The sequence below is a fragment of the Cavia porcellus genome, unplaced genomic scaffold (assembly GCF_034190915.1).
Source record: "Cavia porcellus strain 051 isolate PalLab524CR breed Dunkin Hartley unplaced genomic scaffold, mCavPor4.1 scaffold_15, whole genome shotgun sequence".
Classification (NCBI taxonomy): Eukaryota; Metazoa; Chordata; class Mammalia; order Rodentia; family Caviidae; genus Cavia; species Cavia porcellus.
Window position 1 is genome coordinate 73,081,909 of NW_026947498.1, and position 144,179 is coordinate 73,226,087.

Here is a 144,179-nt window from a genome sequence, read left to right on the forward strand (position 1 = left end):
GCAGAGAAAGAAAATAAAGAGCTGGGGACAACAAAGATCCTGATCAGGGAGTCTGGGATGGAGTGGGAGGAAAGTCCTTTCCTTATCAGCATGGAAGGCTTTGCCTCTGCATCCACAACCCTCCCTCCAGTGTGCCCAGCCTTCAGCAGTGACATGGCCACAACAGGCAGCTGCTTGCAAGGCCGCACTGCAGAACCTTGCCTCCTTGAGTTCCCTGCACTGTGTTCCTCTGCAAAGCTCTTAAAATGGTTCAAAACTGAGAACATAAAAAGCCTTTCCTATCATGCATAAATAGCTATGTATGCGTGTATGTGTGCACATGTGTGGGATGCAGTGGAGAGAGACTTTGTCCAGAGTTTTCTGTTATCACTGAGATTGCACAGGGGGGTTGAGCTACACAGGAGCTTGTGTTTGTTGATGTCTTGGGTACACAGCAGTGCCTTCTTAATTAGAATTTAAAATACAACTGGCAGGGGCTGGGGATTTATCTCAGCGGCATAAGCACCTGCCTTGCAAGCAGGTGGTCGTGAGGTCGATCTCTGGTACCGATAAAAAAAAAATACAACTGACAGATTTTCTGTAATTGTTTTGTTAGTAATTTGGTGCTGAAAAGAAAGGGTATTTACATGGACCTTGTGATCTGTGTTCTCCCTCTTGGGATTGGCTGCTGTTGAATATGACCACACTTGGGCTGCCGGCAGAGTAAACATGCAATCTGAGCTCTTGTTTCTCTCCTGGTGTATCCTGCCCAGCCTAGTGGCAGTGGTTCCCCAGAAGAGACTTTAGTGTCCCTCAGAGTGCTGCAATTATGATCAGAATGTGGGTTCTCTGGTGTTGGGAGATATTACAGGTGGGTGTGAATACTTCAACATGTTACCTCTGTAAGCTACTGTACTGGTTAAGGGGTGTGGCTCCAGGAGGTGTTCCTGATACCTCTTGTGAGGCCTGCATTCTCGGGAAATCACCCCAGATGCTGCAAGCTAGCGCAGACTGTTTTCGCACCGCACTCCACCCTTCTCAGACCTCAGTTTGGGAGCTGATGTGTGGCAAGTGGAGTTGGGCAAGGCTGGATTAAACATTAATGTAGCTGTAACCATCACCCATGGGAGAAAGCTTGAGACAGAGCTACGCAGTTTTCCCAGGCTGAGGAGTGGTGACTAGCAGTCATGGCTCAGTTTGGCCAGATTCTTTCTGAAATAGGTGACTTTGGTCGCTTCCAGGTACGGTTACTGATCCTGGTGAGTGTTCCCCACTTGCTCTATTCCTTCTATATATTTGGCCAGGTTTTTATAGTCCTGGATGAGCCCCACCACTGCTCGGTGGCCTGGGTCCAGAACAAAACTTTGAACCTGAGTGCTGAAGAGCAGCTGAATCTGAGTGTCCCTCTGGATGCGGAGGGCCAGCCCGAGTCCTGCCTCATGTTCCGGCCACCCCCTGACACTGCCAGCCTGGAGGACATCCTCAGCCACCACTTCAATGAGACACAGCCTTGTGAGACTGGCTGGGACTATCCTGAGCACAGAGCCCCCTCCCTACTGAATGAGGTGAGGCTGGCCTTGGTCTGTCTGTCCGTCTGCTGCAGTCTGTTGCTTCCTCTGCCTGACCTGTGCCTTGGTTGCCTGTGCTGCTCTTCTCCCTTCCCATTCTTGAAGCTCTGGCTGTCTCTATGCCTGCTTTTCAGTCCACCACTCATCCTGCTTTCCTTGTGCTCTGCCCACTGACCCTTCTCTCTCATGCACCTTGTCTGTCTGGTCTGCCTGCCGCCTGTCTGTGTGTGGTTGCCCTCTCTGTGCTTGTCACGCTGCCTGTCTGCTCTGTTGTCTGCCTGTGTTCCTGACTCCTTGTGTTTTTCTCCCACACCTTTTCTCTCTCCCTGACATCTGCATTGGTCCATTTTCTTCTCTGTGAGTCTGCCCTCATGTCTCTCTGGTTAGCTGTCTCTGTGTGTTGTCCTTGCTCTCTCGTGTCACCTTTTTCTCTGTCCACACATCTTTTTTCCTGCTCCTGGACATGGACCACCTACTATCTCTCTCTCTACCTCTGCCTGGCTGCTGTCTCTGGGGTGCTGGGGAGCACTGATGACTCTAGGACCTGTCTCATGTACAGTGAGGGACCACTCACTTCCTCAGAATAGACAGAGGCAGATTATCAGACAGATTCCTCCTCCAGCCACATTAGAGCAGCGGGACCCCCTGAGGCATCAGACTTGATGCTGTTGCTGCTCATGCAGTGGTGGCATGGAGGCTGAGGGGGAAGGATTTGGCTGGGACATCAAGGTGAGCTCATGTTGGAGCGGGGCTGCATGCTGGACCCCTTCTTGTCCTCCTTCCTTTGTGCCTTGTTGTCTTGGTTACTTTTCTCTCATTGCTGAGACAAAATATCCAATGCCCAAAACTAAGGCGGAAAAAGTTTGTTTAGTTCACAGTTTGTGGAGATTTCAGCCTATAATCTCTGGCTCCAAGGCAGGGTGGCATGGCACAGGGCAGCACTTGAAGGTGCAGAAGACAGCAAAACAAGAGCAAAAGTGGGAGAAAGCAAGTCTCTTTTCCTCCCTTATATTGTAAGCAGGCTGCCCTCTCTGTGGGTGCAGGACTCACAGCACCTCTGTTTCCTCCTCTTGCACAGGATGACGATATTACAAAGTAAGGATCCTGGCTCCCTGCTAAGTCTGGTAGTTAAATCTCTAAACTTCTCAGGCTGATAACATGTATCAACCATAATACTTCCTTCTTTCCTTCCTTGCTTCCTTCTATCCTTTCTCATTCCTTCATTCCTTCTTTCCTTCTCTGCCTCCCTCTCTCTTTTTTCCTTGTTTCATTTCTTCCTTTTTTCTTTTCTTCCTTTAGCGGACTACAGATTGCATGTGGAACCACACACTGAGCTACATAAGTAGCACCCGATTCTTTTAAAATGTTTTTCAATGGTAAATTTTTGCTGAAAAGAAGTTTCATAAGGAAGGCTTTTGATACATTTTATAATGCTAACACTCGGTGAGAAAAAGCAGACCAAAGTGAATTTGCTGCTTCCCACGGTGCTGGACAGCTGTTGCAAGCTAGCTACATGGTAGAAAACATCATTTGGTATTTTCCTCTTGCCAATACTTGACTGATACCAGGCTAACTCACTTTCTTTTATTTTCCACTGCTTAGCTAGGCTGTCTGGTCAGAAAGAGGCTCGAGAGGCAGACTTTCCTCTCATTCTATGGGGCTGATCAGGATAAACACCCAGGGCTTTTTGTGCTGCCAAAGGCTCCCTCTAGTGAGAGCTACTGTTTTTTTTTTTTTTTTTTTTTTTTTTTAATTTAAGAGCTACTGTTGCTGCCTTTGCCCATCTGATTTCATGGAGGGTGTCAATGTGAGAAGGATTTGGGTTTCCATGAAATGTCATGGCATTGTTTTGTTCCCAGCTGCATCCCACCAGGTGACTACTGCTTCACTTGTATTAATATAAGGATTTTCAAGACCAGGTAGCCTGGCTTTTTTCAGTTTGTCACATTCAGCAATTCACTTTTCCAAGCTAAAATTGGGCTGAAATGGTCACACTACATGAGCTAAGGAGTTTTAATACCTGTGGCCAGATACAGAAGGGAACCCTACTCAGTGTGAAGAAATTCTCCAGGGACCTTCTACTGCTCATATTTATCCAGCTGGACTCTACCATAAAGTGCATGTGTTCTCATGCTGTTCACCTTGTCGCTGAATTCCCTCTCTGAGTGCCCAGCTCTAGCACCACTGAAGGCAATTGTCTTCTGAGGCATGATCACTCGTTTTTAAATGGTATCTCATCATCCCTTAGACAGTGGTAAGGGACTTCCTGTCATGTCGCTGTTGAACACTGTTGTATGGAGATATGCCTCATGCCAGCAGAGTGCAGGCTCTAAACCTTACTCGCATCAGCAAAGGTACGGTAGTGTGTGGATTCGGAACAGTGGACAGACCATATAAATCTTTTCCTCAGTGGGAATGGTCTGTGGAAGGCAGCTACACAAGAAAAGTTGGCATGATGGGCCATGGGGATACCAGTGGTATCAAGGAGTATTCTGTTGATTTCTTGGAAACATCCCAAAGATGGGGGACCTTTTTCTTTTCTTTTTTATTTAAAGAGAAAGAAACAAAAAAATGGAGGAAAGAGGGTAAAAATAATACAGAATAACAAAAATAAATAGTAAGAAATCACTAGTTGATAAGTCACATATTGTCATCTTAGAAATAGTTGTTCAGGTTACAAATTAAAGTATGTAAAGTGACATTCAAACAGTGACACTGCCAACAGTTCTGCTCAATGATCCAACAAAAACTTAGTAATATGGTTATCAGTCCTACACACTTGTTTTTTTATCTTAAAGAGAGTAAGATTAAACATATCAAAACAGAACAAAACAGTTCAAAAAGAAACAATTTAAAGAAATACAGATTTCAAAGCGAGTCCACTGGAGATCTTTACTGTCTATCTTATTGTCTCTAGCTTTCTTCCAAATAGTTGTCCCCATTTTTACACACATTGAATATATACTGGACATTATAGAACTAATCAGATCATTATAGGATGATGAAGGCTCCTTAGGTCTTCAAGACCTGATTTTGGGGAAGACAATAATGACTACTATAATGTTGCTCAGTCTCATTGTAGTAGCTGTCTTTATCTTTATGCATGCTGAAATTGAACTTAAGAGACTAGAATAATATCACTCTGAAGAGTGAATAATAGTATTGCTAGATTTTATATCATAATGCTACAGAATTAGCATTGGGTTTCTTAGTGTCTCTTCTTCTTCAGAGTATCTGTTTATTACATCTTGTATATAACGATGCTGTCATGGCGCCAGGCTCTGCCCAATTCCAAGATGTCCTCCACCAGACCTCTCTGCACCAGAGGTGACTATCTGATGTCACCATGGTGCTGGGCTCTGCCCAACTCCAAGATGTCCTCCACCAGTCCTCTCTGTGTCTGTGACGCCGCCATGGTGCCAAGCTCTGCCCAATTCCAAGATGTCCTCCAGCCAGCGACAAAAGCCGTGGGATCCAGTCTCTAGTACTCACCTGGAATCAATGCAGATCTTCCTCTGGGGTCTACTGCACACTGAACCACGTGTCTTCACTGCGTTCCCAGCACAGTGTGGATTGGTCAGAAAACTGCATGGTGTCTGGCTTTGGAGCTCCGGAGCTTCTTGCAGTCTCCTCTGGTGTGGCCGGGTGGCTTTGGCTGCTTTGTGGGGTCCCAGGTTTCAATTTCCAGTAATTGCCGAGAGCCAATATAGTTTTTCTCCTTGGATCCACTGCTCACTGGGCCGCGTCCTCCTGTTAAGGGTCCAGGATTCGCTGACCCCCATTATCAGCAGCATCGGTCTCAGTGCAACCTTGGATGTCTGGGTGTACCTAGTACAGTGTGGAGCAGGGCTCAGTGAGTATGTCAGGCTTCAGCTCTCAACCCACACTTTTCCTTCCTTGTTCTAGTTCTATTTTTCCCTTCAGCTACCGCCTTGGTTAATAAGAATTGTTATCCATTCATCTGGCCCTCTCCATGTTGTCATATTCTAGTATTTGATCTGATTTCTCCAGAGACTCTGCACCCAGCCTCCTAGCAAACCGCATTCCCCCCGCTTCTTTTCCTTTCTTTTTTTTTGAATTTTATTTAAAAGGAAAAAGAGAAAAAACAAAACAAAACAAAGCGGTGTAAGGGTACAGAAGTAATACAGAACTACAAAAAAAAAAAAGTAAGAAATCACCAGTTAATAGATTACACATTATCATCTTAGATATAGTTGCTCAAGTCACAGTATCAAAGCATACGAAGTGAACATTCAAACAGAGAGATTGCAAACAGTTGTGTTCAATGATCCAACCAAAAACATTAATATGGTGAGCTATTTAACACCCCTAAACACACTTGCAGTTGTATCCTTTAGAGCACTTTTTTCCCCTCTCTTTTTTACAACAAAATTTACACATAAGGGTTTTATTACTCCTTAGTTCTTATTACTTTTTTTTTGGAAGAGAATAAAGTCAAATATGGCAAAACAAAGCTGTCAGTCAAAACCAAGGATGATATAGTACATGATGTAAGAACAGAGTACAAGGTTATCAACAATGGTTACCATAATGTCTCTTGTTTCCTTAAAAAGAATTGTCTATCTCATTAGGTATTATAAAGTTGAACAAAACAGGAGAGAACAAGACCAATAAAACTTAAACATTGTAAACATTACAGGACTTCCAAAGGATATAATAGTCAAACCAGAATGGGCATCTTAGTGAATCTTATTGCCTTCAAAGTAGTTGCCTATACCCTCAAACTTGATATTATCATACAGAATGGAAGAGTCTAATCAGTCAAAACAGGATAGTGGGAGTATTACAGGACTTCAAAACAAGTTAATAGGAAATAAAAAAAAGTTACTATAATATATCCTGCTAATTTAAAAAATTTTTCCCCTTAATTAAAAAAACATAAAAAATAACTAAATAATTTTTTTAATGAATAAGGGAGAGATTGAGATAAAAGAGGACATAACAACATAACAATACAGGTCAAAGCATGACTGTTTCAGCCACCTAGTGCTTCACACCAAATAACCCAACTTAATAGTAGTTACCATAGTGTCTGTCTTTTTCCTTGAAATATTTGAATATAACTTCATATACTATAGCTTGAAATATTTCCATATCAAGAAGCCTAGAATAAAGCCGTTCCAATTAATAAGTGAAAACTTTATAAGGCTTCAAGGCCACCTAATGGGGAATCATGATTACCACATACTTTTATATATTTGAATCATTAATTACATTAGGGAAACTATTTGGTATTCACACATGCGAGATTGATTTATTTCACTTATGAGTATGGTCTCAAGCTGCGCCCATTTATTGATAAATATCTCAATGTGATCCTTCTTTATAGCTGAGTAATACTCCATTGTATAGAAATACCACAACTTTTTTATCCATTCCTCAGTTGATGGACACTTGGGTTGTTTCCAAGATCTGGCGATTACAAATTGTGCTGCTATAAACATAGGTGCACATATATCACTGTGAAATGATGCTTTCAGTTCTTCTGGGAATATGCCTAGAAGTGGAATAGCTGGAATAAATGGGACTTCCAACCCCAGCTTTTTGAGAAATCTCCAGACTGACCTCCACAAAGGTTGTACCATTCTACACTCCCACAATCAGTGCAGGAGAGTTCCTTTTTCCCCACAGCCTGTCCAGCATTTGTTGTTGGTTTTCTTGATCCTGGCCATTCTTTCAGGAGTGAGATGGTATCTCAGTGTGGTTTTAATTTGCATTTCTCTAATGACCAATGATGATGAACATTTTTTCATGTATTTATTTGCCATTTGTATTTCTTCATCTGAGAAGTGCGTATTCATCTCAAATGCCCATTTTTGGATTGGATCTTTGAATTTTGGGGGTCTGAGTTTTTTTTAAAATTCTTTATATGTTTTAGACAAGAGTCCTTTGCCTGAGAGAGAGAGTTCACTAAAATCTTTTCCCAGTCTGTGGGTTTTCTTTTCACTATGCTGGAGATTTCTTTTGATATGCAGAAACTTTTTAATAAGAAGTGGTCCCAGTTAGTGATTCTGGGAAGTATTTCCCGTGCGGTTTGAGTCCTGTTTATGAATTCTCTACCTACTCCTATGTCTTCAAGGTTTCTACCCAATTTTTCTTCCAAATAGATTTAGTGTTTCTGTTTTAATATTCAGATCTTTGACCCATTTAGATTTTAATTTAGTACATGGTGATAGACATGGGTCTAGCTTTAGTTTTCGGCAAATGGAGAGCCAGTTTTTCCAGCACCATTTATTAAAGAGACTGTCGTTCTTCCAGTGAACCTGCTTGGCTCCTTTATCAAAGATGAGGTGGTTGAGTGTGTTTGTAGTTGTGGTTGTATCTTCTAATCTATTCCATTGACCTTCAGCTCTGTTTTGATTCCAATATCATGTTGATTATACTACTATTGTTTTGTAGTATAACTTCAAGTCAGGGATTGTGATGCCTTTTGCTTTGCCTTTGCTGCTTAGAATTGCCTTTGCTATTCTAGGTCTCTTCTGGTTCCAGATGAATTTTAGGAGTGATTTCTCTAGATCTATAAGGTATGTTGATGGTATTTTTATTGGGATTGCATTGAATCTGTATAACAATTTTGGGAGAATGGCCATTTTCACAATGTTTGTTCTTCCTATCCATGAGCAAGGGATGTTTTTCCATTTTCTGAGATCATCTTCAATTTCTTTTTTCAGTGTATTATAATTTTCCCTGTATAGGTCTTTCACTTCTTTCATAAGAGTAATTTCTAAATATTTCATTTTTTTGCTTGCTAATGTGAATAGTCCAGTTTCTCTTATTTCCCTCTCTGTGATTTTGTTGTTCGTGTATAGGAATGCTATTGATTTCTGAGTATTGATTTTGTATCCAGCTACATTACTGAATTTATTTATTATATCTAAGAGTCTTTCAATGGAGTTTAGGGGGTCTTCTATGCAGCGTATCATGTCATCTGCAAACAATGACAATTTAACTTCTTTTCCTATCTTTACCCCTTTTATTTCTCTCTCTTGCCTAATTGCTCTGGCTAGTACTTCCAGTACTATATTAAATAGGAGTGGTGATAAAGGACATCCTTGTCTTGTGCCTGATTTTAAAGTAAAGGCTTTCAATTTTTGGCCATTTAGTATGATGCTGGCTGTTGGTTTGTCATAAATGGCCTTTATTATATTGAGGTAAAGACCATCTATTCCAATTTTCTGTAAAGTTCTTATCATGAATGAATGTTGGACCTTATCGAAGGCTTTTTCTGCATCTATAGAAATGATCATGTGATTCTTACTTTTGGCTTTATTGATATGGTGGATTACATTTATTGATTTACATATGTTGAACCATCCTTGCATGCCTGGGATGAATCTCACTTGGTCATGGTGTATAATCTTGTTGATGATTTGGTGCATCCTATTTGCCAATATTTTATTGAGGATTTTTGCATCTGTGTTCATTAGGGAGATCGGTCTATAGTTCTCTTTTTCAGTTGGATCTTTCTCAGGTTTTGGTACTAGAGTAGTATTTCCTTCCAGGAATGACTTAGGAAGGATTGCTTCCCTTTCAATTTCATTGAATAGTTTGAGGAGTGTTGGCATTAGTCTTCTTTGTATTTCTTGTAGAAGCCTGAAGGGAATCATCTGGGCCTGGGCTCTTCTTTGTAGGTAAGGACTTAATTACGTTTTCAATTTCATTAACAGAGATTGGGTTATTCATCAGTTTTACATCCTCTTGATCTAGCTTTGGTAATTCATATGTTTCTAAAAATCTGTCTATTTCTTCTGTGTTATCAAACCTTGGAGAGTAGAGGTTTTCGAAGTAGGTGTTTATGATCTTTGGTATTTCTGTAGAGTCTGTAGTGATTTCACCTTTTTCATTTCTTATTGCATGAATTTGAGCTTTTTCTTCCTTTTTTAAATAAGGTTGGCTAGGGGCTTATCAATTTTATTTATTCTTTCAAAGAACCAACTCTTTGATTCGTTGATTCTTTGGATTGTTTTCTTAATCTCTATTGCATTGATTTCTGCTCTGTTTTTTATAATTTCCTCTCTTCTTTTGGCTTTGGGCTTGACTTGCTCTTCTTTTTCTAGCTGTTTGAGGTGTAACATCAAGTTATTTATTTGTATTCGTTCTGTTTTCCTGATGTGGGAACTCAGTGCAATAAATTTTCCTCTGAGGATGGCTTTCATTGCATCCCACAAATTCCGGTAAGTTGTATCTGCATTTTCATTTTCTTGTAGGTATTGTTTAATTTCTTCTTTAATTTCTTCTGTGACCCACTGATTACTCAAGAGTGTGTTATTCAGTTTCCATGTGTTTGTGGGATTTTTGCAGTATCTTTTATCATTAATTTCTAATTTGAGAGCGCTATGATCCAATAATATGCAAGGGATGATTTCAAGTGTTTTGCATTTGTTTAAATATGTTCTGTGAGCTAATATATGGTCTATTTTAGAGAATGATCCATGTACTGCTGAGAAGAATGTGTATTCTGATGTTGTTGGGTGGAACATTCTGTATATATCCATCAAATCCATTTGTTCGCAGGTGTGATTCAGTTCTGTTATTTCTTTGCTCATTTTCTGTCTGGTTGATCTGTCCCTTGGTGTCAATGGCATATTAAGGTCTCCTGTTACAATTGTGTTACTGATAATTTGAGTTTTCATTTTTGTTAATAGTTGTTTTATATAACTGGGTGCTCTGGAGTTTGGTGCATACATATTTAAGATAGTTATCTCTTCCTCTTGGAGTTTCCTCCTAAAGAATATGTAGTGACCTTCTTTGTCCTTTATGGTCATTGTTGGTTTAAAGTTCACATTGTCTGCAAACAGAATGGCTACTCCTGCTTTTTTTTTTTTTTGGATTCCTGCTGCATGAAGTATTGTTTTCTATCCTATGACTTTCAGTCTGTGAGTATCCTTCTGGGTTAAATGGGTTTCCTGTAAACAGCATATGGTTGGATTTTGTTTGTTGATCCATTCTGCTAGTCTGTTTCTTTTGATTGGTGCATTGAGATCATTTACATTAATGGTTATTAGTGTTAAATGCTGGTTTATTGTTGACATGTTATATCTCTGCTGTTGCATCTTTATCTTTCTGTTCTGTTTAATTATCTGCTTCACTTAGTGGTTTTTTACTTTGTGTATCTAAACTGTCTTTCAATATTTTTTGCAGGGTTGGTTTGGTGTTCATGAAGTTCTTCAGCTGTTCTTTGTCATGGAAGTATCGTATTGCACCATCAATTTTGAATGATAGTTTTTCAGGATACATCAGTCTAGGTTGGAAATCATTTTGCTTTAGGATCTGGAATACTTCACTCCATGTTCTTCTTGACTTTATTGTTTGTGCTGAGAAGTCTGCTGTGATTCTGATAGGTTTTCCTTTATAAGTGATCTGTCTTTTCTCTCTGACAGCTTTTAATAATCTATTCTTGTGTTGGATTTCTGGGATGGTGATTATTATATGTCTGGGTGTAGTTTTATTTTGGTTATGAGTGTTTGGAGTTCTATATGCTTCACTGATCCTGATGTCAGTTTCTGATCTCATGCTTGGGAAATTTTCAGCTATTACTTCTCTAAATATCCTCTTGACATCCTTTATGTTGTCTCCTTCTTTTTCATTAATCCCTATGAATCTTATGTTATTTTTCTTTGCATCATCTTGCAGTTGTTGTATTGTTGTTTCCTGATTCCTTGTTATTTTTAAAAGACCTTTCCTTTCCTGTTCACTAGCTGCAATCTTGTCTTTGAGGTCTGAAATTCTATCTTCACTTTCATTGAGGTGGTTTTTACAACTTTCAGTGGAGTTTTTTATTTCCTGTATATCTCTGTGCATCTGCATTATGTATTATGTTTGTTTCTTATATTGCTCATCTAGGGATTCTATCTTTTTGTTTAGTTCCTCCAATTTTTTAACTGTGTTTTCTTTAGATATATTCAGAATCTCTTTCATTTCTTTTATCATTTCTTTTTTTTACCTGGGAGATTATTTCGAGTTTGAATTCCTTTAAAGCTTCCTGGAGTTGCTTGTTAATTTCAGTAGCTATTATGTCCGATATTTGAAGTGAATGGCATATATTTTCTTCTATATATATCACTCCTAGGGTTTCTTGAGATGGGCTGGAGGTTTGAGGTTGTAATTTGGTCTTTTGTTTTGTCATTTTCCTATAGTTCTGAGTTTCAAGTGTTATTTGAAAGCTTCCTCAGGGTCTGTTGGAAATCCCCTTTTATGTTCGCAGCTCCTGAGACTCTGGCACCCAGTTCCCCCCAGCCACTGGGCCTGTAGAACCAATGACCCTCTTCTGCCTGCTTAGAACTCCATAGTTCCAGATAAGCTGGGCTTCAAGGACACTGTGTGCCCATCTGCTTGTTGGAAGCTCCACAGTTCTCAAAAGGCAGCTGGAATGGGGAGGCGGATGTAGATGCCTCAAACCCACTTATCCACTTCACTGCACCCAGAAGCCTGGAGGGTCCCAAACAGTCTGGGCTTTGGGCAGAGTGCACTGAGCACTTACCGCAGGCTGCGGGGCCTCTGGAACCTGCAATGCTCCCCTGCTTGCTGAGACATCCACAGTCCTCCAGACACACGGGGAGGCTGATGCAGGTGCCCCAGATCCACCCAGCCCTTCCTCTGCACACAGATGGTGAGGTGCAGGAGTCCCAAATAGGCTGGGCTTTGGGGATAGTGTGCACCCTCCTACTTGCTGGGAACTCCACAGTTCTCCAAGCGCACCCGGAATGTGTAGGCCAACAGTGTAGCTTTTCAAAACAAGGTGGTAGGAACATAACATTTTTTTGTTGTTTTGTACTATTATCTTCATAAGTGTTATTCAAATTACCAGATATAGTCATGCAATACTTATCTAATCCTATGGATATTATCTGTTTTGTTCCAAGAACTAATAGTAATACAATCATCTTAGTAATCTGAAGTGTCTATATACAAATTTATATCTTATTTTATTTCTCTTTCTTCTTTTCTGCTTTTCCTTGTCTGAGTTACTTTTTCTTCTTTGAGCAGTTTCTTACCCTTTCACAATATTTATTGAAGATTTATATCTTATTTACTCATTCAATTTCTTTTTAAAATTTTTTTAATTTTTAAATTTTATTTAAAGAAAGACTAAACAAAACAGAAAATGGGTAGAAATGATACATAGGTTCAGAGAAAAAATAAACAGTAAGAAATCACTAGTTAATGTTTACATACTGTCCTTTTACAAATAGTTGTTCAAGATACAAAAGTGAAACATATAAAGTGGGAATTCAAACAGCAAGACTGCAAACAGTTCTGTTTAGCTGCCCAACAAAAATTTAGTAATATGGTTGTCAATCCTATACACTAAAACATACATCCAGTTATCCATATCTTCATTTATGTTGGGATTAAACAAACCCAGGCAGGCTAATATCACTCTGAATAAAGAATAACACTATTGCTGGGTGTCACATTATGACACTCCAGTATCAGTACTGGGTACTTTAGTGTCTCTTTTTCTTCAAAGTATCTGTTCATTTCATCATGTGTCAGAAGATCAGTTCTCATAAACTATTTATAGATTCTACACATGCAAGAGTGTTAACATGTATTTTTATCCTTTCTATATTAGAGGGAGAAACAAAACAAAGCAAGAAAAAACAAAATATATTCCTATAAACACATGAAACAAAAAATACATATAAGGCCATTGTACAAGGAGTTCTATCATAGTTCCTGTGTTGTCTAGTGTTATCTTCAAAAGAATTGGCTATATCATCAGACATAGTATAATTGAATATATCAGTACATAACAGTATTAATAAAAATAGAACTTCATATATAGTATAAAACTTCAAAAACAGGCAGTAATCAAACCAGAATGTGTATCATACTGAGTCTTGTCATCTTCAGTGTAGTTGCCTATACTCTCAGACTTGATACTATCAATCATACTAGTTTTGAATAAAATCTGTCAATACCAAACAGCAATCAAACAAACCAGATTTAACTAAGATCAGTCCTGATAAAACAGTATAAGTCATACAGGGCTCCAGATAAAGATTATATGAAATTAAATATGATTACTGTGCTATATCCTGATGTCTTTGGGATAGCTGTCTGTGCCCTCAAATAAAATGTAAATAGATAAATTGGGACAGAATAAAAATCTATCCAAAAAAGAATAAAATCTTTTATTCTTTTATTCTAAGCAGAATGGTGTGAGTAATGTGGGTTTTAAATCCTGATACACTATTAATGATATCTTCTGCCATCTTTTTTAAGACTCTCCCTCCCCTTTCACTTCCCCAGGGTACACTGTGCATTTTTGAGTCTGACCAAGACCCTTGGTTTTAAATTGGGGGGGGGGGCAACCTACTTTTTACGTACAGGGTTCCGAACCTTCTTTCTCCTGGACTTGATCTCTAATTGTATTCCTTTACCTATTAAAGCCTGTCTTTCCAGCCTATCCACAAATACTGGTCTAGTTGCCCCCATTACTCTCTGGTTCGGTGTCACATAGACCATTGTTTTCTCATATTTGATTTTCATGTCATGTGCTCCTTTTCATGTTAATTATATTTCCTATAAATAGCATCTCAGTGGACCCTGCCTTCTGTTCTACTCCACGTGTGGTTCTTTTTTTAATTTAGTGTATCGAGGCCATCTATATTAGAGATTATAACTAACCTTCTCTGCCTCATTTCTCTGTACACTCTTTTTTGCCATCAATTGTCTGCTTATCTTCTTGATTCTATTTTCTGCTCCATTCATTGAGGCTTCTCTGACACTGTTCCTGGAATTCTAGTACTTTTCTCTCTCTCTAGAATGCCCTGCAGTATTCTCTGTAGAGCTGGATTGGCAGTTGAAAATTTTCCAAGTTCCTCTTTGTCTTGGAAAGCACCTTGTTTCTCCATTAATTTCTAGAGACAGTTTACCAGGGTATATCAGTCTGGGATGGGGGTGATTTTCTTTCAGGGCTTGGAATATTTCACTCCAGACTTTTCTTGACTTGATGGTTTGTGTCGAGAAGTCTGCCTTTATTCTGATGGACCTGTCTTTATAGGTTATCTGTTTATTGTCTCTAACAGCTTTTAATATTCTGTTCTTATATTAGATTTCTGGAATCTTGATTATTATATGCCTAGGTGTAGCTCTGGGTCCCAGAGCTAAAGCATCCCATTAAAGCATCCCACAAAGTGACATTCAAATAGTGACATTGCCAACAGTTCTGCTCAATGATCCATCAAAAACTTAGTAATTTGGTTATCAGTCCTACACACTTGTTTTTTATCTTAAAGAGGGTAAGATTAAACATATCAAAACAGAATAAAACAGTTCATAAAGAAACAATTTAAAGAAATACAGATTTCAAAGTGAGTCCACTGGAGATCTTCTCTGTCTATCTTATTGTCTCTAGTTTTCTTCCAAATAGTTGTCCCCATCTTCACACACATTGAATACATACTACATATTATAGAACTAATCAAATCATTACAGGATGATGAAGGCTTTTTAGGTCTTCAAGACCTGACATTGGGGAAGACAATAATGACTACCATAGTTTCTCTCATTCTCTTTGTAGTAGCTGTCCTTATCTTTACATATGCTGAAACTGAACTTAAGAGACTAGACTAATATTGCTCTGAACAGTGAATAATAGTATTGCTAGATTTTATATCATAAAGCTACAGAATTAGCATTGGGTTTCTTACTGTCTCTTCTTCAGAGTATCTGTTCATTACATCTGGCATTATATAATCTGTTCCTGTAAATAGTTTAAAAAATGTCTTCCCATGTGTGAATTTCTACATGTATATCTATCCTCTCTGTATTATATGGAAAAACAGATCATAACAAGACAACAAAACAAATTCCTAGAAAAACATGCAATGAAAAAGACACATAAGACCACAATATTAGGTGATCTACTGCAGTTACTATGCTTTCTCTTGTTATTTTCAATAGACTTGTCCACATCAGCAGGCTCAATATAGTTACTCATAGTATTACATAGCTATTTTTATAAAAACACAACTTTGAAAACATCATAGGACTTGAGAGCAGTTAATAATCAAAACTGGTGTGGATATCTTTTACATCTTGTCATCGTGAGAGTCGTTACCTCTACTCTTAGCCTTGATAAGGTATACTTGATATTATCAAGTATACCAAATTCAAATAAAATCAGCCAAGGCAAAACTGCTGTCTAACAAACCAGCTTCAAATAAGATCAGTCATAGTAAGACAATGTAAGTAATACAGGGTTTCAGTTTAAATTAATAGGAAATTAAGGATAGTTGCCATGGTATAACCTGCTATTTTTGGGTTAGATGTCTGTGCCCTCAAATCTGATATTAGCGGACAGACTAGAAGAAAATAAAATCAAACTATATAGAGTGATAAGACTACTGTGCTTTTAAATCCTGATCACTATTAACAATGTCCTCTGCCTTCCTTTTTTAGGCTATTTTTCACCTTTCCCTTTCTCAGGATGCTTTGTACGTTTTGGGTCCCACTAACCCCTTTAGTTTTTAGATTAGGGATCCAGCCTGTTGTCTATCTCAGTACTACTGAATCTTTTTACTCCTGAGCTTGATCTTGAGCTGTACTCCTTAAATCACTAAAGTCATAAGATTTTCCTTCCTTTCAGCTGTGCAGTTCTACACTGCCCAAAAGTGTCATAGCTTTCCAATCTATCTGTGGTTGCTGGACACATTGTCCCTATTTCTCTCTGGTTTCCTGTCACATATAGCATTCCTTTCTCATCTTTGACTTTCAGTTTATTAAAACTCCTTTGGGTTGAGTGTATTTCCCATTCAGAGCATCTCGATGGAGCCTGCCTCCTAATCTGCTCTGCCTGTTTCTTTTTTTTTTAGTGTATCAAGGCTATCTATATTAAAAATTATAGCTTACCATCTCTGCCTCAATTGTGCTATTCTATTTTTCTGCTGTAAGTTGTCCACTTTGCTTCTTCATTCCACCGTGTGCCACATTCATTGAGGCCTCTCTGCCACTGTTGCTGGAATCCTGGTATTTTTTCCTCTCTCTCTCGCATGTCCTTCAGTATTTTTTGTAGGTTTGGGTTGGTGGCTTTGAACTCCCACAGTTCCTCCTTGTCTTGGAAACATCTTATTTCTCTATTAATTTAGAGAAAAAGTTTTTCGGGATACATCAGTCTTGGTTGCAAATTATTTTCTTTCAGGGCTTGGACTATTTCCCCCCAGGCTCTTCTCAATTTGAGAGATTGTGTTGATAAGTCTGTTGTTACTTTGATAATTTTTCTGTTGTAGGTAATCTGCTTCTTTTCCCTGGTTGCTATTAATATTCTGTTCTTGTTGTGTATTTCTGGAATCTTGATTATTATATGTCTGGGTGTAGATCTGGTTTTGTTGTAGGTGGCTGGAGTTCTATATGCCTCATTTATTTGGATATCATTTCTTTTTCCTATGCTTGGGAAGTTTTCCTTTAATGTATCTGTGAATATTCTTTGTAGTTCATTTTTGGTTGCTCCTGCTTCCTTGCTCACATGCTTTATTCTTAAGTTATAGATCCTTTTGTCATCTTCCAGCCTTTGAATTGTTTCTTTCTGGTTCCTCGTTATTTTTGAGAGATCTTTTCTTTAATGATCATATATCATAAGTCTCTCTTCAAGTTTCAAGAGGCTAACATTAGTTTCTGTCAAGGCACATTGCCATTTTTCAATGGAGTTTTTAGTTTCCTGGTAATCTCTCTGGATCTGTTTCATGTATTCTAGGTTATGTTTAAATTCTTCTTCAGAGGTTTCTCTTTCTTTTCTGATTTCCTCTGTTCTTCCATCTGTGTTCTCTTGGGCAGCCTTATCATTTCTTTAATTAATCTCTTTATATCTTGCCTCACTTGGATCAGAAGTACAGTTTTAAATTCGTCTATGAGGTCATGGAGGTATTTCTTTATTTTAGTTGATGTTGTGTCTAGTATTGGATGGTTATTGTGCTGATTGTCTTCTGTGTTTACTTCTCCTGGGCTTAATTTCTCACATTCAGCAGCTGGAGATTTTTAAAAATTTCTATCTCTTGTCATGTTTCTGGTTTCTTTCAGACTGGTGTGTCCTGGGGGAGTCTCTGGCTGTCTCCATATTGCTAAGGGCCTTTCCCATGCATACTGACTGATGTTTTTGCTGCCCTCCCCAGTTTGCTGTTATCTGTGGTATATGCAGGGATGCAGGTACAGTGTAGGCTAACCTCCAGCCTCTGTGCCAATCAATCAGCAAATTAGGCTCTACCTTGTGGATGTCATAGAGTCGTGACTATTTTGTATCTGTTTATTGGGTCCCAACCAGAGGCATGGTTCAGCCACAGCAGACCCTGCCAGTTCTCTCTGCACCAGAAGCAGCTGACTGATGTCACTGTGGTGCACAGCTCTGCCCAAATCCAAGCTGTCCTCTACCAGAACTCTCTGCACCAGGGGTGACTATCTGATGTCACTGCAGTGCTGGGTCTTCCCAATTCCAAGATGACCTCCACCAGCCCTCTCTGTGTCACTGATGTCATCGTGGCACTGGCCTCTGCCCAATTTCAAGATGTCCTCCACCAGACCTCTCTGCACCAGGGGTGACTGTCTGATGTCACCACAGTGCAGGCTCTGCCCAACTCCAAGATGTCCTCCAACAGTCTTCTCTGTGTCACTGATGCCACGTGGTGACAGGCTCTGCCCAATTCCAAGATGTCATTCAGCCAGTGACAGCAGCCATGAGACTATCCCTAGTACTCACCAGGACTCAATGCAGATCTTCCTCTTTGGTCCACTGCACATTGCACTGCAACCACCTACCTGTTTGATTGATTGTTCAGACTTAGGACTGAGGCAAGTTTTTTTGGGGAGCACTTATGACACCCTTGTCAGACCTACAATCCTCATTTGGACTTATAGCACTGGAATGTGATGAGTAGTGTGACCTTATGGGGCTTCTTTTATAATATCAGTGCTGTAGTTTCTGATGATTGCACTGTACAGTCAGTACTGCTGTTTCATGATCTGTTATGCAAACAAAAACAGTATCATCAAGTTGGAGTTTTCCTTAACCATTCTTTGTGCTGAATATGGTAATGTAATTCTTATATACAATTCCTCATTTAATGACCACTTCACTGCTTCTCATAGAAATGGAGTTCTGCTATCAAACCTAGAATGTATGTATTCATTTACTTTGCTTTTTGTTTTGATTAGGTCTTTTATTTGGAGGATGTCCCCAGTTTTTTGAGTTCTTTATATATTAATCTGTCTAAGGGATAGTTGGAAAGATTTTCTTCTCTTTCTGTGGGTTGTATCTTTACTCCTGGTTCTTTCTTTTGCCTTTTTAGTTTGTATGAATCAATTTGTTTTTTTTCAGTGTTTTTTGTGTCATCAAGGTTCTGTTTAATCTCAGCTTGCACCTATTTCTTGAAGAGTTTTACCTATCTTATCTACAGCAGGCTGTTTTTGTTTTAATATTTAGATATTGGTTCCATTTTTATTTTAGTTTAATGCATAGTGAGATATGTCTAGACTCAATATTCTGGATGTGAATATCCAATTTTCACGGCATTATTTATTAAATAGTTATCTTTTCTCTAGTGCATATCTTTGGCCCTATTCTCGAAGATCAAATATGTCTGAGTTGTTTCTGCTACCTCTGTTGTGTTCCATTGGTCTGCAAGCCTGCATTTGTGCCAGCACCATGCTTTTTAAAATCACAGTAGCTTTGTAATATACCTTCAAATCTGAGCCTGTGACACCTACTGCTTTGCATTTTTTAAAACTGGGATTGTTTTGCTACTTTGAACTTCTTGTTCTGTATGAATTTTTGGATTTTTTTCTCTAGATATGTGAGAAACATTGATAGTTTGACTATCTGTCTGTTTTAGAAGTGTAACCATTTTGATAATATTGGTTCTGCCTATTCAGGAACAGGGCACATCTTTCTATTTTGTAATGATCTCCTCAAGTTTCTTTATGAGAGTCATGTAATTTTTACTATAGAGGCTTTTTTTGCTTTCTTGATTAGATTAATTTGTGTTAATTTTTCTTGATGCTATTGTGTGTGGTATTCTCTCCCTAATTTATTTCTCACTGATTTTTTCACTCTTTCAATTTATTATTATTATTAATTTTTTTATACTAGAGAGACAATATATTTACAAATCTGAGTCTCACTTATTTCACTTATGATAATAGTCTCGTTACTTCCATTTACATATAAAAGTCTCAAGATCATCACTTTTATAGCTTACTAATATTCCATCATATAAAAATACCACATCATTTTCATCCATTCTGTGGTTAATGGACATTTTTGTTATTTCCAGAATTTGGATATTACAGATTGTGCTGCTATAAACATGGGCCCAGATATATTGCTGTGATGTGACATTTTTAATTTTTCTGACAACATACCCAGGAAAGGAATAGCTAGATTGAATGGGACTTCCATTTTGTTTTTAGTGTTTAGGAATGCCATTTATTATTGTGCTTTTTCCCCTGTCCTGCTACATTGCTGATTTTGGATATTTATTCTATAATTCTTCCAGTGGAACTTTTGGAGACATGTATTTTGAGGATCATGTCATCTGCAAATAATGATACTTTTTTTCCTTTCCTATTCTCATCCTTTTATTTCTTTCTGTTGGCTGTTTGCTCTGGGTTACACTCTGAGGATTGTGTTGAACAGGTGCAGTGATAGTGTGCATCCTTGTTTCCTCCCTGATTGCAGTGGAAAAGCTTTTTGATTTTTCCCAAATAATATGATATTGAATAATATGAGGTTGGTCATAAATGGCTTTTATAAAATTGAAATAATGTCATTTTCTTCAGAGTTTTAATCATGAAGGGATGTTGGCTTTTGTCAAAGGCATTTTCTGCATCTATTGAGATGATTGTTTGATTTTTGCCTTTGTTGTTTATGTGATGAGTTGTGTTCATTGGTTTGTATCTTGAGACACCTTTGCATCTCCAGGAAGAAGCATAATTGGTATATGAAGCATAATGATTACTGAATTCTGTGCCAAAATTTTGTTGAGGAGTTTTGTGTGTGTATTCATTAGCAAGATTCATAAGCAATCATATTTCTCTTTTTTTGTTGGACTCTTGTCCAACAAAGGGATTAGGATAATGCAAGATTCCAAGATTGATTATTGGAGTAATTTTTCCTTCTTAATTTCATTAAATATTTTGATTAATATTTGTGTTAGACATTCTCTGAATTTCTTGTAGAATATTTCAGTGAATCCACAAGACACTGGGAATTTCATAGATGGTGAGTTTTTGTGTGTTTTTTTTGCATTATGGGTTTAATTTTCTTTCCTTCTATTGGGATTTTCAGGTTTTTTTATCTTCTCATTTGATTTCTGAGCCCAAGAATGCTGCTGTTTTCACAGTACATTCTCTTTTGTCATGCTGCCTGAAGCAGTGTTCTGGGCTCAAACCAAGTGCTCCTCCTACTGGGGCAGAACAATGATTCTGGAATTCACCTAGTGCGATTTATAAATTACACTTATCATTTAACAATAACATTATGAAATTGAATGGAATCACCCACATGTACTAATATATGCTGTGCAGTTTGCTCTTCCAAAGGCAGCCAGCACTCATTGCTCTGTCCATGACCCAGGAGATGACAGAGTTCCAGGGCATTCCCTTTGCAGGATGTCTGCTGAAATGCACCTTGACAAAGCAGCTGCATCAAAAGAGATATTTCTTGTCCATTAGGAACACAGCAGTGTGGTCTGCAGAGGCCAAGAGAAAACATGACTCTCTAGACCCCCAATAACTTAATACACTTTTTAGGATCACATCTACTTTCAGCATCAGTAAACCTCCTGCTATGGCTTAAGGGAACACAGAAAGCTTTCAATTCTGATCTCAGGACAAATGAACCATCCACAGAAACCTGGAGATAAAGCAGGAGGCTGGATTTACAACCCTCATTAGCCCAGGATCAGCTGACATAATTTTGATTTATTCAAAGGAAATGTGTACGGTTTGCTCTTTTGCAAAAAAGTCCATCTACCACTTTCTTTACTCAAGCACTATGGTGATTGACAGAAATGCTAAGAAGCAAGGGCTGGAGCTTGGGATGGTGCATAAAGGTGAGTGGGGCACAGCCTGCTCTGCCCCTGTCCAGTCTCTATTGCTGCTGCTGCCAGTTCAGCTTTGCTCAAACAATTGCTTCAGTAACACATTCATTTTACATGTGGCTGCACAATGGTCATGTCCATGGTTACAGTGGCAGAAAGAAATGTCCACCATTGCAGTAGTGCCCAAATTATGGCGGCTGACTTATATCACCACTTCCTATTCTATACTTAGCTTAACCTGGGGGGCAGGGAACAAGAATCCTAGAGTTTCTGGGAAGCCAAGCCAGCACCTCCCCTCCCTGGTAAGCAGAGGCAGGGTGGCAGACTGCAGCCCTTCCAGGGGGAGAACTAGCAGTGTCTTCTGAGATCCACGCCATGTTGGAACTTAGGACCCTGGGAAGCCAAGCGAGCACCTCCCCTCCCTGGTAAGCGGCGGTAGTGTGGCCCACTGCAGCCCTTCCAGGGGGAGAACTAGCAGTGTCTCCTGAGATCCACGCCATGCTGGAACTTAGGACTCTGGGAAGCCAAGCCAGCACCTCCCCTCCCTGGTAAGCAGAGGCAGGGTGGCAGACTGCAGCCCTTCCAGGGGGAGAACTAGCAGTGTCTCCTGAAATCCACGCCATGTTCGAACTGAGGATTCAGTGAAAACAAATGACCATCCTGCCTCCCTGCTTAGCAATAGTGAACCTACTGCTACATGGCCTAGAGTCAAATATCCCACTTCCCCTATCCTCCTTTTCCCCCTCCCCATCCATTAGCAAGTGGGAACCAGAAATCTGAGCATCTCCTGGGAGGTTGACCATAGCAAATAAGGGGGACTTCCTTCTACCATTTCTTTGAAGGCAAATATTTTTATTACTGTTATGCTCTTTCTTATTAGTGGTACTGCTCTATTCAATATTCTGTTTTGATAAGTTCTATAGTGTTCTATATTTCATCTCATTTTGATATATGGGATTGAAAGAACAACTATGATAAAAATAACAAAATATACTGTGATACCTATTACTGTTATCCCGGTAACCTGCTGTGAAGTTCTGTACCAATTTCACTGTATGATCTTAGTTGGCTTTATTCTGACTTATTCTGTTGTATACTTCAAAATAAAAATTAAAAAAAAATAATCCTGGAGTTTTTGGGACCACTTCTACAATTTCAGCAACACTGATGTCCTAAAAACAAGTTCATCCAGATACTTAATCACAGTTATTGGAGCACTGGAAGCTCTATATTTGCCTCTTCCCAATGGCAGTGAGTCTATGGTGTAGCCATCCAGAGTGGAAGCCTCCCTGATATGAATCCCAGGAAGTATTTTTCAAAGCATTCTTTCAAAATGCCATTTCTTTCAAAAGAGCCCACTACTACATTCTGTCTCATGAAAAACTGGAAAATATTTTGAGACCAAAAATAGCTATCTAGAGAGTTACACAAACCTGCAATAATATCAAACAGGTACCAAGTGTGCAAGAGCTGAGCCAGCACCCATGCCTGGACCCCATCCACGGGGGATGCTCCCAAGCAGCCATCAGTCTACCTGGCCATCTGAAGTAGGCAGCAACACGGGAAGTTCCCCCATTCCAAAGGCATCTTGTATTGGGGTTTGGAGGGGTTTTTCTATATCATGAAAAAGATCTAGAGAATTCCAAGGGTTCTAGTTAACAGGAAGTGCAAAAGGAAGTAGAAATAAAAATGGAATGGAAATCAACTCTCAACAGATTAACACATATCGGAGTCACAATTTACTGACTTAGCTTGACTCTTGTAGCAGTGAAGACTTCTGTGGCTGAAACTTCTTACAACCCACTTTTCCCATTGCATGGACTTTCCCAGCCTTTCTTCATACACATGACAGTTGAAGGAGAGCTCACATCCATCACTCATTCCCTGGTGCCATTTGTTGTCACCATCTTTTTGTTCTAGCCATCTTTTAGTTTTTTTATTTTAAAAACCCAAACCGAGCAGGAAACCACTGTGTGTATGCTGAATCTTGCTACAGAGATCCTTCCCTATATGTGCAGCTGTGGAACTCTGCCTGGAATTGGTTGGCCCCCGGCCAGAATTCAGCAACACTGTGGAACTCTGGGTCATCACTTCAGGTGTGTCTTGGTCCTGCTCAGCGACTTCCAGCTAACAGGAAGCTACTTCATGTGAGCTGAAGGCTGCCACAGAGATCCCTACCTAGTTGTTTTACCACAAGACTGTGCCTGGAACTTGGGCCCCTGCTCAGCATCTCAGAACACTGCAAGAGCACTGAGTTATGACTGCCATCCTGGCTGGGCTCCACCCAGTGATTTCCAGATAGCAAGGAGTTGCTGCACGTAAAGTGATGTCAGCCACAGTGATCCCTACCTAGGCCCACTCCACACAGTGCTGTGTGTCTTCACTGTGCTCCTAGCACAGCGCAGATTAGTTAGAAAACTGAGTGGTGCCTGCCTTTGGCATCCAGGTGTGTGGTCCTCTTGTGGTCTCCTCCGGGGTAGCCAGATGGCTAGGCTGCTTTAGAGGGCCCAATTTCCAGCACTCACGAAGAGCCAATAAATCTTTTCCCCTTGCATCCACTGCTCACTGTGCTGCATCCTCCCGTTAATGGCCTGGGATTCGCTGACTCCCATTATCAGTAGCTGCAGCCTCAGTATGACTTTGGAACTTGGAACGTCCGGGCATGCCTAGTACAGCACGAAACAGGTCTCAGTGAGCGTATCATGTTTCAGTTCTCCACCTGCACTTTTCCTTCCTCTTCCTAGTTTTATGTTTCCCTTCAGTTACCACCTTGGTTAATAAGAATCGCTATCCAATCACCTGGCCCTCTCCATGTTATCAAATTCTAGCATCTGACCTGATTTCTCTGCAGAAGGTCTCCATCCAGCCCCCTAGCAAGCTGCCATTTTTTCTCTCTCCTCTAATTTTTTACTGTGTCTTCTTTAGATATGTTCAGCATCTCTTTCATTACTTTTATAATTTTTTCTTTTACCAGCGAGATTATTTCTAGTTTGAATTCCTTTAAAGCTTCTCAGAGTTGCTTCTTTATTTCAGCTGCTATTATTTCAGGTATTTCAGGTGTATGGCATATATTTTCTCCTACGTATATGGCTCCTAAGATTTCTTGCGATGGGCTGGAGGTTTGAGATTTCATTTTGGTGTTTTGTTATTTGCACTGTTAGGGTGATTTATTTCCCTTATGACTATGGTCTCACCTCATGTCCATTTAGTTGTGAAAGCCTTGATGCAACTTTTCTTTATAGCTGAGTGGTATTCCATTGTATAAAAATATTACATCTTTTTCATCTACTCTGTGGTTGATGGGCATTTTGGTTGTTTCCAAGATACAGCAATTAAAAATTGGGCTGCCATAAACATGGGTGCATATATATTGCAGTGGGATGGCCTTTTCAATTTTTCTGGGAAAATACCCAGGAAGGGAATAGCTAGATTGAAGGAAATTTCTAATCCTAGTTTTTTAGGAATCTCCATACTGATTTCCACATTGGCTGCACCAGTCTACACTCCCACTAACTGGAGCAGTGTTCTTTTTCCCCACAGCCCCACCAACATTTGTTATCAGTTGATTTCTTGAAGGCAGCCATTCTTTTTGGAGTGAGATGGAATCTCAAAGTTGTTTTTATTTACATTTGTCAAATGGCCAGTGATGATGAATATTTCTTTGTGCATTTATTTGTCAGTTGTATGTCTTCATCTGAGAAATGTGCATTAATCTCAAAAGACCATTTTTGCAGTGGGTCTTTGAACTTAGTGTGCTTGATGTTTTTCACCTCTTTATATGTTCTGGATATATGTCCTTTGTCTGAGGGGCAGTTGACTGAAATTCATTCCCATTCAGGGGATGTTCTTTTCATTCTGTTGGTGATTTCCTTTGAAGTGCAAAAACCCTTTAATAACCTGAGATCCCAGTTGATTCTTTAAAGTACTTCACATGTGGCTTGCATTTTGTTCATGAGCTCTTTGCCTCCCCTTAAGTCTCCAAGATTCCTGTCTTGTCTTCCAGTAGATTTAGTACTTCTGTTTTAATATTTAGGTCTTTGATCCATTTTGACTTTAGTTTAGTGCATAGTGATAAACATGAGTCTAGTTTCCATCTTTGGCATGTGGAAAGCCAATTTTTCCAGTACCATTTATTAAATACTCTATCGTTCCAGTGAACATGTGTAGCCCCTTTGGAAATATAAAGTGGCTGAGTGTCTTTGTAGTTGTGTTTATATCTTTATATCTGTTCCATTGATCCTCAGGTCTATTTCTTGGCCAGTACCATGCTTATTTTATCACTGAAGCTTTGTAGTACAATTTCAAGTCAGGAATTGAGATGCCTCCTGCCTTGCCTTTGTTGTGCAGAATTGCCTGTACTTTTCTAGGTTTCTTCTATTTTCAAATGAATTTTAGGAATGCTTTTCCTAGATCTGTAAGGTATGTCAATAATATTTTCACTATGGTTGCATTAAATCTGTGTAACAGTTTTGGGAGTGTGCCCATTTGTACAATGTTGTTTTTTTCTAACCAAGAGCAAGGGATATCTTTCCATTTTCTGATGTCCTTTTCAATCTCTTTTTTATAGTAGCATTATTTTCATGGTATAGGTCATTCACATTCTTAGTTAAGTCGATTCCTAAGTATTTCAGTTTTTTGGATGCTATTGTGAAAGGCAGTATTTTCTAATATTTCTCTCTTGTGAGTTTGTTGTTTGTGTACATGAATGATATTGATTTTATTGTTAACTTTGTATTTACCTACATTGCTGAATTGGTTTATTAACTTTTATAGTCTTTGGTGGAGTTGTTGTGGTCTTCAATGTACAGAATCATGTCATCTGTAAATAGTTCTATTCCTATCATTATTTCTTATATTTCTCTCTCTTGTCTGATTGCTCTGGCTAATGTTTCCTGAACTATATTGAATAGGAGTGGTGATAGTGGACATCCTTGTCTTGTTCCTGGTTTTATAGGGAAAGCTTCCAGTTTTTGTCCATTTGGTATAATGTGTGTTGGCTTGTCATAGATGGCCTTTATTAGATTGAAGTAGATATCATCTTTTCTGAGTTTCTGTATGGTTTTTGTCATGAACAACTGTTGAATTTTATTAAAAGCTTTTCTTGTTTATTGAAGCAGTCATGTGATTTTTGTCTTTGGTTCTGTTGATGTAGTATATTACATGTATTGATTTGCATATGTTAAACCATCCCCGGATTCTTGGGATAAATCCACTTTGTCCCATTATATGGTATATAATCTTCCTGATGTTTTGCTGTATTCTATTTGCTAGTATTTTATTGAGAACCTTTGCATCAATGTTCATTAGTGACATTGGTGTTCACTTCTTCTTGGTTGTGACTTTGTGTGGTTTTGTATCCAGGAATGATTTAGGGGAAACTGCTTCCATTTCAATTTCACTGAAGTATTTGAGGGGTATTGGTATTAAGTATTCCTTGAATTTCTTGTAGAATTAAGCTGTGAATTCATCAGGATTAGGGCTTTTCTTTGTTGGTAAGTTTTTAATTATATTTTCAATTTCATTGATTGAAGCTTGGTTATTCAGTGGTTTCACATCTTATTGATTCAGCTTTGGTAATTCATATGTTTCTAGAATCTTTCCAGTTCTTTTGTGTTATCAAACCTATGAGAGTAAAGGTTTCAAAGTAGGTATTGATAATCTTCTGTATTTCTGCAGGGTCTTTAGTGATTCCACCCTTTGGATGTCTTACTGCTTGAATTTAAGTCTTTTCTTTCCTGTTTTTACTAAGGTTGGTTAGGGATTTATCAATTTTATTTATTCTTTCAAAAAACTAGCTGTTTAAGTCATTAATTCTTTGAATTGTTTTCTTAGTTTCAGTTGCATCAATTTCTGCTGTGATGTTTACATTTTCCTGGCTTCTTTGGGCTTTGACCTTGACTTGCTCTTTTTTTTCCAGAAGTCTGAGGTGCAGTATTAAGTTGCTTAAGTATTCTTTCTACTTTTCTTTTTTAAAAAAATTTTATTTAAGGAGAAAAAGAAAAAAAAAACAGAAAAAGGGTACAAGTTATACAGAATTTCAGAAAAAATAAACAGTAGCAAATCACTAGATAATAGATCACATATTGTCATCTTAGAAATAGTTGTTCATGTTACAAAATTAAAGCATATAAAGTGGACATTGAAACTGTAAGGCTGAAAATAGTTCTGTTCAGTGATCCAACAAAACTCAGTAATATGGTTATCTATTTTATATACTTAAATATACATGCAGTTATATCGTTTAGAGCACTTTCTTTTCCTCTCTTCTGTACAATGACAATTACATATTTTGGGTTTTATTACTCCCACAGTTCTTATTACTTTTGTTGAAGAGAATAAAATGTGACATAACAAAACAGAGTCAGTCAAATAAAAAGGATGGACATAGTACATAATGTAAAAACAGAATACAAGGTGATCAACAATAGTTACCATAATGCCTCTTGATATCTTAAAAAGAATTGCCTATTTCATCAGTTATAATAAAATTAAATGAAACAGTAAAGAACAAAACCAATAAAACCAAAACATTGAAGACATTACAGGACTTCAAAAGAAGATAATAGTCAAACCAGAATGGGCATCATAATGAATCTTATTGTCTTTACAGTTGTTGCCTATATGCTTAAACTTGGTAGTATCAAGCAAAACAGAATAGAGGAAAATCAGTCAAAACAAGATGGTGAGAGCAATACAGGGTTTCAAATCAAGTTAATAGGAAATCAAACTGGGTTACTCTAATATATCCTGCTATTTTAAATTTATTTTTCCCTTAATTAAAAAGATAAAAATAAAAAAGTAAATAATAAAAAAGGAGATTGAGATAAAAGAGGACATAACAACAAAACAGCATAGGTCAAAACAACAATTTAAGCAAAATAGTGCTTCACCACAGGATATCCCGACATAAAAGTAGCTACCATAGTGTCTCTTTTCTTGAAATCTTTGAGTATAACTTTGTATACTGTAACATCAAACATATCAAGACAGTGTAAAACCATTCAAGATGATGACAATATTACAAGGTAGTTAGAATCAACTAACAGAAAATGAACAATGGTTTCTGTATAATCTCATTTATAAAAGTTTTTGTTTATATTATCACATATAATAAAATCCAATAAGATGCAACATGTTAAGATTGATGGAGACAGAAGAACAAAAGCTTGATGGGACTTCAAAACAAGATGATATTAAATCAGCACTAGCTATTATGATGTCTTGTTTTCTCCAAAATAGCTGTTCCTATCATCCAACCTTCTCTGCCTCATTTCTGTTGAGCTCTTTTTCTGTCATTAGTTGTTAGTTTGTCTTCTTCATTTTTCTTTCTGCTCCATTCATTGCAGCCTCTCTGCCACTGTTTCTGGAATCCTGGTATTTTTCATTTTTAGAATATCCTGCAGTAATCACTGTAGAGTTGAATTGGTGGTTGCAAATTCCTCTAGTTCCTCTTTATCCTGGAAGTACCTTGTTTTTCTATCAATTTCTAGGGACAGTTGTGCAGGATATAGCAATCTTGGCTGGAGGTTATTATTTTTCAAAGCTTGAATTATCCCCCCCCCCATGCTCTTCATGATTTGATGGTTTGTGCCAAGAAGTCTGCTGTAATTCTGATGGGTGTTCCCTTGTAAGTGATCTGTTTCTTGTCTCTGACGGCTTTTAATATTCTGTTCTTATATTAGATTTCTGGAATTTTGATTATTATATGCCTGGGTGTAGTTCTGTTTGGGTTGTAGGTGGCTGGGGTCATATGTATGCCTCATACATCTGGGTATCTTTACCTTTTGCTAAATTAGGGAAATTCTGCTGGATTATTTCTGTGAATAGCTTTTGTAGTTCATTTGTTTGTGTCCCTTCTTCTTTTATGTTCTTAATTCTTAAGTTATAGATCCTCTTATCATCTTCTAGCCTTTGTATTATTGCTGTTTGTTTCCTTGTTATTTTTAAGAAGTTTTTCATTTCATGCTCCCACATTACAAATCTGTCCTCCAGTTTAGATAATCTATCCTTAGTTTTTTTCAAGCTGTTATGCGAGCTTTCAATAGAGGTTTTAGTTTCCTGGTAATCTCTTTGTACCTGCTTCATGTATTCTATGTTTTCTCTATTTTCTCCATCAAACAATTCTCCTCTTTTTTTCTGTTCTTCCATTCCACCATCTCTTTTTTCTTGGGCAGTGCTTAACATTTTTCTAACTATTCTAATTATATCTTGTTTTAGGTCATTAAATACTTCACTTTTGAACTTGTCTATGAGGCTCTGGAGATATCACTTTGTGTCTATTGGTGCCGTGTCTGATATTGCATGTTTTCTGTCATTTTCCTTTACATTTACCTTTCCTGGATCAGTGTTCTCAGGATTAGGGGCCAAGGACCCTGTCTTGTTGCATCCTTGTCTGGTGCCTGATTTTAAAGTAAAGGCCTTCAATTTTTGGCCATTTAGTATGTTATTGGCTTTTGGTTTGTCATAGACAGTCTTTATTATATTGAAGTAAAGACCATCTATTCCAATTTACTGCAAGGTTCTTATCATAAATGAATGTTGGATCTTATCAAAAACCTTTTCTCCATCTATATAAATCATGTCATTCTTACTTTGGCTCTATTGATATGGTGTATATTTATTGGTTTATGTACATTGAACCATCCCTGCATGCCTGGGATGAATCCCACCTGGTCATTGTGTATGATCTTCTTGATGATTTTCTGCATCCTATTTGCCAATATTTTATTGAGAACTTTTGCATCTGTGTTCATTAGGGAGATTGGTCTGTACTTGTCTTTTTCAGTTTGTTCCTTCTCAGGTTTTGGTACTAGAGTAATATTTGCTGCTAGGAATGATTTAGGAAGGATTGCTTCCCTTTCAATTTCATTGAAGAGTTTGAGGAGTGTTGGCATTAGGTCTTATTTGTATTTCTTGTAGAATTCTGCAGTGAATCCATCTGGGCCAGGGATCTTCTTTGTAGGAAAAGATTTAATTATGTTTTCAATTTCATTAATAGAAATTGGGTTATTTAGCAGTTTTACATCTTCATGATCTAGCTTTGGTACTTTGTATGCTTCTAGGAATCTATTTGCTCTGTGTTATCAAACCTTTGAGAGTAGAGGTTTTTGAAATAGGTGTTGATGACCTGTATTGCTATAGGGTCTGTAGTCATTTCCCCTCTTTCATACCTTATTGCATGAATTTGAGCTTTTTATTCCTTTTTAAAAATAAGTTTAGCTAGGGGCTTGTTGATTTTATTTATTCTTTCAAAGAACCAACTCTTTGATTCATTGATTTTTTGGATTATTTTTAGTCTATATTGCTTTGATTTCTGCTCTGATTTTTATAGTTTCTCCTCTTCTTTTGGCTTTGGGCTTGACTTGCTCTTCTTCTACATTTCTCAGGTGTAACGTCAGGTTATTTATTTGTATTCATTCTGTTTTCCTGATTTGGGAACTCAGTGCAATAAATTTTCCTCTGAGGACTGCATTCATTGTATCCCACAGATTCCAGTATGTTGTATATGTGTTTTCATTTGTTTGTAGGTATTGTTTAATTTCTTCTTTAATTTCCTCTGTGACTCACTGATTACTCAAGAGTGTGTTATTCAGTTTCCATGTGTTTGTGGGATTTTTGCAGTATTTTTATCATTAATTTCTAATTTCATGGTGCTATGATCCAATAGCATGCAAAGGATAATTTTAACTCTTTTGCATTTATTTAAATATGTTCTGTGAATTAATATATTGTCTATTTTAGAGAAGGACCCATGTACTGCTGAGAAGAATGTGTATTGTGTTGTTGTTGGGTGGAATAGTCTGTATATGTCTATCAAGTCCATTTGTTCACAGGTGCAATTCAGTTCTTTTATTTCTTTGCTGATTTTCTCTCTGGTTGATCTATCCATTGGTGTCAATGGTGTGTTAAGATCTCCTGTTAGAATTTTGTTACTGCTAATTTGGTTTTTCATTTCTGTTAATACTTGTTTTATGTAACTGGGTACTGTGGCATTTGGTGCATATATATTTAAGGTAGTTATTTCTTCCTCTTGGAATTTTCCCCTAACCAATATGTAGTTACCTTCTTTATCCCTTCTGATCATTATTGGCTTGAAGTTCACATTGTCTGCAAACAGAATAGCTACCCCTGATTTTTTTTTGGGTTACTGTTGTATGAAGTATTTTTTTCCATCCTTTGACTTTTAGTCTGTGAGTATCCTTTTGGGTTAGATGGGTTCCTTGTAGACAGCATATGGTTGGACTTTGTTTCTTGATCCATTCTGCCAGTCTGTTTCTTTTAATTGGTGAATTGAGACCATTTCCATTAATGGTTATAACTGTTGTATATTGGTTTATTGTTGACATGTTATCTTTCTGCTGTTGCATCTTTATGTTTCTGTTCTCTTTGTCTGCTTTGTTAATTGGTTTTCCTAAATGTATCTAGGCTATCTTTTAAGTATTCTTTGCAGGGTTGGGTGGGTGATCATGAAGTTTTTTTAGCTGTTTTTTGTCTTGGAAGTATCTTATTTCTCCATCAATTTTGATGGACTGTTTTTTAGGATTCATCAGTCTAGGTTGGAAATCATTTTTCTCTAGGATCTGAAATACTTCACTCCATTCGCTTCTTGACTTTATTGTTTGTGCTGAGAAATCTGCTGTGATTCTGATAGGTTTTCCTTTATAGGTGATCTGTCTTTTTTCTCTGACAGCTTTTAATATTCTATTCTTTTGTTCAAGTTCTTTGGTGGCAATTAGTATATGTCTGGGTGTAGTTTTATTTTGCATATGGTTATTTGGAGTTCTATATGCTTCATTGATCTTGTATCATTTTCCAATCTCATGTTTCAGAAATTTTCAGCTATTACTTCTCTAAATATCCTCTTGGCATCCTTTATATTTTCCCCTTTTTTTTCATTTATCTCTATCAACCTTATGTTGTTCCTCTTTGCATCATCTTACAGGTGTTGAATTGTTATTTCCTGATTTCTTGTTATTTTTAAAAGATCTTTCCTTTCCTGTTCACTGGCTGCAGTCCTGTCTTTGAGGTCTGAAATTCTATCTTCACATCCATTGAGGTGGGTTTTACAACTTCTAATAGAGTTTTTGATTTCCTGTATATCTCTTTGCATCTGCTTTATATATTCTATTTGTTTCTTATATTGTTCATCCAGGGATTCTATCTTTTTGTTTAGTTCCTCCAATTTTTTAACTGTCTTCTTTAGATATGTTCAGTATCTCCTTCATTTCTGTTATCATATCTTCTTTTACCTGAGAGATTATTTCTAGTTTGAATTCCTTTAAGGCTTCCCAGAGTTGCTTCTTTATTTCAGTTACTATTATTTCAGGTATTTCAGGTATGTGGCATGTATTTTCTTCTATGCACATGGCTCCTAGGCTTTCTTGGGATGGGCTGGATGTTTGAGATTGCATTTTGGTCTTTAGTTTTGTCATTTTCCTGTATTTTCAGGCTTCAAGTGTTGTTCCAAGTGAGGGAGAGTGATCCACCAGGCTGGCATGGTGTTCTGTGGCTTGCCCCAACTCAATGTTCCTGGCAGAAATCTGTGGCCTGGCCTCCAGGTGAGGGAAAGAGGTCTGCCAGGCTTGGACAGGGTTCTGCAGCTCCTCCCAACTCACTGTTCCCAACAGGAAGCCATGGCCTGGCTCCCAGGCCAGTCAGAGAGGTCCGCCAGGCTGGAACAGGGTTCTATGCCTCGGCCCGACTCACTGGTCCTGGCAGGATGCTGTGGACTGGCCCCCAGGTGAGAGAGAGAGAGAGGTCCTCTAGGCTGGGATGGGGTTATGCAGCTCTGCCTGACTCCTCTCATATAAATTTATTAAAGTGATGATAAATTTAAACTGAAAACATGGGAAGTTTATAAGGTTATAATGCTTCTTTAGTGGGACAGTTTATTCCTCTTTTGTATGTGTTGCATTTGGACTCAGTCACTGAACTTCCTAGTGTTCCTTGTCTTACTCATTTGATTGCTGTGGCTTATTATCTTAGCAGTGATAGAGAAACATAATTTTAGAGGATCCCCTAATGGGCATTAGTATAAAGGCTATTGTTGCAGAAATCTGATATGAAACCAAATGGAAGACCCTTTGCATAGAGAACTTGGAAGGCAGCAGTTCATTACATTAACAGGCTGGTGGGACCAAATTCAAATCACCGGCTCTGACTGAGAGTTAAACAGAGACATTTATACACATTTTGTGAGCAGCAAATACAAAAACTGAGCATGTTACCACATATTTGGTTACATGATTCAAACTTTTTGTTGTCAGGCAGGTCTGTTCCAAGCAGATTAATCAGCAGGCTTGTTTATCATAGGGTGGAAGAAACTGGGGAGGGATTTGGAGTTGAGGGGGTAGTTATAAGTAAGCAATGCCTAGAATAATTTATCTTGTTTGGATAGTACTTCAAAATAGAATATATTTATGTGTCAGATAGCATAGGCAGTCCAGATGAATGTGGTTAGACTGAGTCACGCATAACTAACTCTAGGTTGCAGGTAGTCAAGGCTGAGTCTAAATGTGGTGGGCTAGTTGAGCTAATCTTGTTTTAATAGAGCATCAGACTTAATTTTTAATGTTTTGTCACACTATAAAATGGGTCTTCTTAAATAAAACCTAGGTCACTATTAGGAAATATACTAGAGATTCCTTCCACCAATTAAAAGCCAACAGGTTTGTGGCTGTTCCTGCTAGGATTATTTCCAAAAGATGAAAAATATTTCCAAAAGATGAGAAGTATAAAATAAAAAGCAGCCTTTATTCTGAGAACACAGAGAGAGATGACTGGCACCCCACTGCTGGTGACTGGTGATCTCTCTGGTGGACACATGGCATGGGGGTGTGTAAATAGCCTCGGTTTGGGGTGGAGCCTAAGGCGGGCATTAGGGATGCACAGGTAGCCCATTGGTCCTAGGTTTGGTGCCATATGTAAATTTCCAGGGGCGGGAAGATGGCATCACAGGTAAATTCCTAGGGGTGGGGGAGATAGGGGCTTCCTGCTTCCAGCTGAGGCTTTCCTGGCACAGTGTCCTGTCTGGGCCAAAACCCTTTCATAGCCCATCTTATGATTATTATTATGAAAAGGTGCAAAGATTGCTCTCTTTAACTACTTCCTGCTGGCAGAGGGCACTGTTACTGGAGCCTAGGGGAGTCAACAGGATGAAGGTTGATGCCCAGGTAGATGCTGGCACCAGGTGTTTTGGCCAGGACAACTTCACTGGTGAATGCACGTATGTTAGACTGGAAAAACAAAGAAACAAGTTGTTATGAGGAGACATGGCACTGTCATATTTAAGGACTCAGGTGAGGTAGAGGGAAAGGTGCTTTTGATTTAGACATGTTCCACAGTAAGGCAGAATTCTGAAAATTAAATGTGGGGTTAGGAGAAATGATGTTATGAGAGGTGAGTACTCCCCCCATCTGAAAGCATAAAAGTTAAAAGGTATGTTGGTAAGGCTTGTCTCTGGTATACATGACGTTGGAGTCTGTAGGCAATACTGTTAAAGAGTCCTGCTGTAAAAATGATCATTAATAGAATGTAAGGAATTAGGAACCAAAGTGGATAACACAACATGACTTATCCTGTTAACTGTGGCTGCGAGGCCTTTGTGAGATGGAGATGGATAGGCAACAGAAGATGAGATGACCACTCAGAATGATCAGATTTAGGGCTGGGAGGGCACCTCTTTGCCTGAGTGATGTGAAACCAGGATGGCAGTCTAGCAACTTTGATTTAGGCATGGGTTGCTGTAACCTGGTTGTATCAGCAGTTTACCTGGTTGTGGGAAAGGCTTTTCTTTTATGTCTCCTGAAAAAATATAAACAAAGTGAGAAGACAAAATGTATTTATCAGTCTGACCAGGGTTGTCTGACAAATTGGTGAATAAGAAAGGAAGAGGGTGGTCTTATATCACTGAGGAGAGGTCCACCATGGACAACAGGTGGAAGCTGCTGAGGCCTCAGTGTGTCTAAGTGAGCCTGTATATTTAAGACTGGAACCTGTATGAAATAGGCCCTGTTTGTAAATGGCATAGGTTGACCATCAATATCCTGTCATAGAGATTGAGGGCTTATTATAGCAGCCTGAAAATTCAGGAAGAACTCTGTATATATGGCCTCTGTGTCCACAAATACAGAGAATGTCTTACCTGAGACTTTAGTGCAACTTGGAATCTGAGATGGACACCTTAAAGGGGGCTGTTGTTGCCCTGAACCCCCTCAGTCTTCGGCAGCATTTTGTCAGTGATGAATCTGGCAGTGTCGACATTTTCTGTGAGGGCTAGAAGTTAGGATGACTTACCCACTCTTTGGTGACTAGGACAGTCCAGCAGCCCTGGAGTAAGGTCTCAAAGAATGCCAGGATGGGGCATTTTGTTGCCCAATGTCTTCTGCTGCATTTGAGTATGGTCCATGGGGGAGGCAGGCAGCTCTGCCTTGTGTGGTTTTACCTGCCTCAGAACTCCAAGTGTCACAAGTGTTAAAAATATAAAAACCATATTAAGCTCTCTATAAGTTTTGAAGGTCAAGTTTTGCCTTTTTGTTTGGGATTTGGACTACAGTAAAAGGTATCTTTAGAATTAAGTATACAGAAGTTTAATATTGGCATTTGAGATCAGAAAGCAGGCTTTATCTGGATGGCATATCACTTTTTATAGGGTGAAATGTAGAATTAACAACAAAAAAAGCTTTAGTCTGCCCAAAAAGGCTTTAATGGAAACATTTTGCAGTAAAGGTTTAGCAATATTATGAATAAATCTATCAAAACTGATCTAATACTGTCAAATTTTGAACACATTTACTTTTTAAAGTTGTTATTTGCAGTAGTATGAACCAAGACAAAATAAAACTTTGAAGAAAACCCTTATCTTGAAATAGAGCTAGTGGTTCCCAGAAAAAAGGAATTTATAACCTTAGTTGTTAAACAGGAGATTGGTGAAGGCTTTGATTGATAAACAAGGCTGGTAAAATTATCAGGTGGCCAGTAACTTTGATTAAATGGTTTGAGAATTGTGATTAAAAAAATAGCATCTTTTGAGTGGAGCCGAATTGTAAAAAAAAGCATGCCTGAGCAGAGCCACTGAGCTGCTGTTTTGCTGCACACTGGCAAAGCATGCCCAGCGTCAGGGTGGGGCAAGTGCCAGGAAGTAGCATGCAGAGGCAGACTGGGACTGCCCCTGGAAACATGGAAAGTGGCAGCAATGACGGTGCATGGAGGAGGGAGGGGCTGGGATGGTGCATGGGTGAGGGGCTGGGAGGCCACCTGACATAGCGTGCGAAGCTGGAACTGCTCGCGGGGCACAAGGATTAGAAAGCCAATTTAGGAGCACAGCTGGGTTTTTATTAGCCTCCTAGACCTGTTTTAAAAGTTTGTTATAGTTAGTATGCTTGTCCTGCTCTGGCACAGCTATAGGCCCAGGGTCATTATCAGCGGTGTTTACCTTATGTCTGTGATCAGCTTTTTTTCAAGCTGCTTGCCACAGCTGATTTTGTTCTTGTGAGCTGAGAGTGGTATTTAGAATGCCATAAACATCCTTAAAATGTAAATGATAATAATTAGTAATAAATTTAAATTGCCTGATATAATTCTGTGGGTCAACAGAGAGGCTACCTAATTTATGGGTAATCTGAGGTAGATCAGAAAGGGAAAAAGGCACATGGATGTTAACAAGTCCCTCGGGGCCAGCTTGCTCCCAAAGTGGTAGCAGAGCATGAGGAGAAGATTCTGGAGCAGAGGGCCATTGGGCAGCCATCCGTCCAGTAGATGCATGTGACGAATTATCTGAAGAGCAGCTGCAGAGCTGCTGCCAGTCACCCTGGGAAACACAGGCAGATGGCGTCTCACTGTGTGCCTTGCAGTGAAAGGATTTCTGTCGGCAACACAATGAAGTGTCATGTGCACTTCAACAGGGCTGCTGTTGCAGTTCACAAGAGGAGCCACAAGGGGGCGCCCATTGACAATGAGGGTCCTGGGAACATGGTGGCACCCTGTCACGTGGCCCAAAACATGGCGGCGCCCTGTCACCATGTGACCCTCCTGAACATGGCGGTGCCATGCCACGTGGCAGAGGGTTGCAACATGGCGACTGTTCCCGGTGCAAACTGGAACAATCACGCAGCCTGCTGGAAGGACATAGTGACCAAGACCTAGTGTGGTGGGTGGGTGGTGAGAATGCTGTAGGGGATAGAGAATTCTTGGGAGAACAAGAAATTGGAGACTTTGAGGAAGCGCTAACAGAGTGATTAGAGTTGCTGGGAGAGTTATGGGTCCGAGAAGGCAGAGAGGGAGACGATCGAACAGCGGGAGGTATCTGTGACGCATTGGGACCAGCATTGCTGAGAGAATCAGGCATAGGGGGAGGGGAGAGCAGTCTGGTGGGAGGTAACGGCAGGGAATGAGTTTGGGGGTAGGCAGGCGGCAGCCGGGAAAACACTGGAGGGCAGGATGGAAAAGTTTGTGGCACAGTAGAGTTAGCTAAAAGTATCTGAGCGGGAGCACAAGACTTAATGAGAGATGGGTGTGTTCTCAGAATAAGAAAGGCCTGAATATAAGGGAGTTCTAATAACTTGTTGCCAGCTTGACAGAAATCATATAAGTTCCTGAGAATGTAGGGGTCAAATGTTTCTTCTTTGGGCCAACACTTGCCGATAAGTGGGTAGGTTGGCCAGACCTCCTGGCAGTAAAAAATTAATTGTTTAGTTTTTATGGTACTTTTAATTTTTAGAGTACATAAATTGGAAATTAGGCATTGTAAAGGCGTCTTTTGGAAGTTAGAAAATACGTTTCCCATGACTGATTCAGGCAAGAAATAAGCCAGTGGTCCAGAACAAGCCGTCACTCGTTTGTGGCACCACGTGGTGGCTATGGTTCCAAAAACTCGTATATTCCGTTCGTCACTGAGAGATTTATGAGTGGAGCCCACATGGGGTCAGTAACAGTTTTGCCCATGAAAGCACAAGGCTTTAAGGGAAGTGAGGCATTCTTTCAGTGTGGGCCGTCCAAAGATCCCTGCTTTGGGCTATCTGAACCAAAAGAATGTGAGAGATTTTATAGAGTGTGGACATAGGTTTGCCCAGAAAGAACCCTGCCCTGGGCTGTCCTAAAGACATGACAATGCACAGACCCACTCGAACAGGGAGAACATTCGACTGGGGCTGCCCAATGCCAAGAGTTCCCCGGGGAGTGCTCACCTGAAATCAATCTGGCCGATGCTGAGTGCAGGTGGCTGGCGACAAGGACATCTCAGGAGAGGAAAAAGCTCAGAATTAATCCAGCATGTTATCTGGATATTGGCTAGGGGACTCAACTGGATGTGTCCCAGGAGTCAATCACCTGCCAATTGAGTCACAGCAGCAAATGCTAGGATTATTTCCAAAAGATGAAAAATATTTCCAAAAGATGAGAAGTATGAAATAAAAAGTGGCCTTTATTCTGAGAACACGGAGAGAGATGACTGGCACCCCCCACCGCTGGTGACTGGTGATCTCTCTGGTGGACACGTGGTGTGGGGGTATGTAAATAGCCTTGGTTTGGGGTCGAACCTAAGGCGGGCATTAGGGATGCACAGGTAGCCCATTGGTCCTAGGTTTGGCACCATATGTAAATTTCCAGGGGCAGGAAGATGGCATCACAGGTAAATTCCTAGGGGTGGGGGAGATAGGGGCTTCCTGCTTCCAGCTGAGGCTTTCCTGACTACAGTGTCCTGTCTGGGCCAAAACCCTTTCAGTTCCTAAGTCTTGGAGGACAACTTTCACTGGGACAGAGTGGCTTGGATCCTCCTGTACATTCTAGAGGAAATATGGAGCCTGTTCTGCTTCAGTTTTCTTTCTGCTCCTGTCCTCTTCTGGTGAGGAGGTGACCTTACTTCTTGAGATTCTCTGTTCTCACCTTTTCAGGCTGTGAATGATGACTCAGGGACAAATTTTCTCCATAATTCACTGCAAGCATAAGGATAGAAGACTTCCTTACTCTGGGATTACTTCTAATATTTTCTTGCCATGTTGCATGTTGGTTTTTTTTTTTGAGGCATGTAAGATTAGAGAGAAGACAACTCGAAACTGCTGCAAACTTTTCCTCTTACTCAACAAGTGTTAAGTGAAGCCCATAAAAAATGAGCATTTGCTAGTGCCAAGAGAGGGAAGTCATCTAAGATAAGGGACATCTTATCTTAGTCAGATGAAGCATTGGAATTTTTCCCATCCAAGAGAGCACACAGATGTTCTGGCTTAGGGTTCTGGGAAAGTTCACCTCAGGAAGTTGAAACTGAGACACAGGGGAAAATACTAACTTCTGGGTGAAACCAGAGGGAGCTACTTCCAAAATGACATGCTTATAGGATCAAAACATATTTAGCCTAAGGGAGGTCTACAACCTTTCTTCTTCTTCTTCTAGGTCTAATTATCATTTATGTGCATAGCAGAAAACACTTTAATAATACATTATGGACTTTTTTTGTCTTTTTCATTTTTATCAGTACCAGGGATTGAACTCACGACTGCCTGCTTGGAAGGCAGGTGCCTATGCCACTGTGCTAAATCCCCAGCCCCTACATTATGGACTTTAAACCTCTACTATAAACTTATAAAACACTAGGCAATGATTTTGTTCAGGATTTTCCTACCCCTTATAAAACTTTGACAAACAGTGGTTATTCTGGAAGCTAGTTAAATGCTTTAAGAGAAGCTGCCACTCTTAAAGCAGGGGACAGATTTCTTCAGCATCTTTTGGTGAGTCATCATTGAAACCATGGCCAGTGGAATGTTGACCAAACAGACAGCTGAATTCATTTCTGGAGACCAATCTCTGGTTTCTTGAACCAATAGAAACTGAGAACAATTGAGATGTCATGACAAGGGCTGCTCTCTGCTGGATACCCCAATGTTCCTTGGTGGAAACGGGCTCCTGATCAAGAAAAAATCTCCACTGGTCTGTCACATTTTCTCCTTTTACTATTAAGTAAAAACCCATTTTTTCTCCAACTTAAAACCACCTAGTCCTTAGAGTATCCCTCCCTGCAGGAATCAGGCTGAGGCAATTTGCAATGACTTGTTTGCCTTTCCTGGAAGAAAACAATTATCAGGATAATGATTTACATGTATGTCTTACATCTGCTAAGAGTTAAACAAGGGATTTGTCAGCCTTTTCTGTCATGTATGTATAGAAGAATAATATATATAAATACACTAACATGTGAAATGTGATTGCTAGATTATAAATAGAAGTTTAACTTTGAACTTCAAAGTAATCCATTTTTTACTAAGTGTTTTATAATTTCATTTTAAAGCGAATAAAACCACATAAAATAAAACAGAGAATAAAACCAATCAAAACAAAACGGTGCATGCGACAAAGGACTTCAAAACAAGATAGCAGGACATCAACAATGGCTACTATAGCACCTCTTGTTGTCTTCAAAATAGCTGCCCATATATTCAGACTGAGTGAAAATAAAACAGAATAGAATACAACCAATGAGAACAGAATGAGAAATGTGATAAAGGACTTCAAATCAAGATAATAGCAAATCCAAATTGGTTACCATAATATATCTTGCTATCTTTGAAAAAGCTTCCCAAGCCATGAAGTATGATAAAATCAAGACAAGACAGACTAAAACCAAACCAAATGGAGCAATGAAAAGGATACAGAACTTCAAAACAAATAATAGGGAATTAATAATGGCTGCCACCTTCAGAAGGAGATCTCCAGAGATGTTACATTATATATTGTTACCCTCTGAATAGATGATCAGACTATTGGCTTTAGGCCTGAAAAGTCAGCAAAACACTAAACACTAAAAGCATTAACTTGTATTTTACCTCAATGGCTATCATTAAACTCTATGTTTCTCCAAATCAGCTAGTCACTTGTGGCAGGTGGGGGCAGTGGATTGGGCACTTATATCCCAGCCTGTTTGTTGGAAGAGGCTGGTGTCTGGTTTTCCTCCAGTGGCCTGCACATGGTGCCAACTTGCAGGAGGGTTTGACTTCTTGTTGGCTTCTTATTCTCCTTCCCTGTAGTCCACAAATGGTGCTGACACATAGGAAAGGGTTGGTTTCTGGTTCTCCCCTGCAGTGGCTCATGCATAGCATTGACTTGCAGGCAGTGCTTGGGTTTTTGCTGGCTTTTTGTTCTCCTCCCCTGAAGTCTGCTATTGGCACAGACTTACAGTAAACAGCTGGCATATTATTTTCCCCCTAGTGGCCTATGTAAGGCTCCAACTCACAGAGGGCTTCCAAAGTCCATGAAAATTTAAATACAGCGTAGCCTCATCAGGTTGCTAGGTAAGGTTGCCTAGGTGATTATGGATAACACTAGATTGAGTCTTCTTTGCCCTAGGGCCCAGCACAGAATTTCTCCAGACAATTGTTGCATCTCTCCATCTCTAGAGAAAAATCTCCTTCACAAGCTGGAAAGTGTTCTACTTCCAACTCACTTTTTGGCATATTGCTTCTTTTAATGAACAAAAGCAATAGTTGATTTCAAAGTTATGTTCCCTTCTTTAAAATATTACCATCACAATTAAGATCAATTGTAACTTGTGTTTATAACTGTCCTACAAGAGTGAGCTCAACAGCTCTCTTGGAAGATGAAATTGCTCACCATTTATAGAGTAGGTAGGCTGATCAAATTTTGTCTTCGGTTCTCTCTCCAGACAGCACTTACCTGCCCTGGTGTGGAATCTACTGGAAGCATGTCCCTAGGGTATAAATAGGAATCCAATTGAAATTCAAGGGGCTACCTAATTTCTCTTTTGCATGTCAGATATAGGGGAGGCTCAATGTTGAAGTGCTTACTCCTTTGGAATGCATTCTTAAGCACCACAGGATGCTGAATCCTTATGTGTTGAAGAAGAACTGTTTGGTAATTTTCTGTACATGTGCAAGTCCTGTCTACCCCCTAGAGCCAAGATGGGATGCATTACTGATGGTGCTATTTTCCAATTAGAATCATACTGTAAAAAAGACAGAAAATGAGATGTAATTTTATTAAAAGTGTGTTTTTTATTTAAAAGAGCAAAACAGAAAAAGGATAGAAATAATATGGAATTTCAAACAAATACTAGGAAATTAACACTAGTTAATATATTGCATAGTTATTATTTATGCTTAAGGTATAATTATAATCCACGTGAGACTACTCATGTTCACGTTTATTTTTCTAAGTGACCTAAAACAGATCAAGCTGTATCTATGAAAATTTTCAGATGATTCTGATAAGTACACTGACATCTTTAGAGGACTTACTAAGATCTATGATCTAGAACAGAAAGATATAATGGTTCTTTTATTTTTATTTTTTTAAAATTTTATTTAAAAAGAAAAAAAACAGAAAAAGCATACAAGTTATACAGAATTTCAGAAAAAATAAACAGTAGCAAATTACTAGTTAATTACATATTGTCATCTTAGAAATAGTTCTCAAGTTACAAAATTAAAGCATATAGAGGGGACTTTCAAACAGTGAGACTGCAAACAGTTTTGTTCAATGATCCAACAAAACTCAGTAATATGGTTATCTATCTTATACACTTAAATATATATGTAGTTATATCCTTTAGAGCACTTTCTTTTCTACAATGACAATTACACATTTTGGGTTTTATTACTCCCACAGCTATTATTACTTTTTTTTTTGAAGAAAGTAAAACCAAATGTGACATAACAGAACAGAGTCAGTCAAATCAAAAGGATGGACATAATACACAATGTAAAAACAAAATACAAGGTGATCAACAATGGTTACCATAATGCCTCTTGCTATCTTAAAAAAATTGCCTATACCATCAGTTATAATAAAATTGAACAAAACAGTAAAGAACAAGACCAATAAAACCAAAACATTGGAGATATTACAGGACTTCAAAAGAAGATAATAGTCAACCAGAATGGGTGTCATAATGAATCTTATTGTCTTCATAGTTGTTGCCTATACTTTCAAACTAGGTACTATCAAGTATAACAGAATAGAGGAAAATCAGTCAAAACAAGATGATGAGAGCAATACAGTGTTTCAAATCAAGTTAATAGGAAATCAGTGTGGGTTACTATAATATGTCTTGCTATTTTTTATTTATTTTTCCCTTAATTAAAGGGATAAAAATGAAAAAGTAGATAATAAAAAGGAGATTGAGATAAAAAAGAGGGCATAACAACAAAACTGCAGGTCAAGACATAGCCATTTAAGCAAAATAGTGTTTCACCACAAGATAAGCTCGACATAAAAGTAGTCACCATAGTGTCTCTTTCCTTAAAATCTTTGGGTGTAACTTCATATACTGTAGCATCAAACATGTCAAGACAATGTAAAACCATTCAAGAGAATGATAGTATTACAGGGTATTTAGAATCAACTAACAGAAAATGAACAATGGTTTTGTATAATCTCCTTGTCTATAGAAGTTTTGTTTATATTATCACATATAATAAAATCCAATAAGATACAACAAGTTAAAACCGATGGAGACAGAAGAACAAAAGCTTGATGGGACTTCAAAACAAGAGGATATTAAATCAGCACTAACTATTATGATGTCATGTTTTCTCCAAAATGGCTATTCCTACCATCTAACCTTCTCTGCCTCATTTCTGTTGAGCTCTTTTTCTGTCATTAGTTGTCAGTGTGTCTTCTTCATTTCACTTTCTCCTCCATTCATTGTGGCCTCTCTGCCACTGTTTCTGGAACCTTGGTATTTTTCATTTTTAGAATATCCTGCAGTAATCTCTGTAGAGTTTAATTGGTGGTTGCAAATTCCCCTAGTTCCTCTTTATCCTGGAAGCACCTTGTTTTTCCATCAATTTCTAGGGACAGTTGTGCAGGATATAGCAATCTTGGCTGGAGGTTATTATCTTTCAAAGCTTGAATTATTTCCCCCCTATGCTCTTCGTGATTTGATGGTTTGTGCCGAGAAGTCTGCTGTAATTCTGATGGGTGTTCCCTTGTAAGTGATCTGTTTCTTGTCTCTGACGGCTTTTAATATTCTGTTCTTATATTGGATTTCTGGAATTTTGATTATTATATGCCTGGATGTAGCTCTGTTTAGGTTATAGGTGGCTGGGGTCATATGTATGCCTCATACATCTGAGTATCTTTACCTTTTGCTAAATTAGGGAAATTCTGCTGGATTATTTCTGTGAATAGCTTTTGTAGTTCATTTGTTTGTGTCCCTACTTCTTCTTTTATGTTCTTAATTCTTAAGTTATAGATCCTATCATCGTCTAGCCTTTGTATTATTGCTGTTTGTTTCCTTGTTATTTTTAAGAAGTTTTTCATTTCATGCTCCCACCTTACAAATCTGTCCTCCAGCTCTGATAATCTATCCTTAGTTTCTTTCAAGCTGTTATGCGAGCTTTCAATAGAGTTTTTAGTTTCCTGATAATCTCTTTGAACCTGCTTTACGTATTCTATGTTTTCTCTATTTTCTCCATCAAACAATTCTCTCCTATTTTTCTGTTCTTCCATTCCACCATCTGTCTTTTCTTGGGTGGTGCTTAGCATTTCTCTAACTATTCTACTTATTTCTTGCTTCATTTCATTAAATAATTCATTTTTGAACTCGTCTATGAGGCTCCATTAAATAATTCATTTTTGAACTCGTCTATGAGGCTTTATGTCTATTGGTGCCATGTCTGATTTTGCATGCTTTCTGTCTTTATTCTCTTTTGCATTTACCTTTCCTGGATCAGTATTCTCAGGATTGGGGACTGAGGGCCTTTTCTTGCTGCTTCCTCTTCCCATACTTTTTGTTCCTTCCATACAAGCATGTGTAGGAGGCATAGTTTTTTTCTCTTTGTCTGTTACAGTTTGTTTGAATCTGCCAGCTAGGTGTTCCTGCCCACTGCAGTGTACTAGGGAGAACAGACCTGGGCACCCTCTGTTGGGCCCATCCCTCCAGATCAACCTAGTGAAGGCTTCACTGCTAGGGTGCACCACCAGGCACAGGGACCTGATTTGGGCTAGCCTACTGGATCTTAGTCTGTGGCATCACCAGGCCAAGTGCTCCCCACCATTCCTGCTTGAGAGCAGAATATGAGACTAAAGTCACTGCAGGGACCTGTTCTGGCTAGTCTGTCCCATCCCAGAATGTCCTCTGTTGGAGCCTCCTGGTCTATGAAAGAGTCCCCGTTCCTCTCACTCACTGCAGGTCGATACAGGGCTCCCCGCCAGTCCCACTCTCAACTCCGTTTGGTTTGCCAATTTCCACTCTCAGAGCCAATTTCCGCTCTCAGAGCTTTCGTGCGTCTCTCTCCCTGCAGTGCTGATTGGGATGCAGCAGCAGCAGCAGCAGCAGCAGCAGCAGCAGCAGCAGCAGGAGGAGGAAATTCAAATCACAGCTTCCAATGGCATGGGATCCAGCCTCCGCACTCAGATTTTATCTGTTTCTGTTATAGCATCAGGATTGCATTTCCAGTTGGTTTCTCTCAGCTTAGTTCATTTCTGGGTCGGCAGGGTACATCTCCCCTCACTTAGGACTCCTCACACGGCACCACTCCTGGATTCTAAGCTGGTAATCTCAGAGAGCCTCCATGACTGCTCTTATTTGTCTGCCATGTTCTCCTGGAAGTGGTTCTTTTAAAGGAAACATTAACTTCTAATGAGAGACAAGCAGCATCACAAACTGGGAGTGAATATCATGTTATTAATTTTAGAAGGCCAAAAGATAGGCAGCCAGGGGAACAGGAACAACTCATTTCCCCTGGAGTGCTAGTAGTCCTTACCCAACACCCCAAATGGGAGATTTCAATAGGAGACATCATCGGACATGTATTCTTCAATCTTAGAAGAATGAGAAATAAGCCCTTCAATTATGTTAAATTGTCAGCTATCCATCAAGAAAAAAATGAGCACCCCTGTGCCTCCCTTCAGGAGGTATTGATAAAACATGGACTTAATTCAATAGGATAGATTATACTTAAGACATGTTTATTTCCAGTCATCCCCAGATATTAAGAAAAATTTACAAAGATAGATTTTGCTCCAGATATTTGATCCTTTAATAAAAACTGCCTCTTTAGTGTTCTTTAATTGAGACTGGGAAGAAGCCAAGGAGAGAAAATAAGGAGACACAAAAGTGGCTGCCTTTGTTGTGGCCTCAAAAATATATGAAAATATATAAAAATATGTCTGACTCCAAGAAGAGTTTGATGATTACCAACCTCACCTGCTACGGCTGCCAAAAATCAGACCACCTTACGAGGGACTGCCTTCAGAGCCTCTCACACAGTGCCCTGACTGAAAAGGCAGTCACTCAAAGTGAGAAGCACTGTGAGGTAGAGGCCCAGGAACTCAGACTCACCTTTCAGCTGGTCTAGCAAGACTAAAGGGCTCTGGGGCACTCTCACCTTTCCCTCTGGCTGGGAGGGTCATCTCTACCTGTCATCTCCAAGGAAGGGCTCTGAGTTAGCATCACTATGGAGAAGGAAACCAGCCTGTTGCTGGACATCGGTCCATGTCTCATTGCCTTTCTTTTCTTTTTTTTATTTAAAGAGAAAAACAAAACAAGACAAAGCAAGACAGTAAAAGGCTACAAGTAATACAGAATTTCAAGAGAGAAAATATACAGTAAGAATTCACTAGTAAATAGATTACATATTGTCATCTCAGAAACAGTTGTCCAGTTACAAAATTAAAGCATACAGTGTGGACATTAATACAGTGAGATTGCAGACAGTTCTGTTTAATGATCCAACAAAAACTCAGTAATATGGTTTTCTATCCTACACTCTTAAATACTCTTACAGTTATATCTTTTAGATCACTTTCTTTCCTCCCTATTTTATGCTAACAATCACTCATTTTGGATTCCATTACTCCCACAGTTCTTATAACCTTTTCTTTAAAGAGGAAAAGAAAAAAAATATATAACAAGAAACAAGACAAAACAAAACAGAACAAAAAAACCCCAATGTGACAAAGCAAAACAGAGTCAGTTAGAACAGGAGGATGGACATAGTATATAATGCTAAAAGAGATTACTAGGTGATCAACAATGGTTACCATTATGCCTCTTGTTATCCTACAAAGAGGTACCTATATCAGCTGGTATAAAAGAATTGAACAAAACAGTACAGAATAAGCCCAGTAAAACCCACATTGGAGACCTTGCAGGACTTCCAAAGAAGATAATAATGAAACCATAATGCACATCATAGAGTATCTGGTTGCCTTCAAAATGGTTGCCTATACCCTCGAATTTGATACTATTAAACAAAACAGAATATAATAAAATCAGTCAGAACAAGATATGGAGAACAATACAAGGGTTCAAATCAAGTTAATAGGAAAACAAAAAAGTTACTATAATATATCCTGCTATTTTTAATTTAGTTTTCCTTAATTAAAAGATACTAAGAAAATAATTAATTTAAAAAAAAGAAAAAAGGGGGGTATTGAGATTAAAAAAAAAGAGCGTATCAATATCACAACACAGGTCAGAACTGAACAATTTAAGCATCATTATGTTTCACCACCAGATAGCCTGATATTAATAGTAGTTACCGTAGTGTCTCTTTCCTTGAGATATTTGAGTCTAACTTTGTATACTATAGCATCACACTTATCAAGACAGTGTGAAACGATTCAAGAGAATGAAAGCATTGCAGGGTTTTTAGAACCAGCTAACAGAAACTGAACTTCGGTTTCTATGTGATCTCTTTGACTATGAAAAATTTTGCTTGTACTACTGCATACATTAAAATATAATAAGATAAAACATGTTAAAACTAATGGAAACAGATGAACAATAACTTGATGGGGCTTCAAAACAGGATATTAAATCAGCACTGGCTATTACGCTCTTATTTTCTTCAAAATAGCTATTTGTAGTATTGCAGACAATAATATAAAACAACCCAGATTAAAACCATTCCAATTAATGAGTGAAAAGATTATATAGCTTCAAACCAGTGTGACTGGGGACCATGATTACCACGTACTTTTATGTATTCTTATCATTACTTACACTAGGGAAAAAATTCAGTATTTATACATGTGAGTTTGATTAATTTCACTTATGAGTATGGTCTCAAGCTGCACCCATTTATTTACAAATGTCTCAGTGTGATCATTCTTTATAGCTGAGTAGTACTCCATTGTATAAAAATACCACAACTTTTTTATCCATCCTCAGCTGATGGACATTTAGGTTGTTTCCAAGATCTGGGGATTACAAATTGTGCTGCTATAAACATGGGTGCACATATATCACTGTGGTATGATGCTTTCAGTTCTTCTGGGAATATGCCTAGAAGTGGAATAGCTGGGTCAAATGGGGCTTCCAATCCCAGCTTTCTGAGAAATCTCCAGACTGACCTCCACAATGGTTGCACCAGTCTATACTCCCACCAACAGTGCAGGAGAGTTCCTTTACCCCACAGCCTCTCCAGCATTTGTTGTTGTTGGTTTTCTTGATCTTGGCCATTCTTTCAGGAGTGAGATGAAATCTCAGTGTGGTTTTAATTTGCATTTCTCTAATGACTAATGATGATGAACATTTTTTCATGTATTTATTTGCCATTTGTATTTCTTCATCTGAGAATTGTTTATTCCTCTCAGATGCCCATTTTTGGATGGGGTCTTTGAACTTTGGGGGTCTGCTTTTTTTAAATTCTTTATATGTTTTAGACAGAATTCCTTTGTCTGAGGGGAAGTTCACTCAGATTTTTTCCCAGTTTGTGGGTTTTCTTTTCACTATGTTAGAGATTTCTTTTGACATGCAGAAACTTTTTAATAAGACGTGATCCCAGTTATTGACTCTGGGAAGTATTTCTCGTGTGGTTTGAGTCTTGATCTATTCCACTGATCTTCGGCTCTGTTTTGATTCCAGTATCATGTTGATTTTACTATGGTTGCTTTGTAGTATAATTTCAAGTCAGGGATTGTGATTCCTCCTGCCTTGCCTTTGCTGCTTAGAATTGTTCTAACTGTTGTCTAAATGCTCTGGCTAGTATTTCCAGTACTATATTAAATAGGAGTGGTGATAAGGGACATCTTTGTCTTGTGCCTGATTTTAAAGCAAAGGCCTTCAATTTTGGGCCATTTAGTATGATACTGATTGTTAGCTTGTCATAGATGGCCTATTTCACATTGAGGTAAAGACAATCTATTCCAATTTTCTGTAAATTTCTTATCATAAATGAATGTTAGACCTTATCAAAAGCTTTTCTGCATCTATAGAAATGATCATATTATCCTTACTTTTGGATTTATTGATATGGTGGAGTACATTTATTGATTTACATATGTTGAACCATCCCTGCATGCCTGTGAAGAATGTCCCTTGGTCATGGTGTGTAACCTTTTTGATGATTTGCTGCATTCTATTTGCCAATATTTTATTGAGGATTTTTGCCTCTGTGTTCATTAGGTAAATTGGTCTGTAGTTGTCTTTTTCAGTTGGGTCTTTCTCAGGTTTTGGTACTAGAGTAATATTTGCTTCCAGTAATGACTTAGGAAGGATTACTTCCCTTTCAGTTTCATTGAGGAGTTTGAGGTGTGTCAGCATTAAGTCTTCTTTGTACTTCTTTTAGAATTCTGCAGTGAATCGGTCTGGGCCTAAGCTCTTCTTTGTAGATAAGGAGTTAATTACATTTTCAATTTCTTTAATTGAAATTGGGTTATTAAGCAGTTTTACATCTTTTTGACCTAGCTTTGGTTCTTCATATGTTTCTAGGAATCTGTCTATTTTTTTCTGTGTTATCAAACCTATGAGAGTAGACGTTTTCGAAATAGGTGTTAATGATGTTTAGTATTTCTACAGCGTCTGTAATGATTTCCCCTTTTTCATTCCTTATTGCATGAATTTGAGCTTTTTCTTCCCTTTTTAAAATAAGGTTGGCTAGGGACTTTTAAATTTTATTTATTCTTTCAAAGAATCAACTCATTGATTCATGGATTCTTTGGATTGTTTTCTTAGTCTGTACTGCATTAATTTCTGCTTTGATTTTTATAATTTTTTCCCTTCTTTTGACTTTGGACTTGACTTGCTCTTCTTTTTCTAGATGTCTGAGGTGTAGCATCAGGTTGTTTATTTGTATTCATTCTGTTTCTCTGATATGGGAACTCAGTGCAATAAGTTTTCCTTGGAGGACAACTTTCATTGCATCCTACAGATTCTGGTAAGTTATAATTGTATTTTCGTTTGCTTGTAGGTATTGTTCAATTTTCCCTGTGACCCACTAATTACTGAAGAGTCTGTTATTCAGTTTCCATGTGTTCATGGGATTTTTGCAGTATCTTGAATCATTAATTTTTAATTTCTTGATGCTATAATCCAATAACATGCAAGGGCTAATTTCAACTCTTTTGCATTTATCAACATATTCAACAAAGCCAAGCATATCAATAAAGCCAAAAGTAAGAATCACATGGTCATTTCTACAGATGCAGAAAAAGCTTTTGATAAGGTTCAATATTCTTTTATGATAAGAAATTTACAGGAAATTGGAATAGATGGTCTTTACCTCAATGTGAAATAGGCCATCTATGACAAGCTAACAACCAGTATCATACTAAATGGCCAAAAATTGAAGGCCTTTGCTTTAAAATCAGGCACAAGACAAGTTCTGTGAGCTAAAATATGGTCTATTTTAGAGAATTACCCATGTACTGCTGAGAAGAATGTGTATTCTGATGTTGTTTGATGGAACAATATGGTTGGATTTTGTTTCTTGATCCATTCTGCCAGTCTGTTTCTTTTATTTGGTTTATTGAGTCTATTTACATTAATGGTTGTAACTGTTATATGTTGGTTTATTGTTGACGTGTTATCTTTGTGCTGTTGCATCTGTATCTTTCTGTTCTGTTTAATTGTCTGCTTTGATTAGTGGTTTTTTCCTTAGTGTATCTAAGCTGTATTTCAGTATTCTTTGCAGGGTTGGCTTGGTGATCATGAAGTTCTTCAGCTGTTCTTTGTCATGGAAGTATCTCATTTCTCCATTGATTTTGAAGGACAGTTTTTCAGCATACATCAGTCTAGGTTGAAAATCATTTTCCTTTAGGATCTGAAATACTTCACTCCATGCTCTTCTTAATTTCATTGTTTTTGTTGAGAAGTCTGCTGTGATTCTGATAGGCTTTCCTTTATAAGTGATCTGTCTTTTCTCTCTGACAGCTTTTATTATTCTATTCTTACATTGAATTTCTCAGGTGGTGATTATATATGCCTGGGTGTAGTTTTATTTTGGTTATGGCTATTTGGAATTCTATATGCTTCACTGATCCTGATGTCAGTTTCCATTCTCATGTTTAGGAAATTTTCAGCTATTACTTCAGCTGTTACTCTTGACATCTTTTATTTTGTCCCCTTCTTTTTCATTTATCCCTATCAATGTTTTGTTGTTTTTCTTTGCATCATCTTTCAGCTGTTGAATTTTTTTCCTGATTCCTTGTTTTTTTTTTAAAGATCTTTCATTTCCTGTTCATTAGCTTCAATTTTGTCTTCGAGGTCTGAAATTGTATCTTCACTTTCCTTGAGTAGTTTTGACAACTTTTGATGGAATTTTTGATTGCCTGTATATCTCTCTGAATCTGCTTCATGCATTCTGTTTGTTTCTTAAATTGTTCATACATGGATTCTATCTTTTTGTTTTGTTCTTCTAATTTTTTAACTGTGTCTTCTTTAGATGTGTTCAGCATCTCTTTCATTACTTTTATCATTTTTTCTTTTACCTGGGAGATTATTTCTTATTTGAACTCCTTTAAATCTTCCTGGAGTTCCTTCTTTATTTCAGTTGCTATTTTTGCAGGTATTTCTGGTGTATGGCATATATTTTCTTTTATGTACATGGCTTCTAGGGTTTCTTGGGATTGGGTGGAGGTTTGAAATTGCATTTTTGTCTTTCATTTTGTCATTTTACTATATTTCTTTGCTTCAAGTGTTTTTCTAAGTCTTCCCCTGGGTGTATTGAAAATCATCTCCTATGCTCTAGGCTCTTGGGACTGAATGGAGTTTGCTGAAGGTGGTCCAGTCAGGCCCTCAGGCCTTCCTGTGCTACCTTAAGTGTTCCAGGTAACTGGGCAGGCACCTACCCACTGTGGATGATGGGCTAACACTTTCCCTGGGCAACGACCAATGCCTAGGAATTCATTTCACCTGCTCTCAACTCCCGTAATTGGAAAAGGTCACTCGGGGTAATCTACTCAGGCTGCACAACCTCCCAAGGCAAGTCTATTGTGGCCAGGCTCTGGGTGGGTCCTTCAGCTGTGGGAGCAATGATAACACAATGTGCCAGGCTCAGGATGGCACATGGACTCACCCCACAGCTGCCAGTTGAGTTTCCCAGTTTCTGGTTCCAGAGAGGTTGCTGGGTGTGTCCTAGGCAGGCCTGCAACCTGCCAGGCAAGCACAGCCTAGTGTGGCTGGACTCTGAGCAGGCTCTTGTGCTCTAGGGGCTATGATATTAACATAGTCTATGGGGCTCTGCATGGGGAGTAGACTCACCCCAGCTGCCAGCTGAGTTTCTGGGTTCCCAGTTTCCATTTTTAAAAATTTCTATCTCATCATGTTTCTGGCTTCTTTCAGACAGGTGTGTCCTGTGGGTCTCTGGCCCTCTCCATAGTGCTTAGGATCTTTCCAAAGTGTGCTGACTGGGGTTTTGCTGCCCTCCCCAATTTGCTTTTACCTGAGATATCTTAAAATCCCTCCCAGGGGCTTGGGATGGTGCAGGGACACTCACCCCAGGCCACCCAGTTCAGAGTTCAGGGCACAGGCAGGCAGGCCCAATTCCCTGAAGCTGGTGGATCATGGCAGGAAATCAGAAAGTTCTGGTTCTGCATTTTTGATTGAAGAGGTGTCTGGAGAAATGTTTTCAGAAGCAGCTTCTCTAGGATCCGTTCACCGCAGTGGCTCTGTAGGGCTCTGGTCATGTGGGCCTGGCAGCAGTGAAGACACACTTGCTAGCCCAGGGACTTCGGGGGCACTCCAGCAGCAGGGGCCCATGGGCTTGAGTCCTTACACAAGCAGTGAGTGTGAAGGTGGCAATGCGTCCCAGCAGGTCTGGTCCTGTGCCCGTGGCACTGCAATGTGCCCTTCTCCTCATGGCCTCCGGGATGTGGCCTGGATCTGGGGAGGTGGGAGAGGGGGCAGAGGTGGTGGTAGGGGTGGTGGCGGCTCCATGGGGCTCTGGTCGCGTGGGCCTGGTGATGGTGGAGATACACTCACATGCCCAGGGACCTCAGGGGTGCTCTGGTGGTGGGGCCTTCTCAGCACCAGAGCCATGGACCACTTATCATTTCTTTAATTAATCTTTTTATATCTTGCCTCACTTGGATCAGAAGTACAGTTTTAAATTTGCCTATGAGGTCATGAAGGTATTTCTTTATGTCCGCTGATGCTGTGTCTAATATTGGATGGTTACTGTGCTGGTTCTCTTCTGTATTTATTTCTCCTGGGCTTATTTTCCCAATTCAACAGCTGGAGATTATTTTTTTATTTCTATCTCTTGTCATGTTTCTGGTTTCTTTCAGACTGATGTGTCCTGGGGGTCTGTGGCCCTCTCTGTATTGCTTAGGGTCTTTCCGAAGCTTGCTGACTGGGGTTTTGCTGCCCTTCCAAATTTGCTGTTATCTGAGGTACATGAAGGGATGCAGGAATGGTGCAGGCTAGCCTTGAGTCTCTGAGCCACTCAATCCACAAGCTAGGTTGTACCTTGTGGATGTCACAGAGTTGTGACAATTTTGTACCTGCTTATTGGGTCCCAACCAGAGGTGTAGCTCAGCCCCAGCAGACCCTGCCAGTTCTCTCTGTGCCAGGAGTGGCTGATTAATGTCACCGTGGCACTGGGCTCTGCCCAACTCCAAGATGTCCTCCACCAGCCCTCTCTGTGCCATGGCACCAGGTTCTGCCCAATTCCAAGATGTCCTCCAGCCAATGACAGCAGCCACAGGATCCAATCCCTAGCACTCATTGGGAATCGATGCAGATCTTCCTCTTGGGTCCACTGTACACTGTGTTGTGTGTCTTCACTGCACTCCCAGCACAGTGCGGATCGGTAAAAAAACTGTGGGGTGTCCAGCTTTGGAGCCCAGGTGTATGGTCTTCTTGCAGTCGCCTCTGGCATGGCCAGGTGGCTCTGGCTGCTTTGCGGGGCCTCAGGTCCCAATTTCTAGCACTCACCAAGAGCCAATATAGCTCTTCCCCTTGGATCCACTGCTCACTGCACCGTATCCTCCCATTAAAGGCCTGGGATTCACCGAGTCCTGTTACTGGCAGTTGCAGTCTCAGTGCAATCTTGGATCCTCTGGGTGTGCCTAGTACAGTGCAGAATGGGTCTCAGTAAGTACATTGGGCCTCAGCTCTCCACCCATGCTCTTACTTCCTCTTCCTAGTTTTATTTTTCCCTTTGGTTACCACCTTGTTTAATAAGAATCATTAACCATTTGTCTGGCCCTCTCCATGCTGTCATATTCTAGCATCTGATCTGATTTTTCCACAGAGACTCTCCATCCAGGACCCTAGCAAGCCACCATTTTTTCTCTTCCAAGAGTATCTTTTAAAATTGCATAATACCACAGACAGCTAAGTTAGGTAGAAATTGATAGGCAGTCAGGCATGGAATGGGTCATTGAATGATTCACTGCCAAAGATGCCAACATATCAAATTGTGGCTGAAGGTGAATCTGAGGAGGGCCAGGTCTCAAACTGGAGCCACAACAGCCAGGCCTGCAAAAATTTAAGATTACAGCATAATTAGCATTGCTCAGTCCAGTAAATTCAGGAAGGCATCAGATGCAGATCAGATAGGTGGGTGACCAGAACATCTGGACATCTGGATCCACACTCCCCATCCCTTTCCATGAATGCCTTTGTTGTTTATATGTTAGAAGTTATAAATAAACTAATGATAGTGATGTCAGCCATATACCTTGGCTGTGAGCCTTGCTTCCCTGTTGGATCAATGTTAGCCAAGAAGTTATACTTGTTACCCTATTGGTTGATTGCAGTTTTACCCATGTTGTGCCAATGTTGTGATTTTGCTGCATAAAGTATTCTTGGAGGAAAAGTCTCTACAGTGACTCACTTCCAGGGTCCCTCCTGTCCATAGTTGCTTTCTTTCAATAAACCTTTTTCTACTTTTAACCTCCTTGGTACACAAAATTTGGTAGTCAGGAGACACAAACTAGGAACATCTGGGTTCTGACAGGCTGGGAGCATTTTTCCCACTCAATTAACCTTGAGTGAAGGTCTTGTTATTTGACTCCTTTCTCTGACCCTTGCTAACAATATTGGGGAATGTTTCTCTGTTGCTCACTGTGTGAACCACTTGAACCTCCAGAGATTGAATTCACAGAAATATGGAATCCCTTCATTGTGATTTTTAAAAGGTCACACTTGGCCTGTGTCATTTTTTTCTTGGCCCTGGAAATCAAACTCAGGACCTTGCACTTGCCAGGCAGGTGTTTATGTCACTGAGCTATATTGCCAGTCTTCAGTTTTTTTACTACAGCCCAGATTATTGTAGCTTGAGCCTAATTTCCATGGTGGTTTCTTTTTGTGACTTTCTGCTAAGGTGCAGTGTATGTATCACCTGTCTCTCTCCAGTTTGGAGCCAGTGACTCACCAGGGAACTTCACCTCACTGACAGAGCTAAGAAGCAATGTACTTTTCAGTTCAGCTTTTTGCTTAAAACAGAGAAGTGACACAAAGTATACACTCCTTACATGCCAAACTGAATCATACATGTTACTGCAAGATTTCATTTGCTAAAATACCTGAATTCAATTTTGAAGAACTCTGAGAAATCATCTTATCCATTTCTACAGGGAATTGTTACATTTAAAAAAAATTTTAGTTTAAGGAAAATAAAACAAAAAAGAACAGAACAAAGCAAATCAGAACAGAACAATGCGAGGTCCGGAAGAACATGGTGGATAGACAGCAGCAGCCTCAGAGGCTCTCTGAGAAACCGCACTTGAAATCCAGGAATGATGCTGGGCAGGAAGTCCTAGGCAAGGGGGGATATTATTTGCCGACCCAGGAATGAACTAAATTAAGAGAAACCAAGTGGAAACACAATCCCGGTGATACAGCAGGAACAGATAAGGTCTCAGCATGGAAGCCAGACCCCACGCCACTGGAAACTGCAATTTGAATTTTCCTGCAGCCAATGTTGCATCCCAGTCAGCACAGTGGGGAGAGAGGACCGAAAGCTCCGAGAGTGGGAAGCATTGAATGGAGTTGGGAGTGGGACTGGCCAGGTGCCCTGCATCGACCTGTGGTGAGTGAGCAGATCGGGACCCTTCCATAGAGAAGGAGGCTTCAGTGGAGGACATACTTGGACCAGGCAGACTTCCTGGAACGAGATGCTGCAGTGACTTCAGTCACATATTCACCTCTCAAGTGGGATTGGTGGGGAGTGCCTGGCCTTCAAGACACCGCTGGCTGAGACCCAGTAGGCTAGTCCAACCCAGTCCCAGCACCTGGAGGTGCACCCTAGTGGTGAAGCCTTCAGTAGGTTGACCTGGAGGGGTGGGCCCAGCATAGACTGCCCAGATCTGTGTCTCCCTGGTGCCCTGCAGTGGGTGGGAACACCTAGCTGGTGCAATTCAAACAGACTGTGGCCAACAGGGAAGGAAGCAGGGCCTCCTATGTACGCTTATATATGGAACAAAGAATATGGGAAGAGGGAGTAACAAGAAAGGGTCCTCAGCCCCCAAACCTGAGAAACATGCAGTAGCAGACATGGCACCAATAGACATAAAGTGCTATCTCCAGAGCCTCATAGATGAGTTCAGGAATGAAGTTATTAATGACCTGAAGCAAGACATAAGCAGAATAGTTAGAGAAATGCTAAGCAACGCCCAAGAAAAAACAGATGGTGGAATGGAAGAACAGAAAAAAAGGGGAGAATTGTATGATGGAGAAGATAGAGAAAACATAGACTACATGAAACAGGTTCAAAGAGATTACTAGGAAACTAAAAACTCTATCAAAAACTGGCATAACAGCTTGAAAGAAACTAAGGATAGATTATCAGAACTGGAGGACAGATTTGTAATATGGGAACATGAAATGAAAAACTTCTTAAAAATAACAACAACAACAAAAAAACAAACAGCAACAATACAAAAGCTAGAAGATGATAAGAGGATCTATAACTTAAGAATTAAGAATATAAGAGAAGAAATGGGGACACAAACAAATGGACTACAAAAGCTATTCACAGAAGTAATCTAAGAAAATTTCCCTAATTTAGCAAATGGTAAAGATACTCAGACATATGAGGCATACAGGACTCCAGCCACCTACAACCCAAACAGAGCTACACCCAGGCATATAATAATCAAAATTCCAGAAATCCAATATAAGAACAAAATATTAAAAGCCCTCAGAGACAAGAAACAGATCACTTACAAGGGAACACCCATCAGAATTACAGCAGACTTCTCGGCACAAACCATCAAATCACAAAGAGCATGGTGGGAAATAATTCAAGCTTTGAAAGATAACAACCTCCAGCCAAGATTGATGTATAACTGTGAAGACAATAAGAATCATTATGATGCCCATTCTGGTTGACTATTATTTTCTTTTAAAATCCTGTAACGTCTCCAATGCTTTGGTTTTATTCTTTACTGTTTAGTTCAATTTTATTATAACTGCCAATTCTTCTTAAAATAGCAAGAGACAGTATGGTAACCATTGTTGATCACCTTATATTTTGTTTTTACATTGTCTATTATGTCCATCCTTTTGATTTGACTGACTCTGTTCTGATATGTTGCATTTGGTTTTACTCTCTTCAAAAAAAGTAATAAGAACTGTGGGAGTAATAAAACCCAAAATATGTAATTGTCATTGTACAAAAGAAAAGAAAAGAAAGTGCTGTAAAGGTTATAATTGCATATATGTTTAAGTGTATAAGATAGATAACCACATTACTGAGTGTTTTTTTGGATCATTGAACAAAACTATTTGCACTCTCAGTGTTTGAAAGTCCACTTTATATGCTTCAATTTTGTAACTTGAACAACTATTTCTAAGATGAGAATATGTAATCTATTAACTAGTGATTTCTTACTGTTTATTTTTTAAATTTTGTATTACTTGTACCCTTTTTATGTTTTTTCCCTTTTTCTCCTTAAAAAAAAAAAAAAGAACAGAACAATGAAAGTGACATGGCACTTCACAACCAGACAACCAGGCATCAACAGTATCTACCAGAAAGTCTTTTTTCTTTGAAATAGTTGAGCATACCTTCCAGACATTAATATCAAACATAATAGTATAGTATAAAACCATTCAAAAGGGTGAAAGCATTATAGGATGTCAGAACCAAATAACAGGAAATGAACAATGGCTACTATAATATGTCATTTTCCTCCAAAATTTGTCTGTACCATCATACATAGTAAAATCAAATAAACTACAAAGGATAGAACCAACAAATCAAAGTGGGTTACTATAATATATCCTACTATTTTTTATTTATTTTTCCCTTAATTAAAAAGATAAAAATAAAAAAGTAAATAATAAAATGGAGATTGAGATAAAAGAGGGCATAACAACAAAACAGCGTAGGATTATTCTATCTCATAGCAGGGTAGCTTTCCACTGCATGACAATACCATATCTTTCTTATCCATTCTGTGGTTGATGGGTAAGTTACTCTCGCTTTTCTTTTCTTTTCTTTTTTTTTTTTTTTTTTTGGTCTCCTGTCACATGAAACAATTGTTTTCTCTCCTTTGATTTTCAGTCTATGAATTTCCTTTCCAGTTAAGTGTGTCTCTTGTGTACAGTGTATTGATGGATCTTGTTTCCTGATTCACTCTCTCTCCTTAGGCCATCTACATTAATGGGTACACTGGCACACACTGGTTTGTCTCTTCCCTGCTGTCCTCCTGTTGTTAGCCCTCTACTTTCCCCCTTCATTCAATTGCCTGTCCTGTTTGGTGACCCTCCTCTGCTGCTGTTCCTGGAACCATGCTTGGCTTTATCTCCCTCTAGAATATCCTTTAGCTCTCTCTGTAGGGTTGGCTTGGTGGTCATGAACATCTTTAGTTATTCTTTATCATGGAAATGTCTTATTTTTCCATCAATTTGAAAGATAGTTTTTCAGGGTAGATTAATCTGGGTTGGAAGTTGTATTCTTTCAGGGTTTGAAACACTTCACTCCAAACTCTTCTTGACTTGATGGTTTGCACTGATAACTCTGCTGTGATTCTGATTGGTTTTTCTTTATAGGTGATCTGTTTCTTTTCTCTAATAGGTTTTGATACTCTAGTCTTGTGATGAATTTCTGGGATCTTGATTATTATATGTCTATGTGTAGATTTACTTTGGTTATGACTATTTGGAGTCCTATAAGCCTCATATATGTGACCCTTGCTTCTTCGCCAACACCCATCACTCTTACGTTATGCTTCTTTGCATCATCTTGCAGCCACTGGGATGTTATTTCCTGATTCCATGCTATTTTTATGAGCTCTTTCCTTTCGCAATCACTAGCTGCAATCCTGTCTTCAAGGTTTGAAAGTCTATCTTCGGTCTCTTTTAAGTGGTTTTTCCAGCTTTCAATTGAATTTTTAATTTCCTGGATCTCTCTTTGAATCTGTTTCATGCATTGTAACTCCTTTCTACATTCATTCAAGGTTTCCATCCTTTTCCTGTGCTCCTCTTTATTGTCTTTGTCTTCTTTAGAACTTTGTACCTGTTAGAACAATTCTTTCAGTACTTCTGGGAATTCTTCTTTTACCTGAGACATTATTTCTGATTTGATGATTTTACAATCTCATAAACTTGTTTCCTCACTTCAGTTGCCCTCCTCTCAGACATTTCAGGTGTGACTGTATCTCCCAGACTTGTTCTGTGTGGGCTGGAGGTCTGAGGTTGCCTCTTGCTCCTTCATTTTGACATTCTCCTGGCTTCCTCTCAACAAGCTGGTTGTGGGGCCCCAGTCACTTCCCGTGTTGGCTGTCCCTAGGCAGTGTAGAGGGATGAGACAGGCACCTGGGTTCCTCTAATTCCAGATGTACTGGGAGATAGTAGGGCATGGTGCAGTCTTCTCTAGACCTATGCAGCTACACCCTGGCTTTGCTGATGATCAGGGGTTCGTGGAGGTGGGGCTGCTTCTCTCAGCCTGTGTGTCTACAGTGGGACATCCACAATTGTGGAGGCACAAGGAGTGTGTTTGTCTGTTTCTGCTAGTGGATGACGGCTGCTTGAGGAAACCAAGGGCCTCCAATGGTGGCCTATGGATGCTCGGGGCTTACCTGGCTGTGTCCCTGCTCCTGCTGCATACCTTCAGGAAGGAAACTTTTGGTGGCAGCACCCTATGGGTGAAGGCGGATCTGCTGGTTCTCTCTGCCCATGCTGGCTGCCTGCAGGATATGGCCTTTGGCGGCTGCACAGAGCAGGCAGAGGTGGATCTGTCTGTCTCCCTGGACCTGCACTGGGCACATGGAAGAAGGGGCCTTCTGGTGGCAGTGCTCGGCAGGCAGATGCAAATCTCCTGTTTTCTTGTCTGTGCTGGGCACAGAGGAGGAAAGACCTTCAAGTGGGGGTGCCCGACAGGCAGAGTGGAATTTTAAATTTGTCCAGGAGCTGTACATAGAAAAATGTAATGAAAATGGCTTTCTGCTTTCAAGAAATACTTTTTCACAAATAACCAAGTCTCAAACAAAATCATAGCAGTCGAGTTTCCTGCCAGTCACAAGCTGCATGTTGCCAGCATATGTCAAAATAATGTAAATATCTAGACTCTTTCTATATGCAAACATTTTATAGTCTATAAATTGTCCTGCCCACTTTGCTGGGTGGAAATCTCGGGACCTGCCTAATTTATTGTTTCTTTGTGAAAATATGCTCTAAGTTTAAATTTTCTAAATTTATATTTTAATAGGATATTAGAGGACAACCTGTCTTTCCCACTATTCCACATATAAGTACTTTCTTCCACTTTATGCACAGAGGTCACAGATGATTTTCTTGACACTTTGATATGGAACTAAATTTTTCTACTTAAAAATATCCTGATGGTTAGAATACTCTTTTTGTTCCCCTATTTGGTCTTAGTTGTATGTCACAATGAAGCCAAGCACAAAGAAAAAAGGGAAAAGAAAGGACCAGGGAAAAATCCAGTAGCAAACACAATCAGGGAGTCTGGGATGGAACGGGAGGAAAGTTACTTCCTTATCAGCATGGAGGGCTTTACTTCTGCATACACAACCCTCCCTCCAGTCTGCCGGGCCTTCAGCAGTGAGGTGGCCCCAAACAGCAACTGCTTGCAAGGCTGTGTTGCAGAACCTTGCTTCCTGGCATTCCCTGCACTTTTGTTCCTCTGTGCAGCTCTTAAAATGGTTCAAAAGTGAAAACATAAAGGGCTTTCCTGTCATGTATAAGCAGCTATGTATACATGTATGTGTGCACATGTGTGGGATGCAGTGGAGAAAGACTTTGTCCAGAGATTTCTGTTATCACTGAGATTGCTGAGGGAGGCTGAGCTACACAGGAGCTTGTGTTTGTTGTTATGCTGGGAACACAGCAATGCTTTCTTGATGAGAACTCAAAATGCAACTCAAGGTTCATCTGGAATTGCTCTGTCAGCCATTTGGTACTGAAAGGAAAGGGCATTTGTCTGGGTCTTGTGATCTGCATGCTTCCTCCTGGGATTGGCTGGTGTTGAATGTGAGCACAGAGCAGACAAACACTCAGAAAAACAAGACTATTCAGTTAAGTGGGCAGATTGGGCTGCTGGCTGAGTAAACATGTAGGCTGGGCTCTTGCTGTTGTCCTGCTATACCCTGTCTGCCTAGTGGCAGCGGGCCCCCAGAAGAGACTTCAGCGTCCCTCAGAGTGCTATAACTATGATCAGAATATGGGTTCTTGGTGTTGAGGGGTATTGGTGCTGTGAATAGTTCAGGATGTTACCTCTGTAAGCTTCTAGACTGGCTAAAGTGTGCGGCTCCCAGAGGTGTTCCTGATGCCTCTAGTGAAGCCTGCATCTCTTGGGGAAATCACTCCAGATGCTGCAAGCTAGAGCAGACTGTTTTCGCACCGCACTCCACCCTTCTCAGACCTCAGTTTGGGAGCTGATGTATGGCAAGGGGAGTTGGGCAAGGCTGGATTAAACATTAATGTAGCTGTAACCATCACCCATGGGAGAAAGCTTGAGACAGAGCTTCGCGGTTTTCCCAGGCTGAGGAGTGGTGACTAGCAGTCATGGCTCAGTTTGGCCAGATTCTGGCTGAAATAGTTAACTTTGTTTGCTTCCAGGTACGATTATTGATCCTGGTGAGTGTCCCCAGCTTTCTATCTCCCTTCTTTATGTTTGGCCAGGTTTTTATGGTTCTGGATGAGCCCCACCACTGTTCGGTGGCCTGGGTACAGAACCACACTTTGAACCTGATTGCTGCTGAGCAGCTGAATCTGAGTGTCCCTCTGGATGCAGAGGGCCAGCCTGAGTCCTGCCTCATGTTCCGGCCATCCCCTGACAATGCCAGCCTGGAGGACATCCTCAGCCACCACTTCAATGAGACACAGCCTTGTGAGACTGGCTAGAACTACCCTGAGCACAGAGCCCGCTCCCTACTGAATGAGGTGAAGCTGGCCTTGGTCTGTCTGTCCATCTGTTGCCGTCTGTTGCTTCTTTTGCCTGACTTGTGCCTATTCCTGAAGCTCTAACTGTGCTTATGTATGCTTTTTAAAAAAAAAAATCCCTGTTTTGTGGACACGGGTAGCTAAGGTCTTGAAAAGCTGCTTACTTCTGACTCAAGTGTGGTAGGAGCCAACATTTCTATTTTTATTTACTTGCTGTGGTATCTTCTTACAAGGGCATTCTGCACTTCCTAGACAACCAAACCCATGGAAAACTGGGTGGATGAACAGTCAAGTCTCCTGTGCTGCCTTGCATCATTTCCAGGGCAATGAGCTGTTTAGTTCAGGTCCTCACAAACTGTGTGTGTGAATGCAAGTGTGAGCTCAGTGCTGAGCGCTGGCTTGGTGATTTCTTGCCCACATCATTGAGCTGATGCTGATTGACTAGAAAGCTTTATATAGCTGAGTTCCTTTATTCACCTTCAGCAAATCTCTTCTCCTCCAATGGGGTTGGCTCTGTGTGTTCAGCAGATGCTTCTCACCTACTGTGGCTGCCATCAGAGGTGAGACTGACCACCTCCTGCAGAGCTCTCCTCCCTCAGGGAGCCCTAACACCATGTCACAGAGGCAAGGATCAATGTAGGTGGTGCATGCAGAGTGTCAGTATAGGACCCTGCACACAGTGAGCATCCTCTTGGCATGGAGCCATGTGGGTAGAGGCTGGGACCAAGTGCTTGGCACATAGAAATCCCCTGAGGGCCCAGCAGCATGGGGCCAGACATGTGCACACACTGCAGAAGTGTGCAGGGCTCTATCAACCTGCATATTGTGTTCACTTGGTTCTCTAGTTTGTTGGTCAGGCAGACTGTGAGACTCCAGGAGGGTTGGCATGATGTACCCACATGCATTTACTGTCTCTTTCTGTGTCTCTGTCTCTCAGTCAATCTGTCTGTGTGTTCCTCTGTCTCTTTGCTTCTTCCCACATTTATGTTGTTCCTCTGTTTTAACCAGAAGGGAGGATATTTGTTTGCGTTCAGATTGCCCATATGGGACCCTGGGGATTCTGCAGCCCAGTGGCAAACTTGGGGAGTTCTGAGTGTTTCCAAGGGAGCCTGGGCTGTGGGAAGAGGACCTGTGAGTTGAGAGGCAGCCATTAGCAGTCTGTCAGAGTTCCTAAGTGTTACATGCATAGCTTGTCAGCAGGTCCTAAGAAATAGTAAACCATCCTAAGTGTCAAGTAATTAAGATTAAACAACACATCTGGGTCATTATTTTTCCAGCAATGTACGCAATGCCTTCCTAGTAAGGATGTCTGTCCCTCCTGAGCAGACATCTTCTCTGTCCTGGAATGCTGCCACCCACACGTCCCCCTCCTCACTGACTCACACAGCGGGTTGCTTTTCCTCACAGCACCTGCCAGGAACGGGACTTCACACACACTGATGTGACTGGCAGGAAGGCAGTGTGATCTGTGCACTGACTGCTCTGGACTAGCAGACTGTGAAGCAGAGAGATGGTGAACAGTGCGGCCCATACTTAGGCTTTGTGCCCCATGGGTTTCTAATGGATCGTGGAGATAGTTGGGGAATCATGGGCCCCAAAAGGAGTGAAGGACTTGTCCTAAGTGCCCTCACATCGGCCTCTATCTGCCTCAGTTCAACCTGGTTTGTGATCGGGAACCCCTGACGGAGACCTCACAGTCAGTGTTCATGGCAGGACTCCTTGCAGGGGCCCTCATCTTCGGGCCACTCAGTGACCGGTATGTATGTTGACCAACTTCACCTACCACACTTCTGGTGTAGGGCCAGGTTTCCACTGTCCCTCTTTCCCCTGGATAAGGTCCCGTTCCCCAGTCCTCATGTGGGACTCCTGGGGAGGTGTCATGTGTTGTGTTTGATACAGATCCCAAGGCAGGTTTGGGGTGTCCCTGGCTTCTTCTCCAGGAGTGCCTCTCCCTGAACCCACCGTCCTCTTTGTTACCTCAGGATTGGCCGTAGAATGTGTATCCTGCTTCAGCTGCCCCTGGTTGGCATTGTGGGCCTGGCCACAGCCTTTGTGCCCAGCTTTGAGGTCTACATGGTGCTGCGCTTTGCTGTGGCCTCTGCCAGTGCTGGGTGGATGTTAAGCACCATTGCTCTGAGTGAGTATCTGGACAGGGAGCTTTCAATTCCAGTTTGTGGTCCTGAGACTGGGGCTATTTTTAGTCTCCAAACTGCCTTTGGGGATGTAATCAAGGGGGGCATCTATGGGCAAGACAGAAACAGAGTGGCCAGATGTTGCCCACCCTCAGCCTCAGCCTCTCTTCCCACAGTTTCAGAGTGGGTTGGGCCCTCATGGAGGACTCGTACCATCGCAATGATGCAGGCCATTTCTGGCCTTGGACAGATGGCTCTAGCTGGACTTGCCTATGGTATCCGAAACTGGAGATACTTGCAAATTGCTATCTCTGCTCCCACCTTCCTGCTCTTCTTCTACTTCTGGTGAGGAGACACTTGCCAGGAGGTGGTGGTTCTTGTGAGTTTGGTGCTTGGACTATGGAGTGCAGCCCTCACCTCACTACGGAGTGCATATATGCTGGGTGGTCAGAGGTAGGCAGCCTGGGAGGGCTGGGTGTGGGGTTCAGTGTTCCCTGTAATGGCTGGGAAGAATCCTCAGGATTTTCGACCCCAAATTTCTAGCTGTTCTTGGTCTTCAGGATTCTTCCAGAATCTGCACGGTGGCTCCTCATCAACGGGAAGATAGAGAAGGCCAAACAACTGGTCCAGAAGGCAGCCTTGCTCAACAGGCGGGAGCTCTCTGCAAAGCTCTTGAACCAGGTACTGGCAGCAGCCCCAGCCCCAGTCCAGCCCCAGAGCTGTCCTTCCCAGGTCATCCCTGGACCTTTGCCTCTCCTTCCAGCTGGCTCCAGAGGAGACAGGCCCCTCAGGGAATGTCTTAGATCTTTTTAAACATCCCTATCTCCGGAAGGTGACTCTGATTCTCATCTTTGTCTGGTGAGTGGCCAAGGCCCATGACCACATGCATGACAAAGCCAGGGGACCCCCACTTCCTTCAGGTATATCAGTGCCATGTTGGGATGGTAGACTTCAGACCATGCTGTTGTCACCACAAGAGTGCTAGCGTGACTCTGATTGAGGTTGCCTCTTTCTCTGAATGTAATGATGCTGACCACGCAGTAGTGACATGCCCCCTTGGGCCCCTTGTAGGTTTGTGGACAACCTGGTGTACTATGGCCTTAGCTTCCAAGTGGGGGAATTCGGCCTGGACATCTACCTGACACAGCTGATATTTGGAGCAGTTGAAGTGCCTGCCTGCCTTTTCAGCATCTTCATGATGGAGAGGTTGGGCCGCAAGTGGAGCCAGTCTGGGACTCTGATTGTGGGTGGTGTCATGTGCATTGCCACCGCCTTCATCCCTTCAGGTACAGGCTGGCTGTATACCATGCATACCCACCCAGCTCAGCCAGCATCCCGTGCAATGGTCATTGCTCTCATGTGCAATTAAGGGTTCCAAAGATTTGGGTACAATGGAGTTGAGGGTCTTGGATGCTCAGTGAGGTGAGCCATGAGCTTTTTGTATGGCTGACCAGCCTCTTCCACCAGATTTGCCTGTGGTGGTCACCGTGCTTGCCGTGGTGGGAAAGATTGCCACAGCTGCCAGCTTTACCATCTCCTACGTGTACACTGCTGAGCTCTTCCCCACTGTCATCCGGTAAGAACTGCTGGTAAGATGACTCCTCCTCTAACCTTGGTATCTGAATTTTAACCATCACTATGGTTCCCTTGCTGCCAATCTACAAGTAGCTAGTGCAAATGCCTGTAAGGTTGTGACAACTAGAAATCAAGCCCAGCCCCTATGTTTACCCCAATGGATGATAAGGCTGATCTTGTCAGAAAGTAATGTGGGATATGTCTAAAAATGAATGGAACATTCATTGTGGAAGAGGGAAGGTGACAAGGGCAGTCTTTGTCTGAGATGTGACAGGTGTGCAGGAGTGGAGGCAGCAGGGAGCCGTGGAGGTGGGATGAGCATGAAGGAGCAGAGGTCAGCAGTGCTCAGTGGGTCAGTGGGGCCTGGAGGGCCTGGAGGCCTCTTAGGGTCTCATCAGAAGTATTGGGTTGCAGCTGTGTCCTGTAGCAAGACCAGATCTGCTCAGGTTGTATTGGTCTTTCCCAGGCAAACAGGCATGGGGCTGGTGAGCATCTTCTCAAGGATCGGGGGCATCCTCACACCACTTGTCCTCCTGCTGGGTGACTACTACGTGGCCCTCCCCATGCTTATCTTTGGCATCATCCCCATCGTGGCAGGGATGCTCTGTGTCCTGATGCCAGAGACATGTGGCCAGAGTCTGAAGGACAGCATCTGGGACCTGGATCAGCAGCCTCATCCAGGGTGAGCCGTTTGTTCTGATATTCCTCTGGCTGACTCCTAGAGGCCCAGGTCTCTACTTCACTGGTAGTGCCTTGTTGGTTTTAGCCAATATGTATTCCTTGGAACCACAGACATCTATTGGGCTTTCAGTTGGAGGGTCCTTTCTTTTAGGAGGTGGTGGTGAGGAACATGACTATCAGAGTAATTGCTGGACAGCCAGTTATATTTTTCTGTTCTCTCTAGGTCCTTGGATACAGAGACACCAGAAAAAGAAATGGAGCCCACAGGAAAATCTAGCCCAAGGGTGGCTACCATAAGTACCTCATACTTCTGACTGGTCACTAAGAGCCAGGCCTTCACTAGCAGGGAACTCTTCCCTCTTTGTCTGCATGTGACCAAATATCCTGGAGGATGCAACAATAGCACTGTCAGGATTGATGCAGGCAGTTCCCCATGACCTGACCACACCACTGCAAGCCCAATCCAGAGGTGTCTGAGACAGATTCTTTCTCCCTTGCCCCTTCACCTGTCTTGTCCCTACACCCTCACCCAGTTGCAGGGGTGCACAACCTATATTATTGTATTGCATGTGTTTTTGGTGGAGTATTTCTCTGATCATTTTAGGGAGCATGGTTTCCTCTGAATCTGGAATAATTCTGCACTGGAGAGATTGAAGTTCAAAGCAGATTACAAGATGTAGTCTTTCCAAATTGTGGGAGCAAGCAGAGAACTCAAAGTTTGGATTTGTGGATTGTCCCCTAGGCAGTGAAGAAGGAGCTGTACAAGGGGAGAAAGTTGCTTCCTTCGAGAGACTGGGCCATCCCTCCTCCCTAGGGTGTAGGCCAGGATAATGTTTCATCCTGCTTAGAGAACACTGTCTAGTCAACCTCATAGCTCTGATCCCGCCTTCTTTTTGATGATCCCTTCCTCTCGGCCCCATGCATACTTTATGCTCATGTTGAGTGTCATTCAGGGAGAGGAAAAAGGAGAAAAAAGGGATTGCTTCTGTTCTTCCAAGCAACTATGTATTGATGAATTCAGAAACTTAGATGATATGGAAAAACTGCTTGAAAGACAAAATATAAAATCTTACTCAAGAATAAATATATATCCAAAATAGTTCTATAGTTAGTAAATAATTTGAATTTGTTTTAAAAATTCTTCCCACAAATAAAATTCTAAGCCCAGATTACTTCACTGATAAGTTCTTTTTTTGTTTTATTAAATTTTATTTTGAAAATAGAAAAAATGCAACAGCACAAGAGAGAACAAAGCCAGTCAAGACTGTTGTACTGTAAGAAAAATAGCTTCCTTATGTGTTTTCGTTCTCCCTCTGGGTGACCTAATTGATATGTTAATCAATGCTCTTCTCTGTAAAGAATTGTAAAACCTTACCTAATTGATATGTTAACCATTGTTGCCCTCTACAAATAACAGATGCGGTGCCAAGATAACCTAACAGGAGTTGTTAATTACTCCTAGGCTTCCCCATTCTCTGCTGAGGAAAACAGGATTTCTTCTTATCTAAACTTGCTCGTATGCAGGGAGACTTGCTTGTTAGCACAACCCTTACCTGACCTTGCTCTCCCCAAAGAATGTAATCTCGCCATATTTTCTGTTCTGTAATGCGCTGCACTGCCTTCCCCCTTTCCCTACCCGGTGGTTGTCTGTCATAAAATGTGCTAATTGCGCTGTTCTTAAGAAATGCTTAACTTCAAAGAAATTACAAAAATGTTGTGGCTTAACCCTAATGCACCAAAAGGGTTAAGTTCCAAATCCTTGTAAAAGCTTAAGTTTCAGCTTCTTGTAACTTTCGACCCCTTCTCACATGTTAGCGCCAGCAAGCTGTCCTTAGATAATTAACTTTCTACCTTCCTCTCTGAATGTTATTGCAGATGTGCTATTCCAAGATAATGTTTATCTGCAGAATGGAAGTAACTTAAAAGGCACCAAAGGCTCCCGATGTTATCAGAACTAAGTGGACAGCTTTACAGTTTCCATACTTGAGTCAACAGCTTGATGGCTCTGCGGGGTTCTTTGTTTTTCCTCCCATCTCTCCTGCTTGTTAAATCCCTTCTCCAGTCTCAGGAGTATGCAGTCTCCAAATTGGCTCCCAGAAACTCATCACCAGGCCTGGCCTAAATAAAGCCTTTGCTCCCCAAATTTAATTTCTTGTTTCCTTGGATTTTATTCCAGGGTCCGAGCTATCACAGAGACAATGCATTGAAATTGATACAGGATTTCACAGTAGGATACTAGGATAGTAGTAATAGGTACTATGGTATATCTCTTTAACTTTACAATAGTTGTCCAGTCAATTAGGTATAGCAAAATCAAACAAAAAATAGAACATTTTAAAACCAATTGAGAATATTGAATAGAGCAAAAGAAACATAACAAAACAAAACTGAAAACAACCTTTGCCTTCAAACAGAAGATAGAAGGAAATCCCCCATATTTTCTATACTGCATATGGTCATCCTCCCAAGAGATGCTGAGACATCCTACCCCAGTAGCTATGTGGGGAGGGGACAGGGTGCTTGATTTTCAGCCCACGTGGCAGTAGGCTCACATATTATGGTTCTCCAGGCCCACACCGCAGGCAGTTACCAAGAGGGCAGGTGAATAAAGCTGCTTGAGTCCCACCATGGCTGGATCTCAGGAATTCTGATTCTTCTCTGGGCCCATGCTGCAGGCTCTTATCAAAAGGGTGGGTGAATAAGCTGCCTGAGCCCCATCATGGCCAGATCTTGGGAGTCTACATCACTGATAAATTCTATAATGCATACATGAGAAATTATACAAAATTCTACACAAACCCCAGAAAACAGAAAAGGAGGAATCATTTCCCCAAAACTATGTGAGGTTACATTTAACTTGATAACAGTGCAATAAAAAGGCAATTAGAGAAAAAATAAAGAAAATCTAACATCACAATCTTTAATGAATTTTATATAAACATTAACAATTTAATAAATTACAACAGTAATCTATAAAAATGTCATGATCAAGCTAAGTTTATCTTAAGAATGTAAGATTTATTTATAATAAAGGGCAAATAAGAATAGAAAGTTCAAAAAGAAATCAAGCAAGCAAACCAGCAATGCAACCACAAAAGTCAAAAAACAACATTAACAACAACAACAACAAAAATAAGACATTAGTGGTACAGGATTTTGAAACAAGATGGTAGGAATTTAACCATGGCTGTTATACTGTATAGTGTTATCTTCTAAATAGTTACTCAGGTTACCAGATACAAGCATGGAGAATTTATCAAACAATATCAGTTCCCTTTGAGCAATTTCTTTCTCTTGCACTTATCTATTGTAAATTTTTAAATCTTATTTACTTGGTTTCTTACACAAAGGGGATAATATGGTGTTTACACATGTGATTCTGATTTATTTCACTTATGAGTATGGTCTCTAGTTGCATTCATTTATCTATAAAATCTTTGAGTTTGTCCTCCTTAATAGGTGAGCAGTATTTCATTGTATAAAACTACCATATCTTTTTTATCCATTCCTCAACTGATGGGCATTTGGGTTGTTTCCAAGATTTGGCTATTAAAAATTGTGTAGCTAACTACATGCCACAGCCCCTCCAGTACTTCTTGTTGGTTGATTTCTTGATATTCACCATTTTTCTGGAGTGTTATTTTAGTTTTCATTTCTTTAATGACCAATGATGTTGAGCATTTTTCATGTGTTTATTTGCCATTTGACTTTTTTCATCTAAGAAGTATATATTCATCTCAGATGCCCATGTTTCGATTAGGTCTTTGAATTTGGGGATCCTGATTTTTTTCAATTCTTTATACATTCCAGATAAAAGTCCTTTGTCTGAGGGACAGTTGGCAAAAATCTTTTCCCAGTTTGTGTATATTCTTTGCACTCTTTTGATGATTTCTTAGGATGTGCAAAAACTTTTTAATAAGATGAGATCCTATTTGTTGATTCTTTGAAGTACTTCCCATGCAGTTTGCATTTTGTTCATGAACTCTCTGCCTATCCCTATATCCTCGAGATTTCTATCTACTTTGTTTGTAGTTGATTTAGTGTTTCAGTCTTAATATTTAAATCTTTGATCCATTTTGACTTTTGTTTAGTGTATGGTGATAGGCATGGGTCTAATTAAATCTTCAGCATATGGAAAACAAGTTTTTTTTTTAGCACCACTTATTAAAGAGTCTATCTTTATTGCAGTGAACATGTTTGGACCCTTTGTCAAAGATAAGGTGACTGAGAGTGTTGGTAGCTGTGCCTGTATCTTTTGTTCTTTTCCATGGATACTCAGGCTGCTTATTTGCTAGTATCATGATGACTTTATTTAATAGTAGCGTCATGGTTTATGTCTGTGGCCCCCAGGCCTCACGAGTTTGAATCATGCATTTGTTATTCGTTCATTTTCTAGTGCTTAGATTGATAGTGTCAGTGATCCATCTACATAGGGGTGGAGCCAGGATGTGATATAATGGCAGGAAGAAGGTGTGTCTTGCTCTTTGCTGGTTTTGGTTTGCTGTTGGCGGTCACCATAAACTGTGCCCCAGCCATGCCTGCCTATCTTGGAGCCAACTGAGTGTGGACTAAAACCTCCAAAAACGATAAGAAATAAACCTTTCCTTTCCTAACTTTGGGGTTCAGGTATTTTGTCTCAGCGATGAGCATAAAGTAACTAAGACAAGTAGCTTTGCAGTATAATTTTAAGTCTGGGATTGTGATGCCTCCTGCCTTGCCTTTGTTACCCAGAATTGCCTTTGCTACTCTAGATCTCTTATGGTTCCAGATTCATTTTAAGAGTGATTTTTTTCTAATCTCTCACAATGTTAGTGGTATTTTGGTCAAAATTGCACTAAATCTGTGTAGTAGTTTTGGGAGCATGGCCATTTTCACAATGTTGATTCTTTTTATCCAGGAGTAAGGGATGTGTTTCCATTTTCTGTCATGCTCTTCAATTTCTTTTTTCAGAGCACTGTAATTTTCAATGTATAAATCTTTTATTTTTTATGTTAAATTGATTCTGAAGTATTTCATTTCAAAGGTGCTCTTGTGAAATGTGGTGTTTCCCTAATTTCCTTCTCATTGAGTTTGTCATTTGTGTACAGGAATGCTACTGAGTTTTGAGTGTTGATTTTGTACCCTGCTACACTGCTGAATTTGCTTCTTAAATCTAGGGGACTGTAGGTGGAGTTTTTGGGGTTTTCTATATACAGTACCATGTCATCTGCAAATAATGATAATTTGACTTCTTCCATTCCTATCCTTATTCTTTCAATTTCTCTCTCTTGTCTGTGTGCTCTGGCTAATGTTTCAGGAACTATATCGAATAGGAGTGGTGATAATGGACATACTTGTCTTGTTCCTGATTTTAGATTGAAAACTTTCAGTTTTTTGTTGTTTAATATGATGTTGGCTATTGGTTTGTCTTAGACATTTTTTATCAAGTTGATGTAAATCCTATCTATTCTGATTTTCCCTAGAATTTTAACCATGAATAAGTGTTAGGTTTTATTGAAAGTTTGTTTTTGCATCTATTGAGATGACCACGTAATTTTTGGTTTTGGCCCTGTGAATATGGTTTATGATGTTTTTTGATTTGTATATGTTGAACCATCCTTGCATTCCTGGAATGAATCCCATTTGGTAATGTTGTATAATCTTCTTGATAATTTGTAGTATTCTGTTTGCTAGTATTTTATTGAGGAGTTTTGCATTTGTGTTAATTAGGGATATTGGCCTATATTTCCCTTTTTTGGTTAGGTCTTTCTGTTTTTTTAAATTAGGGTAATACTTGTCGAGAGGAATGAATTATGGAGAATTGCTTACCTTTCAGTTTGTTAAAAAGTTTGAGGAATACTGGTGTTAAATATTCTTTAAATTTGTTGTAGAATTCATTTGTAAATCCATCAGAGCATGAAAAAGACATATAGGACCATTGTACAAGGAGTTCTACCATAGTTCCTGTGTTGTCTCTTGTTATCTTCAATAGAATCGGCTACAACATCAGACATAGTATAATTGAATATGTCAGTACATAACAGTATTAATAAAAACACAACTTTGTATATAGTATAAAACTTAAAAAACAGGCAGTGATCAAACCAGAATGTGTATCATAGTGAGTCTTGTCATCTTCAGTGTAGTTGCGTATAATCTCAGACTTGATACTATCAATCGTATCAGTTTTGAATAAAATCTGTCGATACCAAACAGCAATCAAACAAACCAGATTTAACTAACACCAGTCCTGATAAAACAGTATAAGTCATGCAGGGCTCCAGAGTAAGTTAAATTAAGTTAAATTAAAGCTGATTACTGTGCTATATCCTGGTGTTTTTGGGATAGCTGTCTGTGCCCTCAAATGTAATGCAAGTAGACAAACTGGGACAGAATAAAATCTATTTAAGCAGAGTGGTGTGAGTAATGTGGGTTTTAAATCCTGATACACTCTTAATAATATCTTCTGCTGTTATTTTTAAGACTCTCCCCTCCTCTTTCACTTCCCCAGGGTACACTGTGCATTTTTGGGTATGACCAAGACCCTTAGTTTTAAATTGGGGGACAATCTACTATTTACCTAAGTGGTTCTGAACCTTCTCTCCCCTGGACTTTATCTCTAATTGTATTCCTTTACCTATTAAAGCCTGTCTTTCCAACCTATCCACAAATGCTGGTCTAGTTGCCCCTATTACTCTCTGGTTCTCTGTCATATACAGCATTGTTTTCTCATATTTGATTTTTAGTCCATGTAGTGTTTTTCATGTTAATTATATTTCCTATACATAGTATTTCAGTGAACCCACCTCCTGATATACTCCATGTGTGGTTCTTTTTTTTAAATTTAGTGTATCAAGGCCATCTATATTAGAGATTATAACCAACCTTCTCTGCCTCATTTCTGTTATGCTGTTTTTTTGCTGTCAGTTGTCTGCTTATCTTCTTCATTCTGTTTTCTGCTCCATTCATTGAGGTCTCTCCGTCACTATTCCTGGAATCCTAGTACTTTTCTCTCTCCTGCAATATTCTGTGTAGTGTTGAATTGGTGGTTGCAAATTTTCCAAGTTCCTCTTTGTCTTGGAAGTATCTTATTTCTCCATTAATTTCTAGAAACAGTTTTGCAGGGTATATCAAACTGAGCTGGACCTTATTTTCTTTCAGGGCTTGGAATATTTTGTTCCAGGCTCTTCTTGACTTGATGGTTTCTGTTGAGAAGTCTGCCATGATTCTGATGGGCCTTCTTTTATAGGTTATCTGTTTCTTGTCTCTAACAGCTTTTAATATTCTGTTGTTATATTGCATTTTTGGGATTTGATTATTATATGTCTGGATGTAGCTCTGTTTTGGTCATAGGTAGCTGGAGTTCTGTATGCTTCACACATCTGAATATCCTTTCCTTTTCCTCTGTTTGGGAAGTTTTCCTTAATTATTTCTGTGAATATCCTTTGTAGTTTCTTTGTTTGTACCCCTACTTCTTTATTCACATTCTTTATTCTCAAGTTTTAGATCCTCTTGTTGTCTTCTAGCCTTTGTATTATTATTGCTTGTTTCCTTGTTATTTTTAAAAAGTTTTTCCTTTCATCATCCCACATTACAAAACTGTCCTCCAGTTTGGATAATCTATCCTTAGTTTCTTTCAAGCAGACTTGCCATCTTTCCATACAGTTTTTAATTTCCTTGTAATCTCTTTGAATCTGCTTCATGTATTCTATATTTTGTTTATATTCTTAATCAAATGGTTCTCTCCTTTGAGCATCTTTTTTATTAATCTTCTTATATCTTGCTTTACTTGGCTAAATATTTCCCTTTTAAAGTCATCTATGAGGTTCCAAAAATATCTCTTTATGTCCACTGGTGCTGTGTCTCATATTGCATGTTTGCTGTCCTCATTCTCTTTTGTATTTACATGTACTGGATCAATATTCTCATGGTTGGGACCTGGGGACTTTTTCTTGTTACTTCTCCTTCTCATCTTTTTTGTTTCTTCCAGGAGGCCCCTTCTTTCTTTATAGTTTACAATTCTTCTGAAGCACGCTGGCTTGGTGACCCTTCCCACTGCAAGTGTGCTGGTGAGTTGCTTGTTTGGGAACCTTGCTCAACCTCAGCAAGGGAACCTTGTGGCTTCTGGGTGCATTACAGCAGCGTGGCAGGGCTGAGGATCCAGCATCAGCCTCCTCTCTCCCAGCTGTGCTTGAAGTACTGTGGAGTGCTAAGCAAGCAAGTGGGTGACATCAGTTCCAGAGGCTAGGCTTGAGCTGGCCTGCTACACCCCCAGTGACCCTCTATCAATCCAGGGAACTGAGTGCCAGAGTCCCAGGAGCTGAGGGCATAGAAGAGGATTTCCAACAGACCCTGAAGAAACCTTAGAATAACACTCGGAACACTTGAAACACAGATATATAGGAAAATGACAAAATGAAAGACCAAATTACAATCTCAAACCTCCAGCCTATCCAAAGAAATGTTAGGATCTACGTACATAGAAGAAAATATATGCCATACACCTAAAATATTGGACATAGTAGCAACTGAAATAAACAAGCAACTTCAGGAAGCTTTAAAGGAATTCAAAATAGAATAATCTCCCAGGTAAAAATAGAAATGATAAAAGAAATGAAAGAGATGATGAATATGTCTAAAGAAGACACAGTTAAAAAATTGGAGGAACTTCTCCCAGGACCAGTAAGTAGGGATAAGGCATGGAATCCCATCCCAGTGTGGTGGAACTCTCTTCTTCACCTGGGGGCCAGGCCGTGGTTCCCTGCCAGGACCAGCGAGTGGAGATGAGGTGCAGAATACCGTCCCAGTCTGGCAGAACTCTCTTCTTTGCCTGGGGACCAGCCCGTGGTTTCCTGCTGGGACCAGTGAGTGGGGACAAGGCACAGACTCCAGTCCCAGTCTGGGGGAACTCTCTTCCTCACCAGGGGACCAGCCCGTGGTTCTCTGCTGGGACCAGTGAGTGGGGATAAGGTATGGAATCCTATCCCTTCATGCAACCCTGCAAAAAAGCAGGGGTAGTTATTCTGTTTGCAGAAAATGTGAACTTCAAGCCAATAATGATCAGGAGGGATAAAGAAGGTCACTACATACTGGTTAGGGGAAAACTCAAAGAGAAAGAGATAACTATCTTAAATATATATGCACCAAACTCCAGAGCACCCTGTTATATAAAACAAGTACTAACAGAAATGAAAAACCAAATTAGCAGTAACACGATTCTAACAGGAGATTTTAACACACCATTGACACCAATGGTCAGATCAACCAGACAGAAAATCAGCAAAGAAATAACAGAACTGAATCACACCTGTGCACAAATGGACTTAATAGACATATACAGAGTATTCCACCCAACAACAACAGAATATACATTCTTCTCAGCAGTACATGGGTCATTTTCTAAAATAGACCATATATTAACTCACAGAACATATTTAAATGAATGCAAAAGGGTTGGAATTATCCCTTGCATGCTATCAGACCATAGTGCTATGAAATTAGAAATTAATTATAAAAGACACTACAAAATTCCCACAAACACATGGAAACTGAATAACACACTTTAATCAGTGGGTCACAGAGGAAATTAAAGAAGAAATTAAACAATACCTGCAAACAAATGAAAACCTAAATACAACTTAATGGAATCTGTGGGATGCAATGAAAGCAGTCCTCAGGGGAAATTAATTGCACTGAGTTCCCATATCAGGAAAACAGAACAAATACAAATAAATAACCTGATGTTACACCACAAACATCTAGAAAAAGAAGAGCAAGTAAAGCCCAAAGCCAAAAGAAAAGAGGAAATTAAAAATCAGAGCAGAAATCAATGCAATAGAGACTAAAAAAAAATCCAAAAAATCAATGAATCAAAGAGTTGGTTCTTTGAAAGAATAAATAAAATGGACAAGCCCCTAGACAACCTTATTAAAAAAGGGAAGAAAAAGCTCAAATTCATGCAATAAGGAATGAAAGAGGTGAAATTACTACAGACCCTATAGAAATACAGAGGATACCTATTTTAAAAACCTCTACTCTCAAAAGTTTGATAACACAGAGGAAATAAACAGATTCCTAGAAGCATACGAAGTACAAAGCTAGGTCATGAAGATGTAAAACTACTGAATAACCCAATTTCTATTAATGAAATTGAAAATGTAATTAAATCTTTACCTACAAAGAAGAGCCCAGGCCCAGACGGATTCACTGCAGAATTCTACAAGAAAATGCATAGAAGACCTAATGCCAACATTCCTCAAACTCTTCAATGAAATTGAAAGGGAAGCAATCCTTCCTAAATCGTTCCTAGAAGCAAATATTACTCTAGTACCAAAACCAGAGAAGGACCCAACGGAAAAAGAGAACTACAGACCAATCTCCCTAATGAACACAGATACAAAAATCCTCAATAAAATATTGGCAAATAGGATGCAGCAAATCATCAAGAAGATCATACACCATAACCAAGTGGGATTCGTCCCGAAAACTATACAAACAGATTAGATTAGTCCCCCAAAAAACCAATTGACTCTGTCCTCGGGAGGTCTTTGCTCCCCAAATTGAGGGCATCCCCTCCCAATGGAGTGGTTCCCCACCTGGGGCAGAGTCACAAACGGATGAAATTCATCCCAAAAAACCAATTGACTCTGTCCTTGGGAGGTCCCCACTCCCCAAATTGAGGGCATCTTCTCCCAAAGTACAAACTGACTGCGGTCCAAACAAACCCTCTAGAATACTTACTTTTAGGTGTTCAGAATTGAGTCAGAGGTCTTGCTTGCATCCCAGATGAGCCCCCAAATGTGATAGCTTGGACCCCAGAATAAAATCCAAGGAAGCAAGAAATTAAATGCAATTAAATGCCCAGGGCACATTTTTGTGCGATATGTTCAAGAAAAGGGTAATTTTTAAAAATAGTTGTTATTGTAAAACAGAGAGGAAAAAGAAGTGCTGTAAATGATACAACTGCAAGTGTGTTTAGGTGTGTAAGATAGATGACCATATTACTAAGTTTTTGTTGGATCATTACACACAATTATTTGCAGTCTCACTGTTTAAATGTCCACTTTTTATGTTTTAATTTTGAAACTTGAACAACTATTTCTAAGATGACAATATATAATCTATTAACTAGTGATTTCTTACTGTTTATTTTTTTGAAATTCTCTATTACTTATACCCTTTTACTGCTTTTTTCTTTCTTTAAATAAACTTTAAAGAAAATGAATCTAGGAGTTTGTTCCTTGAAAGATGAAATAAGATGGACAAAACCTTAGCCAATCTTACCAAAAAAGGAAATAAAATTCTAATCCATGCAGTTAGAAATAAAAAGAATAAAATAACAGCAAATTCTATGGAAATTCAGATCAACAAATCCTATTTCAAGAATCTTTAATAAAATACAAAGCACAGAAGAAATGGAGGAGTGCTAGATACATATGCATTACCAAAGTTGAACAAGAAGATATAAAAATTCTAAATACCAAAATATCAAAGAAACTAAAAATATAAATATGTATCAACAATGAAAAGTCAAGGTCCTGGTGGATTGATTGCTGAATTCTACAAGAAATTTAGAGAACATTTAACAACAGTACATCTCATACCTATTCTATGTTTCAGTAGCTTGAATTTAAAGGAAAACAGCGCTCCCCAGGTCATTCCTGAAAGTTTTACCCTCATAACAAAACCAGGGAATCATCCAACCAAAAAAGAGGTCTATAGGCCATTATCCCTAATGAACAGAGATGTAAATCTTTTCAACATACTGGCAAATAGATACAACGATTACCACAAAGATTACACATTATAACCAAGTAGGACTTATCTCAGGGATAGAGGGATGGCTCAACATACACAAATCAATAAATGTAATACAACACATTAACAAAACCAAAATCAAAAGCCATATGATCATATCAGTAGGTACAGCAACAGCTGGTCCAATGCTAACTCATGCTAAAAACTCTACAGTTAATTGTAATAGATGTTTTGTATCTGAAACTGATAAAACTCATGTATGAGAAGTCAACAGAAAACATCACATTAAATGGTCAAAAAATGAAACCTTCTCTCTGATAACAGAAACAAGACAAGGATGTCCACTATCACACAAAGGGAACAATTATAGTAAAGAAAAAAGTTATTATTTGTGGATGACATAATGCTCTGTAGAGAAGACCCAAAAAACTCCACTGAAAAGCTACTAGATTTAATAACAAAATTCAGTAACAGAGCTGCATACAAAGTCAAAACTTCAAAATCAATAGGCTTTCTGTACACAAGTAATAAAGCCACTCAGAGAGAAATTAGGGAAACAATGCCTTTCACAAGAACATTATGAAAAATGAAGTGTTTAGGAATCATTCCAATGAGAGAAATAAAAGAGTTCTACAATTGAAACCTACAATACTCTGAAAAAAGATTGAACAGAATATCAATAAATAAAAAGATTTCTTTCATTTTTGAGTAGGAAGAATGAATATAATGAAAATCATCATATTTTCAAAATTGTTACACATATTTAATGCAAATCCAATCACAATTCCAACAACATATCCACAGAATTAGGGAAAACAATCACAAAACTCTTTAGGACCCAGAACAGATTTAGAACAGAAAAGGCAATTCTGGGCAACAAAGGCAAGACTGGGGACATCAAAATAACAGATTTCAAATTACACTAGAAAGCTACTATGATAAAAATGGCATGGTACTGGCCAAAAAAAGTCCCAAGGATCAGATTAGCCACATTAGCCACATTACCTTTGACACAGTCACCAAACACATTCACTGGAAGAAGGATGGCCTCATTAATAAATGGTGATAGAAAAATGGCTACATACCATTTTCTGTATGCCAACAATTAAACTGGATCTATATCTTTCACCATGCACAAAACTAAAATTGAAATGAGTAAACCTTCTCCAAATTAAAACATAAACATTAAAGCTACTGAAACACAGAATAGGTACAACTCTTGAAGACACTGGTGAATATAAAGACTTTATAAACAAAAGCGTATCATATAGGAAGTATCACAAAGAATTAAAACTGTGATCTCATCTTATTAAAAATGATTTGCACGGAAAATGAAACTACGAACAAAGTGATAAAAAACCCACACTTTCACAGCTTATTCTCATTGAAAGGATTACCAAAATATATATCATTATAAATCATATTTTTATAAATATATGTATTTATATATAAATATATATTTATTTATATTTTAAAATAAATACATATAAGAAAAATCAGAAGACACCATCCAAAAATGGACATCTGAGACAAATACACAATTTCAGATGAAAACATACAAACAGCAAATAAATATAAGAAAAAAAGTTCAACAACATTGGTCATTTGAGAGATGCAAATTAAGACAACACTGAGATTCCATCTCACCCCAGACATAATTCCCATTGTCAAGAAATCAACCAATAACAAATTCTGGCAGGGCTGTGTGATAGAAAAGAATGCTTCTCCACTGTCAATGAGAGTGTAAACTGGTGCAATTACTGTGGAAATCAGTGTGGACATTCTTGAAAAACTATGACTAGAGGTTCCATTTGATCCAACTGTTTAATTTAGTATATTCCCAAAAGAATGAAAAGCATCATACACAGTGGCATGTGTACATCCATGTTTATAATGGCACAGTTTGCAATAGCCAGATCTTGGAAACAGCCCAAATACCCACCAACTGGTAAATAGATAAAGAAGATGTAGTTTCTACTATGCAATGTAGTACTACTCTACCATAAGAAAATTACACTTGAGACATTTCCAAGAAAATGGATGCAACTGGAGACCAAAATTTTAATAAAGTATGTTAGATCCACATATGTAAAATTTGCAGTTCTTAAGGACAAAATCTTATGTTAGGTGCTGTGAAATCAGAAGATAATATTAATAAAAAAGGGAAAAATAGAAGCGATAGGGAAACATGAAAGAAAGTACAGAAATTAGAAAGACAGGAAACAATAAAAATAAAGTTTCTGTAAAAGGGAGGAGCTGAGGGGAGAAAAGGAAAGACTGAGAAAAAAGAATCACGTTATATCATACACAGGTACAGATTCTCTGTGATGAGTGAAATAATGATGTCTATCCAAAAAATCAATAAAATCTGATGAATAAATAAATAAATAGACTTACAGTACCCAGAAAAAGGAGATAGAAGAGGGCTTCATAAGATAGAATATATCACTTTCTCATGGTTAAGAAGAGCCAACATAGTGAAACTGACTATCCTCCCAAAACTATTATACAGATTTAATTCAATAACAATCAAAATTCCATTAGCACACCTCACAAAAATTGAGAAACATTCCAAAATTCACTTAGAACCAGAGGAGACCTAGAATATCAAAAAGAATTCTGGGCAACAACTAGAAGGGGGGTGCATCTCCACCTCTAATGTGAAATTATACTACACAGTTACTGTGCTACAAACAGCATGATAATGGCAAAAAAGCAGACCTTAGGATCAATATAACATTAGAAGAAGCAAAAACAACTCCAAATACATTCAGCCACCTTGTCTTTGGCAAAAGGACCAAACACACTCACTGGGAAAATGATAGCCTCTTCAATAACTGCTATTGGGAAAACAGACTTTTCACATTCTGGAGACTAAAATTATACCCGTGCCTCACTTCATGCACTAAATTAAAATTGAAATTGTTCAAACATGTAAATTTTAAAACAGAAACACTTAGTCTGCTGAAAGAGAGATTAGGCAGAACTTTTCAAAACAGATGCAGACAAAGATTTCATGAATAAAACCTCAATAGCATGAGAAATATTGCATGGAAAGTATCAACAACTTGTATCATACTCTATTTAAAACCTTTTGCCCAGCAAAAGAAATTATGAACAGAATGAAAAAAACCACCCACAGGATGAGAAATAAATTATCCAATTGTGCCTCTGACTAAGTACTAATACCTAGAATATATGAAGATGTTTAAAAAATCAGAATCCTAAAATTTAAAGAATCAATCCAAAAATGAGCATCTTAAATTAGTACATACTTCTCAGATGAAGAAATACAAGTGGCAAATAAATATATCAAAAATGTTCAACACTGTTGGTCCTTCAAGAGATGCAAATTAAAACAATGTTGAGATTCCATCTCATTCCAGAAAGAATGGCTACCATCAATACATCAGCCAATAGCAAATGCTGGAAGGTCCTGGGGGAAAGGACACATTTTTAGCTGTTCCTGGGAGGATGGACTGGTGTAACTACTGTGGAAATAAGTATGAAATTTTACAAAACTAGGATTAGAGGATCCCTTTGACACCATTTCCCAGGATAATTAATAGAATCATACCACAGCAATATATATGCACCCATGTTTATAGCAGCAAAATTTGTAATAACTAAATCTTGGGAAAAACTCAAATGCCCATCAACTGAAGAATGGATTAAAAAGTTGTCTTTTTTTATACAATGGAATGCTAGTCATCTATAAATAAGGATCAACTTGAGGCATTTCTAGGTAAACGAATGCACCTTCGGACCATACTGTTAAGTGACATTAATCAGACACACATGTGTAAGTATTGCATTGTCTCCCTGGTTTGAGAAACTGAAAAAGCGAATATGGACCACAATACACAATAGATATTTTGAAGTAGGAGTAAATTTTCTAAAAGAAAGAGGAACTAGAGAGAACAAACTGGAAAGGAAGAAAGGGAAAACAAAAATAGAAGATTAAATAGGAAACAAAGCTTTATAAATAAGGAGGACAACAGGGACTAAAGGGAGGGAAAGGGACTGGGAAAAAAGAAGAATCAGATGGTTGAATGGAGATGGAACCCAATTTAGAGCTCTTAGTGAAATTCAACCAAAAATAAAAGTAATTGAAAGAAAGAGAGGGACATGAATCCTGAATCCAAAATCAATCTGAAACAAGAGACTTGTATGTCAAACAAAACTTAGATATGTGACTCAATAAAATAGCCTTCCAGCTCACAGGGCTGCCAGGTGGTCATCCAGTCATGGTGGAATAGGACCAACACACTAGGAAATTTAAAAGGATAAAAGGAAAAATAACAGACAAAATAAAATAGTGTAGCAAAATCAAACACACAGGTTAACATGGATTATAAGGTCCCCTACCTCTCTTGCCTTTGTTCAAAAAAAGGACACTGCAGCCCAGGAGTGAATTCTGCTGGCACCCCAGGAGTGAGTGAAGTGCTTCCTCCCAGTAACTGACCTGTTCTTTCTTTCTTTGTTTCTTTCTCTCTCTCTCTCCTTCCTTTTCCTTCCTTCCTTCCTTCCTTCCTTCCTTCCTTCCTTCCTTCCTTCCTTCCTTCCTTCCTTCCTTCCTTCCTTCTGTTGTACTCCACTCAAACACAAGGCCCCATGATGAAAAATGGGGCAAGACGTCATTTTTAAAAGAAGCACTTTTATTTTAGCTGGCCCAGTGACACAGTGCAGATGGAATTTGCAAAGCTGTGCAACTGAGTTAGAGTTTTGACTGATTTTTTAAAAGTTTTATTTAAGGAGAAAAAGAAAAAAAAGCAGAAAAGGGTACAAGTTATACAGAATTTCAGAAAAAAAATAAACAGTAGGAAATCACTAGTTAATGGGTTACATATTGTCATCTTAGAAATATTTGTTCAAGTTACAAAATTAAAGCTTATATAGTGGACATTCTAACAGTGAGACCAAACAGTTCTGTTCAATGATCCAACAAAACTCAGTAATATCATTGTCTATCTTATACACTTAAATATACATGCAGTTATATCATTTAGAGCACTTTCTTTTCCTCTCTTTTATACAATGACTATTACACATTTTGGGTTTTATTGCTCCCACAGTTCTTATTAATTTTTTTGGAAGAGAGTAAAACCAAATGTGACATAACAGAACAGAGTCAGTCAAATCAAAAGGGTGGACATAATAGATAATGTAAAAACATAATACAAGGTGATCAACAATGGTTACCATAATGCCTCCCACTATCTCTAATAGAATTGCCTGTATCATCAGTTATAATAAAATTGAACAAAACAGTAAAGAACGAAACCAACAAAACCAAAACATTGGAGACATTACAGGTCTTCAAAAGTGGATAATAGTCAACCAGAATGGACATCATAATGAATCCCACTATCTTCACAGCTGTTGCCTATACTTTCGAACCTGGTACTATCAAGCAAATCAGAATAGAGGAACATCAGTCAAAACAAGATGTTGAGAGCAATACAGGGCTTCAAATCAAGTTAATAGTAAATCAAAGTGGGTTACTATAATACATCCTGCTATTTTTAATTTATTTTTCCCTTAATTAAAAGGATAAAAATAAAAAAGTAAATAATAAAATGGAGATTGAGATAAAAGAGGGCATAACAACAAAACAGCACAGAAAAAAATAACCATTTAAGCAAAATAGTGTTTTACTACAAGATAGTCCCGACATAAAAGTAGTTACCATATTGTCTCTTTCCTTGAAATCTTTGAGTATAACTTCGTATACTGTAGCATCAAATATATCAAAACAATGTAAAACCATTCAAGAGAATGACAGTATTACAAGGTATTTAGAATCAACTAACAGAAAATGAACAATGGTTTTTGTATAATCTCCTTGTCTATAAAAGTTTTTGTTTATACTATCACATATAATAAAATCCAATAAGATACAACATGCTAAGACCAATGGAGACAGAAGAGCAAAAGCTTGATGAGACTTCAAAACAAGATGATACTAAATCAGCATTACCTATTATGACATCATTTTCTCCAAAATAGCTGTTCCTATCATCCAGTCTTCTCTGCCTCATTTCTGTTTAGCTCTTTTTCTGTCATTAGTTGTCAGTTTGTCTTCTTCATTTTGTTTTCTGCTCCATTCATTGTGGCCTCTCTGCCACTATTTCTGGATTCTTTGTATTTTTCTTTTTTAGAATATCCTGCAGTATTCTCTGTAGAGTTGAATTGGTGGTTGCATATTCCCCTAGTTCCTCTTTATCCTGGAAGCACCTTGTATTTCCATTGATTTCCAGGGATAGTTGTGCAGGATATATCAATCTTGGCTGGAGGTTATTATCTTTCAAAGCTTGAATTATTTTCCCCCACACTCTTGGTGATTTGATGGTTTGTGCAGAGAAGTCTGCTGTAATTCTGATGGGTGTTCCCTTGTAAGTGATCTGTTTCTTGTCTCTGACGGCTTTTAATATTCTGTTCTTATATTGGATTTCTGGTATTTTGATTATTGTATGTCTGGGTGTAGCTCTGTTTGGGTTGTAGGTGGCTGGGGTCCTGAATGCTTCATACATCTGAGTATCTTTATGTTTTGCTAAATTAGGAAAATTCTCCTGGATTATTTCTGTGAGTAGCTTTTTTAGTTCATTTGTTTGTGTCCCTACTTCTTTTATGTTCTTAATTCTTAAGTTATAGATCCTCTTATCATCTTCTTGTCTTTGTATTATTGCTGTTTGTTTCTTTGTTATTTTTAAGAAGTTTTCCATTTCATGCTCCCATATTACAAATCTGGCCTCCAGTTCAGATAATCTATCCTTAGTTTCTTTCAAGCTGTAATGCCAGTTTTTGATAGAGTTTTTAGTTTCCTGGCAATCTCTTTGAACCTGCTTCACATATTCTGTGCTTTCTCCATTATTTTTTTATTTAAGAGGAAAAAGAGAAAAACACAAAACAAAACAAAGCAGTGTAAGGTTACATATAATACAGAACTACAAAAAAAAGCATAACAGTAAGAAATCACCTGTTAATAGATTACATATTATCATCTTGGAAATAGTTGCTCAAATCACAGTATCAAAGAATACAAAGTAGACATTCAAACAGAGAGACTACAAACAGCTGTGTTCAATGATCCAAAAACATTAATATAGTCAGCTATTCAACATCCCTATACACACTTGCTGTTATATCCGTTAGAGCTCTTTTTTCCCCTTCCTCTCTTTTTACAACAAAATTTACACATTTTAGATTTTATTACTCCTTAGTTCTTATTACTTTTTTTGGGGGGGGGAGAATAAAGTCAAATATGGCAGAACAAAGCTGTCAGTGAAAACCAAGGATAGACTTAGCACATGATGTAGAACAGAGTATACGGTTATTAACAATAGTTATCAACGTTGTCTCTTGTTTCCTTAAAAAGATTTGTCTATCTCATTAGATATTATAAAGTTGGACAAAACAGTAGAGAACAAGACCAATAAAACTTAGACATTGTAAACATTACAGGACTTCCACAGGAGACAATAGTCAAACCAGAATGGGCATCTTAGTGAATCTTACTGCCTTCAAAGTAGTTGCCTATACCCTCGGACCTGATACTATCCCACAGAATGGAACAGAGTCTAATCAGTCAAAACAAGATCGTGGGAGCATTACAGGACTTCAAAACAAGTTAATAGGAAATTGAAAAGAGTTACTATTATATATCCTAATTTTTTAAATTTTTCCCTTAATTAAAATAAACATAAGAAATAACTAAATAATTTTTTTAAAGAATAATAGCTACCATAGTGTCTGTCTTTTTCCTTGAGATATTTGGATAAAACTTCATATACTATAGCTTCAAATATTTCCATATCAAGAAGCCCGGAATAAAGCCTTTCTAATTAATAAGTGAAAATTTTATAAGGCTTCAAGGCCACATAATGGGGAATCATGATTGCCACATATTTTCATATATTTGAATCATTACTTACATTAGGGAAACTATTCGGTATTCATACATGTGAGATTGATTTATTTCACTTATGAGTATGGTCTCAAGCTGCGCCCATTTATTGATAAATATCTCAATGTGATCCTTCTTTATAGCTCAATAATATTCCATTGTATAGAAATACCACAACTTTTTTATCCATTCCTCAGTTGATGGACACTTGGGTTGTTTCCAAGATCTGGCGATTACAAATTGTGCTGCTATAAACATAGGTGCACATAAATCACTGTGGTATGATGCTTTCAGTTCTTCTGGGAATATGCCTAGAAGTGGAATAGCTGGAATAAATGGGATTTCCAATCCCAACTTTTTGAGAAACCTCCAGACAGACCTCCACAAAGGCTGTACCAGTCTACACTCCCACCAACAGTGCAGGAGAGTTCCTTTTTCCCCACATCCTCTCCAGCATTTGTTGTTGTTGGTTTTCTTGATCCTGGCCATTCTTTCAGGAGTGAGATGGAATCTCAGTGTGGTTTTAATTTGCATTTCTCTGATGACCAATGATGATGAGCATGTTTTCATATATTTATTTGCCATTTGCATTTCTTCATCTGAGAATTGCGTATTCATCTCAGATGCCCATTTTTGGATTGGATCTTTGAATTTTGGAGGTCTGAGTTTTTTTTAATTCTTTATATGTTTTAGACAAGAGTCCCTTGTCTGAGAGAGAGTTCACTAAAATCTTTTCCCAGTTTGTGGGTTTTCTTTTCACTATGCTGGAGATTTCTTTTGACATGCAGAAACTTTTTAATAAGATGTGGTCCCAGTTATTGATTCTGGGAAGTGTTTCCCGTGCGGTTTGAGTCCTGTTCATGAATTCTCTACCTACTCCTATGTCTCCAAGGTTTCTACCCACTTTGTCTTCCAATAGATTTAGTGTTTCTGTTTTAATATTCAGATCTTTGACCCATTTAGATTTTAATTTAGTACATGGTGATAGACATGGGTCTAGCTTTAGTTTTCGGCAAATGGAGAGCCAGTTTTTCCAGCACCATTTATTAAAGAGACTGTCGTTCTTCCAGTGAACCTGCTTGGCTCCTTTATCAAAGATAAGGTGGTTGAGTGTGTTTGTAGTTGTGGTTGTATCTTCTAATCTATTCCCTTGATCTTCGCCTCTGTTTTGATTCCAATACCATGTTGATTTTACTACTGTTGCTTTGTAGTATAATTTCAAGTCAGGGATTGTGATGCCTCCTGCTTTGCCTTTGCTGCTTAGAATTGCCTTTGCGATTCTAGGTCTCTTCTGGTTCCAGATGAAATTTAGGAGTGATTTCTCTAGATCTATAAGGTATGTTGATGGTATTTCTATTGGGATTGCATTGAATCTGTATAAGAGTTTTGGGAGAATGGCCATCTTCACAATGTTTGTTCTTCCTATCCATGAGCAAGGGATGTCTTTCCATTTTCTGAGATCATCTTCAATTTCCTTTTTCAGTGTATTATAGTTTTCACTGTATAAGTCTTTCACTTCTTTTGTAAGAGTAATTCCGAAATATTTCATTTTTTTGCTTGCCAATGTGAATAGTCCAGTTTCTCTTATTTCCCTCTCTGTAATTTTGTTGTTCGTGTATAGGAATGCTATTGATTTCTGAGTATTGATTTTGTATCCAGCCACATTACTGAATTTATTTATTGTATCTAAGAGTATTTCAATGGAGTTTAGGGGGTCTTCTATGTAGAGTATCATGTCATCTGCAAACAATGATAACTTAACTTCTTCTTTTCCTATCTTTACCCCTTTTATTTCTCTTTCTTGCCTAATTGCTCTGGCTAGTACTTCCAGTACTATATTAAATAGGAGTGGTGATAAAGGACATCCTTGTCTTGTGCCTGATTTTAAAGTAAAGGCTTTCAATTTTTGGCCATTTAGAATGATGCTGGCTGTTGGTTTGTCATAAATGGCCTTCATTATATTGAGGTAAAGACCATCTATTCCAATTTTCTGTAGAGTTTTTATCATGAATAAATGTTGGACCTTATCGAAGGCTTTTTCTGCATCTATAGAAATGATCATGTGATTCTTATTTTTGGCTTTATTGATATGGTGGATTACATTTATTGATTTGCGTATGTTGAACCATCCTTGCATTCCTGGGATGAATCCCACTTGGTCATGGTGTATAATCTTCTTGATGATTTGCTGGATCCTATTTGCCAATATTTTATTGAGGATTTTTGCATCTGTGTTCATTAGGGAGATCGGTCTATAGTTCTCTTTTTTAGTTGGGTCTTTCTCAGGTTTTGGTACTAGAGTAATATTTGCTTCCAGGAACGACTTAGGAAGGATTGCTTCCCTTTCAATTTCATTGAACAGTTTGAGGAGTGTCGGCATTAGGTCTTCTTTGTATTTCTTGTAGAATTCTGCAGTGAATCCATCTGGGCCTGGGCTCTTCTTGGTGGGTAAGCACTTAATTACATTTTCAATTTCAGTAACAGAGATTGGGTTATTCAACAGTTTTACATCCTCTTGATCTAGCTTTGGCACTTCATATGCTTCTAAGAATCTGTCTATTTCTTCTGTGTTATCAAACTTTTGAGAGTAGAGGTTTTCGAAGTAGGTGTTGATGATCTTCTGTATTTCTATTGGGTCTGTAGTGATTTCTCCTTTTTCATTTCTTATTGCATGAATTTGAGCTTTTTCTTCCCTTTTTTAAATAAGGTTGGCTAGGGGCTTATCGATTTTATTTATTCTTTCAAAGAACCAACTCTTTGATTTGTTGATTCTTTGGATTGTTTTCTTAGTCTCTATTGCATTGATTTCTGCTCTGATTTTTATAATTTCCTCTCTTCTTTTGGCTTTGGGCTTGACTTGCTCTTCTTTTTCTAGCTGTTTGAGGTGTAGCATCAAGTTATTTATTTGTATTCGTTCTGTTTTCCTGATGTGGGAACTCAGTGCAATAAATTTTCCTCTCAGAACGGCTTTCATTGCATCCCACAGGTTCCGGTAAGTTGTATCTGTATTTTCATTTTCTTTTAGGTATTGTTTGATTTCTTCTTTAATTTCCTCTGTGACCCACTGATTACTCAAGAGTGTGTTATTCAGTTTCCATGTGTTTGTGGGATTTTTGCAGTATCTTTTATCATTAATTTCTAATTTCAGAGCGCTATGATCCGATAACATGCAAGGGATGATTTCAGCTCTTTTGCACTTGTTTAAATATGTTCTGTGAGCTAATATATGGTCTATTTTAGAAAATGATCCATGTACTGCTGAGCAGAATGTGTATTCTGATGTTGTTGGGTGGAACATCCTGTATATGTCTATCAAACCCATTTGTTCACAGGTATGATTCAGTTCTGTTATTTCTTTGCTCATTTTCTGTCTGGTTGATCTGTCCCTTGGTGTCAATGGCGTATTAAGGTCTCCTGTTACAATTGTGTTACTGATAATTTGAGTTTTCATTTCTATTAATAATTGTTTTATATAACTTGGTGCTCTGGAGTTTGGTGCGTATATATTTAAGATAGTTATCTCTTCCTCTTGGAGTTTTCCCCTTACAAGTATGTAGTGACCTTCTTTGTCCTTTATGGTCATTGTTGGTTTAAAGTTCACGTTGTCTGCAAACAGAATGGCTACTCCTGCCCTTTTCTGGATTCCTGCTGCATGAAGAATTGTTTTCCATCCTTTGACTTTCAGTCTGTGAGTATCCTTCTGGGTTAGATGGGTTTCCTGTAAACAGCATATGGTTGGATTTTGTTTCTTGATCCATTCTGCTAGTCTGTTTCTTTTGATTGGTGCATTGAGACCATTTACATTAATGGTTATTACTGTTAAATGCTGGTTAATTGTAGGAATTTTATCTCTCTGCTGTTGCATCTTTATCTTTCTGTTCTGTTTAATTATTTGCTTTGCTTAGTGGTTTTTTCCTTTGTGTATCTAAACTGTCTTTCAATATTTTTTGCAGGGTCGGTTTGTTGTTCATGAAGTTCTTCAGCTGTTCTTTGTCATGGAAGTATCGTATTGCACCATCTATTTTGAATGATAGTTTTGCAGGATATATCAGTCTTGGTTGGAAATCATTTTGCTTTAGGATCTGGAATATTTCACTCCATGCTCTTCTTGACTTTATCGTTTGTGCTGAGAAGTCTGCTGTGATTCTGATAGGTTTTCCTTTATAAGTGATCTGTCTTTTCTCTCTGACAGCTTTTAGTAATCTATTCTTGTTTTGGATTTCTGGGATGGTGATTATTATATGTCTGGGTGTAGTTTTATTTTGGTTATGAGTGTTTGGAGTTCTATATGCTTCACTGATCTTGATGTCAGTTTCTGATCTCATGCTTGGGAAATTTTCAGCTATTACTTCTCTAAATATCCGCTTGACATCCTTTATGTTGTCTCCCTCTCTTTCATTAATCCCTATCATTCTTATGTTATTCTTCTTTGCATCGTCTTGCAGTTGTTGAATTGTTGTTTCCTGATTCCTTGTTATTTTCAAAAGATCTTTCCTTTCCTGTTCACTAGCTGCAATCATGTCTTCAAGGTCTGAAATTCTATCTTCACTTTCATTAAGGCGGTTTTTACAACTTTCAGTGGAGTTTTTTATTTCCTGTATATCTCTGTGCATCTGCATTATGTATTCTGTTTGTTTCTTATATTGCTCGTCTAGGGATTCTATCTTTTTGTTTAGTTCCTCCAATTTTTTATCTGTGTTTTCTTTAGATATATTTAGAATCTCTTTCATTTCTTTTATCATTTCTTCTTTTATCTGGGAGATTATTTCGAGTTTGAATTTCTTTAAAGCTTCCTGGAGTTGTTTGTCAACTTCAGTAGCTATTATGTCCGATATATGAGGTGGATGGGATATATTTTCTTCTATATACATTGCTCCTAGGGTTTCCTGAGATGGGCTGGAGGTTTGAGGTTGTAATTTGGTCTTTCGTTTTGTCATTTTGTATATTTCTGTGTTTCAAGTGTTATTTGAAAGCTTCCTCAGGATCTGTTGAAAATCCCCTTCTATGCTTGGAACTACTGAGCCTCTGACACCGCACTACCCCAAGCCATTGGGCCTGCAGAACCAGTGTCCCTCCTCTGCCTGCTCAGAACTCCGCAGTTCCAGACAAGCTGGGCCTCAGGGACACTGTGCGCCCACCTGCCCCTTGGAAGATCCACAGCTCTTCAATTGCAGCCGGGTTAGGGTGCTCTCCACAGGCCACAGTGCCTCAGGAGCCTGTGATCCCTCCCTGCTTGCAGAGATATCCACAGTCCTCTAGGCAAAGGAAGGGACTTCTGCAGGCACTCCAGATCCGCCCAGCTCCTCCTCTGCAGGCAGATGGCTAGGCGCGGCTGGGCTCGGGGGTTAGTGTAGGCCCGCCCATCCGTCAGGAGCTCAGCACACTTTCAAGTGTAGCCGGGGGGGGGGGGGGGGAGGCAGCTGTAGTGGCCTCTAACCCACTGCTCCACTTCACTGCACCCAGAAGCCTGGGGGGTCCGGAACAGTCTGAGATTTGGGCAGACTGTGCTGGGCACTCACCACAGGCTGAGGTGCCTCAGGAAGCTGCGATGCCTCCCTGCTTGCAGAAGTATTCAGTCCTTCAGACAAAGGAACGGGCTTCTGCAGGGACTCCGGATCCGCCCAGCTCCTCCTCTGCAGGAGATGGCTAGGTGCGGCTGGGCTCGGGGGTTAGTGTAGGCCCGCCCATCCGTCAGGAGCTCAGCAGACTTCCAAGTGTAGCCGGGGGGGGGGATGGGGAGGCAGCTGTAGTGGCCTCTAACCCACTGTTCCACTTCTCTGCACCCAGAAGCCTGGGGGGTCTGGAACAGTCTGAGATTTGGGCAGACTGTGCTGGGCACTCACCACAGGCTGAGGTGCCTCAGGAAGCTCGCTTTCTCCATTTTCTCCATCAAACAATTCTCTCCTCTTTTTATATTCTTCCATTCCACCATCTGTTTTTTCTTGGGTGGTACTTAGCATTTCTCTGACTATTCTGCTTATGTCTAGCTTCAGGTCATTAATAACTTCATTCCTGAACTCATCTATGAGGCTCTGGAGATAGCGCTTTATGTCTATTGGTGCGGTGTCCGCTATTGCCTGTTTCTCAGGATTGGGGCCCGAGGGACCTTTCTTGTTGCTGCCTCTTCCCATATTCTTTGTTCCTTATATATGCAAGCATATATAGGAGGTCCAGCTTCCTTCCCTGTCAGCCACAGTCTGATTGAATTGTGCCGGCTAGGTGTTCCCACCCACTGCAGTGTACCAGGGAGTTATGGACCAGGCAGCCTATGTGGGGCCTGCCCCTCCAGGTCACCTTCAGGTGCCGGGACCTGGGCTGCGCTAGCCTACTTGGTCTCAGCCAGCCGTGTCACATAGGCTAGGCACTGCTTACCAGTCCCGGTTGAGAGGGGGATATGTGACTGAAGTCACTACAGTGCCCTGTTCTGGCAAGTCTGCCCAGTCCCAGAATGTCCTCTGTTGGAGCCTCCTAGATTGTGGAAGTGTCCCAGTTTCTCTCACTCACTGCAGGTCGATGCACGGCACCCCGCCTGTCCTGCTCACAACTCCATTCACCGATTCCTGTTCTCAGAGCTTTTGCGTGTCTGTCTCCCTGCTGAGCTGATTCAGATGCAGCCGTGACGGCAGGAAACCCAAATCGCGGTTTCCAATGGTGTGGGCTCCATCTTCCATGCTGAGGCTTTATCTGTTCCTGTTATAGCACCAGGATTGCATTCCCAGTTGGTTTCTCTCAGCCCAGTTTGTTCTTGGGTCAGCAGGGCATATCTCCTCTCTTGCTTAGGATTCCTCACTCTGCACCATTACTGGATTCTAAGCTGGGTCTCTCAGAGAGCCTCTGTAGCTGCTGCTATCTGTCTGCCATGTTCTCACAGAAGTCCTTGACTGATTTTTACAGTTAATTTATGATTAGCTCATTGATCATTAAGTACATAGTGATGAGAAACAGAAATAAGGTGGGCCTTTGTTCCCCTTTGCTTGAGGTAAGAGGCATTTCACAGTGGGTGGTTAGCCAATTCATAGCCCTTGGTCTGCCAATTCCAGGAACATTTGTCTCTCATGAAGGGAACAATGGTTGACACAGCATCATTTGTCTCTTATTTGTCTCAACTGTCTCTCTCTGAGACTGGCACAATCACTTGGAGAGAGACACAGAATGAAACAGAGTAAGGAGTGGGAGGTTGTTTAAGGACCATTCAGAAAGTGCTGGCCAAACCCCTCACATCTGGATTCCAAGATCCATATTCAGCACAAAATTTACTGCAGTCTCAGCAGGGTTACTCATATTTTGGGGCTCTCAGTGGACACCAGAAGAATTTTACTTTTTGATTATATTTCATTTTATTTTGCCCCTTTCTTTGCTGGTTGCTTTATCTTTTTCTTTCTTTCTTTGTCTTTTGTTCTATTTTTGTTCTACTATATTCATCATCTTTACCCTTTGTAAATTATCTCTCATGATTAAATTATCTTTTCATACAAGTCAATATTTTCTCTAAGTGTTCAGAATATCTTCAGTAATTCTTTGCTTGCCACTGCACTCTTCTCTTTTCCCCACTTCTCTAGTTTCCCAAAGCTTGCATAATCATTCTTTGTCCTCCAGCCTTCCATCTATTTTATTTCTCTGCATTTATCTCTGTTTTATACATTATTCCTCTAAAATTTTCCTGCCACAGGGCAAAACCACTCTAGCAATGGAAAACACAGTGCATACAAGCTCCCAGTTTATGTTGAGTTTTGTTATATAACTGTAGAGCTTGCTGCTATGGTTAAAGGTATCAAAATGATTGTGACCATATTTTGTCAGCTTGTAAGCTGTGCTTGAGGCTATTGTTATTGCTAATGGTACTACTTTGATTAAGTTGTCATATCTATTCTAATCCACTATTCTCCCTTGTAAAACAATACTGCAAATTATCATTGGCATAATGAACACCACCACATCCTGGTACCAAAGAATTAAAGACCGAACCAAATATATACCAATATCTCACCCTTAATGAATTGGGATGGTAGGACTTTGGACAGAAAAAATACAACAACCTCTTATACAAAGAAGACATACCTGAAGAATGGACATTTCCTGGGGAATCGTTGATACTAGTGATAAAACTATGTATTCTAAAAGCAAGAATCAATACAAAAAATAAAACAAAACTTTTAAAAATTAGTAAATGACAAGATTCAAAAGCAAAATAAAACCCTAGACATTCATCCCACCCAGAACAAGCCCAGGAGACAGCAAGATAGAGGAAAATTGAAATGACATAGCTGAAATTTCAGCAACAGAAATAAAGAAAAATTGTAGGAGACTCTAGAGGAAATCAGGTCAGAAATAATATCACAGGTTTAGAAAAATGTGCACAAATGAGGGTTTTTCAGCAAATATAGAATACATATAAATTTAAAAAACTGAGGAGCATAGAGAAATGATGAAAACCATGAATACCCAGCACAAAAGAAATATATGCATGAAACAAATTCAAGCATATACACAGAAAATTAAAAGTTCCATTGAAACCTTGCAAAACCACATGAACAAAACTGGAGATTGACTATGAGACCTAGAAGATCAAAGTGCAGTCAGCAATGACAAAAGGAAATATATTGAAAATCACAAAGGATCAAAAAAATTCAACAGCTGAAAGATGAACCAAAGGAAAGCAATGTGAGATTGAGTGGCAGTAATGTAAAAGCATGAGGTAGCACAAATGACATAAAATGACTATTTACAGCAGAAATAGCAGACATTTTCCCAAATATGAAAATAGAATCTGACCAAAACCTAAGTGAGTCTTACAGAACTCCAATTAGCCATGACCAAAACAAACTTACACAAAAGCTTATGATAGTCACAAGGCCACAATTTCAACACAAGAACAGAATATTGATAGTTATTAGAAGACAGAAACAAACTACCAAAAACTATAAAGAAACTATAAAAGGAAGTCCATCATTATAACAGCAGACAACAACAGAGTAACAAAGGAAACTATTTCATAACTGGCTCTTGAGACTGCCAAAAACTGCGTAAGTCTCCTTTCTTTTGCCCTTCATGTGCATGATGTACCCCCTACATCCAGGACATTAGTCCTTTTGAGCCCATGTCGAAGATGATAACTTGGCTTCTGTCACTGATAGGGAACTTGTTAAGTCCTTAAAGCCTCTCCAGTCCTTTCTGTACTTGACCCACTGTTTGTTCTGGGGTCACAAGACCATTCCTGAAAGACCTGATGACCTCTGGCAACTTCATATGGTGATCAAACTTATCAGAAGGAGAGAGACCACATCCTTAGACACCTGCTGGGAAGGACCCTATACAGTCACACTGAGTACTCCCACAGCCATCAAGATTGCCAGAAAGAGCATTGGATTCATCTCTCCCACTTTAAGCCTGCAATAGGAGAGAATCCAGCTAAGTGGACTAAAGGTAAAACTCCAAAGATGCAGGTCCTAAGTCTGTTTATATGTACAAATAATATGGAACCCATATGGTAAACATCTCAAACCTTGATTCTCGTTCTTTATACTGGTGGGGGCAGGGAGCTCTGTCCCTCACTCTGGGAAACATTAAGGGGTCTGGACTTTGTATTCAGCATGTAAATTTCCCCTTGAAGTGGTCAACATTTTGAATTAATTGCAGTTCAACTGTGTATGTACAAAATGTCTCTTACCTCCTCAACCAACATTTAGCATCCCTGCCAAGAACTTGGTTTGCCTGTACAAACAGCCTCACCCCTTGCACTCATCTGGCTGTCTTTACTGAACCTAACCCTGAACTCTGGATCTTAACTCATGTTCTTCCCCAAGTGTACTGGTATTCTGGGAAAAAAGGAAACATATGGGATTACCCAACCTGGCAAGACAAACAGAAGGCCCCATTCCAAATTATTGTCCTTTTGGGATTAGGAGTAGCCAACTCCACAGCATTAGGAACCCCAGCCCTTATACTGGGAGACCATAATTACCAGACACTAAGAAAAAAAATTAGATTGTAATCTAGGCACACATGAACAAAATGTTTGTCACCTGGAGGAGTCTCCACACTCTTCCTAGCTGAGACGGTCCTTCAGAACTGGCAAGGACTAGACCTCCTATTATTAACATGGGGGGGGGGTCCATGCCTAGCCCTTGGTAAATCATGTTGTCTTTATGCCAACCTTTCAGGAGTTATTAAGAACCATGTTAATCAACTCAGAAATCATCTAGCTAATAGTAAAAATGAGAGACATCATCAACAGACTTCATATAGAAATTTGTTCTCTACCACCCCAAGGCTGACCACCCTACTCTCAGCTCTGGCAGGACCCCAGGTTTTACTGGTTATTACTATTGGGCCCTGCATGATAAACTGTAAAATGCATCATATCCAAAGCTGAGTCCAATAAATTAAATGTTATGCATTCACAATACTAGGCTTTGCAAATTATAGATGAAAAAGATGACTTTTTAAAAATTACCAGGAATCAAAATTTGACTCATGTACTAAAACCAGGAGGGAATGTTGTGGCATGGCATAACTGATGCCATCTCGAGCTCTGTATTTAACTAGTTTCCTATATTTGACCCAGGAAAATGGAAAATTACTCAGTGTATAAGTTCCATGCAAATAGCAGAATGAGCTGTACCTACAAGAGAAAAATTAACAATCTCAAAAAAGAAGCAAGATACAGGTGTCAACTTAACATTAATGTAAGAGTCCAGCTAAATTGTTTCCAACAGGATGTCTTCTTAGGATTCTCTGTTTAAAAGCTTTGTAATTTTCCATTTGAGGGCCACTCCGTGAGACTCTGATATGTGTCCACATGAGTGGTCGCTTAGCTCAGCTAATTAAATTTCAGATTTATCAATTTGGCTGCTTAGATTCTATATTGTTTACAAATCCACTTCATGTGTCAATTACAGGAGCACAGAACCACATAAAAATTAACAGACATGAAAAATCAAATGAACACTAACACAATTGAAAAGGGAAACTCAATACACCACTGTCAGAAATACAATCAGACAAAAAGATAGCAAAAAATATCAAAGTAAACAAGGCCTGTGAAAAATGGACTTGGTAGAATATGCTTTACAGAGTTTTCTATCCTTTATATAAGAATTCTCAATTCTCTCAGCTACACCCAGGACTTTCTCTTATGTAGACCACATACTGCCTCATAGAATGTGGTAAAGTAAGTGCAATGAATTGAAATTATTACATGGAAATTATCCAACCATAGTGCCATAAAATTGGGAATCAATGGCAAAAGAAACTTCAAAAATCTTAAAAAGCACATGGAAATTACCAGTACCCTCCTGAATAATCAATGACTAGCAGATGAAACTAAAGAAGAAATTAAACAATATCTACAATCAAACAAAAATGCTCATAATGCATATTAGAATTTGGGATGCAATAAATGAAATCCTAAAAATGAAAGTTATACCAACGTACTACACATCAGAAAAACAGAATGAACTTAAATAAACAACTTAATATTGCACCTCAATCTTCTAGATAGAGTAACTGAAGTCCAAACCCCATATAAAGGAGAATATTATATTGATCAGAAGACAAATTAATGCAGTTGATACTTAAAAAACCACAGAAATGAAGAGTTGCTTTTTTGAAAGATTAAATAAAATTTAAAAACCCTTAGCTGTCTTATTGTAAAAAATGGAAAAACTCAAATTCATTGAATTATGAATCAAAAGACTGAAATCCATATATATTCTGTCAAAATGTAGAAGATCATCACTATCTACTTCAAGGGTCATTACTCTAGTAAGGTGGGAAACACAGAAGAAATGGAGATTCTTAGATATGTAAAATTACCCAAATTGAGTCAAGAAGATAAATAATATTCTAAATAAGCTAATCTCAGTTAATGAAATTGAAAATGTAACTTAAAGCTTACCAATAAAGAAAAGGCTATGTCCTGAAGATTATTCACTATTGAATTATACAAGAAATGTAGAGAAGATTTAAAGTCATTACTCTTCAAATGCTTTAATGAAATTGAAAGGAAATCAATGCTCCCCGACTCATTCCAGGAAGCCAGTGTACACCCTGGTTCCGAAACCAAAGAAAGTTCCAGCCAGAAAAGAGGATTAGAGGCCAGTCTCCATAGTGAACATAAAGCAAAAGTCCTCAAGAAGATACTAATAAAAAGATACAGCAAATTAAGATTTTGCAATATTGCTAAGTGTGATACAACACAGCAAAAGAGGAACGTTCAACATAGTCAACTCATCACAGATAATGCAGCATATCCACAGAGCCAAAGACAAAAATCACATAGTCACCTCAAAAAATGTAGAAAAACTTTGTGACAAACTCTAAATCCTATTCATGATAAAAACAATACAGAATATTGGAATAGATGGTCTTTATCTCATTCTGGTAAAATCCATGTATCACTAAACAAAAGTCAACATTTTTCTTTTTTTAAATTTTATTTAAAGAGAAAAACAAAACTAAACAAAGCAAAACAGTAAAAGGCTAGAAGTAATACAGAATTTCAAGAGAAAAAAATATACAATAAGAATTTACCAGTTGATAGATCACATATTGTCATCTTAGAAACAGTTGTCCAGATTACAAAATTAAAGCATACAAAGTGGAGATTAATACAGTGAGATTGCAGTCAGTTCTGTTCAATGATCCAAGAAAAACTCAGCAATATGGTTCTCTATCCTACACATTCAAATATACTTGCAGTTATATCCTTTAGATCACTTTCCTTCTTCTCTTTTTTACGCTAACAATCATACATTTTAGTTTCCATTACTCCCACAGTTTTTATAAATTTTTCTTTGAAGAGGAAAAGAAAAAAGATTTAAAAAGCCAAAAAACAAACAATAACAACAACAAAAAACCCAAAACAAAACAAGACAGACCAAAGAAAAACCCAATTTGACAAAGCAAAACAGAGTCAGTTAGGGAGGATGGACATAGTATATAATGAAAAAAAAAAGGATTACTAGGTGATCATCAATGGTTACCATTATGCCTCTTGGTCAACATTTTTCTTAATGCTACTGTGAAAGATATGGTCTCCCTAACTTCCCTCTAAGTTTGTTCTTTGTGTCCAAGAAGGCTATTGATTTTTGAGTACTGACTCTGTAACCAGCTATACTACCGAATTTCCTCATTAAATCTAATAGTTTTTAGTGGAGTTTGGAGGGTCTTCTATGTAGAGTAACGACAATTTGACTTCTTTTTCCTATTACTATTCCTTTCATTTCTATCTCTTATCCAGTCACTCTAGCTAAAATTTCCATGACTACATTGAATAATAGTAGAAACAGTGGACATCCTTGTCTTTTTCCTAATTATAGGTAGAAAGCTTTCAGTTTTTGTCCATTTAATATGATGTTGGCTGTGGAATTTAGGCATATTGATGCCTTTTCACTTTCACTAAAGAGTTGAGAAGTAGTGATGTTAGATCTTCTCTAAATGTCTTGTAGAATTCAGCAGTGAATCTGCCAGTCCTGAAGCTTTTCCCTGTTGTTGAGTTTTTATTACACCTCTGATTTCATTGATTGGTAATATTTTATATCTTCTTGATTCAGTTTTGATAATTCACATGTATATAGGAACCTGTCCACTTCATCTGCATTTTCCATTTTACTAGAGTACAAATTTTCAAAGTAGATATAGATGACCATCTGGATTTCTGCAGGTTCCATTATGATTTCACCCTTTTCATTCCTAATTGCATGCATTTAAGTCTTTTCTTTCTTTTTTTGGTTAATTGCATGCATTTGAGTCTTTTATTTCTTTTCTTCATTAAGATTGGATAAGAGTTTGTTGATTTTGTTTAGCCTTTCAAAGAAACAAGTCTTTGATTCATTGATTCTTTATATTTTTCTCTCTTTTAGTTTCAGATGTAGCGAACTCCTAATGTTGTGCTTCATGGAATTTAGGTCCTTGTTACCTCTTTCTAGCATGTCTTTTGAAACATTTTAGAGTTCTAGTTCGGTGGTAATAAATTTTCTCAATTGTTCTTTGTCATGGGAGTATCTTATTCCAACCTCAGAATTTTTTGTTTATTGGTTCTTTAGTTGGTTGTTTGGGGTTTTTGTTTGTTGGTTTGTTTGGGGGTGTTTTGTTTGGTTTTGGTATTTTTGGTACTGGGAATTGAACTCCTAACCTCATGCTTGTGAAGCAGACAATTGTGCCATTGAGCAATATCCCCAGCCCACCAACAGTTTTGAAACTTTTGTGAGGTACATCAACCTGGGATGAATTCCTTTAGAATTTGAAATATTTCCCTCCAAGTGTTCTTTGATTTGAGGGTTTCTGAGGAGAAGTCAGTTGTAATTGTGATGTGCTCTCCTTTATAGGTGATTTATTTGTTTTCCTTAACATCTTTTAATATTCTATTAACATTCTATTCTTGTGTTGAGTTTCTGAAATCTTCAGTATGATGTGCCTGGCTGTAGATTCCACATGCCTCACTTACCTACATGTCAAGTGCTTTTTACCTACCAGGGAATTTTTCTGTCATAACATCTATAAACAGGTTTTAAAAAAATAATTTGTGATATCTCCTTTTTCATTGACTCTAATCAGTCTTAAGTTATTTTTCTTTTGCCTCATCTGGAAACAACTTGATTGATTTCACATGGTTCCTTACTATTTTTTAATAAACCTTTATTTTCATGATCACTAACTCTAAGCCTGTCTCCTAAACCTGAGATCTTGTCCTCACATTGGCTTAATCTACTGCTAACACTTTCAATCAAACTTTTATTCTCCTGCATAGGTTCTTGAAATTTTTTGCCTTTTTGAGACACACTCTAACTATACAGTTTAGACTGGACTTCAGTTCACTTTGTAGCCCTCAGTCATCTTGAACTCAAATGTTCATGCCTCAGCCTCTTGAGTGATAGGATTATAGGAATGCACCACCACATTTGGCTATCTTCTTGAATCTGCCTTATGGATTCCATTTATTTCTGATGCTGATCATTTCTAGCTTTCATACTTTTCTTAAATTCATTGTTTTTTGTGTCTGTATCAGGTATAGGGGTCACTAAGCATTGTCTTCATTGAGGACACTATTTCCACAGTTAGTTGAGACATTATTTTTGGTTTCCTTCATTCAATTACTTTGTCATTACCATTTTGGAGAGGTCAAGTGAGAGGCTTTGAGGTTTCTCCAGCTCATTGCCCCTGGGTTTGCCTTTGGTGAACTCCAGACCTTCATCAGCACAGAAAAATGGTCTGCACTGCTTTGCCACACCTCACCATCCAACACTGTCCTCAGACTCCTCCAGCCCTTCACCAGTGGATAGGGGCAGGCCATGCAATTTTACCATACCCCACTGCCCTGCCACCCTCCATTGACCCCTCTAGACCTCTACTGGTGTGGTGGGGCAAACCACGCTGCTTTTCCCGGCCTGCCTTCCTCCATGGACACTTCCAGACCTCCACCAGCATAAAGTGGTGAGCTTGGCTGCTTACTTACTCCCTGGTGCCCTGCTGACAAACTCTGAATCTTCTGGACCTCCACTGCCATGCGGGAGTGGGCTGTTTCTGTGCCCCACTATCCCACCCTCAGGGACCCTCTCAACCTCCTGGACCTAGTATTGCTGTTGATCTTTAGCTCCCACTCTTTCTCCCAGAATCTTGAACTGAAGTGAGTTAACTGTGCTGGGTTGATGGGAGATTCAGTAAGCCCTCATCCAAACATAAGCCCTCAGCAGGCTTCCACCAGTGTGGTGAATTTGCCTGTAAAATAGAAGTCTTGATTGTGTAACCAGGAGAAGTAACAAAGCTCCTTCCAGCTGTAAGACCTTGGCGAGCAAGGCAAGAATGTGGTTGAGTACTTCCTCCACACAGAGAATATCAGATAGGATAAGGAGTGGGCCAATAGGGTCTTCCCCAACCTGGAGAAAATTAAAAGGCCTTATGACATACCCAGTGACACTGTAATGGTGCCTGCCAAGACAGAAACTGTAGACAGGGAGATCTGGTGACCTGGAAAACCCTAAAGACATAGTAACAGCAGGAACTAAGGGTGGATTTACATCAATATTCCTAGGCTAGTTGGCCTAGGAGTATTATAGGACTCATCCAACAGGCCCTGCAGGAGGAATTCAGGTAACTGGCCCTCCTCTTCATTGTGGTACCCAGCAATTGTACAAACATCAGCCACACAGTAGGACCCTAAGATACACACTGCCAACAGTTGAGACTAGTGGGACTGAAAGACCAAATAATATCCCAAAAGGTGAAAATGACAAAATGAAAAAGCAAATGCAGTCTCAAACATCTAGACCATCAAGAGAAAGTACAAGTAAGATTGAAATAGAGGACTTTAAAAGTCATACACCAGAAATCTCTGAGAAGATAGCAAATGAAATAAAGAAACAAATCCATGAGGCTATAGATGAAATCAAGTTAGAAACAGTTGGTCACATGAAGACAGAAATAACAACCTTAATAAAAGCATTGATCAGTATAACTAAAGGAGAAATCGATTTTTAAAAAGCACAAGAGCATGGGAATCTGATTGAAATCTTGAATGAACAATAGAGACAACAAGCATAATCAATGGAAAAAATTTGAAGATATATCCAGGAAACAAAAAATTTCTACTGAAAGCTGGCAAAACCATTTAAATGAAGCTGAGGATACAATTTTGGACCTTGAGGGAAGGATCACAGTTAGTGATCCTAAAAGGATACAACTTTTAAAAAATAACAAAGCAGCATGAAATGACAATTCAGCAGTTTCAAGATGATGCCATGAGAAACAATATGACTAATAGAAATTAGTGAAGATGCAGGAGTCTAGCAAATGACATCAGTAAACTATTCACATAATTAATAGCAGAAAGTTTCCCAAAATTGGGGGAATACTGGTATTCAGATAAGTGATGCATAGAGAACACCAGTCACAACCAACATAAATCTACACTCAGACATACAATATAAAAAAAAATACTAAAAGTTGTTAGAGAAAAAAACACAACTTACCTATCAAGGAAAGCTCATTAGAATCACAGCAGACTTTCCATCACAAACCCTCAAGTTAAAATGAGTTTGGAGTGCAGTATTTTAAGCCCTAAAAGAAAATGATTTTCAACCCACATCGATGTACCCTGTAAAAGTGTCTTACAAGTTTAATGGAGAAATATGATAGTTCCATAAGAAAGAACAACTGAAGAAATTCTTGTCCACCAAATCAACACTAGAAACAGTACTGAAACACATACTAGACAAAGATAAAATGTTTGCAATTTCCAGAAAACAATAGAAAGAAACAACCAGACACGCTAAACAATTAAATATGGGGAAAAGCAGAAAACCAACAACAGGAACATAACATTACAACATTGACCCAGGACATATGAGTTATATACATCAATGTAAATAGCCTAAATTCACATGTTAAAAAAAGATTGACAGAATGGATCAAGAAACAAGATCCCACAATATGTTACATACATGAAACACATATGATTCAAAAGAAAACTCATAGATTAAAAGTCAAAGGATGGAAATCAGTATTCCATGCAACAGAAACCCAGAAAAAAGCAGGGGTATCTGAATATCAGCCTTTCCCCCCAAGTTTGGGAAATTTTCTTGTATTGCTTCAGTGAATAGTATACCAATGTCATTTGCATTGACTCCTCATCTTCATTGATGCCTATTAGTCTTACTCTGTTTGCAGACAATCTGAACTTCATCCCTATAATGATTAAAAGAGACTTTTAAAAAGGTCACTACATGCTTGTTAGAGGAAAACCTCAAGACGAAGAAATAACAATTATAAATATATATGCACCAAATGGAGGAGCATTCAACTATGTAAGACAATACTAATGGACATGAAAAACCAAATACACAAGAACACAGTTGCAATATGGGACCCTAATACCCCATTGTCACAAAGAGATAAGTCAATTAGACAAAAAGACAGCAAAGAAATCATAGAACTAAATAATACCTGTGAACAAATGGACTTACCAAATGTTTACAGACTGTTTCACCCAACTGTATCAAATATACATTCTTCTCAGCTGCACATGGGACATTCTCCAAAATAGACCATATATTAACCAATAAAACATTCTTAAGTAAATAAAAGGGACTGAAATCATCCCATGCACATTATCTGACCGCAGTGTATTGAAACTGTAAATGAATGGCAAAAGAAATTGCAAAACTGGCATAAATATCTGGAAATTAAATAACAAATAACCTTCTGAATAATCAGTGGGTTACAAGTTAAATTAAAGAAGAAATAAAACAATGCCTACAATTCAAGGAAAAATGTGGATACAACATACTGTAACTTGTGGGACACAGTGAAACCAGTCATACGAAGGAGATATATACCAATAAATTCTCATATCAAAAAAAAATAGAATGAGCACAAATAAACAATCTAAGTATACATCTAAAACATCTATAAAAGAAAAGCACATAAATCATAAAGCTCATGGAAGAGAGGAAATTGCAAAGATTTGAGGAGAAATTAATGCAATTGGAATTTAAAAAAATGAAGAATTAATGATTGCAAAGAGTTGGGTTTTTGAGAGAATAAAAAAATTGAATTACCTCTATCTAACCTTATCAAGCAAAAAGAGAAAAAACTCAAATTCACAAAATAAAGACTGAAAAGAGAGCAATCACTACAGACCACATCAAAATTCAAAATATCATGAATGCCTAATTTGAAAAGCTCTACCCACAAAGGGTAGAAGGTAGAGGAAATGGACAGATTTCTAGAAACATATGAGCTACCAAACTTCAATCAAGAATATACACAATTTTGAATAATCAAATATCAGTTATTGAAATTTAAAATGTGATTTAAAATTTAAGCCCAGGTCCTGATGGATTCATGGCTGAATTCTACAAGAAATTTAGAGATCTGATGTCAATTTTCCTTAAACTCTTCAATGAAATTGAAAGTGAAGCAATCGTCCCTAACTCATTCCTGTAGGCAAATATTACTCTGATACCAAAACCAGACTCAACTCAAAAGGAGGAATATAGGCCAAAGTCACTACTGAACACTGATGCAAACATTCTCAATAAAATACTGGCAAGTACAATGCAGTATATCATCAAGAAGATTATATATCATGACCAAGTGGGATTTATCCCAGAAATGCAGGAATACTTTAACATATGCAAATCAACAAATGTAATACACCACACTATCAGAGCCAAAGATAAAACTCATATGATCATCTCAATAGATGCAGGAAAAACTTTTGATCATGTGCAACACTCATTCATGATAAAAACCCTACAGAAACTCAGAAAAGATGGCATCTACCTCAATCTGATAAAGGCTGTCTATAACAAATCAACAACCAATATTATACTAAGTGGAAAACAAGTGAAAGCTTGCACTGTAAAGTGAGGAAAAAGACAAGGATATCCACTACCATCACTCTTATGCAGTGTAGTTCAGGAAACACTAGGCAGACCAATCAGACAAGAGGCAAAAATAAAAAGAATAAGGATAGGAAACAAAGAAGTTAAATTAGCACTATTGACATGTGACATGAAACTCTACATAGAAGACCCCAAAAACTCCATTAAAAGACTACTAGAGGTAACAAAAAGATTCAACAGTGTAGCTGGATACAAAGTCAATACTCAATAGTCAATAGCATTCTGAACAACTTCCCAGCATCCTGGCATGCTTCGCTGGCTCAGGGGATCTTGGGTGTACCTCAGGGGATCTTGGGACTGCCTGCACCCTAATTCTGGAGACTGCGTGGCCTAGGGTGAGTGTCCCCACACCATGCCATGCACCAGGAATTTAAGATCATTGTTCCCATTGGCCAGGAAGCTTCATGGCTTCCTGCCACATTCGATGAGCCCCGCAGAGCTTGGACCTGCCTACCCCACCCCTGGTGACTATTTCTCAATCTGGGAGGCTGGGAGGCCAGAGTCCCAGGAGCAGAGGGGATAAAAGAGGATTTCCAACTGGCTCAAGGGAAGCCTTGGAATAACACTTGAAACACGGAAATATAGGAAAATGACAAAAGGAAAGACCAAAATACAACCCCAAACCTCAAGAAATTTTAGGAGCTATGTACATAAAAGAAAATTTATGCCACACACCTGAAATACCTGAAATAATCATAATGGAAATAAAGAAGCAACTCTGGGCAGCTTTAAAGGAATTCAAACAAGAAATAATCTCCCAGGTAAAAGAAGAAATGATAAAAGAAATGAAAGAGGTGCTGACCATACCAAAAGAAGACACAGTTTAAAAATTTGAGCAATAAAATGAAAAAATATAATACATGGATGAACAACATAAGAAACAGAATACATGAAGAAGATGCAAAGAGATATACAGGGAATCAAAAATTCCATTGAAAGTTGTAAAAACCACCTCAATGACAGTGAAGATAGAAGTTGTGACTTCAAAGTCAAGATTGCAGCTAGTGAACAGGAAAGATCCTTTAAAATTAACAAGGAATCAGGAAACAACAATTCAACAACTGCAAGATGATGTGAAGAAAAACAACACAAGATTGATCGGGATAAATGAAAAAGAAGGGGACAACATAAAGGATGTCAAGAGGATATTTAAAGAAGTAATAACTGAAAATTTCCCAAACATGAGAATGGAAACTGACATCAGGATCAGTGAAGCATATAGAACTCCAAATAGTCATAACCAAAATAAAACTATACCCATAAATATAATAATCACCATCCCAGAAATTCAACATAAGAATAGCATATTAAAAGCTGTCAGAGAGGAAAGACAGTTTACCTGTAAAGGAAAACCTATCAGAATCACGGTAGACTTCTCAGCACAAACAATAAAGTCAAGAAGAACACTGAAGTATTTCAGATCCTAAAGGAAAATGATTTCCAACATAGACTGATGAAGCCTGCAAAACTGTCCTTCAAAATCAATGGAGAAATGAGACACATCCATGACAAAGAGTAGCTGAAGAACTTCAGGATCACCCAGCCAACCCTGCAAAGAACACTGAAAGACAGTTTAGATACACCTAGGAAAAAATGACTAAACAAAGCAGACATTTAAACAGAAAAGAAAGATAAATATTCAACAGCACAAACATAACATGTTAACAATAAGCCAACATATAACCATTATAACCATTAATGTAAATGGTCTTAATGCACCAAATAAAGAAACAGACTGGCAAAATGAATCAAGAAACAACATCCAACCATATGCTGTCTACAAGAAACCCATCTATCCCAAAAGGATATTCACAGACTGAAAGTTAAAGGTTGGAAAACAATACATGCAACAGAAATGCAAAAAATAGCAGGGGTAGCTATTCTGTTTGCAGACAATAGGAACTTTAAACAAAGAATGATTAGAAGAGATAAGGAAGGTCATTACATATTGGTTAGGAGAAAACTTCAAGAAGAAGAAATGACAATCTTAAATATATATGCACCAAATTCCAGAGCACACAGTTATATAAAGCAAGTATTAATAGAAATGAAAAATCAAATTAGCAATAGCACAGTTATACCAGGAGAACTTAACACACCATTGACACCAAGGGACAGATCAACCAGACAGAAAATCAGCAAAGACATAGCAAAACTGACTCACACCTGTGAACAAATGGACCTGATAGATATATACAAAGTGTTCCATCCAACAACAACAGAATACACATTCATCTCCACAGTACATGGGACATTCTCTAAAATAGACTGTATACTAGCCCACTGAACATATTTCAATAAATGCAAAAGATTTGAAATTATCCCATGCATGTTTTCAGATGATAGCACCATGAAACTAGAACTTAATGATAAAAGAAACTGCAAAAATCCCACAAACACATGGAAACTGAATAACATACTGTTGAGCAATATGTAGGTCACAGGAGAAATTAAAGAAGAAATTAAACAATATCTACAAGCAAATGAGAATACAAATACAACTTACCAGAATCTGTGGGATGCAATGAAAGCTGTCCTCAGAAGAAAATTTATTGCACCGAGTTCCCACATCAGGATAAAAGAATGAATACAAATAAACAACCGACGTTACACCTCAAACATCTAGAAAATGAAGAATAAGTCAGTCCAAAGCCAAAAGAAGAGAGGAAATTATAAAACTCAGAGCACAAATCAATGCAATAGAGACTAAGAAAACAATCCAAAGAATTAATGAATCAAAGAGTTGGTTCTTTGAAAGAATCAATAGAATCGATAAGCCCCTAGCCACCCTTTTTAAAAAAAGGGTGCAATAAGGAATGAAAAAGGTGAAATCACTACAGACTCTAGAAATACAGAAGATCAACACCTATATCAAAACTCTCTGCTTTCATAGGGATTTTAAAAATTTTATTTAAAGAAAGAATAAAAACAGAACAATAAAACTGTACAAGTAATGCAGAATTTCAAAAAAAATAAACAGTAAGAAATCACTAGTTAATAGATTACATGTTATCATCTTAGAAATAGTTGTTCAAGTTACAAAATTAAAAGCATACAAATTGGATATTCAAACAGTGAGACTGCAGACAGTTGTGTTCAATGATCCAACAAAAACTTAGTAATATGGTCATCTATATTACACACCTAAAGAAACTTGCAGTTGTATCCTACAGAACATTTTAATTTCTGTTCAGTTTTACAACAACAATTACACATTTGCGGTTGTTGATCACCTTGTGTTCTGTTTTTACACCATGTACTATGTCCTTCCTTTGTTTTTGACTGACTGTGCTTTGTTTTGTCACATTTGGTTTTAGTTTCTTTCAAAAAAAAGTAATAAGAACTATGGGAGTAATACACTCATAGCTTTGATAACACCGAAGAAATACACAGATTCCCAGAAACATATGAAGTACAAAAGCTAGGTCAAGAAGATGTAAAACTGCTAAATAACCCAATTTTTATTAATGAAATTGGAAATGTAATTAATGCCTTACCTACAAAGAAGAGCCCAGGCCACGTAGATTCACTGTGGAATTCTACAAGAAATTCAAAGAAGACTTAATGCTGACACACCTCAAACTCGTCAGTAAAATTGAAAGGGAAGCAATCCTTCCTAAATAATTCCTGGAAGCACATATTACCCTAGTACCAAAACCTAAGAAAGACCCAACTAAAAAAGAGAACTACAGGCCATTCTCTCTAATGAAGACAGATGCAAAAATCCTCAATAAAATATTGGCAAATAGGATGCAGCAAATCATCAAGAAGATTATACACCATGACCAAAGGGAATTCATCCTAGGCATGCAGGGATGGTTCAACATACAAAAATCAATAAATGTAATCCACCATATCAATAAAGCCAAGAACAAGAATCATACAATCATTTCTGTAGATGCCGAAAAAGCTTTTGATAAGGTCCAACATTCATTTATGATAAGAACTTACAGAAAATTGGAATAGATGATCTTTACCTCAATATAGTAAAGGCTATCTATGACAAATCAACAGCCAGCATCATATTAAATGGCCAATAGGTCTCTACATTAAAATCAGTCACAAGACAAGGATGTACCATATCACTGCTTCTGTCTAATATAGTAATGGAAATACTAGCCAGGACAATTAGACAAGAGAGAGAAATAAAAGGATTAAACATAGGAAAAGAGGAAGTTAAATTATCATAATTTGCACATGACATGATACACTACATAGAAGACCCCAAACTCCATTGAGAGACTCTTAGATATAATAAATAAATTCAGCAATGTAGCTGGATAGAAAATCAATACTGAAAAATCAGTAACATTCCTATACACTAAAAACAAAATCACTGAGACACAAATAAGTTAAGCCACACTGTTCACACTAGCAACCAAAAAAATGAACTATTTAGGAAATACTCTCACAAAAGAAGTGATAGACCTATACAGGGAAGATTATAATACACTGAAAATGAAATTGAAGATGATCTCAGAAAATGGAAAGACATACCTTGATCATGGTTAGGAAGAATAAATATTGTGAAAATGGCCGTTCTCCCAACCTCTTATACAGATTCAATGCAATCCCAATAAAAATATCATCAACATACCTCATAGATCTAGGGAAATCACTCCTAAAATTCCTCTGAAACCAGAAGAGACCTAGAAGAGCAAAATCAGTACTAAGCAACAAAGGCAAGGCAAGAGGCACCACAATCCCTGACTTGAAGTTATACTACAAAACAACTGTAGTAACATCAACATGGTACTGGAATAAAAACAGACCCAAAGACCAATGGAATAGATCCGAAGATACAGCCACAACTACAAACACACTTAACCACCTTATCTTTGATAAAGGAGCCAAACAGGTTCATTGGAAGAACGACAGTCTCTTTAATAAACGGTGTTGGAAAAACTGGCTCTCCATTTGCCAAAAACTAAAACTAGATCCATGCCTATCATCATGTACTAAGTTAAAATCTAAATGGATCGAAGATCTGAATATTAAAACAGAAATACTAAATCTATTGGAAGAGAAATTAGGTAGAAACCTTGAAGACATAGGGGTAGGTAAAGTATTCAAGAATAGGAATCAAACCACACAGGAAATACTTCCCAGAATCAGTAACTGGGATCACATCTTATCAAAAAGTTTCTGCATGTAAAAAGAAATATCCATCATAGTTAAAAGAAAACCCACTAACTGGGAAAAAAATCTTAGTGAACTGTCCCTCAGACAAAGGACTTCTGTCTAAAACATATCAAGAATTTAAAAAAATTAGACCCCCAAAATTCAAAGATCCAATCCAAATATGGGCATCTGAGATGAATACACACTTCTCAGATGAAGAAATACAAATGGCAAATAAATACATGAAAAAATGTTCATCACCATTAGTCATTAGAGAGATGCAAATTAAAACCACACTGAGATTCCATCTCACTCCTGAAAGAATGGCCAGGACCAATAAAACTACCATCAACAAATGCTGGAGAGGCTGTGGTGTAATAGGAACTCTCCTGCACTGTTGGTGGGAGTTTAGACTGGTACAACCATTGTGGAGGTCAGTCTGGAGATTTCTCAAAAAGCTGGGATTGAAAGTACTATTTGTTCCAGCTATTTCACTTCTAGGGATGTTCCCAGAAGAACTGAAAGCGTCATACCACAGTGATATATGTGTACCTATATTTATAGCAGCATAATTTGTAATGCCAGATCTTGGAAACAACCCAAGTGTCCATCAACTGAGGAATGGATAAAAAAGTTGTGGTATTTTTATACAATGGTGTACTGCTCAGCTATAAAGAAGGATCACATTTGGATATTGATAAATAAATGGACACAGCTTGAGACCATACTCATAAGTGGAGATAAATCAAACTCACATGTATAAATACCAAATAGTTTCCCTAGTGTAAGAAATGGTAAGAATACATAAAAGTATGTGTTAATCATGATTCCCCATTATGTGGCTTCGAAGACTTATAATGGTTTCATTCATTAGTTGGAATGGGTTTATTCTGGGTTGTTTGATATTATGGCCTGTGATGAAATGAACAGCTGTTTTGAAGAAAACAAGACATAATAATAGCTAGTACTGATTTAATATCATCTTGTTTTGAAGTCCCACCAAACTGTTGCTCTTCTGTCTCCATTGGTTTTATCATGTTGTATCTTACTGGATTTTATTATATGTGATAGTATAAACAAAAATTTTTGTAGACAAAGAGATAATATAGAAACCATTGTTCATTTTCCATTTGCTGGTTCTAAACACCCTGTAATACTTTGATCCACTTGAATGGTTTCACACTGTCTTGATATGTTTGATGCTATAGTATATGAAGTTATATTTAAATATTTCAAGGAAAGAGACAGCATGGTAACTATTATTATGTCAGGTTATCTTGTGGTGAAGCACTAGGTTGCTGAAATTGTCATGCTTTGACCTGTATTGTTATGTTGTTATGTCCTGTTTCATCTCAATCTCCTCCTTATTCATAAACATTTTTATTTATTTATTATTATTATTTTTAAGGGAAAGTCAAAAAATTAGCAGGATTTATTATAGTAACTTTTGTGGTTTCCTATTAACTTGATTTGAAGCCATGTATTATTCCCACTATCTTGTTTAGATTGATTAGTCTCTGTTCCGTTCTGCTTGATAGTATCAAGTTTGAGGGTATAGGCAACTACTTTGAAGGCAATAAGATTCACTATGATGCCCATTCTGGTTTGACTATTATCTTCTTTTGAAGTCCTGTAATGTTTCCAATGTTTAGGTTTTATTGGTCTTGTTCTGTACTGTTTTGTTCAATTTTATTATACCTAATGATATAGGCAATTCTTCTTAAGGAAGCAAGAGGCATTATGGTAACTGTTGTTGATAACCTTGTATTCTGTTTTTACATCATGTACTATGTCTATCGTTTGTTTTGACTGACTGAATGTTTTGTCATATTTGGTTTTATACTCTCCCCCCCCCAAAAAATAAGAACTTTGGGAGTAATAAAATCCAAAATGTGTAAATCTTGTTGTAAAAAAGAGGAAAAAAATTGCTCTAAAGGATACAACTGCAAGTGTGTTTAGGTGTGATAAGATAGATGACCATATAACTGAGTTTCTGTTGGATCATTGAACAGAACTGTTTGCAGTCTAACTGTTTGGTGACCACTTTGTATGCTTTAATCCTATAACTTGAAAAATTATTTCTAAGATGAAAATATGTAATCTATTAACTAGCGATTTCTTATCATTTTTTTTGTAATTTTGTATTACTTGTGCCCTTGTATTGTTTTGTTTTTTCCCCTTTAAATAAAAAAATGACTTTAAAAAAATGACCAGGAATCAAAATTTGACTCATGTGCTAAAACCTGTAGGGAATGTTGTGGCATGGCATAACCAATGACTTCTCGAGCTCTGTGTTTAACTAGTGTCCTGTATTTGACCCAGGAAAATGGAAAATACTCAGGGTATAAGTTCCATGAGAAAAGCAGAATGAGCTGTACCTACAAGAGAAAAATTAACACACTCAAAAAAGAAGCAAGATACAGATGTCAACTAAACATTAATTTAAGAGTCCAGCTAAAATGTTTCCAACAGGGTGTGTTCTTGTGATTCTCTGTTTAAAAGCTTTGTAATATTCCATTTCAGGGCCACTCCATGAGACTCTGACATGTGTCAACATGAGTGGTCACTGAGCTCAGCTAATTAAATTTCAGATTTATCAGTTTGGCTGCTTGGATTCTATATTGTTTACAAATCCACTTCATGTGCCAATTACAGGAGCACAGAACCACATAAAAATTAATAGACATGAAAAATCAAACACTAACACAACTGAAATGGGAAACTCAATACACCACTGTCACAAATACAACCAGACAAAAAGTTACCAAAGAAATGTCAAAATAAATAAGGCCCATGAAAAACTTTACAGAATTTTCTATCCTTATATAAGAATTCTCTCATCTACACACAGGACTTTCTCTTATATAGACCACATACAGCAAATTATCAAGATTATACATTATTGCCAAGTGAGATGTACCACAGCAAAAGAGGAAGGTTCAACATATTCAAGTCATCACAGATAATGCAGCATATCCACAGAGCCAAAGACGAAAATCACATAATCACCTTAAAAGACGTATAAAAACTTTGTGACAAACTCTAAAACTTATTCATGATAAAAACAATACAGAATATTGGAATAGATAGTCTTTATTTCATTCCAATAAAATCCATGTATCACTAAATAAAACTCAATATTTTTCTTAATGCTACTGTGAAAGATATGGTCTCCCTAACTTCCCTCTAAGTTTGTTCTTTGTGTCCAAGAAGGCTATTGATTTTTTAGTATTGATCCTGTAACCAGCTATAGTACCGAATTTACTTATTAAATCCAATAGTTTTTTGGAATTTGGTGAGTCTTTTATGAAGACTAATGACAATTTGACTTCTTTTTTCCCTATTATTATTGCTTTCATTTCTATCTCATATCTAGTTACTCTAGTTACAATTTCCAGGACTACACTGAATAATAGTAGAAACAGTGGACATCCTTGTCTTTTTCCTAATTATAGGTAGAAAGCTTTCAGTTTTTGTCCACTTAATATGATGTTGGCTGTGGAATTTAGGCATACTGATGCCTTTTTACTTTCACTAAAGAGTTGAGAAGTAGTGATGTTAGATCTTCTCTAAATGTCTTGTAGAATTCAGCAGTGAATCTGTCAGTCCCTAATCTTTTCCCTGTTGTTGAGTTTTTATTACACTTTGATTTCATTCACTGGTAATGTTTTATTTAGGATTTTTATATCTTCTTGATTCAGTTTTGGTAATTCACATGTATATGGGAATCTGGCCATTTCATCTGCATTTTCCACTTTATTAGAATACAAGTTTTCAAAGCTGATATAGATGACCATCTGGATTTCTGCAGGTTCCATTATGATTTCACCCTTTTCATTCCTAATTGCATGGATTTGAGTCTTTTCTTACTTTTTTTGATAAGACTGGATAAGGGATTGTTGATTTTGTTTAGTCTTTGATTCACTGATTCTTCATATTTTTTACTTTCTGATGTAGTGAATTTCTAATGTTGGGCTTCATGGAGTTTTAGTCCTTGTTATCTCTTTCTAGAATGTCTTTTGAAACATTTTAGAGTGCTGGTTTGGTGGTAATGAATTTTCTCAATTCTTCTTTGTCATGGGAGTATCTCATTCCAACCTCAGAATTTTTTGTTTATTGGTTGTTTGGTTTGTTATATTGGGTTTTTGTTTGTTTCTTTATTTGGGGATGTTTTGTTTGGTTTTGGTATATTTGGTATTGGGAATTGAACTCATAACCTCATGCTTGTGAAGCAGACACTTGTGCCACTGACCTATATCTCCAGCCCACCAACAGTTTTGAAACTTTTGTGAAGTACATCAACCTGAGATGAATTCTTTTAGAATTTGAAATATTTCACTCCAAGTGTTCTTTGAATTGATGGTGTTTGATAAAAAGTCAGTTGTGGGGGTGGGGATTTAGCTCAGCGGCATAAGTGCCTGCCTTGCAAGCAGGCAGTTGTGAGTTTGATCCCTGGTACTGATAAAAAAAAAGAAGAAAAGAAAGAAGTCAGTTGTAATTGTGATGTGCTCTCCTTTATAGGCAATTTATTTCTTTTCCTAAACATCTTTTAATATTCTATTAATATTCTATTCTTGTGTTGAGTTTCTGGAATTTTCAGTATGATGTGCCTGGCTGTATATTCTACATGCCTCACTTACCTACATGTCAAATCCTTTTTACCTACCAGGGAATTTTTCTGTCATAACATCTGTAAATAGGTTTTTAAAAAATCATTTGTGCTATCTCCTTTTTCATTGACTCTAATCAGTCTTAAGTTATTTTTCTTTTGCCTCATCTGGAAACAACTTGATTGATTTCTCATGGTTCCTTACTATTTTTTAATAAATCATTATGTTCATGATCAGTTACTCTAAGCCTGTCTCTTAAACCTGAGATCTTGTCCTCACATTGGCTTAGTCTACTGCTAACACTTTCAATCAAATTTTTATTCTCCTGGATAGGTTCTTGAAATTTTTTTGCCTTTTTGAGACACACTCTAACTACACAGTTTCGACTGGACTTCAGCTCACTTTGTAGCCCTCAGTCATCTTGAACTCACAACAATGCTCTTGCCTCAGCCTCTGAGGCAAGGATTATAGGCATGCACCACCACATCTGGATTTCTTCTTGAATCTGCCGTATGGATTCCATTTATTTCTGACCCTGATCATTTCTAGCTTTCATGCTTTTCTTAAATTCATCTTTTTTTGTCTGTATCAGGTATAGAGTCACTAAGCATTGCCTTCATTGAGGACATCATTTCCACAGTTAGTTGAGACATTATTTTTGGTTTGCTTCATTCAATTACTTTGTTATTACCATTTTGGAGAGGTCAAGTGAGAGGCTTTCAGGTTCCCCCATCTCATTACCCCCAGGTTTGCCTGTGGTGAACTGGGAGACCCTACGAGACATTCATCAGCACACAGAAGTGGTCTTCACTGCTTTACCATACCTCACAATTCTACCACTGTCCTCAGACTGCTCCAGCCCTCCACCAGGGGACAAGGGCAGGCCATACAGTTTTGCCATGCCCCACTGCCCTGCCACCCTCCATTGACCCATTAGACCTCTACTGGTGTGCTGGGGCAGGCCATGCTGGCTTTCCAGGCTGGAAAGTCTGTAGAAATTAATGCAATTGAACCAAAAAAATGAAGAATTAATGATTACAAAGTGCTGATTTTTCAAGAGAATAAAAAAATGGATGAACCTCTATCTAACCTTATCAAAAAAGAAAGAAAAAACTCAAATTCACAAAATAAAGAAAATTACTACAGACCACATGGAAATTCAAAAGATCATAAATGCCTAATTTGAAAAGTTCGATTCATGTAAGGTAGAAGGCACAGGGGAAATGGACTGATTTCTAGAAACATATGAACTACCAAAGGTCAATCAAGAATATATACAGTTTTGAATAATCCAAAATTAGTTATTGAAATTTAAAAGGTGATTTAAAATTTAAGCCCAGGTCCTGATGGATTCATGGCTGAATTCTACAAGAAATTTAGAGAAGATCTGACATCAATTTTCCTTAAACTCTTCAATGAAATTGAAAGTGAAGCAATCCTCCCTAATTCATTCCTGTAGGTAAGTATTACTCTGATACCAAAACCAGAGAAAGACTCAACTCAAAAGGAGGAATATAGGTCAAACTCACTACTGAACACTGATGCAAAGATTCTCAATAAAATACTGGCAAGTAGAATGCAGCATATCATCAAGAAGATTATATATCATGACCAAGTGGGATTTATCCCAGAAATCAGGGATGCTTAAACATAAGCAAATCAACAAATATAATACACCACACTAGCAGGGCCAAAGATAAAATGCATATGATCATCTCAATACAGGCAGGCAAAATTTTTTATGAAGTGCAACGCTTATTCATGATAAAAACTCTACAGAAACTCAGAAAAGATGGTATCTACCTCAATCTGATAAAGGCCATCTATGACAAACCAGCAACCAACATTATACTAAGTGGAAAAAACCTGAAAGCTTTCACTGTAAAATGAGGAAAAAGAATAGGATGTCCACTATCATCACTCTCATTCAATGTAGTTCAGGAAACACTAGGCAGAACAATCAGACAAGAAAGAAAAATAAAAGGAATAAGGATAGGAAACAAAGAAGTGTAATTATCACTATTTGCATATGACATGAAACAGTATGTAGAAGACCCAAAAACTCCATTAAAAGACTAGTAAAGATAACAAACAAATTCAACAGTGTACCTGGATACAACATCATTACTCAAAAATGAATAGCATTATGATCAACTTCCCAGCTTCATCCCATGTTCGGCTGGCACAAGAGAACTTGAGCCTGCCTCAGGGGATCTTAGGCCTGCCTGCGCCCTAATTCTGGACACTGGGTTGCCCAGAGTGAGTGTCCCTGCAGCATTCCAAGCCCCCAGAGTTTAACATCATTGATCCCACTGGCCAGGAAACTTCACAGCTCCCTGCCACATTAGACTGTCTCGAAGGTCTTGGGCCTGCCTGCACCAAGTTCCGGGCCTCCTAATGCTCAGTTGGCTCTGGGGATCTTGGACCTGTCTGTGCCCTCCATTCTGCAAACTCGTGGCCAGAGGTGAGTGTCCCTGCACCATCCTGAGCCCCAGGAGTTTGGGATAACTCTTCCTATCAGCCAAGGAATTTCACAGCTTCCTGCTATATGCGACAGATCCTGCAGGGCTTGAACCTGCCTGCCTCAACACAGTGACCACCTCTCAATGTGGGAGACTGGGTAGCCAGAGTCCTAGAAGCAGAGGGCATAGAAGAGGATTTCCAACAGGCCCAAGGAAAGCCTTGAAATAAACTTGAAACATGGAAAAACAGGAAAATGTCAAAATGAAAGACCAAAATACAATCTCAAACCTCAAGCCCATCCCAAGAAACCTTAACATCTAGATACATAGCAGAAAATTTATGCCACACACCCGAAATACCTGAAATAATAGTAACTGAAACACAGAAGCAACTCTGGGAAGCTTTAAAGGAATTCAAACTAGAAATAATCTCCCAGGTAAAAGAAGAAATGATAAAAGAAATGAAAGAGATGCTGAACATAAATAAAGAAAACACTGTTAAAAATTTTGATGAATTAAACAAATAGATACAATCCCTGGAAGAACAATTTAAGAAACAGAATACATGAAACAGATTCAAAGACATGTACAGGAAATCAAATATTCCATTGAAAGTTGTAAAAATCACCTCCACAAAAGTAAAGATAGAAGTGCAGATCTCGAAGACAAGATTGCAGCTAGGAAAGGAAATATCTTTTAAAAATAACAAGGAATCAGGAAATAATTCAACAGCTGGAAGATGAAAAGAAAAACAACATAAGATTGATAGGAATAAATGAAAAAGAAGGGGACAACATAAAGGATGTCAAGAGGATATTTAGAGAAGTAATAGCTGAAAATATCCCAAACATGAGAATGGAAACTGACATCAGGATCCATGAAGCATATAGAACTCCAAATCGCCATCACCAAATTAAAACTACACCCAGACATATAATAATCCCCTACCAGATATCCAACATAAGAATAGAATATTAAATGCTGTCAGAGAGAAAAGACAGATTACTTATAAAGGAAAACCTATAAGAATTACAGCAGAGCACTCAGCAGAAACAATGAAATCAAGAAGGGCATGGATTGAAGCATTCCAGATCATAAAGGAAATGTTTTCCAACCTAGACTGATGTACCCTGAACAACTGTCCTTCAAAATTGATGGAGAAATAAGATATTACCATGATAAAGAATAGCTGAAGTACTTCAGGATCATCAAGTAAACCCTGCAAAGAATAATGAAAGACAGTTTAGAAATACTTAGGAAAAAACCACAGGGGAAAGCTGACAAACAGAACTGAAGATAAAGATGCAATGGCAGAAAGATCACATGTCAACAGTAAACCAACATATAACAGTTATAACCATTAATGTAAATGGTCTCAATGCACCAATTAAAATAAACAAACTGTCAGAATGGATCAGAAACAACAACCAACCATATGCTGTCTACAGGAAACTCATCTAACTCAAAAGAATACTCATATACTGAAAGTCAAAGGATGGAAAATAATACTTCAAAGAACAGGAACCCCAAAACAAGTGGGAGTAACTATTCTGTTTGCAAATGATGTGAACTTTAAACCAGTAATGATCAGAAGAGATAAAGAACATCACTACCTAATGGTTAGGGGAAAACTTCAAGAGGAAGAGATAACTATCTTAAATATATATGCACCAAATTTCAGAGCGCTCAGTTATATAAAACAAGTATTAACAGAAATGAAAAGCCAAATTATCAGTAACACAATTATATCAGGAGACCTTAACACACCATTGACACCAAGGGACAGATCAACCAGAGAGAAAATCAGCAAAGACATAACAAATGAATCACAACTGTGAACAACTGGACTTGATAGACATATACAGAGTGTTCCATCCAACAACATCAGAATACACATTCTTCTCAGCAAGTAGTACATGGGTCACTTTCTAAAATGGACCATATATTAGCTCAAAGAACATATTCAAATAAATGAAAAGATGAAATTATCCCTTGAATGTTATTGTATGATAGCACTATGAAATTGTGAATTAATAATAAGTGATACTGCAAAAATCCCACAAACATACTCTTGAGTAATCAGTGAGTCACAGGGGAAATTAGAGAAGAAATTAAACAATACCTACAAGCAAATGAAAATACAAATACAACTTACCAGCATGTGTGGGATGCAATGAAAGCCATCCTCAGAGGAAAATTATTGCACTGAGTCTCCACATCAGGAAAACAGAATGAATACATATAAATAACTCGATGCTACACCCCAAACATCTAGAACAAGAAGAGCAAGTCAAGCCCAAAGCCAAAAGAAAAGAGCAAATTATAAAAAGCAGAGCAGAAATTAATGCAATAAAGGCTCAGAAAACAATCCACAGAATCAACAAATCAAACAGCTGTTTCTTTGAAAGAATAAATAAAATTGATAAGCCCCTACAGAACCTTATTTTAAAAAGGGAAGAAAAAGCTCAAATTCATGCAATAAGAAATGAAAAAGGGGAAATCACTACAGATTCTACAGAAATACAGAAAATCATCAACACCTATTTCAAAAACCTCTGCTCTCAAAGGTTTGATTACACAGAAGAAATAGACAGATTCCTGGAAACACATGAAGTACCAAAGCTAGGTCAAGAAGATGTAAAACTGCTGAATAACTCAATTTTTATTAATAAAATTGACAATGTAATTAGTCCCTACCTACAAAGAAGAGCTGAGGTCCAGACAGATTCACTGCAGAATTCTACAAGAAATATAAAGAATACTTAATGCTGACATTCCTCAAACACTTCAATGAAATTGAAAGGGAAGCAATCTTTCCTAAGTCATTCTTGGAGGGAAATATTACTCTAGTACCAAAACCCAAGAAACACCCAACTAAAAAAGAGAATTATGGACCAATCTCCCTAATTAACACAGATGCAAATATGCTCAATAAAATATTGGCAAATAGGAGGCAGGAAATCAAGAAGATTATACATCATGACCAAGTGGGATTCATCCCAGGCATGCAGGGAGTGTTCAACATATGTAAATCAATAAATGTAATCCACCATATCAATAAAGCCAAAAGTAAGAATCACATGATCACTTCTATAAATGTAGAAAAACTTTTGATAAGGTCCAGTATTCTTTTATGATAAGAACTTACACAAAATTGGAATAGATGGTCTTTACCTCAATATAATAAAGGCCATCTATGACAAACCAACAGCCAGTATCGTACTAAATGGCCAAAAATTGAAGACCTTCTTTATCTCTTCTGATCATTATTGGTTTAAAGTTTACATTGTCTGCAAACAGAATAGTTACCCCAGCTTTTTTTGGGGATCCTGTTGGATGAAGTATTGCTTTAACTTACAGGCGGTGAGTATCCTTTGGGTTAGATGGGTTTCTTGTAGAGAGCATATGTTTGGAAGTTGTTTCTTGATCCATTCTGACAGTATATTTCTTTTAATTGGTGCATTGAGACCATTTACATTAATGGTTATAACTGTAATATGTTGGATTATTGTTGACATGTTATCTTTATGCTGTTGAATCATTATCTTTCTGTTCTGTTTGTCAGCTTTGCTTAGTGGTTTTTTCCTAAGTGTATCTAAACTGTTTTTCAGCATTCTTTGCAGGGTTGGCTTGGTGATCATGAAGTTCTTCAGCTGTTCTTTGTCGTGGAAGTATCTTATTTCTCCATCAATTTTGAAGGACACTTTTTCAGGGTACATAAGTTTAGGTTGGAAATCATTTATCTTTAGGATCTGAAATACATCACACCATGCTCTTCTTGACTTTATTGTTTGTGTTGAAAAGTCTGCTGTGATTCTGATAGGTTTTCCTTTATAGGTTATCTGTCTTTTCTCTCTGACAGCTTTTAATATTCTATTCTTGTGTTGTATTTCTGGGATGGGATTATTACATTTCTGGGTGTAGTTTTATTTTGGTTATGTCTATTTGGATTTCTATATGCTTCACAGATCCTGATGTCAGTTTCCATTCTCATGTTTGGGAAATTTTCAGCTATTACTTCTCTAAATATCCTCTTGACATCCTTTATGTTGTCCCCTTCTTTTTCATTTATTACTATCCACTGATAGGGATATGTTGTTTTTCTTTGCATCATCTTCCAGCTGTTGAATTGTAATTTCCTGATTCCTTGTTACTTTTATATTTTTTATTTTATTTTGAAAGTATACAACAGAACAAGTCAGAATAAAGCCAACTAAGATCATACAGTGAAATTGGTACAGAACTTCCCAGCAGGTTACCAGGATAACAGTAATGGGTATCATAGTATATTTTGTTATCTTTACAATAGTTGTTCTTTCAATCACGTGTATCAAAATGAGATGAAATATAGAACACTATAGAACTTATCAAAACAGAATATTGAATAGAGCAGTACCATTAATCAGAAAAGAGCAAAACAGTAATAAAAATATTTGCCTTCAAAGAAATGGTAGAAGGAAGTCCCCCTTATTCGCTATGGCCAACCTGCCAGGAGATACTCAGATTTCTGGTTTCCATTTGCTAGTGGGCGGGGGGGTGGGGGGGAGAAGAAGGAGGATAGGGGAAGTGGGATATTTGACTTTAGGCCATGTAGAGTAGGTTCACTATTGCTAAGAAGGGAGGCAGGATGGTCATTTGCTTTCACAGCGTCCCCAGCTCCAACATGGCGTGGATCTCAGGAGACACTGCTGGTTCTCCCCCTGGAAGGGCTGCAGTCTGCCACCTTGTCTCCGCTTACCAGGGAGGGAAGGTGCTTGCTTGGCTTCACAGAGTCCTCAGTTCCAACATGGCGTGGATCTCAGGAGACACTGCTAGTTCTCCCCCTGGAAGGGCTGCAGTCTGCCACCCTGCCTCTGCTTACCAGGGAGGGGAGGTGTTGCTTGGCTTCCCAGAGTCCTCCCTTGTTACTTTTAAAAGGTTTTTCCTTTCCTGTTCACTAGCTGCAATCTTGGCTTTGAGGTCTAAACTTCTATCTTCACTTTTGTTGAGGAAATTTTTACAACTTTCAATGGAATTTTTGATTTGCTGTATATATCTTTACATCTGCTTCATGTATTGTGTTTTTTCTTTTATTGTTAACCCAGGGATTCTATCTTTTGTTTTCTCTTTGTAGAATATTTTCCAGAATTCTCTGTAGATCTGGTTTGTTTGCCATGCATTTATTCAGTTGTTATTTTTCATGGAAGTATTATTCTCCATCTACTCTGAAAGATAATTTTAAGGATACCTCATCTGTGTTGGAAGTTGTTTTCTTTCATGGCTTGAAATACTTTTGCCCAAGCACTCCTTGATTTAATGTCTTATGTGGTTAAATCTGCTGCAGTTCTGATGGGTGTTCCTGTTTAGGTAACTTTTTCCTTTTGATATTGTGTTCTTGTGCCCAGTTTCTGGGATCTTGAGTATTATATACTTCATTGTAGATTTAAGCTGGTCATGATTAGTAGTAGTTCTAGATACTTCAGTTATCTCACTGTGTGTCAAAATCTTTTTTATTTCTCAAAAGCTCTCTATTATTACTTCTCTGAACATGTTTTACATGTTATTTGGGCTGCCTCCAGCATATTCATTGACTTCAATCAGTTGAATGTTGTTCTTTTTTTTTTTTTGCCTTTTTCTTTTTTATCAGTACTGGGGATTGAACTCATGACTTCCTGCTTGGAAGGCAGGCACTTATGCCTCTGAGCTAAATCCCCAGCCCTGTATGCTGTTCTTTACATCATCTTTCAATTGTTGGATTATTTTTTCATGTCTTCTTGATACTCCTGAGCCATTTCTTTTCATGATCACAGCTATGATACTTTCTTTTAGGTCTAATATGCTATATTCACTTTCTTTCATATGATTTTGCCAATTTTCAATGGTAGTTTTAATATTCTGCATGTATATTTAAATTTTCATACATTTCATTTATTTCCTTGAATGTTGGACATTCATGGTTTCCATTACTCTCTATGCTCTTCTAGTTTTTCAAATCTATTTCTAGTCAAGGTTTCTTGAGTAAGTACTTCATAATGATTTTAATCTTTTTTTTATTCTTGAGATTATTTGTTTTGCTATCTCTCTACAGTTTTATATATGCATGTGTATATATAAAATTTTGCTGTACTGTCATTTCAGTACAGCTAGATGGCTTCTGATTTTTCTCATCTCATTGTCCCATCAATTTGTCCTTGGTGAGCTAGTAGATTGGAGTTGCACTTTGCTCTTGCATCTTTTCATTTTGTATTTTTTAAAATTTTATTTAAAGAGAAAAAGCAGGAAAAGGGTAGAAAAATATATAATTTCAAAAAATAAAGAGTTAAATCACTAGTTAATAAATTACATATTTTCATCATAGAAATAGTTGTTCAAGTTACCAAAATAAAGTGTACAAAGTCAACATTCAAGCAGTGAGATTGCAAAGAGTTCTGTTCAGTGATCCAACAAAAACTTAGTAATATGGTTATCAATCCAACACACTTAAACATACATGCATCCTTTAGAGCACTTTCTTTTCCTCTGTTTTTTATAATAACAATTACACATTTTTAAAAAATTACACATTTTGGGTTCAGTTTGTATTTTTAAATTTTAATTTGTTATCTGTGCTGTTGGTTGCATTATTCTTATGCTGTTAGATTTATCACTGTTATGATAGCTGTCAAAAAATGTGTAGTCCGCTGAGATGTCTTCTAGATGTTGCTTTATATATGTTCCCAAATCCTTTTTTCCCAATTTATTAAGGATGATGTGCTGCTATTTGTTTGTATTAGAACCCAGTCCTTTTGTATTGGTTTATGGGGATAACTGTGACCCCAAATTATCACAGTGTTGTTATACAAGGATGAACAACTGATTACATCAAGTATGACATCATGGTTAAAGTAGTAGAATTAGTAATAACAATACCATCAAGCACAGCCTAGAGACAAATATTATCTTCAATAACTGCTAACTTCCTATTTTTAATCAGAGGTGCAAGATCTATAGTTTTGTGATAACTTGCAACATAACCAGGAATTTGTGTGCATTGGGTTTCATCTTGGTCGGGTGATTTTATTTTTTGGAGAAGGAGAATTTAAGAAGGATACAGGACAAAACAGAGTGATAGCTGAAGAGAAATACCGCAGAAGTGAGGCCAAAGGACTAAAGATGATCACACTATAACCGGGCAGCTGTAGAAGAGGACAGGAAAGAAAGAATGAAGGAGAAAGCAAAAGAATTTCAAGGCAAAACACAAAAACTAGAGACATTGTTCACTCACTTGTAAATATTGGAAAATGCTGAAAGACTAATAAAGAAAGACAAAGGCAGACAGGGAAAACAAAGCAAATAATAAAAGTCAAGTCCTATAAAATCTCCCTGAAGATTAAAGAATAGCAATAGAAAAAATATTAAAACAAGTTCTTCTGGTGTCCCTAGTTCAGTGTTATTTCCCTATTCAGAGCCAGAAATTGTACTGAATAACTGCCAAGACTACTGCTGAGTTTGGGTCCACTCTTGGTTACACTGCTGACTGCTCTTGCAGGATTTTGTGCTAGAATAAGGGGAGTGTCCTTATCTGCAGCTACCTAAAACTATTTGCCTGCTTGCATTGCTGGTCTCAGGCTAGAGGATTGGTGTGCTCTTGTTCCATCACTAGCCAAGATCTCTTGTCTAGACCAAGGGTGGGGGATTCATTTGTCCCACAATAGGCCAAGTCCCTTTGCCTGCCGGCACTACAGAGTAGGAGGCTGCTTGTGGTCTTTTGTAATTGGGGCTAAAACCAGCTTTTGGTGTTCACCAGATTGGAGTCTGAGTCCCCAGTAGAAGCTCTACTTCTCAGTCAACTTTCCCCTAGTTTGTTATCTAACAGCCAGCTGTCTATTGTGCCTGGAAAGCCTTCCCCTCATTCTGCTCTCAGACATGGCACTGAAGTGGTCCTGGAGTTACTCTGTTGCTGGAGTTCAAGCCTCAGAGCACTTTGAGACAAATTGCAATCCTTCCCACCAGAAGCTACTCTGTGCCATGGGATGTGAGGTATCATCTCTCTGGAACTCTCACCAACTGAAGACCGTTGGGTAAGCTGCTCAGGAAAGTGTCTCATGTTCTCAGTGCTGCCTCCAGCTGCACAAGACTCTCCAATCCAAGTTAGGACTCAGTTTAGCTTTAACTTGCCTTTCTTTGATTTATTTGATGATGAATATTTCTTCCAAGTATTAATTGGCCATGTGTACTTCTGAGAAGGGCACATTCATTTTTGTTGCCAAATGTTTGGAGCTTTCATTTTAGGTGGTCTACTTTGTTTTGATTGCTTCACATACTCTTTTTCATTTAAAAAAATAAAGGAGATTAAGACAAAAGAGGACATAACAACAGAGGTCAGAACAATTTAAGCGATATAGTGGTTCACCACAAGATAATCCGACATAATAATAGTTGCCATAGTGTCTCTTTCCTTGAAATAATTGACTATACCTTCATGTACTATAGCTTCAAACATAACAAGGCAGTGTAAAACCATTCAAAAGAGTGAAAGTAATACAGGGTATTTAAAACCAAATAAGACATAAAACAATGGTTTCTATATTATCTCCTTGCCTATAAAAATTTTGTTTATCCTATCACGTATAATAAAATCCAATAAAATACAACATAATAAAACTGATGGAGACAGAAGAGCAAAAGCTGGATGGGACTTCAAAACAAGCTGATATTAAATCAGCACTAGCTGAAAACATCTGTTTCCATTTTTTAGACCTATGTAATTTTAATGGTAGAAAGCTTTTACTTCCTTTGGTTAATACCTAAGTATTTTAATTGTTTGATGTTATCATTGGGTGATATATATTTTTTTCCATTTCTTGTTCAGTAAGTTCATTAATATCACATTTGGTATCTGTTTTTGTGTGTTTTTTGTACCCTGCTATGTTGCTGAATTTGTGTATCAATCCTTGGAGTCTTTGGTGATATTTTGTTTTTTTAATAAAGGATCATGTCACCTGCAAATAATGATATTTTGATTTTGTGATTTTCAGTATGTGTCTTCTATTTCCTTTATGTGATTGCTCTACTTAATGTTTCTAGGATTATATTAAATAGAAGCAGTGAAAAGGATATCCTTAACTTGTTCCTGATTTTATAGTGTAAGCTTTCAGCTCTTTCCCACTTGGTATGATGCTGGAAGTATTTCATTTACAAATGGTTTTTAAGATAAAGACCTTCTATATCAATTTTCTTCATTTTTTAAAATCACGAAAGGATGTTGGACGTTTTCTAAGGCTTTTTCTGCATCTATTGAGCTGATAATGTGATTTTTATTCTTGATTCTGTTAAAAAATGAATTACACTTATTCATTTATATATGTTGAATCATCCTTACTTCCCCAATAAAATGCCTACTTGGTCAACCTTTTAGTGATTTGTTACATTCTGTTGTCAGTCTCTTCTTTAGGACTTTTTCATGAATGTTCATTGGAGAAATAGGCCTGTAGGTTTCCTTTCTTGTTGGTTCCTCCTCTGATTTTTGAATCAGTATAATGCTAGGTTCCACAAATGATTTTTAAGTGCTCCTTTCTTCTAAATTTCTTTAAAAATCTAGGCACTATGCACATTAGGTCTTTCCTAAAGTTCTTATAAAACTTAGCTATGAATCCATGAAATTCTGGGCTTTTCTTTGTCGGTACCTTTCAAATTAGTGTGTCAATGTTGTTGCCAGTAATTGGATTGTTCAAAAGTTTTATGTCTTTTTGGTTGAGTATTGGAAATTCGTTTGTATCTTGAAATGTCTTCATTTATTTGTTGTTTGACTATTGTCATGTTTCTGAAGTAGCTACTAACAATTTTCCCTTTTTAAAAACTTTTTTAAGTGAAAAAGACACCGAAAAGAACAACAAAAAGCAAAGGAGACTAACAAGATCAGCAAATCCAAACACACACACACACACACACACACACAAGCAGTATAGGTTTTTAAAACAGGTTAATTGGAATTTAACAACATTTGTAATATGTTTAAAAGAGTTGTCTAGATTAGCAGATATAGACATAGAACATTGATCCAATCATATGAGTTTTAACTGTTCTTTTCCAACGACTGATACAGTTAGTAGTATAGTCATCATAGCTGTCTTGTGGATACATACACAGATTTATGTCTTTCTCCTTTTCCCTTCTTCTTTCCTCCTTTCCACTATCCCAGTTACTTTTCCCTTTTGAGCAGTTTTGTAACCTTACACGATATTTATTGTAGAGTTTGGAAGTTGTTCTTCCAGTTTCTTACACTAGGGAGATAGTATGTTATTTACACATGTGAGTTTGACTTATTTTACTTAGGATTATGGTCTCATGTCTCACCCTTTACTTGTAGAAACCCCAATGCAATCTTTCTTCTTAGCCGATCAGCACTCCATTTTATAAAAATACCAACTATTTTTGTCCATTCCTGACTTAAAAGGCATTTGAGTTGTTTCCAAGATTTGACGTCTACAAATTGTGCTTCTATAAACATGGGCGCACATGTTTCACTGTGGTATGATGCTTTCAGTTCTTCTGGGCAAATGCCAAGCAATGGGATAGCTGGGGCAAATAGAAACTCTAATCCAAGCATTTTGAGAAACCTTCCAGTTTTTGCAGATTTGCACAGTGGTTGCACCAGCCTACACTCCCACCAAAAGTGCAGAAGAGGTCCTTTTCCCCTACAACCCATTCAGTATTTGTTTTGGGTTGATTTCTTGATCTTGACCATTCTTTCTGGAGTGAGATGCAATTTCAGTGTCATTTAATTTGCATTTCTCAAAAGACCAATGATGTTGAACAGTTTTTCATATATTATGTGCCATTTTTATTTCTTCAGCTGTGAAGTATATATTCATCAGAGATGCTGATATTTGGGATTGGGTCTTTGAGTTTGGGGGTCTGATATTTTAAAATTGTACATTCTAGATAGAAGCCTTTTGTTTGAGGGACAGCTGGCTAAGATATATTCCCAATTTGTGGCTTTTGTTTTCACTCTGTTGGAGATTTCTTTTGACATGCAAAACTTTTTAATAAGATGAGATCCCAGTTGTTGATTCTGGGAAGAATTTCCTGTACAGTTTGACTTTTGTTCTTGAACTGTCTGCCTACCCCTATGTCTTCCAAATTTCTACCTACTTTATTTTCCATCACATTTAGTTTTTCTGCTTTAACGTTTAGATCATTGATCTATTTTGATTTTAGTTTAGTGCACAGTGATAAACATGGTTCTAGTTTTTTAAGTGTTGGCATATTGAGACCAGTTTCTCCAACACCACTTATTAAACAAGCTATCTTTCTTCTAGTGAACATGTTTGGTCCCTTTCCCAAGGTAAAGTGTCTGAGTGTGTTTGCAGATGTGGTTGCATGTTGTAATCCAATGATCCTCAGATCTATTGTTTTGCTAGTGCAATGCTGATTTTTTAACTGTAGCCTTGTAGCATAATTTAAATCTGGGACAGTGATACTTCCTGTCTTTCCATTGTTACCCAGAATTTCCTTCACTATTCTAGTTTTCTTCTGATTCCAAATAAATTTTAGGAATGATTTCTCTAGATCTGTGAGGTATGTTAATAGTATTTTGATTAGAATTACATTAAATGTATATAACAATTTTGCGAGAATGGCCATTTTCACAATGTTGGTTCTTCCTGACCAACATCAAGGGATATCATTCTATTGTTTGATATGCTCTTCAATCTCCTTTTAAAGAGTAGTATAGTTTTCAACATATAGGTCTTTTGCATCATTTGTAAGGCTGATTCCTATGTATTTCATTTATGCATGCTAATGTGAGAGGTATCAGTTCTGTAATTTCTCTCTCAGTAAGTATGTTATTTTTGTAGAGGAGTGCTATTGATTTTTGAGTGCTGCCATTATATCAAGATACACATTTGAATTTGTTTATTAACTCTAGTAGTGTTTTGATAATGTTTTTTTGGGTCTTCTATGTAGAGGATCATGTCATATGCAAATAGTGATAATTTAACTTCTTTGTTTCCTATCCTTATTCTTTTATTTCTCTCTTTTGTCTGATTGCTTTGTGCAGTGTTTTCTGATCTATGTTGAATAGGAGTGGTGATGGTGGATATCTTTGTCTCTTTCCCGATTTTAGAGTGAAAGCTTTCAGTTTTGTTCATTCAGTATAGTGTTGGCTGTTGGTTTGTTACATATGGCTTTTTTCAGATTGAGGTAGACACTACCTATTCTGAGTTTTTGTAAGCTTTTTATCATGAACAAGTGTTGGACTTCATCAAAATCTTATTCTGTATTGAGATGATTGTGTGATTTTTTGTTTTTGGCTCTGTTGACTTGGTGCATTATATTTAGTGATTTGTATATGAGAAACCATCCCTGCATTCCTGAGATAAATCCCACTTGGTCATGATGTGCAATCTTCTTGATGATTTACCGCATTCTATTTGTCAGTATGTTATTGAGCATTATACTCCTCAGGGAGTTTTGCCTATAGCCCCCCTTTTTCATTGGGTCTTTCTCTGTTTTGGGTATCAGAGTAAGCCTTGCCTGCAGGAATGTGTTAGGGAGACTTGTTTCCCTTTCAAATTCATTGAAGAGTTTGAAGAGTACTGATGTTAAGTCTTGTCTACATTTCTTGTAGAATTAAGCTATGCATCCGATAGCTCCTGGGCTTTCCTTTATAGTAAGTTTTAAATCCCATTTTTAATTTCAGAATTCAAACTTTTTGAGTAATTCAAAATTTGTATATCTTCTTGATTCAGCTTTGATAATTCATACATTTCTAGGAATTGGTTGACTTCTCTGTGTTTTGCACTGTACGTATGTAAATATTTTCAAAGTAGGTATTCAAAAGCTTTTGAATTTCCATGGGATCTGTAGTAATTTCACCCTTTTCAGTCCTTATTGCATGAATTTGAGTTTTTTCTTTCTTTTTCTTGGTAGTGTTGGCCAGAGATTAATCCATTTTGTTTAGCCTTTCAAAAACCAACTCTTCAATTCATTAATTCTTTGCATTATTTTCTTCATCTCAGTTGCATTAATTTCTTATCTAACATTTATAATTTTCTCTCTTCTATGATCTTTGATCTTGAGTTGCTCTTGTTTTTCCAGATGTTCCAAGTGTAGCATTAGGTTGTTTATGTGTGCTCATTGTGTTTTCCTGATGTGACAATTCATTGCCATATGCTTCCCTCTTAGGATCGTTTTCAATGTGTTCCACAGGTTTCAGTATTCTGTATCTGAATTTTCATTTTTTTGTAGATATTGTTTAATTTCTTCTTTAATTTCATCTGTGACTCTTAGGATGTTCAAGAGGTTGCTATGTAATTTCCATGTATTTATATAGGTTTGTAGTTTCTTTTGCCTTTAATTTTTATTTCAGTGCACTATAGTCAGATACTATGCATGGGATAATTTCAGTACCTTTGCACTCACTTAAGAATGTTTTATGGGCTAATATATGGTCTATTTTAGAGAATGCCCCATGTTCACCTTAGAAAAATATATATATTCCGATGTTGCTGGGTAGAACATTTGTTAACATCTACCAAATCCATTTTTTTTCACTCTTTTGATTTTCTGTTATTTCTTTGCTCACTTTTAGCCTAGATGACCTATCTCTCTGTGACAATGAGGTATTAGGTCTCCCTTTTACAATTCTGTTCTTGCATATTTTGCTTTTCATATCGGTTAGTATTTTTCTTATGTAGTTGAGTGCTCCTGTATTTGCTCATATATATTTAAAATTGTTGTTTCTGTCTCCCGAATTTTTTCCCTAACAAGTATGTAGTGCCTTTCTTTATCTGTTTTGATTATTTTTGGTCTGAAGTTTACATTGTCTGCAAAATGAATAGCTATCCATATTTTTCCCAGGGCTCCTGTCATGTACAATATTGTTTTCCATCCTTTGACTTTTAGTCTATGAGTTTACTTTTCAGTCAGATGTGTTTCTTGTATACAGCATATTATTGGATTTTGTTTCTTGATCCAGTCTGTCAACCTATTTCTTTTAGTTGGAGAACTGAAGCCATGTACATTGATAGGCCTAAGTGATATGTACTGCTCAACATTATCATGTTATTTTCTTACTGTGGGTTTATCGCTTTTCTCTCATTTAATTGCTTGCTCTGCCTTCTGGTTTCTTTCTGTTGTTGTTCTAGGAATTATGGTCCTTTTTATCTCTCTCTAGTTTGTCTTTCAGTACTCTTTCCAGGAATGGTTTCATACACATGAATTTCTTCAAGTGTTCTTTGTCATGGAGGTATGTTATTTCTCCATTAATTTTCAAAAAAATTTTCGGGGTACATCAATCTTGGTTGAAATTTGATTTCTTCAGGGCTTGAAATATTTCACTTCCAGCTTGTCTTGACTTAAGGGATTGTGTTGAGAAGTCTGCCATAATTCTAATGCGCTTTCCTTGATAGGTGAGTTGTGTCCTTCTGCTAAGAGTGTTTAGTATTCTGTTTTTATGCTGAGTTTCTCTGATCATAAATATCATATGTCTGGGTGTAGGTTTATTTTTCTTATGACTGTTTGGCATGCTATATGCATCACTTGTGTGTATATTGATTCTTTTCCTATGTTTGGGAAATTTTCTGCTTTTACTTCTTCTAAAATTTTTATGTCATTTGTGTTGAATCCTGCAGTTTTATTGACACCTATCAGTCTTATATTGCTTGTGTTTGCATCATCCTGAAGCTGTCAAATTATTACTTCATGCTTCCTTGTAATTTTAAAAATTATTTCTCTTCATTATTGCTAGCTGTACTCTTGTCTTCAGCGTCCAAAAGTCTGTTTTCAGCTTCATTCAAACAGTTTGCCAATGGGATTTTTTATTTCTTATATATCTCTTTGAATTTGTGTCATACCGTATATTTCTTTACTATGTCATTCATTCAAGGTTTCCATCGTTTTCCCATTTTTCTTTGCTTTTTAAGCTTTGTGTTCTCTAGCTATGTTGAGCAAATCCTTTATTAAGGTTGTCAGTTATTTCTAATCTGATTTTCTCTATAGCCTCGTGTATTTGTTTTTTTATTTCACCTACTATCTTTTCAGAAATTTCAGGTGTATGACTTGTAACATCATCTATTTTAATGCCTCCTCTCTTTGTTCATTTTGGACTAGACATTTGACATTGCATTTTGCTTTTTTCATTTTGTTATTTTCACTTCTAGGTTAATATTTTGGTCTTTTCAATCCCACTAGTCATCACTATGCATCATTTGTGTCTCAGGGTGCTACTGTGTGGCTGATATTTGTCCAATTGCTGGATCCCACAATGAAAGCTAGGGATCAATCACCTGAATTCCTCCTGCAGAACCTGTTGGCTGAGTTCTGTATTTTTCCTAGGCTGACTAGCTGTGGTTTATTTATGTAAGCCAACCCATAGTCCCTGTTGTTACTGTGGCTTCAGGCTGTTTCAGGCAGCCAGATCTATGGCTATTGAGTGTCTCATTTGAGACTCTACTGTGTCATTGGTGGTCGCATAGGCCCTTTTGAGTTCCTCTGGGTTGTGGGAGGCTTTATTGGTGCTCTTCTCAACCCACTCAATTTACTCTGTGTGGAAAAAGACCCACCCACGCTCTTGCTGGTTTCACAAAAATGTTCTACAACTGTGGAAGACAGTGCACTGCTGCTCTTGGTTACCCATGGAGGTCTGGTGTTTGAGGGAGAAACTCACCATGCTGTTGCAGGCCCACTGAGGTCCTCTGTGTGGTTGAGGCATTGCTGTGGCTCCCACCAGCCAACCAAGGTTGTACAGGTGGTGGTACGAGTTGCTGCTGCTCTGTGGGCTGCTGAGGTCTTTTGGATGGGAAGGAAGGGCAACTGATGATATTACTGGCTGTTGAGGTCTCTTCCGTGCTATATTTTAAAAGATCTTTTGTTTCATGGTCATAAACTTCCATCCTGTCTTTAAGGTCTGAGTCTATCTTCAGCTTTGTTGAAGCAATCTTGCCAGCTTTCAGTGGAATTTTTAATTTCCTGAACATATCTCTGAGTCTGTTTCATGCATTCTAATTCTGTCTTATATTGTTCATTCCAGGTTTCCATCATTTACTTATGTTCCCTTGTTTTTTTCCTAGATCTTCTTTAGATACACTCAACATTGAAAGATCATAGTATTTGCCATTTCTTTTTCTTAAATCTGATTATTTCTGATCCAGTTTTCTCTGTGGTTTCATGGAGTTATTTCTTTACTTCACTTGCTATTATTTCTTTTTTTTATCTAGGAGATTATTTGTGATCCAATTTTCTCTATTGTTTCATGGAATTATTTCTTTACTTCACTTCTAGTATTTCAGAAAGTTCAGTTGTGTGATTTCCAGTGTCTTCCCTTTCAGTGTCTCTTGGGTTTGTTGCTGGTGCACTGCAGAACTGAGAGCACATGTTCTTTCATTTTGTCATTTTCCTTTGGGACTTGTGCAGCTGGCCAGGATGCCACCAGAAGGCTGCACTGGGCAGAGCTTTGATCCCCTGAATGTCACATGGCTAGATAGGGAACATCCATATATTATGGCAATGGAGCCCTGTGCTGTGAGGAGTAGAGCTTAAGATCTCCAGGATCCATCAGCTAGGGTGGTCACTCCCTGGTGAATGGCTCTGGGTCTCTAGGCTGTGCTGAGCTCTGTTCCTCTTTGACCTGTGAGGCTGGCCAGGCATTCCCACAATGTATTGCACTGGGAAGCTGAGCTGGCCAGAGCTTGGATCCTCCATTCAACTACCAAAGATGCACACCTGAAATGTGGCACAAGGATCTTGTGCCTGGCTGGGTGGAGTTCAGAGTGTCTGGGACCCAAGTGGCTAGCAGAGATGCACCCAAGAGTGTGGCAGCAGGGCCTTGTGCCTGATTGGGTGGAGTGCAGAATTTCCATTTTTTAGACTTTGGTAGTGTCTCTTGTGAATTCACACTTTTCATTTACTAATTGCATTTTTTTGTGTTTTCCTTTCTTTATTGCTTTGCTAAGGAGTTTTTCTGTTTTATTTATTTTCTCAAAGAAACAGCTCTTTTATTGATTGATAATTTTATTGAGATTTATTCTCCATTTTATTAATTTCCACTCTGATCTTTATAATTTCCTTCCTTGTACATGCTTTGGGTTTGAAGTGCTCTCATTTTTCTAAGAACTTGAGATGTATCATTAGGTTTTTATTTGTGTTTGTTCTATTTTTTCTCATGTGGCTATTCATTACTCTAAACTTCCCTCATAGGACTGCTTTCATTTGTCCCATAATTCTTGTATCTTGCACAGGCATTATCATTTAATTCTAAAAACTGTCTTGCTCCTTACTTAATTTCCTCTTGCCCCATTGATTATTCAACAATATGTTATTTAATTTTCATATGTGTGTATGGCTTCTGTGGTTTCTTTTGCTATTCATTTTTAGTTGTATTGCACTATGATCTGATATTATGCATGGAAAATTTCAATTATTTTGCATTAACTTAGGCCTGATTTATTAACCACTTCCCAGTCCAATTATTTATGTATAGAATGACCAATAATTATGTATTTTTAAAATTAATTTTATACATTAATAGAACATAAGATACAAAAATAACAATTTAATCAAATTTATCTAATAATTTTTCTGCATATGGTGTATCTTAAAACATTTGATACATATTGAAACATTACAAGCTGGACAGCAGTACCTAGTGTCTTTCTGAATTCCTTTTGCACTATGGTCTTCCTTTGAGCAACGAATTGTATACTGACTGCTGATCTTTCTTTTTTCTTCTGTGGGTTGTATTATTTCTTTTTATTTATAAAGAAAGAAACAAAAAATACATGGAGAAAAAATGGGTAGAAATAATACAGAATTACAGAAAAATAAACAGCAAGAAATCACCAGTTGATTAGATACATATTGTCATCTTAGAAATAATTGTGCAGGTTACAAAACTAAAGTATGTAAAGTGACATTCAAATAGGACACTGCCAACAGTTCTGCTCAGTGATCTAACAAAAACTTTGTAATGTGGTTATTAGTCCTACACACTTGATTTTTGTCTTAAAGAAATTAAGATTAAACATATCAAAACACAACAAGTCAGTTCAAAAAGAAACAATTTAAAGAAAAACAGATTTCAAAGCAAGTCCACTAGAGATCTTCACTGCTTATCTGTCTCTAGTTTCTTCCAAATAGTTGTCTCCATCTTTACACACATTAAATACATACTGCATATTATAGAACTAATCAAATCATTACAGGATGATGAAGGCTTTTTAGGTCTTCAAGATTTGACATTGGGGAAGCCAATAATACTACCATCATGTCTCTCATTCTCTTTGTAGTAGCTATCTTTATCTTTACATATGCTGAAATTGAACTTAAGAGGCTAGACTAATATCACTCTGAAGAGTGAATAATAGTATTGCTAGATTTTATATCATAATGCTACAGAATTATCATTGGGTTTCTTAGTGTCTCTTCTTCTTCAGAGTATCTGTTCATTACACCTGGCATTATATAATCTGTTCCCATAAATAGTTTTAAAAAATCTTCCCATGTGTGAATTTCTACATGTATATCTATCCTCTCTGTATTATAGGGAAAAACAAATCATAACAAGACAGCAAAAGAAATTCCTAGAAAAACATGCAATGAAAAAGACACATAAGACCACAATATTAGGTAATCTACTGTAGTCACTATGCTTTCTCTTGTTATTTTCAATAGACTTGTCCACATCATCAGGCTCAATATAGGTAAGCATAGTATCACATAGCTAATTTTATAAAAACACAACTTTGAAAACATTGTAGGACTTGAGAGCTGTTAATAATCAAAACTGGTATGAGTATCTTTTACATCTTGTCATCTTCAGAGTAGTTGTCTCTACTTTTAGAGTTGATACTATCAAGCATACCAAACTCAAATAAAATCAGCCAACACAAAACCGTGGTCTAACAAATCAGATTCAAATAAGATCAGTCATAGTAAGACAATGTAAGTAATAAAGAGTTTCAGTTTAAGTTAATAAGAAATTAAGGATAGTTACCATGATATAACCTGCTATTTTTGGGTTAGATGTCTGTGCCCTCAAATCTAATATGAGTGAACAGACTGGAACAAAATAAATTCAAACCAAACAGAGAAATATGACTGCTGTGACTTTTTAATCCTGATACACTATTAACAATGACCTCTGCCTTTTTTATAGTGTATCAAAGCTATCTATACTAATGACTATAGCTTACCGTCTCTGCCTCATGTCTGCTACTCCACTTTACTTCTATAATTTGTCCACCTTACTCCCTGTTTCCACTGTCTGCCCTGTTATTGAGGCCTCTTTGTCACTGTTGCTGGAATCCTGGTTTCCTTTCTTCTCTTTCTCTGGAATGTCCTTCAACAGTCTCTCTAGGGTTGGGTTGGTGGCCATGACCTCCCACAGTTCCTCCTTGTCTTGGAAACATCTTATTTCTCCATTAATTTTGAGAGAGAGCTTTTCTGAGTATACCAGTCTTGGTTTCAAATTATTTTCTTTCAGGGCTTGGACTATTTCCCCCCAGGCCCTTCTCGATTTGAGAGTTTGTGTTGATAAGTCTGTTGTTATTTTGATAATTTTTCCATTGTAGGTTATCTGCTTTTTTTTCCCTGGCTGCTTTTACAAAGAAATTTTAGAAATTCTGTTCTTTTGGTGGATTTCTGGAATCTTAATTATTATATGTCTGGATATAGATCTGTTTTGGTTCTAGGTGGCTGGAGTTCTGTATGCCTCATTTATCTGGATATCATTTCTTTTTCCTATGCTTGGGAAGTTTTCCTTTAATATTTCTGTGAATATTCTTTATATTTCATTTTTGGTTGCTCCTGCTTCCTCGCTTACATGCCTCACTCAAGTTATGTATCCTTTTGTCGTCTTCCAGCCTTTGAAATTTCTTTCTGGTTCCAAGTTATTTTCTTTAATTAATCTCTTAATATCTTTAATTAATCTCTTAATATCTTGCCTCACTTCGATCAGAAGTACAGCTTTAAATTCGTCTATGAGGTCATGAAGGTGTTTCTTTATTTTGGCTGATGCTGTGTCTAGTATTGGATGGTTACTGTGCTGGTTCTCTCTGTATTTACTTCTCCTGGGCTTATTTTCTCACATTTGGCAGCTGGAGATTTTTTTTTTATTTCTATCTCTTGTCATGTTTCTGGTTTCTTTCAGACTGTTGTGTCCTGGGGGTCTCTGGCCGTCTCTGTATTGCTTAGGGTCTTTCCAAAGCATGCTGACTGGAGTTTTTGTTGTCCTCTCCAATTTGCTGTTATCTGCAGTATATGCAGGGATGTAGGGACAGTGCAGGCTAGCCTCCAGCCTCTGTGTCAATCAGCAAGTTAGGCTGTATCTTGTGGATGTCACAGAGTCGCAACTATTTTGTATCTGCTTATTGGGTCCCAACCAGAGGCATTGTTCAGCCACAGCAGACCCTGCCAGTTCTCTCTGCACCAGAAGCAGCTGACTGATGTCACTGTGGTGCACGGCTCTGCCCAAATCCAAGCTGTCCTGCACCAGACCTCTCTGCACCAGGGGTGACTGTCTGATGTCACTGTGGTGCTGAGTCTGCCCAATTCCAAGATGTCCTCCACCAGTCCTATCTGTGTCAGTGATGCTGTCACAGTGCCGGGCTCTGCCCAATTTAAAGATGTCCTTCAGCCAGCGACAGCAGCCATGAGATCCAGTCCCTAGTACTCACCAGGACTCACTGCAGATCTTCCTCTTGGGTCCACTGCACACTGCACCGCAACCACCTACCTGTTTGATTGGTTGTTCAGACTTAGGACTGAGGCAAGTTTTTTTTTTTTTTTGGGGGGGGACTTATGACACACTTCTCAGACCTACAGTCCTCATTTGGACTTACAATACTGGAATGTGATGAGCAGTGTGATCTTATGGGGCTTCTTTTATAATATCAGTGCTGTAATTTCTGATGATTGCACTGTACAGTACAGTACTGCTGTTTCATGATCTGTTATGCAAACAAAAACAGTATCATCAAGTTGGAGTTTTCCTTAACCATTTTTTTGTGCTGAATATGGTAATGTAGTTCTTATATACAATTCCCAATGACCACTTCATTGCTACTCATGGAAATGGAGTTCTGTCATTAAACCTAGAATGTATGTATTCATTTCTGTTGCTTATTTTTTGATTAGGTCTTTTATTTGGAGGATGTCTCCAGTTTTTTGAGTTCTTTATATATTAATCTGTCTAAGGGATAGTGGAAAAGATTTTCTTCTCTTTCTGTTGGTTGTATCTTTACTCTTGGTTCTTTCTTTTGCTGTGAGGAAGCTTTTTAATTTGTATGAACCAATTTGTTAATTTTCAGTGCTTTTTTGCGTCATCAATGTTCTGTTTAGAAAGTCTCAGCTTGTACCTATTTCTTGAAGAGTTTTACCTATCTTATCTACAGCAGGCTGTTTTTGTTTTAATATTTAGATATTGGTTCCATTTTTATTTTGGTTTAATGCATAGTGAGATATGTCTAGACTCAATCTTCTGGATGTGAATATCCAATTTCCACGGCATTATTTATTAAATAGTTATCTTTTCTCTAGTGCATATCTTTGGCCCTATTCTCAAACATCAAATATGTCTGAGTTGTTTCTGCTACCTCTGTTGTGTTCCATTGATCTACAAGCCTGCATTTGTGCCAGCACCATGCTTTTTAAAATCACAGTAGCTTTGTAATATACCTTCAGATCTGAGCCTGTGACGCCTACTGCTTTGCATTTTTATAACTAGGGTTGCTTTGCTACTTTGCACTTCTTTGTGTTCTATATGAATTTTTGGATTACTTTCTCTAGATATGTGAGAGATATTGATATTTTGACTGTCTGTTTTAGAAGTGTAACCATTTTGATAATATTGATTCTGCCTATTCAGGAACAGGCCACATCTTTCTATTTTGTCATGATCTCCTTAAGTTTCTTTTTGAGAGTCATGTAATTTTTACTATAGAGTGTTTTTTTTTGCTTTCTTGATTAGATTAATTCATGTTAATTTTTCTTGATGCTATTGTGTGTGGTATTCTTTCTCTAATTTCTTTCTCATTGATTTTTTCACTCTTTCAATTTATTATTATTATTAATTTTTTATACTAGAGAGACAATATACTTACAAATCTGAGTCTCACTTATTTCCCTTATGATAATAGTCTCATTACTTCCATTTACATATAAAAGTCTCAAGATCATCCCTTTTATAGCTTAGTAATATTCCATTGTATAAAAATACCACATCATTTTCATCCATTCTATGGTTGATGGACATTTTTGTTATTTCCAAAATTTAGGTTGTAGATTGCACTGCTATAAACACGGGCACAGATATATTGCTGTGATGTGACATTTTTAATGTTTCTGACAACATACCCAGGAAAGGAATAGCTAGATTGAATGGGACTTCCATTTTGTTTTTAGTGTTTAGGAATGCTATTTATTATTGTGCTTTTTCCCCTGTCCTTCTACATTGCTGATTTTGGATATTTATTCTATAATTCTTCTAGTGGAACTTTTGGAGACATGTGTTTTGAGGATCATGCCATCTGCAAATAATGATACTTTAGTTTTTCCTTTCCTATTCTTATCCTTTTCTTTCTTTCTGTTGGCTGATTGCTCTGGGTTACACTCTGAGGATTGTGTTGAACAGGTGAGTGACAGTGTGCATCCTTGTTTCCTCCCTGATTGCAGTGGAAAAGCTTTTTGATTTTTCCCAAATAATATGATATTGAATAATATGAGGTTGGTCATAAATGGCTTTTATAAAATTGAAATAATGTCCCTATTTTCTTCAGAGTTTTAATCATGAAGGGATATTGGCTTTTGTCAAAGGCATTTTCTGCATCTATTGAGATGATTGTTTGATTTTTGCCTTTGTTGTTTATGTGATGAGTTGTGTTCATTGCTTTGTATCTTGAAACACCTTTGCATCTCCAGGAAGAAGCATAATTGGTATATGAAGCATAATGATTACTGAATTCTGTGCCAAAATTTTGTTGAGGATTTTTGTGGGAGTATTCATTAGCAAGATTCATAAGCAATCATATTTCCTTTTTTTTGTTGGATTTTTGTCTGCTTTAGGAATTAGGATAATGTGAGGTTCCCAGATTGATTATTGGAGTAATTTCTCCTTCTCAATTTCATTAAATATTTTGATTAATATTTGTGTTAGACATTCTCTGAATTTCTTGTAGAATATGTCAGTGAATCCATAAGACACTGGGCATTTCATAGGTGGTAAGTTTTTGTGGGTTTTTTTTTTTTTTTTTGCATTATGGCTTTAATTTTCTTTCCTTCTATTGGATTTTTCAAGTTTTTTATCTTCTCATTTGATTTTTGAGCCCAAGAATGCTGCTGTTTTCACAGTATATTCTGTTTTGTCATGCTGCCTGCAGCAGTGTTCTGGGCTCATCCAAGTGCTTCTCTTACTGGGGCAGAACAATGATTCGGAATTCTCCTAGTGCGATTTACAAATTACACATATCATTTAACAATAACATTATGAAGTTGAATAGAATCATCCACATTTACTAATATATGCTATGCAGTTTGCTCTTCCAAAGACAGCCAGCACTCGTTGCTCTGTCCATGACCCAGGAGATGACAGAGTCCCAGGGCATTCCCTTTGCAGGATGCCTGCTGAAATGCACCTTGACAAACCAGCTGTATCAAACGAGACATGTCTTGGCAATTAGGAACACAGCACTGTTGTCTGAAGAGGCCAAGAAACAACGTGGCTTTCTAGGCCCCAAATAACTCTACAACATCTTTTAGAATCACACCCACATTCTGCATCAGCAAAGCTCCTGCTATGGCTCAAGGGAACACAGAAAGCTTACAATTCTGATCTCGGGACAGATGAACCATCCACAGAAACCTGAAGATAAAGCAGGAGGCTGGACTTACAACCCTCAGTAGCCCATATTTTTGATTTATTCAAATAATTTTGATTTATTCAAAGGAAATGTGTATGGTTTGCTCTTTTTCAAAAAAGTCCATCTACCACTTTCTTTACTCAAGCACTACGGGTATTGACAGGAAATGCTAAAAAGCAAGGGCTGGAGCTTGGAATGGTGCATGAAGGTGAGTGGGGCACAGCCTGGTCTGCCCCTGTCCAGCAGATGAATCTCTATTTCTGCTGCTGCTGTCAGTTCAGATTTGCTCATATAATTGCTTCAGTGACATGTTCATTTTGCATGTGGCTGCACAATTGTCATGTCCATGGTTATAGTGGCAGAAGCAAATGTCCACCATTGCAGTAGTGCAAAAAGTATGGTGGCTGACTTATATCACCATTTTCACTTAGCTTAACTTGGGGGACAGGGGACAAGAATCCTTGAGTTTTGGGGACCACTTCTACAATTTCAACAACACTGACATCCTAAAAAACAAGTTCATCCAGATACTTAATCACAGTTATTGGAGCACTGGAAGCTCTATATTTGCCTCTTCCCAATGGCAGTGAGTTTATGGTGTGGCTGTCCACAGTGGAAACCTCCCTAATATGAATCCCAGGAAGTATTTTCCCAAGCATTCTTTTAAAATGTCATTTCTTTCAAAATATTCCACTCCTACATTTTGCCTCATGAAAAATTGGAAAATATTTTGAGACTCCAAAATAGCTATTGAGAGAGTTACACAAACCTACAAAGATATCTATCAGGTACCAACTGTGCAAGAGCTGAGCCAGCACCCATGCCTGGGCCCCATCCACAGGGGATGGTCCCAAATAGCCATCAGTCTACCTGGCCATCTGAAGTAGGCAGCAACAAGGGAAGTTTCCCCATTCCAAAGGTTGTGGTTTGGAGGGTTTTTTTATACATCATGAAAAAGATCTAGAGAATTCCAAGAGTTCTAGTTAACAGGAAGTATAAAAGTATGTAGAAATACAAATGGAATGAAAATCAACTCTCAACAGATTAACACATATCGGAGTCACAATTTATTGACTTCGCTTGACTCTTGTAGCGGTGAAGACTTCTGTGGATGAAACTTCTTACAACCTGCTTTTCCCATTGCATGGACTTTCCCACCCTTTCTTCATACACTTGACAGTTGAAAGAGACCTCACCTCCATCACTCGCTCCTGAGTCCCATGTGTTGTCACTCTCTTTTTGCTCTAGCCATCTTTTTATTTTAAAAAGCCAAACCAAGCAGGAAGCCACTGCATGTATGCTGTATCTTGCTACAGAGAGCCTTCCCTATATGTGCAGCTGTGGATCTCTGCCTGAAACTGGTCAGCCCCTGGTCAGCATCCAGCAACACTGTGGGACTCTGACTCATTTCAGGTATGTCTCGGCCATGCTCAGTGACTTCTAGGTACAGGGAGCAACTTCATGTGAGCTGAAGGATGCCACAGAGATCCCTACCTTGTTGTACAGCCACAAGACTGTGCCTGGAACTTGGGCCCCTGCTCAGCATCTCAGGACACTGCAAGAGCACTGAAGTATCACTGCTTCCACCCAGTGACTTCCAGATAGC

General features: G+C 38.1%; 1 protein-coding gene across 4 annotated transcripts; it reads left to right on the forward strand.

Annotated features, from left to right (window-relative positions):
• The first annotated feature begins 415 nt into the window (after positions 1 to 415).
• Slc22a13 (solute carrier family 22 member 13) lies at positions 416 to 69,667 on the forward strand. 4 transcript variants are annotated; one of them, XM_013146340.2, is made up of 11 exons: positions 416 to 850; positions 1,284 to 1,544; positions 64,784 to 64,887; positions 65,114 to 65,268; positions 65,440 to 65,608; positions 65,824 to 65,944; positions 66,027 to 66,121; positions 66,335 to 66,549; positions 66,731 to 66,839; positions 67,305 to 67,520; positions 67,743 to 69,667. In XM_013146340.2, exons 1-11 carry the CDS (start codon positions 809 to 811, stop codon positions 67,831 to 67,833), a joined length of 1,578 nt encoding a protein of 525 aa, XP_013001794.1. In that variant the 5' UTR covers positions 416 to 808; the 3' UTR covers positions 67,834 to 69,667. The 4 variants fall into 4 exon arrangements, with proteins under 4 accessions (XP_013001794.1, XP_013001793.1, XP_063081254.1 ...); XM_013146339.2 differs by lacking the exon at positions 416 to 850 and having other exon boundaries at positions 870 to 1,544; XM_023562587.2 differs by lacking the exons at positions 416 to 850; positions 1,284 to 1,544 and adding an exon at positions 60,588 to 63,131.
• The last annotated feature ends 74,512 nt before the right edge of the window (positions 69,668 to 144,179 follow it).

What these genes read in the sequence shown, in the direction of transcription:
- Slc22a13 (XM_013146339.2), top strand. Translation starts at nt 1,167, where the DNA reads ATGGCTCAGTTTGGCCAGATTCTTTCTGAAATAGGTGACTTTGGTCGC. An exon ending in GTTAAGCACCATTGCTCTGA is followed by an intron (nt 65,269 to 65,439) that starts GTGAGTATCTGG and finishes CTCTTCCCACAG; the next exon opens with TTTCAGAGTGGGTTGGGCCC. An exon ending in CACCGCCTTCATCCCTTCAG is followed by an intron (nt 66,550 to 66,730) that starts GTACAGGCTGGC and finishes CTCTTCCACCAG; the next exon opens with ATTTGCCTGTGGTGGTCACC.